The 144,179-nt window shown below is 41.0% G+C and overlaps 2 protein-coding genes across 3 annotated transcripts in view; one reads left to right on the top strand and one right to left on the bottom strand.

Moving 5' to 3' along the window:
* The window catches only part of PRKAA2 (protein kinase AMP-activated catalytic subunit alpha 2), a 55,345-nt gene extending 7,253 nt beyond the window's left edge, over positions 1-48,092 (top strand). The window contains exons 2-10 of one of the 2 annotated variants that reach the window (XM_055140616.1): positions 11,910-12,062; positions 16,127-16,268; positions 30,932-31,025; positions 31,801-31,945; positions 33,567-33,654; positions 35,082-35,306; positions 43,967-44,471; positions 46,209-46,335; positions 47,678-48,092. In XM_055140616.1, the coding sequence (XP_054996591.1) occupies positions 30,966-31,025; positions 31,801-31,945; positions 33,567-33,654; positions 35,082-35,306; positions 43,967-44,471; positions 46,209-46,335; positions 47,678-47,916 (1,389 nt within the window). In that variant the 5' untranslated portion in view covers positions 11,910-12,062; positions 16,127-16,268; positions 30,932-30,965 and the 3' untranslated portion in view covers positions 47,917-48,092. The remainder of the gene's footprint in view (positions 1-11,909; positions 12,063-16,126; positions 16,269-30,931; positions 31,026-31,800; positions 31,946-33,566; positions 33,655-35,081; positions 35,307-43,966; positions 44,472-46,208; positions 46,336-47,677) is intronic. The other variant, XM_055140614.1, reaches the window with a different exon arrangement.
* Positions 48,093-62,777: 14,685 nt separating this feature from the next.
* Positions 62,778-138,341, bottom strand: FYB2 (FYN binding protein 2). The gene is made up of 19 exons (XM_055138300.1): positions 138,090-138,341; positions 136,784-137,492; positions 132,062-132,223; positions 129,179-129,212; positions 108,323-108,423; positions 96,768-96,885; positions 90,437-90,539; positions 87,887-88,034; positions 81,288-81,402; positions 81,158-81,198; positions 78,940-79,003; positions 77,044-77,139; positions 73,869-73,897; positions 72,059-72,119; positions 70,191-70,277; positions 67,171-67,264; positions 65,175-65,331; positions 65,049-65,082; positions 62,778-64,509 (listed from the first exon to the last, which is right to left on the bottom strand). Exons 1-19 carry the CDS (start codon positions 138,339-138,341, stop codon positions 64,488-64,490), a joined length of 2,427 nt encoding a protein of 808 aa, XP_054994275.1. The 3' UTR covers positions 62,778-64,487.
* Between the last annotated feature and the right edge of the window lie 5,838 nt (positions 138,342-144,179).

Below are 144,179 nucleotides of genomic sequence, written 5' to 3'. Positions count from 1 at the left end.
TTTTTGTGTATTGATTTTTATAGCTGGCTAACTCTGCTATATTGGTTTATTATTTCTAGGAGCTTTCTGGTGGACTCTTTTGGGCCTTCTATGTATATTTTCATGTCATATGCAAATTATGATAATTTGACTTCTTTTTTGCCAATTTTGTGCCCCTTGATTTGTTTTTCTTATCTGATTGCTATAACTAGAACTTCTAATACTTATATTGAATAAAGTGAAGACAGTGGACATCTTTGCCTTGTATCTGATCTAAGAGAAAATGCTCTGTTTGTCACCATGAAGAATGATACTGGCGTAGGTTTGTTGAAGATGGCCATTTCCATCTCTATTTTGTTGTGAGTTTTTATCATGAAAGGATAATTGGATCTTGTTAAAAGTTTTATCTTTATTGGTTGATGTGATCATATGATTTTTATCTTTCCTTTTACTAATGTGGTGTATTATGTTAATCGATTTGCATATATTGAACTCTCCTTGCATCCCTGGGATAAGTCCCACTTGATTAGGGTGTATGATTTTTTTGGATACGTTGTTGGATTCAGTGTGCAAAAATTTTGTTAAGGATTTTTGTGTCGATGATCATCAAAAGATCATCTTTTTGGAAGTATCACTGTCACCTTTGGGTATTAGTGTAAAGTAATGTTATCTTCATAGAAGTGTTGGGAAGGATTCTTGTGTCTTTGATATTTCAGAAGAACTTAAGGAGTAAGGACAGTAAATCTTGTAAATAGTCTCTTAAGGTTTAATAAAACTCACCAATGAACCCATCGTATTGTGACTTTTGTTCTTGGGGGGATTCCTAATCACTGTTTTAATTTCCTTGTGATTGTCCTGTTTAGCCTTTCTACTTCCTCCTTGTTCAGTTTTGGGAGATTACATGATTCTAAGAAACAATTTCTTCTAGGTTCTACAGTTTAAGAGCATAAAGTTGCTCATAGTAATCCCATTATATTTTGAATTTCTGATGGATGTTTTAATTTATCTACTTTTGTCTCTGATCTATTAAAACATTTTCTGTTTGTTTTTTTTAAACTTGTGAGTCTAGCTAAAGGTTTATCTTTATTGTTTATTCTTTTGAAGAAACAGCTCCTGGTTTCATTGATTCTATAAATTGCTTTTTGCTGTTGTTGTTTCTATGTTGTTAGTTTCTGCTCCCGTTTTCACAATTTTCCTCCTCCTTTTTGGATTTGTTTGCTCTTCTTTCTCCAGATTTTTAAGACATGTGCTTAAATTGCTAATTTGGGCTTTTTCTTCTTTCTTCTCACTTATTAATTTATTTATATTTATTTATTTATTTATTTATTTATATTTTAGGCCTTGGGGGTCACACTCTATGTTGTTCTGGGTGTATCCTGGCTCTGCAGTCAGGAATTACTCCTGATGATGCTTGGCACACTGTATGGGATAATGGGGATTGAACCCGGGTTGGCTGTGTGCAAGGCAAGCATCCTACCCATTGTACTATAGATCCAACCCTTTTTCTTCTTTCTTAATGTAAGCCTTCAGAGCTATAAATTCCCTACCCCTTAGTACAGCATTTGCTGTGTCCCCTAGATACTTATATCTTGTATCTTCATTCTCATTAGTTTCAATCTTTTTATTTCTTCTTGATTTTCTCTTTGATCCAGTTGTTGCTTAGCTTCCACAAGTTTTTTTTTTTGTTCTTTTTGTGGTTAACTTCTGCTTTCATTGGCTTATTATTGTGGTCTGAGAAGGTACTTTGTATGATTTCTATATTTGGAAATTTATGTATGTTTGATTTGTGCCCTTGTGTGTAGTCTATACCAGAGAATGCTCCATGTGCAATGGAGAAGAATGTGTATTCAGCTTTTTTGGGCATGAAAAGTCCTGTGTATGTTGAATAAATCCATTTCTTCTCGATCCTCATTTATGGCTCTTGTCTCTTTATTAATGTTCTATCTGGTTGATTTTTCTAGCATTGAAAGTGAATATTGAAGTCCTCCCACTACTATTGTGATTTTTTCTTTTTTTTTCTTTTATTGAATCACCATGTGAAAAGTTGCAAAGCTTTCAGGCTTAAGTCTCAGTTATACAGTGCTCAAACACCCATCCCTTCACCAGTGCACATATTCCACCACCAAGAACCACAGTAAACCTCACCTGTGTAGCTGATAAATTTCACTTTACTTTCTCTTTACTTTGATTACATTCAATATTTCAACAAAAAACTCACTGTTTTTGCTTGGAGTTTCCCCCCCACCCCCCAAAGTCGGACCTGCTGAAAAGAAAGCATTTGATAATTTGTTTTCCATTGCTGAGAATGAAGAGATATGAGGTTGTGTGGTCACACTAGCGGCCGCAAGATTTTGGATTTCTGTATTTTAGTATTTTAGTAACTAATTCCGGAGAAATTTCTGCCAGAAGTTGCATCATTGCAAGCTCGTACCTCTTTGCTACTTTATATTCCACAGATGAGTGCAATCTTTCTATGTCTGTCTCTTTCTTGCTGACTCATTTCACTCAACATGATACTTATCATGTTGATCCACCTATATGCAAATTTCATGACTTCATCTTTTCTAACAGCTGCATAGTATTCCATTGTGTAGATGTACCAAAGTTTCTTTAACCAGTCATCTGCTTTTGGGCACTCCTTTTTTTCCAGATTGTGGCTATTGTGAACAGTGCTGCAGTGAACATAGAAATGCAGATGTCATTTCTACTATACCTTTTTGCCTCTCTGGGATATGTTCCCAGGAGTGGTATTGCTGGGTCAAATGGGAGCTCAGTTTCTAATTTTTTGAAAATCATCCATATTGTTTTCCAAAAGGGCTGAACAAGTCAGCATTCCCACCAGCAGTGAAAAAGAGTCCCTTTCTCCCCACATCCATGCTATCACCGGTTGCTTTTGTTTTTTGGGATATGGGCCAGTCTCTGTGGCATGAGATGGTACCTCATTGTTGTTTTGATTTGCATCTTCCCGATGATTAGTGATGTAGAGCATTTTCTCATGTGCCTCTCAGCCATTCGGATTTCTTCTTTGGGGAAGTTTCTGTTCATTTCATCACCCCATTTTTTATCGGGTCAGCAGTTTTCTTCTTGTGGAGTTCAACCAGTGCCTTGTATATCCTTGATATCAATCCTTTATCGGATGGGTATTGGGTAAATATCCTTTCCCATTCTGTAGGCTGTCTTTGTACTTTGGTCACTGTATCTTTTGAGGTACAGAAGCTTCTTAGTTTAAGGTAGTCCCATTTATTTATCTCTGTTTTCACTTGCTTGGCCAGTGGTGTATCAGCTTTGAAGATACTGTTAGCTACAATGTCGTGGACGGTTTTGCTGAACTTGTCTTCAATGTACCTTAAGGATTCTGGTCTGATGTTGAGGTCTTTAATACATTTTGATCTGACTTTTGTACATGGTGATAGGTGGAGATTTGAGTCCATTTTTTGCATATTTTGTCAGTTTGTTTCTTTAGGTTTATGAGTGGAAGCCTTTTGAACTTTACTGAACCTTCATTTGGTGAATAAGTGTTGATCACAGTACTTTTTTTTTAATCACACTACTTCTTGATCTATATCTATAGTGATCACACTACTTACTGGCTAAGAGACCAGGAAGTTCTGTTATTATTTCTTCCACCAGTTGTTCTTGCTCTTTCTCTTTTTTTGCTCTTCTTCTGGTATTTCTATAATTCAGATATTATTCCTCTTGCTATTACCTATCATGAATCTTGCATTGCTCAAGGATTGTTTAAATATTCTTACTTTTTTTTATTGTTTTAGCTCTTCCATTTAATTCCATGACCTATTTTGTATTAATTTCTGATAACCAGAGTATCAACTTTTTGAATATGGGTATCAGATTCTCCTAGCACATGTTGTACTTGCAGTTTTAATTGTGTAGATTTAGGATTTAAAAGACTCAGCAATATATCTTTAGTTGCATCTGGCTATAAAATCATGAAGTGATAAACACCCAGGAGGTATGCCTTCCTTCTTTCTTTACTACTGTGCTGATTCACTTTATCACTGTCATCCCATTGTTCATCGATTTACTCGAGCGGGCACCAGTAACATCTCTATTCCACTCAGCCCTGAGATTTTAGCAGCTTTTCCTCACTCATCTCTCCCAAATGATTGGAGGCTCTTTCAGTGTCAGGGGAACGAGACCTATCATTACTGTTTTTGGCATATCGAATACGCCATGGGTAGCTTGCCAGGCTCTGCCATGTGGGCGGGACACTCTTGGTAGCTAATATTAGCAGTGCTATTTATAATTGCTTTTTGATTTGGGGGCCATACCCTGCTCTGCTCCCAGGTTCTACCAGACCAGCATTGCTTAACACTGTTGGTGCTGGGGATAGAACTCAGGTCTCCCACAAGTAAAGCATGTGCCCAGCCCATTGAGCACTGACTCTAGCACAATTAATTACGGATTTTGAGATTTTTAATGTCGATTATTGATGTATCAAAGATATCTACTATAAGCAAGAATTGAAATTAGCAAATTTTTTTTTCACTGGTTTTAAATTATTAAAAACATTTCATATATTGATAGTTAAAAGTCATGTTCAAATATTATAAATTTAACTTTCTCCTTCGTATTCTATGGCACTGTTAGATAACTATGATAATGTTTACTGAAATGGATTATGCAGTCTGACAGCTTAAAAATAATGCCTTTTAATCTACTTTTTTTTTTTAACTTTATGTTGATTGCTTGGGCTGGAGCGACAGCACAGTGGTAAGGCATTTGCTTTGCACATGGCCGACCGTGGTTCAATTCCTCTGTCCCTTTCGGAGAGCCTGGCAAGTTACCGAGAGTATCTCGCCCGCACGGCAGAGCCTGGCAAGCTACCCGTGGCATCTTCGATAGGCCAAAAAACAATAACAACAAGTCTCAAAATAGAGATGTTACTGGTGCCTGCTTGAGCAAATCGATGAGCAATGGGATGACAGTGATAGTGACAGTTGATTGCTTTAGTTTGTCTCTTTCCAGGGTAGGGCAGAACTATGCTTTAAGAATTCCTCCAATTTGGTGTGGGGAAAAAGGGATGCTCCTTCACTGTTGGTGGGAATGCCAACTGGTCCAGCCTTTCTGGAAAACAATATGGACAGTTCTTCAAAAACTAGAAATTGAGCTTCCATATGACCCTACAATTCCATTTCTGAGAATATATCCCAAAGATGCAAAAGAGCACAGTAGAAATGACATCTGTACTTATATATTCGTTGCAGCACTGTTCACAATAGCCAAAATATGGAAACAACCCGAGTACCCTAAAACAAATGACTGGTTAAAGAAACTTTGGTACATCTACACAATGGAATACTATGCAGCTGTTAGGAGAGATGAGGTCATGAAATTTGTTTATAAATGGATAAATATGGAGAGTATCATGCTAAGTGAAATGAGTTAGAAAGAGAGGGACAGACAGAGGGACTGCACTCATTTGTGGAGTGTAGGGTAGCATCACATGAGGCTGACACCCAAGGACCATAGATACAATGGCCAGGGGGATTGCCCCATAGCTGGAAGACTGCTTCATGAGCTGAGGGGAGAAGGCAGATGGAATAGAGAAGGGATCACTAAGAAAATGATGGCTGGAGGAACCAGTCGGGGTGGGAGATGCATGCCGAAAGTAGATAATAGACCAAACGTGATGATATCTCAGTGTCTGTGTTGCGAGCCATAATGCCCAAGAGTGGAGAGAGAGTATGGGGAATATTGTCTGCCATGGAGGCAGGGAGAGGGTGGGAAAGGAGGGTTATGCCCGGGATATCGGTGGTGGAGAATGTGCACTGGTGGAGGGATGGGTGTTTGATCATTGTGAGATTGTAACCCAAACATGAAAGCTTGTAACTATCTCGTGGTGATTTAATAAATTTTTTAAAAAATCAATAATGAAAAAAATGAATTCCTCCAATTCAAGGACCAGTGAGATGTTAGAGTGGATAAGGCACTGGCCTTGCATGCGGCCCACCTGGGTTTATCCCTTGTATCTCATATGGTCCCCTGAGCACTGTTAGGAAGGATGCCTGTGTACAGAGCCCAGAGTAAGACCTGAGCAATGCAGACTGAAAACCCCAATGCCGCTCAAATCAAATTCCTTTAGTTATTATCTAAATAGTAGAAGTAATACAAATTTCAGAAGAACAGGTATGTTTTTGTTACACAAAGTCTGAAGAAAAAGTATGTAATGCCAATTATTTGAAAGGACGCCTGTTTTTTCAAGGTGATTTGCTTTAATAATTGCTTTTTGTTAGAATTGTGAAACAAAGGATACTTTGCCTCTATACTTGCCTTTCCTGGCCAACAAGGTCTCATCAAGGATTTACCTTTTTCTGGTTTTCAAATAGTTATTTCAGTGGCCTTAAAAGTTGACTTACAAGAAGTTAAGTAAATATTTTACTAATTCCTTACTTACTTTTGAGATAACAGGAAAGATAAATGGAAAACTTATTAAAATTGTAAACAGGCAGTGCCACCTAATTTGAAATGCAAATACCAAGTGTCGTGTGATAAGTTTAATTTTGGACAATTCTGAAGCCCTTTGAAGTACCTGAGTTGTGCCTGTGACATTTCAGTCCTGTGTTCTGCTGGTTTCTCTCTCGGGCTAGTGTCAGGGCTCGAAAGAGGAGCTTGCTTTGGGCCTCTTGTTTTTATTTTCTTAAGGGATAAAATTAGGCTGTATAATCTGTCAAGTCCTTGAAACTTTTATCATTGAACTCAAAGGATTACGGTGATGAATAAACCATCGTGTAAACAATTAATTTGTAGCTGTTGCACTCAAGTGTTACAACATATGTTTCCCCTTTCTTTTGTTTGCATCTCAGTTATAGCTCGGTCTTCCGTCACACAAATTTAAGGAACAATTAAATACATTCATATTTTTGTAATCAGTACTTTAAAAGATTGACTTAACTTTGGGCACTTGAGATCCTTTTACTATTTAAACCCGTAATTAACTGAACCAGGAGAATAATCAGTGATTGGGTTCTGAGGAAAGTTTATTTGATGTGGGGGAGTAAGCGTTTACTGTCTTTTGTTTGGTTTGTGGTTTTTCCTACGTTTGTTTCCTTCTTTCGGAAATGAACTGTTCTGAGAGCGCTGTGGGCCGGGCTTGCTCGCCACCTTTTCTGGTGGGCCACACCTGACGCACACTGGCGGACGGCTACCAGCGTGTAGTACAGATTGCCCTACAACTGGCCCAGAGCTCTTGGAAGGCTGGAGAAGGAAGAGTGTAAGAAACAGCCCGCAGGGTTTATGTAAGCTACATTTTTTAAGGCTGTGTCTACTTAAAATGGAATCAAGATACTAAAGTCCTCCTTGTTCACGCTGCAGAATGTACACTTGCTGAGTTGAAAATGCTTTCCTACCAAACGGTCGCCTAATGTATCTTATGTAAATTGGCGGATTTTTGTAGTTTGATCATATCCTAAGGTAATTACTTCAGTTCTGTGGACTTTATCCCTTTCCCAGCTGACACAGCACTATTTATTTAGCTTTTAATAAAAAAGTCAAAGTATTTATTTATCATGTGATTCACCTTCGCTTTCTTTGAAGCATTGAATAACTGCTTTGTAGTAATGACAGTGTTACACCACTTATTCTTCTGAGATGATTTCTGTAGTTTCCTTGATGATAGGCAATTTTGTAGGGAAAGAAGTTAATTTTTTTGAAGTAAAGGGAATAATTGAATTTAATTTAGCAGGAGATCTAATCATAATACTTTCAGAAATAATGAGGGTCTGGAGCAATAGTACAGTGGGTAGGGAGTTTGCCTTGCATGCAGCTGACCCGGGTTAGATCCCTGGCATCACTCATGGTCCCTCAAGTGCCGTCAGGAATAATTCCTGAGTGCAGAGCCAGGAGTAGTCCCTGAGCATCTCTATATGTGACCCAAAAAAGTAAAAAAAAAAAAAAAAAAACTAAGTAGGTGGCACAAGACCTCGAAAATGTTATGATATAAAAATGAGATTTATATCTCCTTAGTGTGTGTGTATATATGTACATATACATATATTTTATATGCAAATATAAGAGAAAGCATATTGATTAAGGCTGGATATATTTTTTTAGCCATTAAATACATATGAAAAAGCAGAGTGTTTATTTTGAAATGTGGAGAACCGTTTTATTTTTAGTATGGTGTTATTAAGGAAAGAATTTCAGGCAGCATTCTTATCTCTGCTAATAATAGAAATCATCTTCACCCTATTAAGGGAACAGTATCTTGCTCAAGTAATGTCTTGTGTTTAACAATATTTACTTCTAACTTTTAAATTGTTAAATATTTTTATATCTCATCCTTAATGTCTTAATGATAGCCTTTCATATGATTAAATATTCAAAATCTTTAATTAAAAATTGAAAATCTTATTATAATGACTTCTATTATTAATCCTAATATATCAAGTTATAAAATGTTTAGTTGTATCAAATTATTTTCTTCACATGATTTTATATCATTTGTGTGCTGCTATGCTAAAAACATTATGAGCAATATCTTCTCATTTAGTATCTCAACTTCTAAATTAAAATTTGGTTTTATGGTAGTGAAAACTATCCTAAATAACAATCAAAGAGCTTTAAAATGTGGGGACTGGAGCAGTAGAACAGTGGGTAGGGCACTGTCCTGTAACACTGTCCTCCCATTGTTCATCAACTTGCTCAAGTGGGCACCAGTAATGTCTCCATTGTGGGACTTGTTACTATTTTTGGCATATCAAATATGCCATGGAGAGCTTGCCAGGCTCTGCTGTGTGGGCAGGATACTCTTGGTAGCTTGCTGGCCTCTCCGAGAGGGACAGAGGAATCAAACCCGGGTCAGCGGCGTGCAAAGCAAATGCCCTACCCGCTGTGCTGTCGCTCCAGCCCAAATACAAAGAAAAACAATGTAAATAGACTATCATTTTCCCCCTAAGTTTTGAATATACTTGATAAGTACCATAAACATTGGCCATTTTTGTGGAGGGTAGGGCAGTTTGGGGACACACCTGGTGGTGTCCAGGCCTTACTCCTGGCTCAGTCATCACTCCTGGTGGTGTTTGGTGAACCATATGTGGGGGATGGGAATTGGACCTGGGTCAGCCAAAGATCCAGCATGCAAGGCAAGTGCCTTACCTCCTGTACTATCTCTCTAGCTCCCATTTTCAATTTAAAAAATGTGTTTGAGCATTTTTTTGTACAGTACATTGTGGTATTTCCACATTGACTTCAGTTCTCCCAGTCTTAGTTAAAGAAATAACAGAACCTACACACTTTGAGCATTACTGTGTTTAATTATGCTGAGTTTTAAGCAAAATATTTTTACTAATATCAGAAAATATGCGAATAGGTACAACGACATAATTTACTAATTTAAAATAAAGTGTGTGGGTGTGTGTGGAATGACACCACAGTGGGTAACGCGCTTGCCTTTCATGTGGCTACCTGGGTTTGATCCCTGATATATCTTGCGGTCCTTTGAGCTCCACCAGGAGTAAGCCCTGAGCATCACCAGGTGTGCCCCCAAACAAACAAACAAAAACCTCAAAATAAAGTGGAAAGTATTCATCACAGAGTTTAAGTGGGTTTTTTGTCTCACATTTGAACTCTTAAGTCAGGTACCACAAGTCTACCTTTGACTCAGATATAAACTCAAAGTACTGCAGGCCAAAAGAACCTTGTGTTTTATTTTAGTCATCTAGTATCACAGTTAATCCTATGGGCCATATGCTTGATTTCAGCATAAAACATGTAGGGAAGTAGAAATGTACTGTAGATGGCTTGCAGGAGCCGAACAACCATTCCCAAAGAAGTTGGTGTCCTCTGAAAGGGAATCTCTCTCTGCCTCTTACAAAATAAGTACACTAAGATTTCCTTTGGGGAATGCCATAAAGCTAGATGAGGTGATGAGCAGATGAAATAGCAAACCAGCATTTATATGGATATTTTGGATTTCTTGTTGAAAACTAAGAAAGGAAACTCTAATAGGACAAGTGTCAAATCTAGCACTCAGGTTAAAAATAAATAAAAGGGAAGAACAGTTGATAGGAGTTCCTTGACCTTTGGACAGCTTGGGATGAGAGACCATGATTGATGTGTTATAACTTTTGACTCACTCAAAAAGTAACTACTGAAACTGCCAGAAACCTTAACGATAACACAGTCAGCACATGAGCTACATAATGCATTTATTAAATACAATTTTTTAAAAAATAAAACAACTGAAAAAATAATTAAAACATCTTAGTCAAAAATGTGCAGAAACATTAAGCACTGTCAGGGAGGTGGATAAAAAAGGAACCATGTGCATAGTTGGTGGGAAGGTAGAATGGGTGCAGCAGCCGTTCCCTGTGATGATGGGACTCGGAAGCTGCAAGAATGGACTATAATATGTGGTTACTGATGACAACTTATGCAGACGTAGATGTATCCATTCATGTGGGTCTTCTCCCCCTCAGATTACTCTGCCATTGTTGATTTTATATTATTATTTCATTGAATCACAGATACACAGTTAAGATGTTGCTCATGATTGGGTTTCAGTTGTATAATGTTCCAACACCCATCCCTTCACACATGTAGCATTTCCCATGACCAGTGTCCACAGTTTCCCTCCTGCTCTCCCTTTTACCCCCACTCCCCACTCTTCCCACCTGCCTTTATGTCTTGTCAAGTGGTCTTGCAAAGCAGAGATTAGATGTTTTAGGATCTCCTGATAAATGGGCTGGAGGGATACTGGACTGGTTCAGGCACTGCATCTTCACCAACCTGCTAGCTCATGTGATCCTCCCAAGTACTAGCAGAATCACTCCTGAGCAGAATCAGTGATAGTCCCTGGGCGCATCCAGGTAAGGCTTCCCCAACTCCCCCTCTCCAACCTCCCCCCCCAAAATAAACCCCAACAACAACAAAGCCCCCCAAGCTCCCAAAAGAACTAATAAATATATGTTTGATGAAGTTTTCTTTGATCAGATAATAGAGTACTTTCTATCTGGACTTTTTTGAAAAGCTAGATAAAACTAGTGTTAGAGTACTACCTGCTATGTTTGAAGTGTATCGTTTTAAACTCAAGACCACAGACGATTATAGAAGTTAACACTACACAATTCTAGAAGGGAGAGAAAGCCAGACCATGGAAGAAGGACTGTTTGATGAAATATTGGCAGTTTTCCAGAAGTGATTACAAATATCAAGCCACAAATCAAGTAGTTCTGCTAACCTCACACAGAATAAATAGAAGAAAACATACCGAGGCTTATCATTAGGAAGCTATTAGCAACGGTTTCCCTTTCCTTGAAGCTTCCTGAAATTGAAGTGGAGCACATTTGTTTGTGCCTGGATGGTAGAAAATGTTAAGAGTAAAATATTAAAAGTACCAGAGGATTAAAGAGGCAAATTGGCCCCAAAAGAGCAACGGTAAGCTGACTACTATTCCAACAAAACAGTGAAAGTAAAGAAACAGTGAAATGGTATCTTTAGAATGGTGAAAAAAGGGAATTGCCAACCTACTAATTTTGGGCCCAACAAAAATATGCTTCAAAAATTCAAACTGGATTTAAGACCTTCATATAGGACCCCAAGCTATGTGGCACATAGAAGATAATTTATGTGAAACATTCCATGACATCAGTGTTAGGTCTCTGGGGATTCAACCCCGACAGCAAGGGAGATGAAAGTAAACAATTGGCATTGCATTAAATTGTGAATCTTTGTACAGGAAAAGAAAATATAAATGGAATATAAATGAAAGCTACTGAATGAGAGAGGTATTTGTACATCATGCAACCAATAAGGGGTTAATATCCAAAGTGCATAAAAATTCATACAACTTAACAACAAGAACTCAATAAAAATAAGTTGGACAGTAAGGCTGAGTATATATTTCTCTCAGAAGAACAGACAAATGTTTGACAGGAATATAAAAAAAGATGCTTATTATGACTGATTTTCAGGTATTTGCAAATTAAGACCACTCTGAGCTATCACCTCACTCCTGGGAGAATGGCTAATCAAAAGGAGCAAGTGTTGGAGGGGATGTGATGGAAAATGAACCCTCTTATGTACTGTTGGTGGGAATGTAAATTGGTGCAACATTTTGGAAAAAGGTATGTAGCTTCCTCAAGAAGCTAAAGATAGAGCTAGCATATGATTCAGCAGTCCCATTTAGCTATCTAAAGAATCTAAGCATTAACACAAAGTTATATTTTTATTGCATTATAATTACCAGATGTTAAAATGTGGAACCAGTTGAAATGCTCTAAAAATGCTCATCAATAGGTGATTAGATTAAAAAAAGGATGGGCTTCTGGGGCTGAAATGATAGTACAGCCAGTAGAATGCTTGCTTTGGTCATTCTTGTGACCAGCCTGTGTTCAATCCCTAGTATCACAAATGGACCCTTGAGTCCTGCCAGGACTGATTGGATGAGTGCAGAGCAATGAGTAAGTTTTGAGCACTGCTGGGGTAATCCCCTCATCCCTCATCTCCCCTCCCCCCACCAAAAAGAAAGATGTGTTTTATTTGTAGAATGGATACTCCACATATAAAACTGATGAAAATTTGCCATTTTGACCAAAATGGAAAGAGCTTGAGTGGAACAGAAGGGAAATACCAGAATGAAAAAGATAAATATTGGATAATTTCACCTATCTACAATATAAGAATGGGTGGAAAATAAATGAACAGACTGATGAGAACTCAATGAACAGCAAATAAATAAAGATAAATGTAAAATAAATGAACAGTAAAATAAACGACATGAAGTGGGAGTGTATGTAGAAAATTGTATTTGTTAAAAAAAAATTAGAGTACTTCTTTAAGGGGCTTCTATTAAAGCAAGCAAAAGAATAGTATAGTACATTTCCAGGTAAGCACGGAATGATTTTGTCACTAGCAGACACAGAGCAAAGGCAAGGGGGAGAGAATGCTTTGTACAGAGAGAATGTTGCTTTTTTCTGGAGGGAAAAAGGAAGGGCAAGAGCAGCCCAGGAAAGGGTAACTATGTAGTTGCTAAATAGATACTGACTATACCAAGTAATGTCATGTGAGATTTAAAGCATATGTGGAAATAAAATACAAGAACATAAAAGGTGACACTGTCACTGTGACATTGTCATCACATTGCTCATTGATTTGCTCGAGCGGGCACCAGTGACGTCTCCATTGTGAGACGTTGTTACTGATTTTTGGATATCGGATATGGCTCTGCCGTGCGGGCGAGATACTCTCGGTAGCTTGCTGGGCTCTCCGAGAAGGGCGGAGGAATCAAACTCGGGTCGGCCACGTGCAAGGCGAACACCCTACCCGCTGTGCTATAGCTTCAGTCCAGCATAAAAAGTAGCAGAGGAAAAACAGAGCTAAATTGTGTTCCAGTCCTTGAGGGGAATTGGTAGAAATCCAAGCATATTAGACTTGAATAAGTCAAGGATGTTTGTTTTACTCTAGGGTAACCACTAAAATGAAAACTTAAAGACTCTACTACAGATAAAACTGTGGAGAGAATGCTAAGTCATTCCACAATTCTGTTGCGGAAGTTTCAGTAAGATAAACATATTTTCAGCAAATATATTCACCAATAGAAAAGGTATTTAATTAGGGGCAGTTAAAGGGGATGGGAAGACAGAGGTCTGAAGATAAGAAAACTGGAAGGTAAAGGAGAAAATAACGTGAAGATTAAAGAAAAATACAGAAAGAAAACTGACATGGACCAAAGTTGGAACATAGGAGAGTATGATTTAAGAAGCTTGGGAGTATTTCTGGCAATTTATGCAGTTTATCTAGAGGGAGAATGCCTATGAACCCTTTACATATCTTCCTCCCTCCCTTCCTCTCTCCCTCCCTCCCTCCCTCCCTTCCTTCCTTCCTTCCTTCCTTCCTTCCTTCCTTCCTTCCTTCCTTCCTTCCTTCCTTCCTTCCTTCCTTCCTTCCTCCCTCCCTCCCTCCCTCCCTCCCTCCCTCCCTCCCTCCCTCCCTCCCTTCCTTCCTTCCTCCCTTCCTTCCTTCCTCCCTCCCTCTCTTCCTTCCTTCCTTCCTTCCTTCCTTCCTTCCTTCCTTCCTTCCTTCCTTCCTTCCTTCCTTCCTTCCTTCCTTCCTCCCTTCCTTCCTTCCTCCCTCCCTCTCTTCCTTCCTTCCTTCCTTCCTTCCTTCCTTCCTTCCTTCCTTCCTTCCTTCCTTCCTTCCTTCCTTCCTTCCTCCCTCCCTCTCTTCCTTCCTTCCTTCCTTCCTTCCTTCCTTCCTTCCTTCCTTCCTTCCTTCCTTCCTTCCTTCCTCCCTCCCTCTCTTCCTTCCTTCCTTCCTTCCTTCCTTCCTTCCTTCCTTCCTTCCTTCCTTCCTTCCTTCCTTCCTTCCTTCCTTCCTTCCTCCCTCCCTCCCTTCCTCCCTCCCTCCCTCCCTCCCTCCCTTTCTTCCTCCTTCCCTCCCTTCCTCCCTCCCTTCTTCTCTCTCCTTCCTCTCTTTCTCCCTCCCTCCCTCTGTCCCTCCCCTGGGACTGCACTCCTGACAGGGCTGGGTTCAGACCCGAGTCGTCCATGTGCAAGGGAAGAGTTCTGCCCACTGTAGCATCTCTCCAGTCCCTCATTTCAAATCTTCTATGTCTGACCTGAATGCTGATACTTTCTCCAGCCACTTTAAATCATGCCTTTGTTACTGGAAAACTTTTTGACTCGTAAATTATCCATTAAATTATTTCATTATGCAAAAAAGTTCGTTTTCCTGTGAACTTCTTGATTGACTTAGTGTTAGAGCCAGGAAGGACATTAAAAGTGACATCTATTATGATAAAAAAATTTTTTTTAAAAAGTTTAAATTAAAAATGCTGTTTAGAGACTAAGTTAGATATAAAGCTAGTCTTTGCTAAAAAAAATTCACACTTATTCACACTTGATGCTTTTTCTGGTTTGTTTTGCAAAGCCCACTTCACTACCTGTACCTATCACTCGTACCGTTTCATTTTCTTCTTTCTGTTCTCACTTTCTCACATTGCCAGCGCATAAACTCCACTTATACTTGATTTTCAGGATACAGAACAATGCCTATTGTACATTCAGCCTTAGGAAATGTTGAATTAATGAACTAACGCCCAGACCAACAATACAAATGAGTAAAAGAGCTTCAAGGATCTATGTCATACTTGCAAAAAATTTTTAAAAATTGAGTGCATTGTATATTCTGTATTATGGAACTGTATCTGGCTGCATTTCATTTCCTTGACATTTCCCCTCGCTCCCACCTCTTCCCATTTTGCTTATGTTGCAGTGACCTGCGTGCTGGGTTGTGGTGTGTGCTGGGGGTTGCATACTTGCTCACTCCGCCCTGGTGCTCAGAGAGTGTCATAGTCCTTAAGTTGTGGTATTTGCCTGTATTCTGGTTGTGAATTTTTTACCTGAAAAACACGTTAGGTTATCACTGGGAGTATGGCTGCCATGAATGTGTCCTGGGAAGGGGGAAGGATTATTGTTTCATTTAATGCAACATACATTTGTGTAGCATCTAACATATGCAACACTGCTGTATACTTCCCCAGGATACTGAAATGAATACTTACTGTGTTATTCAAGGGGCTTAGGGTTATGGCTCATGTCATATGATTTATCGAAAACACAAATGTTTATAATAACCTTCACATGATAAATGACTTGAGCTTTATAAACATACTGTGAGGACTTGGAAAAAATAGACTCCTTTAAAAATATGGAGAAAAGAGGAAGGTTTTATGGGAAAAACAAAAAAGGGAGGTCTACCTATGGATTTTTAAATGGAATATTAGTAAAACTAGTTATGCACTTCTAATTTATTATAGTAATCATTTATTCTATGTGACTGGCATTAACTAGAAGAGGAAAAATAAGACTAATAAATCATAGTGAATTCTCTTGTACCCCAGTGTGTTATTTTAGGTGATGATGTTTTCATGTGGGAATATTTAATTCAGTGATCTTTGCCACAAGTATGGATGTTTCTGTGCTATGTGCTGAGGATATAGAGATGACTAAGCTACAGTTTTTGTCTTCAAGGACAGAAGAAATATATGAAATATATGAAAGAGATATAGTTTTATTCAGTAATTGCTATACAAGTGGCATAGTGAGTTAAGAAATTTGAGGTTACAGTAGAAGCATATAAACAAGTGATTATGTCCCTATTACACAGTTTTTTCTTTATTTTTTTTCAGTTGGAGAACATCAATTGACGGGCCATAAAGTTGCAGTTAAAATCTTAAACAGACAGAAAATTCGCAGTTTAGATGTTGTTGGAAAAATAAAACGAGAAATTCAAAACCTTAAACTCTTTCGTCATCCTCATATTATCAAACTGTAAGTATCATACTTAATATTACAAAAGAAATTGCTGAATAATTTGCACATTATGTGTAATTTTATTTGTAGTAATGTTTACAAAGATACCTTTATAATAATATTCTGTAAGTGTTATTTCATTTAGCTACCATTAGTTCTTGCTACATCACTGTCACTGTATCAGTCAACCCATTGCTCATCAACTTGCTTGAACGGGCACCAGTAACGTCTCCATTGTGAGATTTGCTGTTACTATTTTTGGCATATCAAATACACCATGGGTAGCTTGCCAGGCTCTGCTGTGCAGGCGAGATACTCTTGGTAGCTTGCCAGGCTCTCCAAGAGGGGCAGAGGAATCTAACCTGGGTTGACTGTGTGCAAGGCAAACACCCTCCCTGCTGTGGTATCATACTTTTGATTTAGAAATAGATATCTTAAATTTCAAAGAAATACTTCTTTCAAGTGATAATACAGGCTTAAGTTGACTCTAATATCTGAAGGTCATTTAGGATTCACTTTTCTGGATTTCTTCTAATTTCTAGCAACTTTTTTTATTAACATAGGAGGGTATTTTCTTTTTTGTAAAAGGTAAAGAATAGCTGTTAAAGAATACCATTCTACTTACAGAATGGTATCTTACATTACTTACATTACTTACATTCTACATACTACTTACATTACTTACAGAATTATACTGGCAAGCACGCTACCCACTGCATCACAGCTGGCAATAATGATCAATGATGATCAGTGATGGCAATGATGATTACTCCTGGCTCTGCACTCAGGAATTACTCCTAGTGGTGCTTTGGGGACCCTATGGGATGCCGGGGATTGAACCCAGATTGGTTGCATGTAAGGCAAACACCCTACCAGCTGTCCTATTGCTCAAGCCCCCTAGGGTTAATTTTTATAAAGCTAATTAACTGCATTAAATTATAAATTGGCTAGATCCATAGAATATTTAACTAGTAACTATGTGATATATATTTTTTTCTTTTTGGGTTACATCCGGCTATGCACAGGGGTTACTCGTGGCTCATGCACTCAGGGATTACTCCTGGCGGTGCTCAGGGGACCATATGGGATGCTGGGATTCGAACCCAGGTCGGCCGCGTGCAAGGCAAACGCCCTACCCGCTGTGCTATCATGCCAGCCCCAACTATGTGATATTTTAAGTCATTTGTAGTTGAAGTTTAATATTTATCAAGAAAATGTAAGCTAAATATTGAAAATGCCTTTATTTTTTATCGTAAAATTCAGAGAGTTTTATAAAATAAATACTGATTTTTTTGGTTACCTGCCAATGATTAAGAAATGTATTGAGCATTTTATGAGTATAATTTTGCTTCAGACTTAGCCTAAGCCTGCAAGGTAGGTATTATTCTCATTTCGTAGATAAAGAAATTGTTTTTTTATAAGAGTGCCAGCATCAGGTTCTGGAGTGATAGCACAGCGGATAGGGCATTTGCCTTGCACACCGCCGACCCGGGTTTGATTCCCAGCATTCCATATAGTCCCCCGAGCACCGCTGGAGTAATTCCTGAATGCAGAGCCAGTAATAACCCCTGTGCATTTCCGGGTGTGACTCCAAAATAAAATAAAATAAAAAGAGTACCAGCATCTTGTCCAAGGTCAAATAGCTAGTAAATTGCAGAGCAAGCTGGTAATCTTATGTATGTAAAGGATACTAGCGACTTGTAGTGATCAAGTAGTAAGTCAATAAGCAAGTAGGTAGTCTTATGTCTTTAAAGAGTATTAGGAACTTGTTCAAGGTCAAATAATAAGATGTGGGACAAGCTGGTAATCTAGTGTAGATCTGTCTCCATATACTGTGTTATTAATCTCTAGTGCTCTAGGTTTTCTCAAATGAAAATTATATGAATTCCTTTATTTTATAATTTAATTTTTTAGTGTTCACAATAATTTATTACATTAATACTTAACACCAATCCCACCATCATATTTTGAATTTTTCCACCCCGCATTCCAAAGCTTGCCCCCAAAGCAGGGCCTAAATAATTTATTTTGTATTGTTTGTTATAAATAATCGAGATTACTTTATACCCCATCAAATGTGGTGTGCTACTCTTGGTACATCAGAGGTGTAGAGTATGAGATGTTATGTGGCCTCACACTCCAGGAATTTAAAAATTTTTAAATAGGGTGATACAGCTGAATTTAATTTTATAAATTCCTTTTAAGAAAAATATAGTTTGTGAGTCCTTGGTTTTGATAAAATCTATTTTTCATATGCAGTTACACAAGTGTTTAGAAACAATGAATTAGATTTAAACTATATGCTCATAATTTCAGCGTAGCACCAAAATAAATTCAAACTTTAAATACAAACAAGACAATGAATGCAGTGAAATTCAAATCAACACTTTTACACTGTGACAGTACACTGTGACACATGATGGTGTTTTGGAAGCAGATTATTGTTACTTCAATGATAGAATTAGTAGGAGATCTAAAAACACCATGTTTGTATTAAGATTTAGATGATACTTTTGCAGAGAAAGTCTGTTATGTATAGTCAGCATTGATATTTCGAGTTTTCCCTTGTTCATTACAACCAGGCATTATATTTAGCCTAAACTTTGTTAGTGATCCTTCTCTATGTCAGTGTCAAGTGTCGTTGTTCATAGAAACACCATAGTTGCCTTGTAGAGGCACAGAGTCTACTCAAGGAGGTGGCCAATGTGCTGTGGTCAGCATGAAGTGCTCCAAGGATGTCCTATTACCAGATCATGTTGACCTTATTACATGGGAAAGGGGAGTGATTGAATGTTACAGATGGAGTAAATGTTGTCAATCACCTGACTTTAGAAGCAGGCAGATTTTCTTAGGTTGTATCCAGTGTAATCAAAATGGTGGTTTACAGTGGAAAGAGGGAGTGAAAAAGAAGATTGCAAATGTTATATTCCAGTTACAGTGCATCTTGCCAACAGTGCGAATATGCCACTAAGTATCCAAAGAAGCCTTTTTTTTAATTGGTAGGTGGTGGAGTTGGTTCATGAGGTGACATGTGATCACCCAGTTCTCACAGCTACTGAAGACTTCATTGAAGACTTCATTCTGCTGTTATTTATATGTATTTATTTATATATTTATTATTTAATTACCATGAGATATACTATTACAAAGTTGTTCATGATTGGGTTTCAGTCATACAGTGTTCCAACACTTGTCCCTTTACCAGTGTATGCTTCTCATCTCTCTTCTCTCTCTCTCTCTCTCTCTCTCTCTCCCTTTCTTTATGAATATGTAATACAGGTATCGACAGTTTACCATGTATTTCACCTGCTTTCAGCACTCTGTTCTTATATAAAGTGATCATTTCCAACGATCACTGGAAGATGTCATTCTTAACTGTATGCTTATTTATTTGAAAGTTCACATGATAATAAGCATAAACAAAATAAGAGGCCCCAATAGTGTATGGTAGCACTTTTTTGTTAAAAAATTACCAAAAATTTGGTAAAAATTTATGGTAAAATTTCATTGTCTAGGTCCTATATTCCAAGTGTTCCCAAAAGTATATATATAAGTTTTAAATATTCTAAGAATAAAAATACCATATATATATGCAATGACTCAGCTTTCTTATTATTTCTTGAATTTGTGATACCCTAAGTTATCAGAGGATTACTTGTTTAAATACCTGGTACTTGATGAACATTTACTCAAAACAGCCATCAGCAGACTATAGGCTTTTTTCAGTCCTCTTTCATGGTTCTGGATTGTTTTCAGCTGTTTGAAACAATTAATATTTGATTGGATCCCATGTTAGTAATGACTTTATTCTAGTGTCTGAGGGACTTATAGGCTAAAATCTCTTGCTCTTTCTATTGTGTAACTGTCTTGTAGGAGGACAAAGCTGCAATAATCGGGCTAAAAGTATCACAAGCTAGATAGAGTGAGGGTGAAAAGGGTAGCATCTCTATTTGCTTTTAGAGTGCCAACCTGAGACAGCCCAAGGATATTTTTTCACAAAGATGAATTATAGTTCCTCTTCTATTTCTACCAATGCAAATAAGATATTTGTTAGTACATAACTATTTGTCAAAATGACTTAAAAGTTCATTTTTGATCTAATACCTACCAATGATTTTTGCCTCTATTTCTATGACTGTATTTAATTTTGGTTTATATCATTCTGATTTAGAATTATTAAATTACCTGCTACTTTGTTTTGTGGGAGAATTGTAGGTCATTCGTATCATTGGCTTAAAAGTAATTGGCAGAGGTAAATTTAATACTTAAATCTTCTGGCATTTAGCCTTGGCTTCATTAATTTATTTAGCTACATTGTCTCTTTAATTGGGGCTGTGAATTTTTAAAAATGCTCTCATGGAGTCTTGCTTCATAACAAGCTTATTGACACAGCCTCAGATGTGTTAGTATTTAAACGGAGAAAGACCAGATTCTTTGTGTGGTTTGGATTTGTTTGTTTTGTCTTGGATGAGCTGCCAAGAATACTTTCCTTGATGCAGAATGTGCCTATTGAATTAGCAAGAAAGTTTGAAGATGAATTCCCATAAATGAAGATACTTATTGCATGATTTATCTATTAACTAAAGTTTAATAAAATCTGCAAGGATGTTAAAGAACACACAGGATTTAAAGGAAAATCCAAACTTTGCTATGAACTACAAAGTAATTGGATTGATTTTTGTCTTTCTTCCCCGCTTAGTTTTTAGGGAAAGTTTGTTTTTATCTAATTAAAAGATCAATTCTTTTTAATTTGTAGAGATGGTTTTATCTCTTCACTTAAAAAATTGTATATTGGGCTACAGAGATAGTACAATGGGTAGGGCACCAACCTTGCACATGGCTGACCCTGGTTCAGTCCTTGGCATTCCCATATCATTCCCAAGTACTGAGAGGAATGATTCCTGAGCATAGAGCCAGAACTAACCCCTGAGCATCACTAGGTGTTGCCCCCCCAATAAAAATATATATTTTTTAAATCTCATGTATTTTTAGTCTATGGACAGCTTTTAAGCATTGTTTAGCACCACTACCTTTAAATGTTGTAATATCTGTTTCTATTTTATCAGTCTTCTAATTTTTTTCCATTCTTGCCTCTTCAAAAGTTTCTCATATGGTCTCTTCTTTATCTGCCTGGCATTAAACAATATTATTCCAGCATTCTAAGTGACTACAATCTTCTTAGTGAACTCTCTTTGGGTGACATCATAAACTACCATGGTGTCATTTGTCATCTCTTTGCCAAAGAGTCCTCAGGTCTATATTTCTAGAGCAGATATTTCTCCTGAATTACAAAAACATTTATTGAACTGTTTATTAGATATTTCCATTCAGAGTTCTGTTCTTCCCCCCCGCGAAAAAAAAAAGAGAGAAATTATTAGTACGAAAATAAGTTGTGAAGGATGTTCCGCAGCTGGAGAACAGTTTCAAAGAGAGGGAGTAAGGGGTGTGCATTTATGCCCAGCAGAGACAGAGTGATATGATAACTCATACATATTCTAGTATTTTCAGGAGGCTCATACATATTTATTAGGGAAAATGGCGAATATGTGCAGTTTAGGAGTCTACAGTGAGTGTATAGTACATGTAAAGAAAATACTGGAAAAAAGTCATTGGGATTATGCTTTTTGATATGATATTATGATAATGAAGAGGGAGTTGAAGGAAGGTAGGAAAACACACAGCTGCAGTCTCCACTGACCAAGTGCTATTTGTCCAGGGGCCTGGAATCCTTCTCAGTGCAAAAGAATTCTTAATCTTCTCTCTTAGCTCAATCAGAGTCAAAAGAACTTTGTAGTGGGCTAATGGGCAGCTTCTCCCAGAGAGAGACTGTCAGGCCCTTCATACTACAAGCCTTAAGTCAGTCTAGTTTAACTTTTCCTAACCCCAGAGAGTCCTTCTATATTTTGGGGGGCAGGAAAAGGAGAGATGTAAAGTTTTGACAAAAAAGTATTGACGGAAAGCTTTGACAGAAGTCACAGACTCATCTGAAAACAAGTGAAGCTTTTTGGTCTCTCTCAAATTTACACACCTTTCTATATTTTTCAAATGAAAACACTTTAATTTACTTATCCTACAATTTGGACATCATCTTTAATTCCTTTCCTCCCATTCTTTACATTGAATTAATCATTAAATTCTGCAATATACTATCTTGATTGTTCCTCAAATCTTTCCAATTCTTTCTGGAAAGTTTTACCTATATCCATTTTCCCTAGGTTTCTATTTCAAATTGTCATATATATTGCAGCCTTTAAAAGCAATCATCTCTAAAAAATTATTTTATCACCTAGTATTGAGTTCTGTGTTATTTTCTCTGCTCCTGAAGAATAAGTATTTAGCTTTTCCAAAGCCTTTTAGCTTATTTTCAGTTGTTCATGCTCTTTTAATATTGTGTTAAGAGTTTTGTTTTATGAAGCTGGCAAGCTTCATAAATGAGAATGAGATGTTTATTGGCTATCCCAGTAGAGATTTAAAAAGGCTATTGAATATATGAGACTGGAGGTAAGAGTTGAGGTGTAAGATGCAGATACACTTGAAAAATAGGCATGTATTTGGTACTTAAAATATTTAAATTCCCAAGAATGAATGAGATTACTAATGAAGTAAGTATAGATAAATAGGGCATCCACTCACTCTTTTATAGGGGAATACTTAAAATATCTAGAAATTAAGGAGGATTCATCACAGGAGAAAGAAAATGTTGATGAGATTGGAGGGAAGTGAGTAGACTGTTATCTTGAAGCCAAGTGAATAACGTATTGAAAGAAAGAGTCATTAACTATTTATGGTACTACTGACTATTGAGTAAGATAAGACTGAAAAACAACTAATAGATTTGGGAAGATATTAGCATCTTTGGAAAGACTCACCTTTTTTCCCCCCAGAATGATGAGGCAAAAAACATGTTAGGAATGGCACAAGAAGGAGAATATGAGGTCTGGAATGATAGCATGCAAAAACATGTTATGAATGGCACAGGAAGGAGAATATAAGGTCTGGAGTGATCATACAATGGGTCAGGCATTTGCCTATCACTCGGCCAACCTGGGTTCAACCATCAGCATCCCATAAAATTCCCCAAGCACTGCCCAGAAAGTATTCCTGAGCACAGAACTGGTTGTAGTCCAAAAAGCCCAATTAGAGAGAGAGAGAGGGGGGGGAGAGAGAGAAAGAGAGAGAGAGAGAAAGGGAGAGAGAGAGAAATGTTAAATTTGAGGAGAGAAGTGGGAATGGTACCTAGAAGGGAGAGTGAAGTCTGACCAGGATTTAATATAAGATAAATTATAAAATGTTTGTATGCCAGATGGGGGAGGAAATTACTAGAAGAGAAAGAAGAGCTAAATATAGAAACCAAAAAGAAATAAAATGAAGTGGAAAATGTGACTTATGGGTGGCTGATAGTCACTGGTAAGAGAAAAAGATAATTAGGAATGAGGATGTCAAGAAACCTATGTCAACTTGGCAGATGATCTATATTGATATTTATATCCCAAATGACAATTGTAGCAGAGGGATAAAAGACATTCAGTCAAAATGAGAGTAAGATGACAAGGAGATTGATAATTGTAATTCAAAAATCTTCTGATGTCCTGCACTGTAGAGGTGGTATGACTTTTGAGGAAGATTTTGAAGAATTTGAAGTAATGAACTACCTTCTGAAGATTTTCTTCAGAAGGTAGTTAATTACTAGACTATACAGATTGATCAACAGTTTGACTTTGTCAATTAATAAATCTGGATCTGGGACAGCAAAAACTGCTCACTAATATCTCAAGAAAGACACAATATGCACCTTTGGCTGAAGGTGTACAACACCATCTGTTCTCTAAAGGGAACAAAACTGACATCTGGTTAAGTTTCAAAATCTAAGAAGGGGCTAGAAATTGTATGTTGCATTGCTATAAAGGTTGGGTCAATAAAATGAGAGTATAGAATCTACAATACATGCTGACATCTTTCTTCAACAAAGAATTTCAACAAAAGCAAAAAAAGAACAGAGCTAGTAATAAAGAGCACCTTGTGAATTAAATGAGACATGAAACAAATCTATCAATTATAATGACTGGATTGTGTTTGGATCTTAATTCAATAAAAGTGTTAAAACCAAAAATGTACTAGGAAACCTTCTGATTGGATATTTGATGGCATTTATGATTTGTTAAATTTATGCATGCCAGCAATATTGCATAGGCATTTGTTCTAAAAGTTATTTCTTAGAGATAATTCAGATATATTTACTGAGTAAAAGCTCAAGGGGATTTGGTGATATATCCTTTTCTAGCTAATAATCAAGAATTGATAAAGAAATAATTTGTTCTATATGCCTATACAAAAAGATGATTGACTTAATTAAATGGGCACACAATAAATTCATTAAAATACACTTTTGCTAGTATTGAAGAAAATGTAAATTCACAAGTTTTTGAAATACTTTATTAGCATTGCCGCAAATATCTTTGGGAAATGGTGGAATTACCTTTTTAAGAAATGTATAGTTTTTGGGGGGCCACACCCCATTGTGATCAGGGTTTACACCTGGCTCTGTGCTCAGGGATCATTCTTGGTGGGCTTGGGGGATCATATGGATGCCAGAGATTGAACCCAGGTCAATGTGAACAAGGTAAATGCCCTACACACTGTATTGTCACTCTGGCCCTCTGCTCTTATTTGGTCCGGGGGGTGGATACCAGACTCTGCTCAGGGCTGATTCCTGACCCCGCACTCAGTGATCACTCCTGGTATTGTGCAGGGGACCTTGTGTGGTGCTGGGGCTCAAATCTGAGTTAAGTATGCGCAAGGCAAGCAATTCAGCTGCTGTGCTGTCTCTCTAGTCCAGCCTCACACAATTGGATAGTCACAAGAGCTATGACTTTGCAGTTTCACTCATAGGTATTAATCCCAGAGAAAACCTGACTTTGTACAAGTTTGTTCACAACAGTACTATTTATATAGCAAAACTGAAACTACCTAAACGTTCCTAAGCACGGTAGGTTGAATGAATATTTTCCATCCATTGACATAAGAGCAGATAAATAAATTCAGTGGGATTTTATATCATGGTTGAATCAGATGACTAAATCAAACATAACTGTGGGTGAATTGCAACAAACTAAATTCAGCCACACTCTTCCTGGCCCAATAAAGACAATGATAATAATTAATCACCTCTCAGTGAGTTCTAACTGAAGAAAAATGTTTTGCATGCTTAGCTATATACATGATTAAAATTGTTTCTATATATACAACTATCAAAAAAGGTATGCTCAAAAATGTTGTTTTTTCACCTAACTTTAGGATTTACTTTTTTCTGATTTTTATGCTACATAAATTGATATTGCCTAAAAATGCATTCAATTTTGCCAACTTGGGAATGCTTCATTTCTCCCTAGATATTTATTTCTTATTTTCTAAATTAAATGTAACTTTAAAATTTATTTTTCTGAATCCTATTGGCTTTTCTGTTGCATTGCAAAGATAATGATAGTGTATATGAAGAATTCATGAGGGAATTTCTTATAATATTTCTATGTGATTGCTATTTTAGAGGGCATAAAAGGTTTGACGTATGCTAACAAGACTTAAGAGTAATCTTGAACTTTGTACTTTTATGAAAAGTACATAAATGTGTACTTTTATATAAAGGTCTTTTCTTAGTTCCTCCATCTATAAAAATAATCTTTTCCTTTATTCCTGCCTCATTTTGGTTAATTGAAATATTACTGGTTAAAGATTTATTTTAGGGGCTGGAGTGATAGCACAGAGGGTAGGGCGTTTGCCTTGCATGCGGCCGACCCAGGTTCGATTCCCAGCATCCCATATGGTCCCCTGAGCACCGCCAGGAGTAATTCCTGAGTGCAGAGCCAGGAGTAGCCCCTGTGCATCGCCAGGTGTGACCCAAAAAGCAAAAAAGAAAAAAAAGATTTATTTTTCAGCCTTAAGTTATTCTGGTATTGGTGGCTTGTTTAAAGATCTTGTTAATGGGGGCTGGAGCAATAGTACAGTGGGTAGGGCATTTGCCTTGCCACGTGGCCAACCTGGGTTCAGTTCCCAGAATCCCATATGGTCCCCTGAGCACCGTCAGGGGTAATTTCTGAGTTCAGAGCCAGGAGTAACCCCTGTGCATTGCCGGGTGTGACCCCCCAAAAAGCAAAAAATAAACAAACAAAAATAAATAAAAAAATAAAGATCTTGTTAAAAGTGCTTGTTTAAAGATCTGAGGGTTAAAAGTAGGTGAAGGGATATTCTTTTTTTTTTTTATAATTTATTTATTTTTAATTAGAGAATCACCGTGAGGGTACAGTTACAGATTTATACACTTTTGTGCTTATACTTCCCTCATACAAAGTTCGGGAACCCATCCCTTCACCAGTGCCCATTCTCCACCACCCGTAAACCCAGCGTCCCTCCCACCCTCCCCAATCCCATCTCCCCCCCACCCCACCCTGCCACTGTGGCAGGGCATTCCCTTCTGTTCTCTCTCTCTAATTAGCTGTTGTGGTTTGCAATAAAGGTGTTGAGTGGCCGCTGTGCTCAGTCTCTAGCCCTCATTCAGCCCGCAACTCCCTTCCCCCACATGGCCTTCGACTACAATGTAGTTGGTGATCGCTTCTCTGAGTTGCCCTTTCCCCGGAACGTGAGGCCAGCCTCGAAGCCATGGGGTCAACCTCCTGGTACTTATTTCTACGGTTCTTGGGTATTAGTCTCCCACTCTGATATTCTATATACCATAGATGAGTGCAGTCTTTCTATGTCTGTCTCTCTCTTTCTGACTCATTTCACTCAGCATGAAACTTTTCATGCCCATCCACTTAACTACAAAATTCTTGACTTCCTTTTTTCTAACAGCTGCATAGTATTCCATTGTATAGATGTACCAAAGTTTCCTCAACCAGTCATCCGTTTTGGGGCATTCGGGTTTTTTCCAGATTCTGGCTATTGTAAACAGTGCTGCGATGAACATACATGTGCAGATGTTGTTTCGATTGTACTTTTTTGCCTCTCTGGGATATATTCCCAGCAGTGGTATTGCTGGGTCAAATGGGAATTCAATATCTAATTTTTTGAGAATCGTCCAAATTGTTTTCCAGAAGGGCTGAACCAGTCAGCATTAAAGGGATATTCTTGATAACGCTTCAGTATCAATATTGCTAATCACAATGCCCCAAAGGAAAGATATATATATATATATATATATATATATATAGAGAGAGAGAGAGAGAGAGAGAGAGAGAGAGAGAGAGAAGAAAAGTGCCTGTCATAGAGGCAAGCTGGGGTGGGGGGTTGGGGGTGATGTGATGGGAGGGAACCTGGGGGCACTGGTGCTGGGAAATGTGTACTGGTGGAGGGACGGGTGTTGGAATACTGTATGACTGAAGGATTGAAATCCAATCATAAATAGCTTTGTAAGGGTGACTCAATAAAAAAGTTTTTAAAAAGTGCTTGTTTAAATAGTGGGTAGGGTGTTTGCCTTGCACGAGGCCGACCTGGGTTCGATTCCTCTGTCCCTCTTGGAGAGCCCTGTAAGCTACTGAGAGTATCCCGCCCGCATGGCAGAGCCTGACAAGCTCCCTGTGGCATATTCGATATGTCAAAAACAGTAACAACAAGTCTCACCCTGGAAACGTTACTGGTGCCCGCTCGAGCAAATTGACGAACAATGGGACGACAGTGCTACAGTGCTACCTACTTCGTGTCAGGCATTTTGTTAGGTACATGCTCATTATATTATGATAAGCATTCATTATCAACAATAATTTAATTGAGATATATGCTCTAAAATCAAGGAAAACACATTTGTGGTAGTAAAAAAGATCTCACCTGGACTGAAAGGATGAGAGCACCAAGTAGTGTAGTGAGGAATGAGGGGGAAGGAAGAAGTGGACCAAAGATGACAAAGGACGGGGCGGGGGGCTGAGGGTCTGTCTACCAGACTTGGTGGTGGTGACGGTGCAGTAACTTTGCTCACACAAACCATCTTCACACAACTAAGCATTGTTATCTATTTTTAAAATGTGATAGTGATTTGAAGTGGCACAAGGGCAGTGGTGAAGGGTCTTGGACATTTTGGTGGTGTTGGAGTTGCTGTAACGTTACACACCATGCCCGTAAGTGTTAACACCATTATGACTATGTTATCTAAACTACAATAAAAATAAATATTTTTTAAAAAGCCGATTATAAAGAGCTTAGTGAAAAGGGTGGAGTGTGGGTCCTGGGAAAGGATTCAGGTTCCCAGACACAGTTTATACAAAGGAACTCCGGCAGGAGGGACGGCAGCATAACTAGTAAAAGAAATAGTTGTGTGTGTAGTGTGGGAATAGAAGGTGAGACAAAAAGAAAACAAACGGAAACAGAGTTAGCACAAGTCTGATTCGTTCAGGTCTAAAAGGCAATGGGAACCCTCTGGAGATTTTGAATTAGGAAAGACTGAAGAACAGATCCATGTTTGAAAGGAATACTTGCTTAATGCCACTTTCCTGGATAGGCTGCAGGCACAGCAAGGAGGAGAGGAACAGTTGGTCACACTAAGCTCAGTGCAAGGAGATTTTCAATAAATGATGTGTCTCCGTTAGATACCTTGGTGCCTGACGTGCCTTAGGTGTTCAGTAAGGTTAGCTGTGGGTTTGTTGGTCTGGATTGGCCTTTTTTGAGGGGTGGAAGACTTCTGAGAGATTTCATGAATTAGTCTAACAGTATCTTTTGGAAGACTTGTGATGTAGCTGGAGGAGTCGGTAGCCAAATTTATTTAATCAATTATTTTCTCTTGTTTCTCAAAGTTGTATTGAACAGAAAGTGATAGAGAATTGGGGCTGGAGCAATAGCACAGTGGGTAGGGCGTTTGCCTTGCACACGGCCGACCCAGGTTCAATTCCCAGCATCCCATATGGTCCCCCGAGCACCGCCAGGAGTAATTCCTGAGTGTAGAGTCAGGAGTAACCCCTGTGCATAGCCAGGTGTGACCCAAAAAGCAAAAAAAAAAAAAAAAGAAAGAAAGAAAGTGATAGAGAATCCTTCTAATAAATCAGATAGGCTTATAATAGGTACTCTCATTCCATATAATTTATTTTATCAAGAGTTTGGTGCTTTTGTAGAATATTTTTTAATAGTACGCAGGGTAAACTTCTGTTCCATTGTTTATTTGAAGTAGTCTTAATCTTGATTGCTTAGTTATGTTAGTTCTATATAAAATCAGGTGCCTTGCCATTTTTTTCCATTCCAGAGACTAAAATTGTTATTAGAAATATTTCTTCAGAAAATCTACTCATTTACAGGATTACAGCTTAGATATTTTCTTTCCTAAATTGTTGAATTTGTACACAATGGATCCTTTCTGAAAATGTGTATGTATGTACTTATATCACTAACAACTTGACCATTTCCCCCTCCTCCTTTTAATCTTAAACTTATTTTGAATATTTATTATTTTGGACATATAAAATGATAGTTTAATTAATATGAACAAGTGAAGAGGTAGAATCTTCCTCCTCTTTAATGCAGAATAGTACCCAGAGCCACCATATTGCACATACTTACTTATGCTAATAAGAGGGACCCTGCTTGGGTGACCAGGTGCCAAAGGTGCCTCTAGTTCTGACACGCTCCTGTCAAGGTGTCACCTGAACAGTGGTATATGGGCCACTTTCAGCTACTTGCACTGGGTTTTTCTAGACAATGTGGAAATGGCTTAGCTGTACTCAATGACTCTAAATAAGAATTCAGTGTAAGCTAGAAATGGCTGAAAAGCAATCAGCTATAAACAGTCCTTTATAAATAGAGCAAACCTAATTTATAAAGTAGAACAGTTGTTTATGTGTTAATTACAAATTTCAGTTTAAATATTAACATATTTAATTCATTCTCAAAACTTTAGACATTTCATTTGGTAAATTATGTGAATGTGAGGAAATTTTAGATTTTTAGTTAAAACGGGTCAGTCAAATAAAAGTAGGCTTCTTTATTTTTTCTTAAATAATGGTAAATATAGTGGGCATATTGCCTAAATATAGCATACAGACTTATCTTTATTCTGATTAAAAATCAACCGAGTTTTAAGACCATTTACTTTTTGCTTTCATTTTACTGAAGAAAAGGTTAGTTATTAAGTTTAGGGTTTTTACTGATTGTATCTCGTGATGTTTAATATTTATAACATTATTATATTTAAACATATGATACTTTTAATTTTTTGTTTCTTTAGACACTATCTTAAGGCTTTAGGCAGACTAGAATACCACACCCACTATCAGAGTGTTAGGGCCCTTCCACTACTATCTCTTGGACCCCTCCATACTCGACTTGTAGCAATTCAGTTCTTTCTATAAGCCTTCTCTCAGGGCCTGTTGCCATTGCCATTGTCGGTTTATTCCTTTACTGTGTTTATTATGCTCTTTAAACAGTAAAAAAAATTGTTAAGTAAAATGCTTAATACTTGGTTGTTAAAAAATGAAAAATGTAAAAGTTATATAAACATGAAAGGAGGATTTGACGTTAATAAGCTTCAAAAAGTAGATGGATTTTGTAAAGCTTCATGTTTTAGCTCTGTGTTTTTAATATAATGTTATATGATTTGTTGTCATTTTAAAAGAGTGAAATGATAGAATATAAAATTATAGCAAGAATACATACTAGGTTGATTTTAGTTAAAATAACATTTTTATCAACTGTTTTCATTTATAAAAAAGATACCAGGTGATCAGTACTCCTACAGATTTTTTTATGGTAATGGAATATGTGTCTGGTGGTGAATTATTTGACTACATCTGTAAACATGGACGGGTGAGTAACATTCTGTTCTAGTACTGTAATTCCTTGCCCCCAAAAGAGAGAAAAGCAGTGACAAATAGCATACCATGAAGGTATCTCCAGGCTGCCACTAAACATGGAGATACTTCTTCCTTCCTTCCTTCCCTTCCTTCCTCCCTTCCTTCCTTCCTTCCTTCCTTCCTTCCTTCCTTCCTTCCTTCCTTCCTTCCTTCCTTCCTTCCTTCCTTCCTTCCTTCCTTCCTTCCTTCCTTCCTTCCTTCCTCCCTCCCTCCCTCCCTCCCTCCCTCCCTCCCTCTCTCTCTCTCTCTCTCTTTCTTTCTTTCTTTCTTTCTTTCTTTCTTTCTTTCTTTCTTTCTTTCTTTCTTTCTTTCTTTCTGCTTAAAAGTCCACCTTTTGAATTACTGATTTTAGGAAATGTTTATACTTAATTGCCAACATGATACTTTTCTCAGTGAAAAATATGTTCCCAAATACCATGTTGAAATTTCAGGTATTTCCCTTTCTTAGTATTTTTCATCAAAGTTCTGTTTTGTATGATGTTTTGCTTGTTGATTTTCTAAACCTTTGTGCACATTTAGTGCTATTAATTAAAAACATTATTGCTACTTAATAAAGGAAAACATATTTACATCTTAAGCTATGATGTTAAACTTTTGGTTTGTTTTCTGAGAATTCTAACACAACTCTTAATAGTTTTTGTAGGAATTTTTAGGCTGATTTTGAGACAAAAGCTCTTGCTTTGTAGATATCCCCAACTTCTTAGTACCGCTTCTTTTTTATTTGACAGGTTGAAGAGATGGAAGCCAGGAGACTTTTTCAGCAGATTCTGTCCGCTGTGGATTATTGCCATAGGCATATGGTTGTTCACAGAGATCTGAAACCAGAAAATGTTCTCTTGGATGCACACATGAATGCCAAGATAGCTGACTTTGGTATGCAACTATAGGCTTGTTCAGAAACTCCAGGTAGCCTTTCGGTAACAGTTCTTAAAGAACTACGAACTTGCAGCTTCAACACCTTAAATCCTGTAGCGTGAAAAGGGATGTTACCTAGTCTACGTGCTAGCTTATTCTATTTATTCAAGTATATATTTAAATATATATTTAAAAATTTAAATAAGTATTTAAATATACTTTTTAAAACAACAGCAACAACAACATGTAGCTTCTTCTGGAGAAGTTAGAGGTCTAGCACTAAGGTCAATCCTTTAAATCTGTATTTCCTCTTAAGGAAATATTTAACTTTTATGTGTGTGCATTTCATAAACTCCATGGAAAATGTAATGAGAATGTGGGCACATTTTTTTCTGATGAAGGTTAGTGAACAGAAGTACATGAACGTACACGTGCAGTTTTGGAGCTTTGTAGTTTTTCTGACTTGATCAAGAGAGATGTTAAAAGAGCTCAGGGCCACAGCATGGTTAAAAATGTGAGCTTCTGTCAGGGGCAAACTAAAAGACAAAAATGTCTATTTTAAGCAATACTTTGAGGGAGGTGTTAACATATCAGGATAGGACATTACATTTGCATATCTGATAAAAGACTTAGGAGGACACAGGTTATGGAAAGAGAGATAGAAGGGTGCCAGAGTTTGGTGTTATTTATTTATTTAAAAAATTATTTATTATTTTTAAATTTATTTTATTCTTTAGTGAATCACCATGAAGGTACAGGTACAGATTCACACATTTTCGAGCTTTTTTTACCCTAATACAATGTTCGCAAACACATCCCTCCACCAGTGCCCATTCTCCAGTTTGGTGTTATTTATTAAAAAATATTTTCGGAGAGCTGGGGCTCTACTTGGCTCTACTGGGGAAGGGAGAGGAGGTACATGTAGATATTCCCAGTGGCACTCGGGAGACCATGTGGTGCCAGGAATTGAACCCGAAGCTGTCATATGCAAAGCACGTGACTTCCAGTCGTTTGAGCCATTCCCCGATGGCTTTTATTTAAAATATTTATGTGATACATTGCCATTAATCGAGAAGCTAGAGAACTAGTTCTTCTATCCCTTTTTTAGAGCACGGTGGACTTTCTTATCCTTCTCTAATTCACAGAGCTTTGTTTAATACCAGATCCAACTGATTTCTCATTTGATATATTGCTTTTTCTCTGCTGAACCGAAGCTTTTCAAACCTAAAAACTTCTGGAATGTAGTATTTATGAATTAGAGCCTGTCTGATTTCTATGTAGGGATTTTTTCTAACAAAGATATTTAAAAGCATGGTATAAAAAGAAGTATTAGTCTTTATTTTTCCAACAGTGGAGATAGATGAAAGATACTTTGATGTGTTTATGTATGTGAAATTTCATATAATTTGGAGTAGCCTCATATTTCTGATGTGTCCCAGCATTTTTCTATAGGAGATGAATTTGATTACCTTTTAAGAAATCATCATATAGGTAAATACTATGAAATTTTTTTTTCCTGGTCTAACAAATGCTTTCCATTGCTTTAAAAATAATGTATTGAAGACTTTCTTTTTCTTATGATATATCTATCAAATCTACTTTAAAATACCTAGTAGGTAAAAATTACTCTTATTTTTAGGGTTATCTAATATGATGTCAGATGGTGAATTTTTGCGAACTAGTTGTGGATCTCCAAATTATGCAGCACCTGAAGTCATCTCAGGCAGGTAATAAGATTAAGTATGCTGAGTGCTTTTCAGTATTTTGTGTTTGGAAGAATGAGGTTGGGATGGGGAATAGCTAATGCTATTTGATGAAATTAACCCCTTCATGAGGAGATAGCAACTAATCATGAAGCTTATTCATAAGCATAATTTAAAATGTTTATACAGATTTCAGTGATAAACTAGCCTGACTGAAAATTTTTAGAATTCTGAGAGAAAATATAGACAAGGTATTGCAGATAGCAGATACAGGGCAAACATAGTAGCCTCTTTGCGAAATGGGTCAGATTCTTTTAATTGGAATTGTATTTGCTTCGTTGCTTCAGGCCTGCGATTGAAATTGGTAGTTTGCAATCAAGGGAATTTTAATAATGTAGAAAGGTGAGAGGATTAAAAAAGAACAAAAATTTATGTCAGTTATCTGGAACTCCTTTTACTGCTGGGAGCTACCAGTGATTAGAATGAAAAAAAGAAAAGGTCTATTTACTTAGGATAATATGAAACAGGATAAATACTAGCGAAGAGATTGCCACAGAACTATCCAGGTACTTAACTGTTTAAAATATTCAATAAAATAGGTCATGGATAAAATGATGTTTGCATTTATCTTTCTTGTAGTTTTACAGCAAAAATGTTCAACTTATCTACTATGTCTTTCAATTTTATGGTCACCTACTTTGCTGTATTCTGCTAATAATTGCTGGAGCTATAAAAATACAAATATTGCCATTTACAACAGCGTGGATGAACTGAGAGAGCATCATGCTTAGTGGAAAAGCCAGATAGAGAACAAACACTGTATGACTTTAATAACATGTAGAATTTAGAGAAAGTAAAGAGATGAACTAAATCAAACCAAAACCCAACAAATTTCTGGACTATAAGACTATTTCGTGATTACCAAAAAGGAAGGGGGGTTTGTAAACCAGGACAAATGATAGTGAAGGGTAAAATTGGACTTAATTTTCAGTGATGCACATTTGAAACTAGTATTATAATGCACTGTTACTTCAATAAAATATTAGAGACCGAAATTAGTTTATTATTTAGGCTATTAGTTTAAATGAACTCAAGATAAATAAAAATGACATTTTCTCCTGGATAACTGAATTGATAAGTATTCTCTTGGGGAAACAAGCATTAAAAAATAATCATTCTCTTTGTGAAAGAATGTTGGGAATTGGCCATGAACATTGTTTAAAATCTTGGAAATCAATATGTAACCTGGCTTGCACTGGGTATATCTAAGAATTGGGTGCATCTGGTGGAGGGATGGGTGTTTGATCATTGTGAGATTGTAACTCAAACATGAAAGCTTGTAACTATCTCACAGGGATTCAATAAAATTTTAAAAATTAAAAAAAAGAATTGGGTGCATGTAGATGATAAAAATGACAGTTGCATTTCTAATGTGTGTTGTCATCTTCTAGACTATATGCAGGCCCTGAAGTGGATATCTGGAGCTGTGGTGTGATTCTATATGCTCTTCTCTGTGGCACCCTTCCATTTGATGATGAACATGTCCCTACGCTATTTAAGAAGATCAGAGGGGGTGTTTTTTATATCCCAGAATATCTCAACCGCTCTGTTGCCACTCTTCTGATGCATATGTTACAGGTTGATCCTCTGAAACGAGCAACTATCAAAGATATAAGGTGATTTTTCTTTCCATTATCACTGTATCACTGTCATCCCGTTGTTCATTGATTTGCTCAAGCGGGTGCCAGTAATGTCTCCATTCATCCTAGCCCTGAGATTTATTTATTTATTAAAAAATTTTTATTAGTGAATCATTGTGAGGTACTGTTACAGATTTACATACTTTTGTGTTTGTGTTTCAGTCATACAATGCTCAAGTACCCATTCCTCCACCAGTGCCCATTCTAGCCCTGAGACTTTAGCAGCCTCTCTTTACTCCTCCTTCCCAACAGTGCTGCATTGGAGGCGCTTTCAAGGTCAGGGAAATGAGACCCCTTATTGAATACGCCACGGGGAGCTTGCCAGGCTCTGCCATGCAGGCAGGATATTCTCAGTTGCTTGCTGGGTTCGCTGAGAGGGAGAACTAGACAATAAGAGGTTGAATTCTCAGCCACGTGTTTCCAAGAGCTTTATTTTATAATCTCTGGATCTTTGCCATTGAAGGGATTACACAGCACTGGGGAAGTTTGTGGGTGTGACTGCCAAACTACTGGAAAAAGGGGGATCTGGGTGGAGGAGGCCCAGTCCCAATCCAAGCAGACTTGGAGATCTCAGCCCTGGGTCCCACACACCTGGGTTCCTCTGCTGGTTCCTTCATGCATGAGGCTCGTCCGAGAATGTGGAGAGTGGCCTTGAGCATGGCTGTGGCTGGGTTCCGGTTCTTTTTATTACAGTGAAAATTATTATAATGTTTATCTTCTAGTATTTAAATGTTACGCCACTAAGCTTATGTTAGGCTCTGTAATCTTTGTTCTACATATTCATCTTTTAAAATTCTGCTCACATGTCACCTGTTAAATTATTCTGATTTCTTATGGCAATATTAATTTCTTATATTTAAATATATCTTTTATCTTTTATAATTTTCACAATAATTATAGTGATCTTCCAGTGTATCTCCTATCTCTTAAATTTTAAGGTTAGTGGCTAGAGTGGTAGTATAAAGGTTAGAGTGCTCATCTTGCATGTCACCCTGGTTTAATCCCCACCATCCATAGTGGTCCCCTAAGCACTTCAGGAATGATCCCTGAGCACAGAGCCAGGAGTAATCCCAGTGTGGCCTTAAACAAATAAAATTGTAACTTCATAAGGGTAGAGATGATATGCATAGAATATAGCATGTCATATAAAGTATTTGAAAATATTTCGACTTAAAAATGGGGTGAGATTCATATCATTTGTATATGGTTGATGAGATAAAGCATAAAAGTTTAGGTATGTTTTTGAATCCAAGAATAGCTTCTAGTCAGTTGGCTTTGAGGGGGTCCTTGTTATATGAGAAAGTTTGAAGTGTTTTTGTTGGGTCACTATGGATACCTTTCATACCCCAGTAGGATATTTTATTGCCTTTTATTTTTTATGTACAGTGTCCTATTCCTTTGAGATTTTCTTATTCAGCTAATATTTCATCAGGTAAATATTTACAATGTGCTTTCTTGATGTCTTCTAGAACCTTCTTTTCATAAGTCAGAATGACTGCACTATATAAATATTGGCTCGTTGGATAGTTGTTGTTGTCAGCTGCTTATCTTTTTGCAGCTTCTATCATAGTCTTTTGTTCCCCCAGTTTTTCTTTAGTATTCCAAGCCTCACACATAAAAATGTAAATGCATAGAAAAGGACCACGTCCACATCTCAGACTCTCTGCTTACTCCTACACCCTTCCAAGTGAGGTTAACCTCCCAGCTTCTGTGTTATTGTTTTGTTGTTGTTGTTGTTTGTTGAGTTTAGTCGACTTCTATGTGACTTTGTCATCTCATTTGATGGGCTCCTACTAGATTCAGTATTGGGGAATTTGGAGAAGTCAAGTCATAAGCCAAGTAATTTTGGAAATTATTAGCACGAGCGAGGCTGTGTCCATGAAGCTTAGCTGCTGGGCTTGCATCTTCTTGATGCTAATCGTGAATCAGAAGAGCAGGACCATTGGGTGCAGCCTTGTGGTCCAGAAGCTTCTGGATTTGTAGAACTGGACAGATGAATTGACAGGGTGGAGGCTGTGCGAGGCAGACATGGCTGCTGGGACTTCTGGAAGTATGGAGGATGGGGAGAGGCTGCTGCCTGTACTCCGAGAGGACCCCAGAGTTTTTAGCCTGAACACTAAGTGCCTGAAATTTTTGAGGTTTGGTGTCTCTGCAGAGATTGCTAGCGGAGCAGTGCACCTGGGCCATTGGTTTGGTGGTAGTGGTGGGTGTGGGTGTGGTTGCAGGGTCTTCAGCAGGATGGGTACTCAACCTGTCCTCCTGAGGGTGCCCCAGACTTTTCAGCTAGGAGACTGATGTGTTCATCAATATGAGCTGCATGGCTTGCATCTCCTCAGAGATTTAGTCGTGAATCAGAAGAGCAGGACCCGTGAGTGACTCAACATGGCGACAGCTGTCGAAAAAAAAAATTTTTTTTTAACCAACTTGTCACTGATTTCCAGTTCTCTGGGGTTGAAGGAGCTTAGCTTTACTCATCTGTATGTGTGTAGGTGTATCACCTCCGTAATAAAGTTTAAAAAAGAAAGTCCCTCAAAAAATATAGTGTAAATGAGCACCAGATTTAGTTATGGAAATAAATTCGAGGAGAACCATTTATATTCATAGTTCTTTAGAGTCGTTCACTTAATTAGCTTTTCAGAAGGAAAATTAGATATTTTGATGTAAATATATACTTTTGTCTGTTTGCATCCACACATACAGTTAGAATAGTAAAATGATGGAGTTTATTTTGGAACAGATATTTTTAGGGTTTAGAAGGAAAATGAAAATAAAAGTCCGCTAGGAGAAGTTAATTTATACAAATGTTAGGTGGTATAAAGGAGTAATATCTCTATTCTTAAAATAATGCAATAACTTGGATTATAATTCCCATCATTTTAAAGTATACATTTCAAGGTTTCTTGAGGAGATGACTTCCAAGTGGTACACAGAGGTTTGTTTGTTTGTTTGTTTTGGCTTTTTGTGTCTCACCTGGTGATGCTCAGGGGTTACTCCTGGCTCTGCGCTCAGGAATTACTCCTGGTGTTGCACAGGGGACCTATATGGGATGCTGGGGATCGAACCTGGGTCAGCTGCGTGCAAGGCAAATGCCCTACTGCTGTACCATGGCTCCAGCCCCATGTGCACAGAGTTCTGGGGGCCTCTCCCAGAGATTCTTGACTAACCTGCCTGTGGTTCAAAGCAAGAGCCCAGGAATGTGCCGATCAGGACCCTCTCCTAGAACCTCCAGGTCTGCAATCTCTGGTTCCAGTTATAAGCATGTGCCTTAACCCTTGTACCCTTGTGCATTATCTCTCTAGTCTTTCAGATTTTTAAAAACATTTGAGCATTCTTTTTCTTTTTTTTTTTTTCATTTTGGGTCACTCCCTGTGGTGTCAGGGCCCACCAGGCCTTCTGCCAGTGGTGCTGATAATCTAAATCAGGGCTCTTACATGTAAAAACTTTGCTGCAGCCTTTGACCATCTTCCCCACTTGTGTTTGAGAATTCTTTATATGATATAGCTTAACAGTGAAATAATTATTATTATATTGCTATTGTACATGAAGCATTTTAAACTTTTCATTGCACTGGTGCTTGAAAAGTATCTATGACAGTACAGATGTGAAGGCATTTGCCTTACATACGGTGGCCCTGGAGAGATTCCCTGCACTGCATATGATTCCCCTACCCTGCTAGGAGTGATCCCTGGTCACCAATGGCTGTGTGTTCCAAAAGCTAAACACCAACCATAAAAAGCACTATTATTCCAGTGTAACAAGTGAGCTTTCAGGGGGCAGAGAGATAGTACAGGAGTTAAGGTGCTTGTTTTGCATGCAGCTGGCCCTGTTTGTAACCCGGGCATCACATATGGTCCCCTGAGCACTGCCAGAAGTGATCCCTTAGCACAGACCAGGAATAAACCTTGAGCACAACCAGGTAATACATTAAAACCAAAGAGGAAAAAAGCCAAAAAACAAAAAAATCTTTCAAAGATTTTTTTTATGATGTTGGTATTTTTTGTCCCTATTAAATTTTAAATTGGGGAACAAGTAATTAGTTCATATCAAATACAGAAAGCCAAGTGCATTTAAAGTGTTGAGTAATTCTGTGTTTGTTGAAAATTATACAAATGGCAAGAGCTGAAGAAGAGGGACTGATTTCAGAAATTGAGTCCACAATATATATTATTTTCACTAAATCAAATTTTTTTACCTGTTCTGTGATACTCTGTGATACTTTCAGTATACCATATTTTATTTCTACATTTTGTCTTATAGTTATTCCTTTATGCGTATTGTAGTAGGGAATTGGGAATTAGAATATGTACTTATTCAATAGATTGTGCTTCACATCTTAATTATTTGGCACTTTAAGGTCCTGTATTATGTGTTGGGAATATAATAGTGAACTAGACAGACATCCTCTTTCTGAAAATTGCCTCTTTATGTTCTCTCAAGTGCCTTAAGCTTTGTATTACTGTTTATGTTCCTATGATTAAACGTGAAAGGTCTGAAGTTCAACTATTAACTTATTCTTCTGTTCACTAGCAATTAGCATATGAGTCTAGTTATATCATATATAATGGGTTTGTTGGGAGTCTTAGATTGAACCATGAGAGTTTATTATTTCCATAAGTCTAAAGTCAGTTGAAATCGAATACTGGAAATATACAATCTAATATAATTAAAGCTTTCAGACACAAAATATTAGCTAGTAATATTGTTTTTAAATGATTATATAGAAACCTTTAGCTGCACTTAAAGAAGTTTGGACATAGTGTGAGGTTTCTCAAATTTAATCAGAAACACGTGTTAGGTTGTAGTGCTGAAAAGATATAATTTCCGGCAGCTCTGTAGCTGAAATGAATTGATCTTATCACAGGTGGAACTTCTAAACATCTGGCTACTGTTTACCTTGTAGAGTTCATTCAAAAACTGCTAAAATCTAAAAACTGGAACATAACAAACTGGAAGGATGGCTTTTAATGGCCTTTTCTTATAAATCACAAGATTTCATTTGTCTCAATTTAAATCAAATTTTATATTATTTTAAACATGTATTTATATAGTTTACATACTGTAAATTTGCTCTAATACATTGTACAATCCAGTGGGTTTTAGTATATTCACAAATATACCTCATGGTGATATACAATTAGCACCCCACCGTCTTGCTTCAAAACTTGTTGTAATCCTTAAATGGAAGTCTGGACTTACTGGTCCAGGTTACTCCTCAGATTCCTTCCTTTCAAGCCCTAGAAGTCAACTTTTTGTCTTTATGGATTTGTATGTTTTGGACAGCTTACATAAATAAACATACAACATGTAGCCTTTTGAGTCTAGCTTTTGACTCAGCATATTTTCATGGTTCTTTCATGGTGTGCTATGTATCAGTAACTCATTCATGTTTTTACTTACAAAGTAATTCATTGAACATGAACGTACATTGTATTTATTCATCAGGTCAAATGTGAATTGTTTCTCCTTCTAGCTTTTACAAATTCTGTTACTGTGCACATTCAAGTCCCGGTTTTTGTGTGGCCATATGTGTTATTTATTTTGGGTGTAACCTTGAATTTGTGATTACTGTATGTTGTTGCTCTTGCCTGTTTAGTGATTTGACTGAACCAGTTCCATAAACTTTGAACTATTAGTTTCAGGTTGCCACTTTTGAAGTTTGCTTTGTTAATTTAATTAAGATCAGCTAACATTTCTTTGTCATTTTCATGCTTATTCCATCCCCTGCTGCTGCTTCGGGTAGCTAGAATGTTAGATAGTTGCTATTGATTGTTTTTTAATAATTTTTCTGGGAAGAGGAATGTTTGAAGAATGGGAGCTTTGAGTCAGGTGAGGTAAAGACAAGAGTTTTGATTAGAAGGTTCCAGGTATTTAAAAAAATCAAAATAGCTTTGTAAGGGTCTATCTCACAGTGATTCAATAAAAAAGTTTTGAAAAAATCAGTAAGTGTTAGAAAGTGTGAGTGTCTAATAGAAAGAGCATTTCCATCCTTGCCTTTATCTGTAGGGTTAGACACATTCGCACTTTGACTATCCTGCTAATATTATCATCACCATTATTATTTTTACCTGTTCAGTTTCTTTATTGAAGAAGATTAATCTTTATAAGATGTAATTCTCTCAGAGCCTTTGTCTGTTTTGTTCCTTTTCCTATAGTAAAATGTGTTCTCCCACTTCTGGCTGACTTCTGATTGTTCTTATAATCTGCCTAAATATCTCTGTGTGGCTCTCCTAATCACTTATTATTTTGAATTACATACTGTTACTTCATATTTTTCCATTCACGATCTTTGTCACTAGGCTTTTATAGTTTATTTTTATTTGCAGCTCTCTGATCTATGGTACTGTTAATGGCGGGGTTTCATGCATAAAACATCCCCACCCACACCGTCACCAGAGTGTCTGCTTCCCTCCCCCCCCCCGACTGGGGGTCCTCTCCCAGTACCCACCCCCTCGGTGCCCTTTGCCCCCTATCCGTTCTGTAGGTCTGCTTGGAGCTAGTCTATCCCTTCTATTAGAACTAATTATAGTTCTATAATTAAGTTCAGCTTAATTCCTTTTTTTAAAACAATTTGTTATTCCCATACTATGTTAATATACCACATATGCAAGATCATTTTTTATCTTTGCCTCGCTTTTGACTGACTTCACTCAACATGCTACCCTTTCTAGTTTCATCTACATACTGGAAGATTGAGTGGTTTCTTTTTTTTGGGGGGGGGGGGTCACACCTGATGATGCACAGGGGTTACTCCTGGATCATGCACTCAGGAATTACTCCTGGCAGTCCTCAGGGGACCATATGGGATGCTGGGAATTGATCCCGGGTCAGTTGCGTGCAAGGCAAATGCCCTGCCCGCTGTGCTATCACTCCAGCCTCCCATTTTTTCTTACACACAAATTAGATACTCTTAAATTCAGATAAAAAAAGGTAGGCTAATCTAGGGTAACAATAGTGACATCAGATGCAAAAACAATAGTGACATCAGATGCTAAAAAAATAGGAGAACATATGGCTTAGGAGAATGATTCACAGCATTTTCACTTTATGACACCTATGGACTTATAAAATTAAGAACTCCAAATGGTTATAACTCAAATTTTATAATAATATAAATTATTAATATTTGTATTAAAATTAAACTAATTAAAAGCTAAATATCTTTAAAATGACAAAATATTGCATATGAATTTATATAATATATGCTTTGAAAATAACCTTATTTTCCAAAACAAAAAAATAGTGATTAATGGTATTTTTTAAATTTTTCAAATCCTGTTAATGTTTGACTTTAATCAGAGATACCAACAAGGTTCTCACATCTGCTATTTAATTCAGTCTGTTGTAATATGTTGAAATTTGTGAAGAAAATCTAACTCAGATATGTGTTTAGAAATAGAACATTTTACTGCCTTTGAAATAGTTTTGAATATTTTTCTTTGACATTAAACAATTTGTTGCAATGTCACTGTCACTGTATCACTATATTACTGTCATCTAGTTGTTCATTGATTTACTCCAGTAGGCGCCAGTAATGTCTCCATTTGTCTCAGCCCTGAGATTGTAGCAGCCTCTCCTTACTCATTTTTCCCAATGATTGGAGGCTCTTTTCAGGGTCAGGGGAATTACACCTGTTATTGTTACTGTTTTTGGCATATCGACTATGCCAGGGGGATCTTGCCTGGCTCTTCTGTGTGGGTGGGATACCTCTCGGTAGCTTGCTGGTCTCTCCAAGAAGCATATGCATATATTTCCCTTTATGATGATGGTCCAGGAATATGTTCACTCATGTGTGAGGCTTGGCCCGAGTGTGTGGAAAGCAGCCTGGAGTGTGGAGGCAGTGGGGTGGTGGAGGCCGGCTGCCGGGGCTGGGTCCCTTGGGGCTGGGAGGGCTCTCACCCGCCCCCCTCTGGGGCACCAGGGGTTGCAATGTCAGGTCATAAAATTTGTCAGTAGACTTTATTCTTTATTACAGTAAATTCCGTTGATCTATTTGCATTTTAAATTGGTATCTTATGTCTGTATGACTGTAACATCATGCATTGTTCATTTGGAAGGTATTAGATAATTTTAAAGCAGTCAAATGTCAACATGTTTCATTATACAATATAAAAATATATTGTTGCTGCTAGGTTCATTAGAAAAATCTTTAAACATTGGGAAACTTAAATTTAATACGAATTGTACAAAATTCTAAGTCTTTGCTAGAAGGCTCATGTTTTCTCATTAAAAACAAATCCTGCCAGTAATTTCCTCCGATATGCCAAAGTTTATTTCACTTCTGATAAAATATGTCTTAACATACAAATTTTTTTTTTGGGTCACACCCAGCGATGCACAGGGGTTACTCCTGGCTCTGCACTCAGGAATTACCCCTGGCGGTGCTCAGGGGATCATATGGGATGCTGGGAATCGAACCCAGGTCGCCCTACCCGCTGTGCTATTGCTCCAGCCCCTTAACATACAAATTTGAATAACAATAGGATAAGAGCTAACAGATTTCCTAGGGTTACATAGCTACTAAGTTGCTAGAAACGAGGACTTTTGTTGTTGTTGTTCTATTGTATTTCCCATGTCTGAATAATTTGGGACTCGCTAATGCATGTTCTCAGAATAGTGTATTGTGACATTTTTCCTAGAGAGCATGAATGGTTTAAAGAAGATCTGCCCAGTTACTTATTTCCTGAAGACCCCTCCTATGACGCGAATGTCATTGACGACGAGGCTGTGAAAGAAGTCTGTGAGAAATTTGAATGCACAGAATCAGAAGTAATGAACAGCTTGTACAGTGGTGACCCCCAAGACCAGCTCGCAGTGGCTTATCATCTCATCATCGACAATCGGAGAATAATGAACCAAGCCAGTGAGTTCTACCTCGCCTCTAGTCCCCCAACTGGTTCTTTCATGGATGATAGTGCCATGCACATCCCTCCAGGACTGAAACCCCATCCAGAGAGGATGCCACCTCTCATAGCAGACAGCCCTAAAGCGAGATGCCCGCTGGATGCTCTGAATACCACGAAGCCCAAGTCTTTAGCTGTGAAAAAAGCCAAGTGGCATCTTGGAATAAGAAGCCAAAGCAAACCATATGACATTATGGCTGAGGTTTACCGTGCTATGAAGCAGCTGGATTTTGAATGGAAGGTAGGAAATTCTAGTATATTAGTATTATTTGTGGAAGCCATATTTGTTCTATATAGTAAAATGTCTGAGCAGAGACGACTAAGGTCATCTGACTAAGATTGATTAAATAAGTTGATTTAGATATAAACTGAGCAGTCTTGATATCTGGCTGATAAATTCTATTTTCCCCCCCAAGGCTGTTCCACTAGGCTTCCTGTTTTAAGGACTCACCCCCTCCTCCTGCCCATAAAATAAAAGTACTTTAGAAGTACTTTTATTCAACTCACAAGTATCACTGTATCACTGTTATCACTGTCATCCCGCTGCTCATCGATTTGCTCGAGCGGGCACCAGTAACGTCTCCATTGTGAGACATGTTGTTACTGTTTTTGGCATATCTAATATGCCACGGGGAGCTTGCCAGGCCAGGCTCTGCCTTGCGGGTGAGATGCTCTCGGTAGCTGGCCGAGCTCTCCGAGAGAGGCGAAGCAATCGAACCTGGGTCAGCCACATGCAAGACAAAACTCACAAGTAATTTTTCTAAATTGAGAAATCATGTCTTAACTGGCTGCTGCATACTAATTTTAATCATACTATACTAATATAGTATATGTATATACTATGTATATATATATACTATACTATGTATAGTATATATACTACGTTTAATTATACTATAAAATACTATGATTATTATATATAGTATATATGCTATACTTAATTATACTATATTATACTATAATAATAGTTATTATTATACTACATTTTCAGTCCATATTGTATTTTATTTTATTTTTACTAATGCACACATTCATTTCAATTCTATGTGGGGAGAAAGGCAGTTTTCATTTTACTTATGCCTTTTTTTTTGAGGATTTTGAACATTTTAAAGGGATGTTTAAATATGACATGTATCTTCTATTTTGATTTTTGGCTAAATCAGTTGTTGTAATCCCAGTATTTCTATATGAAAGGAATGAAAAATTAAGTTGGATTCCCTTTTTTAAAATTAAAAAAAAGGAACATTAGGGACTGGGAGATAGTATAGTGGTTAGGGAACATGCTAGGCCTGCGCCCTGCCCAGCTTCCAACATTGTGGGACACGCAGAGTCCCCTGATCATCACTGGGTGCGACCCTGGAGACCCTCCAGCCCCGCTGCACTGCTGATAGGCTCTGGAAGGCCCCAGTACTAAGCTTGACAGAGCAAAGCCCAACAGCAGCTCAGCCTCGGGCCTGGCACTTGAACCGCCGGCCCTTGGGGTACCCAGCACTACTTGGGAGACACCCCCCACCTCCCCCAAAAAACCCATCTCTTTTAAATTCATTACTGAAAATATTTTGGAAGTAATTTGATAAATATTTTGAAAACCCGTAATCTTGATCTTAGGTACCACTTTCTTTCCTGCAAAAGGTAAATATCTTTCTCATTTGAATATTGTGATACTTTTTTTTGACTGTATTTGTTACCTTAGCTTTATGCAGACCTTTAACAATAATAATCTGCATTTATTTAATCTTTATTTAATCTGTATATATGCATCAGGTGCATATATATGGTCTTCATTTAACTATACACAGTGTTTGTGGAGGTTTTGTAAAAATTGTAGCATTGTCAGGTTAAAAAAAAAAGTCATTTAGAATTTCTTTCTCTACCTTTGACTTATGTTTGGTCTTTCCAAGGAAGTAAGATTGAAGGAAGATTAAAGGAAGTATTTTATGGCTTGATGTTTTCCTCTAAAGAAGATTTCCTGTTCTAGGTCGTGAATGCCTATCATCTTCGTGTAAGAAGAAAAAATCCAGTGACTGGCAATTACGTGAAAATGAGCTTACAACTTTACTTGGTTGACAACAGAAGCTATCTTTTGGACTTTAAAAGCATTGATGGTAAGGATGCTATGCAGGCGGGAGCTCAGGGAAGATAAAACTTGCCACTAGTTGACAAGATGTTAGAAATCATCTCAAAGACTTGGTGGGTAGGTCTTCTGTACTGGGTTTTAAGTAACGTAGACTTGACGGAAATATAAATGAAATGAAAAGGAGCGAAGTCGCGCAGAGCACCTCTTTCCTGGCACCGCTCTGTAAGTGCTACTCCGCCATTAAAAATGCCATTTGAAGTATTGGCTGTGGAACCAAAGTGAAGGGGACTAATCCCCGAGCACGGAGCCAGGGGTGAGCTCTGAGCAGAGCCTCGAGTTGCCCAGACTCCCATCCACACCCTGGGTAAAGAGCCCCAGAGAAGGACTCTGGAATTACTGACCTTGTCAGGTGCTTTGGCACAATTTTCCATTCGTATTTTATAGTCTTAGCATTACTTTTCTAAAATTTCCCTTGATAAACTTTTCTTATCCTGGGTACCCAAGCTGACCGCCTTACCCCCCCCACCCACCCACCCAAAGCCTCTCCTGGGATTTCTGTGTCTGTAGCTGTCCAGGAGTAGGAAGAATCAGGAAGGTACCTGTCAGAGCTCTCAGTGTGTTCACCCAGCGACACCTAACGTGGCTGTTCCGTTCAGAAGCCTGAGTAGGAGAAAGGTAGAGTAAACGGGGTGTGGATAGATAGTATGGCAGGTGGGATGCTGGCCTTGCATGTGACCAACGCAGGTTTGATCCCTGGCACCCCCTCTGGTCATGTGAACCCGCCAGGAATGATCCCTGAGCTCAGAGCCAGGATAACCCATGCACACCACTGGGTGTGTGGCCCAAAATCAGAAACAAAATCAGCCAGAGTTCTTACTAAATTTAGGGAACTAACACAGACCTACAAAATCAGACTCTCTACAAATCCCAGCTTTTAGAAGATTTTTTTTCCCTTTTAAATAATATTTCCCATCATGTCCCAGTTCTGCTACTCCTATGCACCAAAGATTCAGAACCACTATGTGACGGTAGCTTTGACTTCTTAGTGATTTTTTAAAAATTAATGTCCTTCAAGAAAATCAGCCTTGAAATGTGTTTTCTTCAAATGTAGGGATATCAGCTTGATTGAAAGGTTAATGATGAGTATTGAGACAGATGGAGGAGTAACATGTTAAGTGCTGTGACTAATGTCCGTCATGGTTGTGGAGAGAGGAGGTATTGCCGAGCGGCTTCTAAGGTACTGGCAGACCATGTTCCAAGTGGCCCCGACTCCTTTGCATTTCCTTAAAACCGTGGCCATCGCATCCTCCTAGGCCGGCCTCAGGCAAGTCCAACTCTGACCGCAACTGCTCTTCTTTGGTCCCTTTCAGATGAGGTGATGGAGCAGAGGTCCGGTTCCTCAACACCCCAGCGTTCCTGTTCCACAGCTGGCCTACACAGACCAAGATCAAGTTTCGATTCTGCCACTGCCGAGAGCCACTCCCTGTCCGGCTCTCTCTCTGGTTCCTTGACCGGGAGCTCCGTATCTTCAGTCCCACCTCGCCTGGGCAGCCACACCATGGATTTTTTTGAAATGTGTGCCAGTTTGATCACCACTTTGGCCCGCTAATGAGTTTCCTCTGGTTTCTGTCTTTCTGTTAGCACACTGTGAAAATCAGATCTATTCTTTAAATTAGGATCTTACCGATATCACAGATTCTGCAGTAACAAGAGACGAGAATGTCTCTCGGGATGGTCAGTGCCATTGAAATGACTGAAAACAAACAAACAAACAAAAAAAACCAAGCCTGATGTGTTATTTACCTGTAAAAATCTGTAGTTTTATTTTGACTATGATAAATTCCCATAGGCAGTGTTTTTAACAGGGGGATACTGACGAGGATTACTGTTAATTTAAAATCGTGAGTTCACCACAGATGATTAACACACCGTGAATCATCTCCGTGGAAGGGTGCTTTGGCAAAACTTCCTTGCTTTACTATTTATTGTACAGAAATCCAGTTTGCTTTCTAAATTTCAATAGGCTTTAAGCCCTGTTTATGTGCCTCGTTCTCTTGCACAAGATTGAAAAATAACATAAACGTCAGTATGTAAATAATTAAATCTTGAAAATCTACCCTTCAAATTTCAGAAGGCGACATCTATCTGTTTTAGCAAATAGTATGTAGTGCTCCTTGGAGGAACTGGGATTCTGAAACAGGCAGTTGAAATTTTGAGTTTTCTTTATTAAAAAAAAAAAAAAACCTATAACCACTTGAAATTCTATCTTAAGATTTCACTGAAAAATATTTTTTAATCCAAAAAGTCCTCGTGTTTCTGCTCAGTATTGGAATGTCTGGAATCACAAAAACTTTTGTCTTTCCTAGCATTTATATTATTTTAAACCATGCCTACAGAATCTACCTTTTAAAGTTCTTTCTGGCAATCTTTATTTTTGCACTTCACCAAGCATGAAAACCCAGATAAAACATCAGCAGTCCTTTAAAGAGAGCTATTATCTTTGATCTCTTGTTCTGTGTGTGTGTGTGTGTGTGTGTGTGTGTGTGTGTGTGTGTGTGTGTGTGTGTGTGTGGTGTGAAAGCTGTTCCCTCTTTAGTCACTCTTGTCTTTGTTCTTGTTTGGTCTTTAGTGACTGATTGACTTAGCTTTTTAATCTTTTCTTGTTCTCTTTCTTTGTTCTTTCTGTATCTCGATTGCTATCAATCCGATTTGAAAATATTGTTCTGGCCCTAAGGGCTTTTGTGTACTTTCAGAACAGGTAGGCTATGACCTCCATTGTTGAACCTGTTAGGGCAGAGAAGCCTTAAATATTAAACAAAAATTATCTCTTGAATAAATATATGTATTGTTTACATATGTACATATATATTCACACATGAGTGCTTTTAAGGAAAAAAACCAAACAATTTTGCTTTGTGCAGGTTTATTTCATGAAAAACAAAAACCTATATAAAGCAGGGTAAATCATAGTTTATTTTTGGTTTTAGTAAAAGTCTTTAATTTTTAAATGATAATTCATCTAATTTGTATTTATTCATTTGCTTTATTTTATAATTAAAAATATGATTCTGACTTATCCTAGGAAATATTAAGCTCTTGAAAACAAAAAAATGGCATTGACTGGACATAATTTCCCTGCCAAAAGTGATGCATTACCTATCAAGAAGCAAATGAGAAGGCTAAACCAAGTTTTCCTCATGCTGTGGAACACAGCCTGTCTCTCTTTAGTCTGGAGTCAGGAGTTTTTAGCGTGTCACATAATTCTTTGTAGAATCTTTTAAAATGGTGTTAAATAACTTGTAAATCTAATTTCCTGGTATCAAAATGAAAGGAATTTTTGCCAGTTGGGAAGGGAGGGTAGGATTGAAGCGCAGCGATTTGAGTGGAAACCTTTGAAAGATCGCCATCTAGTGGCACCAGCCTGTCATTATTTTTTAGAGACGCGCGGTTCTTCAGTCTGATGTACATTATCCCCGCCTTTCCAAAAGTGTAACGACCTTTTTTGGGGGAGAGCCTTATCAGGGCCAACTCACTGTATCACTGTCATCCCGTTGCTCATCATTTTGCTCGAGCTGGACCAGTAACATCTCCATTATGAGACTTGTTACTGTTTTTGGCATATCGAATACGCCATGGGGAGCTTGCCAGGTTCTGCCAGGCAGGCCAGATACTCTCGGTAGCTTGCCGGCTCTCTGAGAGGGGTGGAGGAATTGAACCCGGATCAGCTGCGTGCAAGGCAAACGCCCTACCCATTGTGATATCACTCCGTACTAAGTATTTTTGTATTCCACAGATGAGTGCAGCCATTCTATGTCTGTCCTTGTCTCTGACTCATTTAACTCAGCATGAGACTCTTCGTGCCCATCCATTTATAAGCAAACTTCATGATTTCCTTTGTCCCGGTGATCATGTAGTATTTCCTGGTGTCAATGCACCATCCCTTCTGGAACCACAACCACTCTTGAGCCTGCTCTCCTGCATAACATTTCTCTCTTCTGAGAGAAGACAGGCAGCCGCCAGGACGTCAGCTGTAAGCCTCTGTTGAAAAACTCATCAGAATCTCTCGCTTTCCAACAAAGGAATGCCACCAATGAAAACTCAGATGATCTTGTACAAGGGCTTAATGGCCCCTGGGTGAAAGACAGCAATCCCAACACACTCTCCTCTAAGTAAAGTTATTTGGAGCATTTTCAGCGGTTAATTCATAACACTGTTTCACTGTCATCCCGTTGTTCATCAATTTGCTCGAGTGGGTGCCAGTAATGTCTCCATCCATCCTAGCCTTGGGATTTTAGCAGTCTCTCTTTACTCTTTACTCCTTCCCAACAGTGCCACATTGGAGGCGCTTTCAGGGTCAGGGGAATGAGACCCATCATTAGTAACTGTTTTTTGCATATTGAATACATCGTGCGCACTCACGGGAGTGCACACTCACCGGAGTGCGCACTCACGGGAGTGCGCACTCACGGGAGTGCTCACTCACCGGAGTGTGCACTCACAGGAGTGCGCACTCACGGGAGTGTGCACTCACGGGAGTGTTTGCTCACCGGAGTGCGCACTCACGGGAGTGCACGCTCACCGGAGTGCGCACTCACCGGAGTGTACACTCACCGGAGTGCGCACTCACGGGAGTGCACGCTCACCGGAGTGCGCACTCACGGGAGTGCACACTCACCGGAGTGCGCACTCACGGGAGTGCGCACTCACGGGAGTGTTTGCTCACCGGAGTGCGCACTCACGGGAGTGCACGCTCACCGGAGTGCGCACTCACCGGAGTGTACGCTCACCGGAGTGCGCACTCACGGGAGTGCGCACTCACCGGAGTGCGCACTCACCGGAGTGCACACTCACGGGAGTGTGCACTCACGGGAGTGTTTGCTCACCGGAGTGCGCACTCACGGGAGTGCACACTCACCGGAGTGCGCACTCACGGGAGTGTACACTCACCGGAGTGCGCACTCACGGGAGTGCGCACTCACGGGAGTGTTTGCTCACCGGAGTGCGCACTCACGGGAGTGCACACTCACTGGAGTGCGCACTCACGGGAGTGCACACTCACCGGAGTGCGCACTCACGGGAGTGCACACTCACCGGAGTGCGCACTCACGGGAGTGCACACTCACCGGAGTGCGCACTCACGGGAGTGTGCACTCATGGGAGTGTTTGCTCACTGGAGTGCGCACTCATGGGAGTGCGCACTCACCGGAGTGTACACTCACCGGAGTGCGCACTCACAGGAGTGTGCACTCACCGGAGTGTTTGCTCAGGGAAGTGTGCACTCACGGGAGTATGTACTTTTTTGTTACCCATTAAATTGGCTAATTTTCTTAAATACATTATTTGGGGCTGAAGAGATAGTAGAAAAGATATACATACTCCCATGTGTACTCACATGAGTGTTTGCTTACGGGAGCATGTACAAACAGGAGTGTGTACCTATGTGAGTGCTCATGGGAGTGTTTGCTCACAGGAGTGTATACTCACGTGAGTGTTTGCTCACAAAGTGTTTACTCAAGGGAGTGTGCTCAAAAAACTGTGTGTGCTCACGGGAGTGTGTACTCACGGGAGTCTACTCATGGAGTGTGTACTCATGGAGTGTGTGCTCGCAGAGTTTATACTCAGGAGTTTGTGCTCGTGGAGTTTGCACTCATGTGGTTCATTCGTACTCACGGATTCTGTGCCTGCAGAGTCAGTGTTCGCGGAATCTGTGCTCACAGAGTCCGTACTCACGGACTCTATTCATGGGAGTCTACTCACGGAGTCTGTGCTCGCCGATCTATACTCACGGAGTCCGTACTCACAGGAGTATGTTCTTGCAGAGCCTGTACTTGTGGAGTCTGTGCTCATGGGCGCCTATACTCACGGGATCCTGTATGTACAGGACCCAGTACTCCCCAGTACTCCCCAAGTTAGTGAGCAAACACTCCCATGAGTGCACACTCCCATGAGCACACACTCCCATGAGCATGCACTCCTGTGAGTGCACATTCCCGTGAGCAAACACTCCCATGAGCATGCACTCCTGTGAGTGCACATTCCCGTGAGCAAACACTCCCATGAGCATGCACTCCTGTGAGTGCACATTCCCGTGAGCAAACACTCCCGTGAGTGCACACTCCCATGAGCAAACACTCCCGTGATTGCACACTCTCGTGAGTACACAGTCCCATGAGCAAACACTCCCATGAGTACACACTCTCATGAGTACACACTCGGGAGTACACACTCAGGAGTATGTACACAAGGGAGTGTAGATAGTACCTTTTGTACTAACTCTTCAGCTCCAAATATTTTTGTCTTTAAGAAAATTAGCCAATTTAATGGGTAATAAAAAGTACATACTCCCCTGAGCAGACACTCCCGTCAGTACACACTCCTGTGAGTACACACTCCCATGAGCAAACATTCCCGTGAGTATACCTCCAACTACCCAGCCACAGCCATGCAACAGGCCGCTTTCCGGACTGAGACACAGCATAGGACATTTAATACCCACTTTCCATAATTTTCACACCATATTTGATGGGCTTCAAATATGGTGTGAACCATGGGAACACCTGAAAATGGAGATTGGAGGCTGCCCTAAAAGCCTCCATCCCTCTCAGAGAGCCCAGCAAGCTACCGAGAGTACCCTGCCCACAAGGCAGAGCCTGGCAAGCTACCCATGGCGCATTCGATATACCAAAAAACAGTAACAACAATGGGCCTCATTTGCCTGACACCAAAAGAGGCCCCAATACGGCAGTGTTAAGAAGGATGAGCAAGGAGAGGCTGATAAAATCTCAGGGATGAACTAGACTGCCAAACTGAAGAAAGACTAAAATGACTGTCTGTACTTTCAACGCATGTATGCTGGCATCAGAAACATACATCGAGTACCTGATGGTGCAAGCACAGAAGATCAGGTACGACATCATTGGTCTGACCAAAGCGAGAAGGCATCAATTACATCACACCATCTTCAACACTGGAGAAGAACTGTTCCTCGGAACATGTGAAAACAGAGGTGTCTGTGGCCTCAGTAGTCATTGTCAACATGAACTTGGCCATGAGCATGGACTCATTTGAATGCCTAACAACGTGAATCAGATGATTACGCTTGAAAAGATGTGGCTCACTGCCGGCAGTTCCTATCTTCGTTGTCTATGCACCCACATCCAACTACAATGAAGAAGAAATTGAGAAGTTCTACATGGAGCTGGAGAAGTTCTATAAAGAAGACCACACCTTCTACAAGATCACTGTTGGTGATTTTAATGCCAAGAGAGGACCGAGAAGGAATTTCATGTCTGCAACTTGCTTATCAGTACCTTGGTTTTCTTCATCAGGTTGTAGTATTACTTGGAAGCAAAAAATATTTTTTGTGCGTTGAATAGATAATGAAAAACCTAAGTTTACTTGGTGACTGTTTTGCACATACTTTATACTAGATGCCATATTTGATCCAATCGCTGTTTAACCTCTAATGTAGGAGCAGGTAGCATCTCAAATTGAACAGGGAGGCAAGGGGGGAAGCGAATTGTGGAGACTTGATTTTGATCTCCTTTTAAGACATTATTATTATTATTATTATTATTATTTTCTTTTGGGGTCACACCTGGCAATGCACAGGGGTCACGTCTGGCTCTGCACTCAGGAATCACTCCTGGCAGTGCTCGGGGAACCATATGGGATGTTGGGAATTGAACCTGGGTCGGCTGCGTGCAAGGCAAACACCCTACCTGCTGTGCTATCACTCCAGCCCCAAGAAACACTTTTAGAACGTCAACTCTTCATATTCCTTGATAACAAGTCACTTCTAAAAAGAATCCAGGAACTGAAATCAATCAGGAAAAAAAAGTGTTTCTAATGTCTGGGAAATAGTCTAACATATTATAGACCAGGCTTTATTCCCTTCAGAGAGGTTTACAAGGTAGACACATGATTCTGAGCTGCTTTCTCTTATTCTCTAGTCAGTTTGTGCTCAGGGAATGCAAATTGATTTTTAATATTAAATGAGATACATCTGAGAAAAGAATCATAGACAACTCATTCAGGTGTTTTGGCTCCTTGGGTTTAGGTCTTGCCTCTGTTCTGTGCTCTATGCTAAGTTAACACACTGCCACTTCCATTTATAAAATATAAAAGCCTGGAACATGCTTACTGCAGTTCCTGTACTTTGTTCACTGGTTAATCATTTAAACTTTATTATTGGCTCTGAGACCTCAGTACTGCAATGCGAGGCTTGTTAACTGTTTTCTGTCTTTTGTTTATTCTTGCAAACCTTCACCTTTTCCATCTGGCATTCTGTTACCTTATAGTCCTGTCTTCCTAGGTAGGGAATGTAGTTTATCTTTTATTAATAGTTCTTAGAATTGCTATTAAAAATTCTAAATGAGGTATCCGTGCAATCTGTTGTTGCAAATGATCGATTCATTTCTGGTTCAGTCACAGCCTCTGTTGGGCGTCATTTTTGTGGTCGCTGAGTGGGAAAGGGTGATCTCTGATGTACCTTGGAGTTTTAAAGTCCCATCTTTGCCTTTTCACATGACTTTTGTTAGTGTTCACTTTTTATAGGGGGTTTTTATACTCAAATGAATGTCCTATATTTGTCTGATGAGGCAATTAGAAGGTAAAATATATACGTGAATATTTTTCTAAATAGGACTGCCCTCAAGAATATAAATGGCAGAAATCTTCCAAGAAACAAAACAGGAGAATATCATGTGTACTTGGTATAAAGCAAAACTTTACCAATTTGGAGTGATGGAAGCATTCCACATGTTTTTATAGTATCTAAGTCTACAGACCCTCTTTCTCTGTTATCATATTTAATTCAATATAGGAAAGCACTTTCCATATGAAGAAGCAGGATCAGAAAGCTCTCCATAAAGCTAGAATGCCATGTTAAGTGTTCAGTGCCCATCTCTGCCCTTCACAGGCTGCCTTTCTCTGGGGCAAAACAGACCCAGTCACTGAACTGTTCAAGTAGCTGAGTAATAAAAATAAGCAAAAGGGTGACTTTCAAGTCTTAGAGTGACATCAAGTAGTCTTAACAGAGTGTTTCTTAGAACCATTTGATTGTACCCATTAGATATAATTAAGCTGAAGTATTTATGATTAGCATATGTGTTTTAAAAATATTTCTAAGCATCGGAGGGTGCTTACGAATACTAAAGAGACTTTAGAATGTGATTCTTCCTGTGATTTTATTTACATCGTTCTTGGGTTTCGTCCAGGGTTCTGGCCAGCAGTGCTCAGAGTCTACTCCTGGCGCTGTGCTGGGGGGTGGGGCTGTGTTCCAGTGCTGCTCAGGGGACCACGCAGGCTCCTCCCTCACGCGGGGTGCGTGCTCTGGCCCTTTGACCTGTATCTCCAGCCCTTACTTAAAACAGTCTTTTTTAAAAAGTGAAATTAGCGCCGACCCCTATCTTAGACTATCAGTCATTATCACATACATTGAAGCTCACCCAAATTTCATAAACAGATGAGTCATTTTTCACTTCGTGTGCATATGAGATGCCAAAAATGCCATTTTCGTAGTGCATATTCTATTCATGAACGAATTTCTCTGGGTTTGGTATCTTCCCAAACCCTACAAAACTATTAAACATATCTTATGTTTGGTGAGTTTTAAAGATTATTGAAGTCTTGTAAATCTTATTTAAACAAGTTGGCCGCACCCTTCCTAGCCTTCCCCACACAAAATTATGATGCATTTGATGCCACTGAAGTCACAAGCATAAACAACAGGACCCACAGTCCGGACTGGATTGGGTTTTAATTAAATCTTTTCAGCCATAACCTATCAAAATCGGACAGGGACTAGAAGTTATCAGACTGTGGTCCTGTATTAATTTTGTGAGCCAGTGTTCAAGTTTACTGCCAGCCTCGCATAGCGATGCCAGTTTGCAGGTGTGACTGCACAGGAGACTTTTGGTAGCTATTCTTTGTATCTAAGTCGTTTAGATTTTATAGAAGAAATTCATGCTTATTTGGAAAGCAGGGTAGTTAAATTTCAATTATATTTAAAGTGCAATTAAGTAGAGCACTATTTCCGGGGCAGGTGTAGGGGGGAGTATTTATAGACTATCCTAGCATGAAAACTTTTGATCGTGTATGGAATTATGTCAAGTTTCAAATAGGGTGTGGTTTTTTCAATTCAAGGTTTGCTATTTTGTGTTGATTTAAAATTTCAAGGAGGAATAGGATGTTACAAGGAGAATTGCGTTATTGATTTTCTGAGGCTGATTTAAGCATGCAGTTTTCTAAGCTGAAGGCCCCTTTGAAGTAAGTTTTGTTACAAAGAAAGGCCAAAAGACATTTTCCTAATATGGAAAAGACAATGCATTATTCTAACAAAAACAGAAAGACAAAAACCACCTCAATTGTGCCTTTTCTTTTTATCATAGGAATAATAATTACCAGTCAAACACTTGTTAAAACTCTTGTTCTCTTTCTCCCTGAATTCTCTTCATTTCCTCTTAGATCTACCCTCACTAAATGATCTTGGGATTTTCTTTTGCCCTTCTGTTTTTTAGGTTTGTTTGGCTTGATCTGATCCTGTCACCATCAGAAGTTGTTTATTAATATATTTTTCTATTTCTATTTTGCTTCTTAAGACACCAAGGAAAAAGTTTGTTGGTGTTCCTGTGTCTTTGAAATGAGTGCAGTGAATAGCAATCTTTATATGTCAACACTTAAAAAATGTTTGTAAAGGAAGGACACAGTGCAAAGAACAAAATATAATTTGAAATCCAATCCTCAGTCTGCCTTTTAGGGAGAGGGGACAGTAAGTTACATAACCTCTTTTAGTTTCTCTATCTACAAAATACGGTTATTAACTACCTCACAGATTTGTGTGGGAAACTGAAGGCCCTTCACCATCCTCCTATTTAGTGTCCCTTCTTTCTTTAGCAGACATCATTGGTACAGATAGAATGAGTACCTTGATTTTAGATAAGTTTTAGATGATAGGATAGAAGCAAAAATATTTAAAACCAGTTTCACAAATTGTACTCTTATTTTAAATGACTTAAAAAAGTTCTTCAGAACATCAAATATTCAACTATCAAGCTTTTTTCATTGGAACAAATGCTCAGAACTACTTAAAATGTTGGCTGAAGCTGCCTTAATGAACCAAAATACAGCTGTTAAGACTATTCACAAATATCTATAGTTGTATCCATGTTCAGAGTATTAGTGTAAAACTGTTAGAGAACTTGGACTTTAAGCATAGTAAGTAATCTTGATGTTGTTTTAGGCAGAGTGATCAGATTCCTTACCATGTTTGTGTAAATGTCCTATAGTGAATTTTGGAGTGAAACAAAACTGAAAGTTGACAACTTTTAGTTAGTTTTTATTTGTGACAAACAGAAAATGGAATATTAAATATTCATAAATCTCAAGATTATCCTGCCTTTCTTAACCACATTTTAAAAAGAAAAGAATTCCGATAGGTTGTACTGACATAATAACCTGATAAAGCCTTGATGACAAACTTACACTTTTTTTCAACGTTAAAATTGGGATCACTTTAAAATTTGTTTCAGGAAGAAGGTAGAAGAAACAAAGACTGTCAGTGCTTCCTGTTTTGATAATCATTGGTTCAAGTTTCAGTTTTGTTTGTTAAGCATTTTTGTGAGAATATTAAAAGCAATTTATGGGAAGGCTCTGTCTTACTGTAATTGTATGGTAAATGTGTTTTCTTAAGGTACACATTATTTCACAGTTGCAGGTTCTTCTTTGTAATATTTGCACCCATAGGAAGCACACACAAAAAAGATTTTTAAAAAAAGCCCTATCTGATTGCTCATATGCTTTTTTTCCACAAAATTAAAGACTCTGGTTAATTGGAAAGCTGTTTCTGTTTCTGTAGCCAGCAAGCTAATATTCTGCATGTCAGCACTTACAGAGAAAGCCATCATAGAAGATTGGCTGTGAATCCTTGAAGATTCCGGAGCATCTCTACTTTATGTCTGCTCACTGTAATTTCTAATTATTGTTTTAGTTTTTATCACAGCAAATTATAACAAGTTACTGTAAGTTTAGTGACGGTTACAAATCTTTTAAAAAGTGACTTAGTGACAGGGAAGACAGGAGGGTGAGGGGGACATTTGCCTTGCAGACAACCGAACTGGCAACACAGTTCAGTCTTTCTCGCTTTGCTAGGAGAGATGCCAGGGCACAGCGCCCCTACCCTGAGTGTGACCAAAAACAAAACAAATATGTGACTTAAATTTAGTGAATTAAAAAAAAAAAAGAAACTTAGTGACTTACACAGCATGAACCGTAGAGCTGTGTGAGTCAGAAGTGCCGTGGTGGGCTTCACCTGAGCGGGCTTAGCTCGGGCCAACGTGTTTTTAGGGTCGGGCTCTCGGGGAGAGTCTGCTCCAACCTCATTCGAGCTGTTGAAATAATCTGTACCATGCTTATGTGGTACTGAAATTCGATTTCCTTTCTGGCTGGAGTCATTTGTAGCGTCAGAGTCCACCAGCACTCCCCGGCCCAGTGCCCCTATATCTTCAAGGCCCGCCATAGACTCATCCTTCACCTCTGTCGCTGCATCTTTTTCACTGGGGACTCTTAGCTACCTGTCTTTTCTCACTTAGGCACTCTGGATAATTTTTGTATCTTAAGGTCAACTGATTCTTATTTATTTAATTTAATTTTTATTTTTTTTTTGCTTTTTGGGTCACACCCGACGATGCTCAGAGGATACTCCTGGCTCTGCACTCAGGAATCACTCCTGGCAGTGCTTGGGGGACCATATGGGATGCTGGGAATTGAACCCGAGTCGGCCTTGTGCAAGGAAAACGCCCTACCCGCTGTGCTATCACTCCAGCCCCATCAACTGATTCTCATTTAGCACCCTTCATTTGTGGGGGGAGAGGGGGAAAGGGGGCATCAGGACATACCTGGTGGTGTTCAGGGGTTAATCCTGGCTCTTCACTCAGGAATCACTCCTAGCTTGCTCAGGGGACTCTATGAGATGCCGAGGATCAAATTTGTATCCTCTGCGTGCAAGGCCAGCACCCTACCCTCTGGACTATCACTTCGGTTCTACAACATTAATTTTTTTCATCTGCAAAGTACCTTTCTCCAACTCATAACTTTTACAGGGGTGACATGAGGTCATAAGGAGGTGAGGGAAGTCAAGTTTTTATTTACCATGCTACTGTTGAGAAGTCTGGGGGGGCCTCATACTCGAATAGGATTTTCCAATAAAGACTGCCAAGAATAAACAATTTATTATTAGATGTAATCCTTTGTATTTACATGGGTCTTACATGCCCCTTCATTATTGTTTCATTTGTTTCATTTTGGAGCCACACCTGGTGGTGCTTACAGATTCTCCTGGTTCTGTGCTCAGGAATGACTGGAAAACTTGAGGGGACCACATGGGAAGCTGGGGATCGAACCCTGGTTGGCAAGTGCCCTACCCACTGTACTATCTCTCTGGCCCTCATGCAATTCCTTGCTAAACAGTGAACTTGAACCCTCATTAAAAATATATCCATAGCTGGAGCGATAGTACAGTGGGTGGGATGTTTGCCTCGCACACAGCCGACCTGGGTTCAATCCCTGGTATCACATATGGTCTTCTGAGCCTGCCAGGAGTGATCCCTGAGCTCAGAGCCAGGAGTAAGCCTGGAGCATCACTGGGTGTGGACCCTTCCCTCTCAAAAGAGATACATATATGTATATATACATATATATGCATACACACATAAATCAGGGGCCGTAGTGATAGTACAGTGGATAGAATATTTGCCTTGCACTGCCAAGAACCACCAGGAATACCCCCTGAGTGCAGAGCTTTGAGTAAACCCTGGACAGTGCCGGGTGTGGCCCCCCCAAAAAAAACAAAAAAAAGAAAATATCTTTCCTTTATATCCTAACTTACCCAGATAATGGTTATTAGGTATAGCAATTTTCTATAATAAACATTCAAAGTTTGAAGAAACTGACAAAAACATCAGTATAAGCCAGGTAATTATCAGGTAATAACCCAGAAACAGCCACGTAGGAAATTTTCACTATCCATTTTTCTCTCAGCCTGTCCTTCCTAGGATCTCTTTGCCAAAGTCCTGAAGATGTGCAGGTGAGAGCCTGGTCAGGAGAAATCCCTGACATCCTGGAAGATAAAGTGTTTCGAGGAGGCACTCAAAAGGAGGAAGGGATGAGTCAGTGGAAGGCCTGACTTAGAAACCCACATTGGAGTAGACCAGAGTGACCCTCTGAGTCATGGCCCCTCGGATGCTGTCCTTTGGCAGAATGTTATTATCTTTTTATGCAAAATTTAAAGTAAAATCAAAAGTTTTCCATGGAAACTTGATCCTCTATTTGGGGTTCTCAGGAAACACGACATCTCCTTGTGACATCACTACAGCCTTACAGCATTCAAATTAAAACATCTTACAGTACAACAGTGTGAGAAATTTAGTTTGAAAGTTGTCACTTTAACCTGTTGATGCCTGCAGGAGCCACCAGTGGTTCACACATGAATATGATTTAACACAAATTGCAGCCAATGTGTTAAAGGATAGAAGAAGTGTGACCGATGTTAGTGAAACAGAAATAACCACATTGTGTATGGCTAGAAAGGAGAGAAACAACATTTCCTAAAATTTTAGTACCATATTGGACTAGATAGATTGTTCAAAGGGAGTAAGTCTTCGAGTTTCAGTTCTAGTACCACATGTAGTCTCTCACCAGAGTTTCTGAGGAAGTTCCTATTTTGAACAAAGCCAGATGCTTGAGGCCGAGTGATAATACAGCAGGTAGGGCACTTGCCTAGCACTACCCAGCACCCCATAGGGTGCCCTGAGCACAGCCAGGTTCTTTCCCTCCTCCATACCCACCCCCTCCCCGCCACCAATAAGCCTACCCAATGGCAATAAATAGTCATTAGGCACTAGTTTATATTAGACCAGGTGGTTTATACTTTAAAAATATTTTTAAAAGTTCAGTCTTAGAACATAAATATATGTATAATTGTTAAATTTTAATTATTCTTTCAGGTTTTAAGATCTGAATTCCAAAAACATGTATTCAACTTTAGCAAAGCCCAAGTTCTGTTTTTTATGTTATTATTTTTGTTTGTTTGGGGGGCACACCTGGCTGTGCTTAGGTCCAATTCTGACTCTGTGGTCAGGGATCACTATTGGTGTTCAGGGGACCAATTGTGGTGCCATGATTTAGCCTGAGTCGGCTGTGTGCAAGGCAAGTGCCTCACTGGATTATCACTGTATTATATCTCTGGCCCACACGCCAACAATTGGTATTTTGCATTGAGGCTCTTTGGACAACAGTTTTTTGTTTATTTTTATTTGTACTATGTTTCCAGTGACAATACTGTGACATAGAAATGGTGAATACTACTAGCTGCGTCTTTCTGATGAGGACACTGAGATTCAGAGTTGTCTAAAACAAGAGACCATGAGATGAGGCAATATGTGCATAGGAAAAATCTCAAGGTCGATATACTACCTCCAATACATTAAGATTTAAAATACGGGGGCTAACAATAATAGTACTAAATGATCACTCTGGACAAGAATATTGAAAGTAGGGAAAGGGATATATATGATAACCTTTCAGCATCTGTATTGCAAACTATAATACTCAAAAGGGAGTGGGAGAGTGAGAGAAGAGGGAAAGAGAAAGAGAGGGGGGAGAGGCAGGGAGGAAACTGAGGACATTGGTGGTAGTTACATTTACTGGTAAAGGGATTGGTGTTGGAACATTATATGACTGAAACCCAATCATGAACAACTTTGTAACTGTGTATCTCACTGTGATCCAATAATAAATGCAGTGTTGTCGTCCCATTGTTCATCGATTTGCTCGAGTGGGCACCAGTAACGTCTCCATTGTGAGACTTGTTGTTACTGGACTGGAGCAATAGCACAGTGGGTAGAGCATTTGCCTTGCAGGCAGCTGACCCAGGTTTGATTCCTCCATCCCTCTCAGAGAGCCCAGCAAGCTATAGAAAGTATCCCGCCCGCATGGCAGAGCCTGGCAAGATACCCGTGGCATTTTTGATATGCCAAAAGCAGTAACAACAAGTCCCGATAATAAATAAGTAAATAAATAATAAAATAAAATACAGGGGCTGGAGAGAGTACAGCCCTTGCCTTGCATGTGGCTGACTTGGGTTTGATCTCGATCTCTGGCATCCCATATGGTCCCTCGAACATTATCAGGAGTAACCCCTGAGCATCGCTGAGTATGGCCCAAACCCAAAAAATAAAGGCGAAACAATCAAACACTTCATGTGTTGGTGAATGTGCTAGTGTTACATTACTTTATGACTCTTTGTTGGACAGAAGTTTTGCATGAAAGATCTCTGATCTGCTAAGTCAGACCCTCTGACCTCCATGTGCACAGGCCAGATGGAGTCTTGTTTTCTGAAGTGTCCATCAAGAGGTCAGCCTGGAGATACTGCGGTTACTGGGTTGTTCTGCCTTACACAGGGAGCAAGTTTAATTCAGGGACACTCAGGAAGACATTTTCTCGACCATCTCTGAATAGTTCCTCTGAGTCTAGAACAGAGCTGCTCAGACCTTTTCCACTCAAGACCCTTTCTTATCTGAGAAAATTTTTCATGACCCAAGGTATATAAAATAGTTATGTAAGTCTACATTTACTGATACCAACTGTCACTGTCACTGTCACTGTCAAACCATTGCTCATTGATTTGTTTGAGCAGGCACCAGTAATGTCTCTCATTGAGAAACTTATTGTTACTGTTTTTGGCATATCCAATACGCACGGGTAGCTTGCCAAGCTCTGCCCTGCGGGCTCCATACTCTCGGTAGCTTGCTGGGCTCTCCAAGAGGGGCAGAGGAATTGAACATAGGTCAGCCACGTGAAAGGCGAAAGCCCAACCACTGTGCTATAGCTCCATACCAACTATTAAATTTTTTTTTTATTGGATCACTGTGAGATACTCAGTTACTAAGCTGTTCATCATTGGGTTTCAGTCATGTAATGTTCCAATACCCATCCTTTCAGTAGTGTACATTTCCCAAAACCATTGCACTCAGTTTCTCCCCATCACCCCTCCTTCCCCAGCCCACCCCAGCCTGATTCCATGGCATGCCTCCTCCTCCTCCTCCTTCTCCTCCTCTTCCTCATCCTCTTTCTCCTCCATTACGGTTTGCAGCACAGGTATTGACAGGTTATCATATATATCCCTTTACCTATTCTCAGCACTCAGATCTTGTGTAGACCACAAATTAAGAACCAAGACTCTCGAAGAAATTAGTTCAAGCTGAGGTATTTTAGCATGGCTTATAATAAGCATGGCTATTTCATCTCTCATCAAATACAACTTGAATTTTTTTGTGTCTTGTCTAATAAATATACTTCCAAGTTTCACAGTATAAAGATGGAGCTATGGAACACATTTTGTCTATACTCTTGAACCAGAATTACCAAGATTTACAGTCTTTCAGTATTGAACATAACAGACAAATGCTTATGTATAATTTATTTATTTCCAATAGACATGTACATCATTTTAAAATAATGTTAGTTACAGCTTAGCTGAAAATGAATATGCATATACATCTCATTTATGTATTCAGTTAGAGACAAAATAATTATCTTATTTTGTACAGTAAGTTGCAGTTTTGTTAATATTTTAGCAAACTATTCCAATATAAAACTAATTTTGAGTAACATTTCTCAGTTTTGTGAGAAAACAATGGGATACTTAACACATTAAAAAAAATGAGCCGTAATTTAGATTATACTTCATACTGAATACTTAAAAGACTGTGGTTATACTGTTTTTTAGAATAGTAGTACCCAATTTAAATGCACAGCATCTTCTAGAAATTACAAACATTCATGTACTAATATTAGAAACAAACGAAACCATCTGCAGTACTGACGGGGTGCCATAAGGCATGAGTTCTAACTCCAGCCATGGCTCATTAAATAAGTACTCAGATGCTAACACAAAGTTTCATATTCTCTTGAGCCAGCAGTGAAGTAGACAGATACTGAAATAGACACGGAGAGAGAGAATGATTTAGGAGTAAAACCAGCATCTAAATGTGGAAACCTTAACTTTTTCTCTAAGTTCCTAACAAAAGTTTCCACAGATTTTATCTTATTTTCACATGTAAACTGATGTGAGTAGAAACTATTGTCACTTGTGCAGCCTGGACCATAAACTCTTGAATCTTCCTAAGGTGCCCAACCTTGATGCCTGAGAAAAAGAAAAACAAACACCTAAAATGTAGATTAGCAGGACCAGAGAGATAGTGCAGAGGGAAAAGCACTTGCCTGTGTTCGATCCCCAGGACTCCTAAAGGTCTCCCGAGCCCCTCCAGGAGTGATCTCAGAGCCTGGTGGAAGCCCCAAGCACAAGCAGATATGGCCCAAAAAACCAAAAGTGTTGACCAGCAAAGCAGTGAATAGCTATCCTATTGAGTTTAATATTTTTATGTGTTTTTAATGTCAGAGAAATTAAGTAATTATGTAATAAGCTATATATTAGGGCACTTAGGGTATTAAGATTTTATTTTTTCCGGGCCAAATAAATAGATAAAACATCAGGGCAGGTGCATGACCTTATACCGCTAATGCCAGCACCACATATGGTCCTACATGCCCTGCCCAAAGCCCTGAGCCACAGCCAGGTGTGGCCCAGAAGCCAAAAAATTATTTTCCCCATCAGACCAATATGTATAAAAGTGCATCAATATTGAAGATGTATTATTTGAAATAAAAAATCAAACCACTTACTTGAAATCCAGATGTTCAATGAGCACATAGCCATCTATTGAAAGAAAATTCACTGTTACTTACAGAATATTGCTTTGATATTTTATTTAAATAATGGTGGGAATTTTAAGGGTCAATATGACTTACATCTGCCTTTAGAATTACGACATATCACTAGATTTTCTTCAGTGATATCAATAACTTCCAGTTCTTCTCCAGGAGTAATTGGCAAATCAAATATTCCATTTCTTGAATTACTGGACGATGCCACTGCCATATTGATGACAGTAATCTCTTTGTTATACTGAAATAAGAAATTTTTTAACTATAATTGCAGTTATTTTTTATTATTATAAAATTAATGGAAGACGCAATATATTAACTCAAGCTAAATAATAAGCACTTAAAGGCATAGAAGATAGTATGATTTTAAGTAGAAGTATTATTTAAGAAAGTAACAGTTAAACACCATAGTCTTCCACTCATGGGTCATGATTATATTATTGTTTTTTGTTTGTTCTTTTTTTCCATTTGGGTCACACCCAGCAATGCTCAGGGGTTACTCCTGGCTCTGCACTCAGGAATTACTCCTGGCAGTGCTTGGGGAACTATATGGGATGCTGGGAATTGAACCTAGGTCAGTCTCGAGCAAGGCAAACACCCTACCCGCTGTAGGGTGTTTTTTACATTGTAAAAAAAAAAGTGTTTTGCCACTTGATACCTAATTGTACCGGTATGAAGTCTGATGAATGAGAAGGTTGTGCAATGGAGTAGAAAATTTTGTACCATCATTGATATGTTAACTTTACAATTAGAAAAGTGAGACTAGGGGCTGGAGGAATAGCATAGCGGGTAGGGCATTTGCCTTGCATGTGGCCGATCCGGGTTCGAATCCCAGCATCCCATATAGAATCTGAGCACCACCAAGGGTGATTCCTGAGTGCAGAGCCAGGAGTAACCCCTGTGCATCGCCGGGTGTGACCCAAAAAGAAAAAAAAAAAGAAAAGTGAGACTAAACCAGGAAAGGAGGAGCAGAAAAGTGGGGGGCAAGACCCTCTTTGTCTACTACTGCGGTCTGGTTCTTTTTTCTGTTCAAAATCCATTTTGCCTGAGAAATTCAACACAGAAGAGCCAGAAACTCCTTGGATTCATTACATAGCTGAGTTTTAATGAAACTTTGATCATTGTACATGCAGGAACTTTTTACCATTACCACATTTTTCATGCGCCATCTCTCCCTCCCATTCAGTTACGTGACCCACAGTTTAAAAAGCTAGGCTCTAGAGCTTTGATTTTTCAACTTTTTTACACCTGTGGACCTTCAATCAAAAACCCTTGATTTCAAGTTTTTAAAGCTCTTATACACCTCTGTTTCTAGATGGCACTCTTTAGCCCATATGGGTAGGCTCAGATATCCCATTTGGCTACATAAACACACACATTTTAACATGTCGACACCAGTGTGTACCACTGGTGGCTCATGTTTGGATGTGGCTTAATTAACACAAATGGCAATGCCAGTGCCATCTTCTTAGTCAAAAAGATCCCTATCTTTTTCTCAGAGAGTCAGAGGAGTAACACACTTCTAGAATCTTTAAAACCCAGAAGTTCCTAGCCTTTAATATGGTTAATTTTTTTTAAAATTTTTAATTAGTGAATCACCGTGATGTACAGTTATAGACTTACAAACTTTTGTGCTTGCATTTCAGTCATACAATGGTTGAGTACCAATCCCTCCACCAGTACCCATTTTCCACCACCAATGGTCCCAGTACCCCTCCCCCCACTCCCCCACCCAGTCCCCTCCAGCCCACCCCACCTCTGTGGCAGGGCATTCCCTTTTGCTCTCTCTCTCTCCTTTTGGATGCTATGGTTTGCAATAGAGGTATTAAGTGGCCATGATGTCCCAGCTGTAGTCTACTTTCACCCACAAATCTCATCCCAAATGGGCCCTCCTAGCACCCTTTACTTGGTGGTCCCTTCTCTATCTGAGCTTCCTTTTCCTCCAGCACGTGAGGCCAGCTTCTAAGCTGTGGTGTAATCCTCCTGGTACTTATCTCTATGTTCTTGGGTGTTAGTCTCCCATTCTGCTACTTTATATTCCACAAATAATATGGTTGATTTTTACTGTCAGATAACTTACCTCAAATCTTTCCCTAAAAATTTTTTCTTCTTTTTCCATTTTGTTCTTCTTAAAGTTTTGCTTCTTGATTTTGAAGAAATTTCTAGGAGATAAACTGGCAAGAAATATATTGGTAGGGTTAAATGTACAGTAATAAAACTCTTAAGCCTCTAAAACTGTGAAGTTGGCCTATTTTGGGGTATATTGTGTGTGTTTATCATGTTATAGAAAATAAAACTTGTTGGGGCGAGAGCAATAGTTACAGGGGTAGGGGATTTGCCTTGCATGCAGCTGACTGGGTTTAATCCCCAAGGACAACACATGGTCCCCTGAGCCTGCCGAGTATGATCCCTGAGTTCAAAGCCAGGACTAAGTCCTGAGAACCCCTGGCTGTGGCTCAAAAGCCAAAAAAGAAAAATCAAACTTGTACTCACTCCCACTAGAGCAAATAATAAAGACAATGAAACAGGGTAGGGGATAGTGGGGAGGACACTGGGACAGTGGGAGGGAAGATGACACTCTGCTAGAGGGTGTGGTGTTGGAAAGTTTTATGCACCATTATTAATATTGTAAATCACGGTGCCTAAAGTAAAATTTAAACACATACACAACCCCTTTCTCAAATTGATAATATATAACTTGAAATAAAATCACATTGGGTATATTTAAGTTAAACAAGAAAATTCTCTGACTTAGAGGTATAGTTAAGTTATAAAACATTAGGAGACATTTATGTAAAGTTTCCACTCATCCGCAGATTATTCAATGGATTTAACTGGGAGTCACAAATCTATGTGTCTGTAGATTGTCCTACTTGTTAAGTGATTTTGGAGGGAAGATTTAAGAAATTAAAAGAAAATGCCACAAAATATTTATAAAAATTTTCATCACACAAAAGTGAATAGTCCAGCTGAATCTGTTGGCTCTCATTTCTTCCTTTCTCTGCCTAGCTGTTCGTGTGAGGGCTGGAGCTTCCCTGCAGCCGTGTAATACAGACAGCGGGAATGGAGTCGGCAAATCCTGAGTTTCATTCAGCAGTGCCCCCTACATCGGCTTGTTCTCTCCAAGCCACAGCCTTTACTTGAGCTGTGTCCTCTTGCACAAAATGCCATTTTCCTCTAGCATCTCCTTATTTGACTCTATTTGTAGTCCTGACTCCAGAGACCTTTTTCTACAATTTAAACAATTCTGCTCTCTTCAAATCTTTTGACCCCACTTTGCTGCCTAGAAGATAAAGTCAGCATCCTTACTATGAAACACAAGGTTGCCATAACCTGGTCCCAGTCTCCCTCTCCAGCTCCCTTTATTCATTCAGAGGCTACCTGGAACGTCTATCGTAAAAAGCTTTCTGGAGGGAGAGAGAAGAGGGGAAATGAAAGTATTTGCTCTTGAGTTTTTGCCTTGCTATGCTATGCAGAAGTATGTAGATGAGATGTCACTTCCAAGCTCTCATACCTGGGATACCATTTCACCACTTCATGGAAACATGTCATCATGTCTGGTTAATAAAGGGATAATAAAGTGGTTGGACTGATGAATAAAGCGTGTGTTTCTTTTGAACCAATATCACATATTCGTTCAAACAATATTACATATTGGTTCAAAAGGGGAAAAATTGCAAAAATATATCAGTACAGGAATAATGACAACCTTGATACTGCATTTTCAGACTTATTCAGAATAAAGATACAACGTTATAGCATTTTGTTTTAAGAGAATTTTTAAGAGCACAATGAATTGTTCCCCCCAAAGACTTATTACATAGTCATTTCAATACTAAGAAGCTTTTTGGCGGGAGAGAGAGGAGGGGAAATAAAAAGCAATACTCGCTCTTGAGTTCTGCCTTGCTATGCTATGTAGAAGTTATGTAGTTTTTCAAGAGAAAACAGAGGCATTAAGGCACTTGCCGTGTGCACAGCTCACCCCAGCTTGATCTCTAACACTACAGATGGCCCCTCAAGCATCTCCAGGAATGATCCTGAGCAGCAACTCAGGAGAAAGCCCTGAACGCCACCGGGTGTGGCCCCCAAATAAAGTATGTCGATGTATGAAGGAGACTTCTGGTGGTGCTTGTTGGTTTTTGGCTCACTCCCAGTTAGCTGTGCTTAGTGCTTACTCCTTAGTGCTTTCTGCTCTCAGGGATCACTCTAAGTGGGGCTCAGGGGACCATGTGATAATGAGGATCAAATCCCAGCCAGCTGCACTCAAGGTAAGCAGCCTTACCTGCTGGTCTCTCTGACTTCTAGAAGTATAAAGTTTAAAGTAAGATGATACATTTCTAGACCACAAATGCATCTAAAATCCTAAGGGAAGGTCCAGCCTCCTCACTGAATTTAGTAAGGACTGATTGCTGATTCATTTTAGGGTGCTATGTGACGTGCTTTAGACAATTTTCTACAAGAGACTATGCAGTGTTCCAAGCTCAACAATTCAACAAGTACTTCTCCAAGGCATTTGTTAAGGCATTTCAGGCCCTATCTGTTGCCTAGCAACTGAGAAGACTGGAGAAAAAGAGTACTAAGTAGTCACCTGTAACAGTAAAAAAAAAAAAAACCAAAACTTCATCATAGCCATCAAGATAATTCGAATCATGAATGAAGGCCAGTCTATAGAACATTCTTTAACAGGACTGTGGCCACAATCAAAATTATATTGTTTTATGGAAACCCTCAATATGCAATATCTAGTTTCTTTTCACAAAGTTTTATCTAGGTTCTAATTGGGTTTTTATTAAAGTTCTATCTTAAATTCTTAGAATCTAAATGATGACCAGAAGTTTTCATCACATGACAAAGGTCATCAAACCTTACATTACCCTGAAGAGGGGTGATAATGAGGGGAAACCATTTGTATGACAATTTTAAATGTTCATATTCTTTATATTTTTAATTTGCTCACTTGCACTATGTTATAGGTATTATTATTTGCATTTTATATACAAAGAATCAGACTCAAGCTGAATGACATGCTTACTCTCACATAGCTTGTGAGAGAGATAATTTGCAGCAGATGATCTATGAACAGTGCTCTTGTGCACTAACCTTTCTGTCACTTCAGCAACTTTGTTCTCCTTTTTCTCCTTTGACATCATAAACTTGGGCTTCCATGTTTTCTGTTTATCTTCATCTCTGAGGAGAAAAATGTTTTCAGCAAGTTAAGATGAAAACATTTGCAGAACCATCAATACTTTCTGGAAAATTGTGTTTTATAAAAGTATTTAAGAGATTTCTAGAAATACATATCTATCTAAATATATACAGATTTATATATGTATGAATATTTCAGCTTTGCAAGTCATTTCTATGGAAACTGCCCAATTTTATAGTTGCAACAATAAAAGAAAGGCTCTTTGACCCATAGGCCATAGTTTGCTTACCGCTGATCTGCAGTGCAAATATAATACCAGAAGTCGGAGACAAACCTGATTTATTTTAACCTTGCTCTTCTCTGAGCCTCAGTTTTTCTCCATTAAAACCTGAACAATCAACCTATACTATGAGACAAGACTAGTCCACTTAGCATTTGCCCTTGCTTGCAGACTCTAGAAAATAGCCCAATTGAAGAAAGGAAATGCTGAGGTCAGAGCCATTGTACAGCAGGTAGGGTGCTTGCCTTGCACGTTTGATTCCCAGACCACATATATTCCCCCGAGCCTGCCAGGACTGATACCTCAACACAGAGCCAGGAATAAGTCCTGAGCACTGCTGTGTGTGGCCCCAATACAAAAAATAAATTAATTAATTAATAAAAGAAAAGAAATGCAACAAAGAGCAGAGATCTGCATTATCTAACCAAAGAGCATTTTAAGCAAATTTCCTCTAACACCTATAAAGACCTGGTATACAAACTAGGCAATATCTTCTCTTTATTTCCCTATCCTTGAACACATTTTAATCATCTTTCATTTGGACGATTTTAACTATTCTAACACACATTCTGCTACCGCCCTTCCCTCTGAAGCATTCTTTAGAAAGATCCTAATTCTCCCTGAAGTGTGGTACTGAGCCCTGGGCTGCCTCCTCATCTGGCAGAGGAATTCTGGGAAAAGGCGCTCCTTAGGAGATGGTGGGGAAAGGGTTTTCATAACACATGGTAACATTTTACATTCGGGTTAAGTCCCACACACAGTATGCTCACAGTCCTACCAAATAAGATGAAACCCAGGAGTGATGCAAGTACAACAGCTTGCCTTGAACACACCCTACCTGCTGTAATGTCTGTCTCTCTGGCTCCCAAACCAAAAAGTTATTAATGACCTTACACAAATAAGTCCACTGGTATGAGAGTAAAAGAACGGAGCTGAGCTTGCAAGTGGGAATTGAAGCAGTGCTTTAGTTGAGAGCAAAGGACTGAGACCAGGTGGCTAGATGGGGACATAGAATGATTTCGATTTTCAAAGATTGTTATTTAACAAACCATCAAGGGGCTGGCTGGAGTGATAGCACAGCGGGTAGGGTGTTTGCCTTGCACGCGGCCGACCTGGGTTCGAATCCCAGCATCCCATATGGTCCCCTGAGCACCGCCAGGGGTAATTCCCGAGTGCATGAGCCAGGAATGATCCCTGTGCATTGCTGGGTGTGACCCAAAAAGCAAAAAAAAAAAAAAAGAAAGAAAGAAAGAAACAAACCATCAAGATTTGGGCTAACAAAAGGAGAGACAGAAAGAAGAAAAGTGCCTGCCATAGAGGCAGGCTGGGTGGAGGAGGGTGGGAGAGAAATTGGGGCCATTAGTGATGAGAAAAGTACACTAGTGGAGGGATGCTAATTGTGTAACTGAAACCCGATCATGAACAGCTTTGTAATTGTGTATCTCACTGTGATTCAATGAAAAAAAATCAAATAAAGCATGGGCATGCACTTAAAAAATTGGTTATATATTGGCAGGCATCATAGGAGGAAAAGTGACTTACTTTGACTCTTTTTCATTTATGTCCACGTCATCATAGATAGTAACTTCCTGGGTCCTGATTCCTATGATCAAGTAAATCAAAATAGTCCAATCTTAGTGATGATTTATATGATTTTTGGCTTTCCAAATTATACACAGTAGTCAATTACAGGGTGCAATCTTAGCCCTGTTCTATCAAAATCTGATTTTAGAATACAAATAGGTTGGAAGGACTAAGAACACAAAAATATCCCTTTTGATAAGATTCAGTTGAAGGATTAATAGATATATGTATTTTAAATACATACATATTTTTATATAGATTTGATTTATGCAGCTTTTCAGAAAATTAATTGCTGAAAAGATCATTTTTAGATTAGGCTCCTATCTTCTTACTGAAAAAAATTGTTATAACTGCTAGAATAAGGGAGAGGGGGCTTAATTCCCAATGGAAAAGCAGTTTACTAGAACATTAATATTGATTTGTCTCATCTGACTTTTATTTCAAACCACTTGCACCTGCACGTTTATAATCTTGCATAAAATTGAATTTGTTCATAATAATAATTAGATGGGCTGGAGCCATAGCATAGTGGTAGGGCGTTTGCCTTTCAAGCAGCCGGTCCCATGTTCAATTCCTCCATCCCTCTTGGAGAGCCCGGCAAGCTACCGAGAATATCGAGCCCGCATGGCAGAGCCTAGCAAGCTACCCGTGGTGTATTCGATATGCCAAAACAGTAACAACAAGTCTCACAATGAGAGATGTTACTGGTTACTGGTTACTCGAACAAATCGATGAGCAACGGGATGACAGTGAATAATTAGACATTTTCAATTTAGCATAGTCATATTCTTTGGTGAATCTAAATTATAATCTATTATGTTCATGTGAGTCACCACTTGAACAAGTTTTTTTAGACTTTAAGACATAATTGCTCATAATCCTTATTCAATTAATAGTAAATTTTCATGGAGGTCAATTCTATATTGATTATTTTTGTTATTTTTTTTTTATTTTAAGCACCATGCAGTGCTCAGTGCTTATTTCTGGCTCTACACTCAGGAATCACTTCTGGTGGTACTTGGAGGACTTGTAAGGCAAACTCCCTACCTGCTATACTATCACTTCAGCACCAATACATTGATTTTTTTAAAAAAAATTGTGCATAAGAATATTTTAGGAGTCTTGTGATTACTGGAATAGTGTTTGCTAGTTGTTAAGTATAAATATACTTGAATTGACAATTCAGAGTGAAATTCAAGTAGCCAGCTGTGGCTAAGGTCCACAAACAAAGCCAACAAATTAATTACAGGGCACTCTCTTACAAGAAAATTCAATGTACTGTACCTTTAGTGAGATCAGACTGTCAGGCACTGTGTTAATTTTGTGTGCCTTTGTTTTTATAGCAAAGCAAATACTGTTTCAATAATCCTTACTTGCTTCAATTAGTATGTGTACTGCAACACGATCATGTTCAACTATGTCTTAATTACTGTGATCTGGCTGTCATATGCCCCAGGAGACAGCGTTATAATGTATCATGCACAAGCCTGGCAATCAGAGAGTATAGGAATACAAATCCTAGATCTTTAAAGTCGGGATGTGGGATAACATCTATTTCTGGGGTGACCTGGGGTAGAGTAGGCATTTGAGTCATATCGCATTGACTCATCTTCCTTCAACTAATATAGTTGGGTAAAATGCCATCTTTGACTTTGATGTATCAGTTTTTCATGAAATGTATAATTTGGGGAAGATGACTACATATTTTTCCCACCTCCTGAATATCCCCTGAGTAGTTCTGTGCCAATAATAAGCAAATGTCACTTACCTAAGTCAGGCATCGAAACGGAAAATGAGCTGTTTGTTGGTTGAAAACAAGACACAAATGGGTTAAGGGGAAAAGCCATGGCCGGCGGAGATTAGCTGGTACATCTCAAATAACACACTGCTGACTAGCTTTCTTGATACTTTCAGCAAATATGGGATGACACAGACTCTAGCACAACCAACAACCTTTTAAAGGGGGCTTATTTATCCCAAATGATTTCCTAGACATTTTATAAATTTTGTTTTTAATGGATCAATGTGAGGTAGTTACAGACTTAAAAACTTTAGTGATTACATTTTCATACAATAATCGAGTACCCATCCCTCCACCAGTGCCCATTCTCCACCACCAATGTTTTCAGTATCCTTCCCACCATCCCACCCACCCCCATTCTCCACTCCCTGCCTCTGTTTTACTCTTTTACTCTCTTTCACATTTTTTTACTCTCTCTCTCTCTCTCTCTCTCTCTCTCTCTCTCTCTCCTTTTGGTATTATGGTTTGCAATATGGGTACTGAATGGTCATCATGTTTGGTCCATAGTCTACTTTCAGCACACATCTTCCTTCTTGAGCGAGCCCTCCAAGCATCATTTACTTGGTGGTCCCTTCTCTATCCCAGCTGCCTTTTCCCCCAGGATGTGAGGCCAGTTTTCAAGCCATGGAGCGATCCTCCTGGCCCTTTATCTCTACTATCCCTGGGTGTTAGTCTCCCATTATGTTACTTTATATTCCACAAATGAGTGCATTCTCTTAGACCTCCTTTCTGACCTCAGCAACCTCCTATCTCCCACACCCTTCCCTTCTGTCCACAGGCTCCTGGGTCTGTCTTCTAACCTTCTAAGATATCAATGTGAGAGAATACATCCAAGGTGAGAGAAGTATGGTGGAAGAAAAGCCTACAGACTCCATTCCCTGCCTATGTAGATGTTTAAGCCAAAGGGTAACAAGGGGGAGAATTCCAGGCCAGATGGAAATGGAAGAGAGTAAATCACTGAGTGGGAGGAGACAGCCCATGCAGACTGCTTGGTTCTCACATCTCAGTGAAGGCGATTCTGTGGGGGTGTGACGTGATAGGAAAAGCTTCTAAGTCAGGGACATCCCATTATGGGACTGTAGAGAAAGACCAGGGATTCAGAGTTGGGTCAAGAGATTCAGGAAGGTGCCCTGAATCTCAAAAGAATATTCAAGGGAAAACTAGAATTTTAATAGTCAAAGGAGATTGGAAGAGAGATGGTGCATTTCAGACCTGCAACTTCATGGTTAGAACCAGGAGGCACAAGCCATGGTAGGGTCAGAGTGTAAGTGTGTGGATGGGACAGAGGTGAGGAAGAGTCACTCTAAGGGAGTTACTTAGAGAAGAGATTAGGTGTCTGTCTGAAAGTCAAAAGGAGTTGCTGAAGAGTGCTAAGGAAATCAGATTTACATAAAAGAATATTAGCATTCTTAGATGCATCAGATTTTCAAGGACTGTAGTAGTCTAGCAATACTCTGTGTGTGTGTGTGTGTGTGTGTGTGTGTGTGTGTATCATCTAATACACTAAGGTCAATACCTTGTTTGGATTTCTGACTCCTAGAGCTAACCTTCCTCTTCTTCCATTTTCAGGACTAGAATTTATAAATGACATATTTGGGGGATGGAGGTATCTCTCAGATCCAATTCCAACAGACAACTATAGTTTGATGTGTCATAATTGGAAAGAACTTCAGTGCACAAGAACAGCATGCAATATACCTAATGACTTTGAACAGACCATTTTTACCAGTTTTTCCCTCATAAAATACAGACCTGTATCTGTAAATTATATATAAATATCTCTGGGGTCTGCAGTATTCCCTCTATTATATGCAAAAGAAAAAAGCTGGACCCCGTGGGTCTAAAAGGGAAACAGTCTGCCTCTGGATGTACAAGGAGTAAAGAGCAGAACTAAAACAGGGATTCTAAATCCAGGTCACTCTTCCTCCTGCTGGATAACATGTTTCCTTCCCAAACACTCCTAACGATCCTGGCAGGATCCAGGACTTTAAGGTACCTAAACCACCCAGCTGAAAAGCTTGTCCTCCATCACCAAAATTTTTTTACAGAGACTAATTAGAGCATGGAAGTGTAGACAAAAATCACTAAAACTTATAGTGCTAAGAGCATAAAAAGGGGGTATAAAACAGCCTAAGAGTGATAAATAACTGAAACATACACCAAGGATGAGGGGAAAGGATTCCTTCCTGCCTGTGGTTTAAGATTCCTTTTACAACGTTTTCTCATCACTTTTTTTTCAAAAGGGACAATGGATATTTTTCTTTATTATCTGTGAGTGTGGTTCACTCAAAAATTGCCTAAAAGGTGGGGGCCACACGTGTGTGCGGCCTCTCTGCAGCTGCATGAGTGTGAATCCAGACCCAGCAAAACCTTTTTCGGCATGGGCAACTCCTCGCAGAATGTCTCCAGCCTGAGAACTAAGCCTCGGCCCCATGCCCACCCAGGAGGGGAAAGGTATTTCTCTCTCTTGCCTCTTTCTCTCCGGGGGTGAAGGGCACGGTGTCTGCCATATTAAGACGACCACAGATGGGATTTACGACAAAAACTGCAGCAAAAAGACATGAGGGTGCTCTTGGGAAGGTGGGAGGCACCGGCCCCTCCCACCGCCGAGATGTGATCCCGGGGGCCGCACGCATGTGCGGCCTCTCCGCAGCTGCACAAGCGTGAATCCAGACCCAGCAAAACCTCTTTCGGCGTGGGCAACTCCTCGCAGAATGTCTCCTGCCTGAGAACTAAGCCTCGGCCATGTGCCCGCCCAGGAGGGGAAAGGTATTTCTCTCTCTCGCCTCTTTCTCTCCGGGGATGAAGGGCGCAGTGTCCGCCATATTATGATGACCACAGATTGGATTTTCAAGCCTGCAATGATCCAATATCTGGAAGAAATCTCCCTGGACTTAGTTGTCAAAGTACGGAAATTCAAAAACGGTGCTGGTGAAGGGATGGTTGTTTCAGCATTGTATAACTGAGACCTAAGCCTGAAAGCATTGTAATCTTCCACATGGTGATTTAATAAAATAAAAATTTTATTTAAAAAAAATGGCTAAAAGGAGGTGAATGAGAACCAGGGCTGTTGGTTCTATTTATAATGTCACTGATCGCTGCTAACCCTTCCCAGGAAAGAGGGGGGGGGGAAGGATTTTACCTCATTTTTCCTTTTGACTTGGTTTTCATTTTAAGTTTATCCTTTTCTTTCTTAAAGAATCTTTGCAGTCTTTTCAGTGCTTCTTTTCCATCTAAACTAAGAGAAATTAGAGGATATATTTTGAAAGGACCCGAGATGAAGGTGGCTGCAGTGAAGAAATTTAGTCCCATCTCCCACATACACCCTGCCTGAGACCCAACGAGTCACATTTCTCTAGGCGTCCCTTTGTTTAGATCCCAATATGGAGTAGCACCTACCAGCCAGCTGCGAAGGAAATTCTATTCCAAGTTAAACTTTAGCCCAAATGAACTCTATTTTGCAGACCTTAGGGAGCAATGTCTTCCTTCTAAAGAAGATAGCTAAGGAAACATGTTTATGAAATATACTGGAAATAGACTAGAAAAAGTTTGTAAAATACACTACAGGAATTCCTAACTCCTGAAATTCCTGTAACTGATAATACAATGGTGCTACATTCACTACTCCATTGCTTAAAATTGTTGCAAGTGCATGGGAGGTAGCTCAGGAGTTAAGGGCATATGCCTGGCATATATAAGGACCCCAGTTTGATCCCGGCATTGAATGGCCCCTGAGCACCAACAGGGTGCGTTCTCCACCTTAGAAATCCAACCACATCTTAGTCTGAGATGTGTGCTCTTCCTGGAGTTTTCATGTCTGGGTAAGAGCCCTCTCCCCTCTCTCTCCTCTCTCTCAAGCTTTTTCCTCTCTCTCTCCTTTCATATTTTTACCCAAAACTATTTAACTTTGAAAACAATAAGTAAATTTAATCATGGTCGTTATAACAAATTATTTTCCTCCATTTTTACAATTCCCCTTTTCCCAGAGTATCATAAAGTCACACAATGACTGGCCAGGAAGGCAATGTTACGAAGACATATAGGTAGCACAAAAAGAGCAAAATCATGAAAAGAGTTACAAGCTAGAATCTTTTTTGATCAAAATTAGTATTTTTTTTTTTTGGAATAGGGGATAGGCTTTGATCAAGCCACACTTGATGGATCTCAGAGGGTCACTCCTGATAGCTCTATGGTCCACTGTTGGGGACTATATGCAATGCCAGGGATTGAACCAGGGTAGGCTACGTGCAAGGCAAGTAATGTCTGAACTATCTTGACTTTAACCTTAACTTAAACTTAACCTCTGAACTATCTCTCTGACACTAATTCTTGGTAACAATGAATTATTAGATGTTATCACTATATCACTGTCACTGTCATCCCGTTGTTCATCAATTTGCTCGAGCAGGCACCAGTAACGTCTCCATTGTGAGACTTGTTGTTACTATTTTTGGCCTATTGAATACGCCATGGGTAGCTTGCCAGGCTCTGCCGTGCAGGCGAGATACTCTCTGTAGCTTGCCGGGCTCTCCGAGAGGGGCGGAGGAATCAAACCCGGGTTGGCCATGTGCAAGGCAAATGCCCTACCCGTTGTGCTATCACTCCAGCCCATTAAATGTTAAATTAAATCAAAATCCCAGAGATACAGGGATTACCACTTGCAAGACATAAGTAAGTCATAATCATTGATTTCTTCTTTAAAAAATTATAAAATTGAAAGAAGTTTTACTGATACTTCCTTCTCTTTTCTCACAAAATTTTAAGCAAATTTTTCACAAATTCTCACAAAAATTTTATACTGAGTGAAGCTTTCAACATTGAGAGATATACAGTGTCTCAAAAACTAAAACAATGTGACTTCAAATTTATAGCACACAGACACATTTATAAGCATTCTATGGTCACAATGTAGTATTACAGTGCTTATTTCTACTCTGGTGATGGGAGTTGGGTAAAGAAGGGGGTTTTCTTAAACTCTTGTCTTCCAGCCTAACAGGAAACTCCATGAGCTACAGAACCTAGAAAGAGGGCAACTCACTCTATCTTTGGGTAGTTGCTTTTTGTTTTGTAGACATCTTCATACATTTCTCTACCATTTTCCTCTGAAATTAAAAAAGAAACTTCACTGATTACAAAAGCAATATTATTTAGTGCTAAGTATTTCCATTCTTACATTTCATGTATCTTTTATTGAGACAAACTTTTTTTGGCCACACCCGTGGTACTTGGGACTTACTCCTGGTTTTGCACTTACTTAGGAGAATCACTTCTCTCTGCCTTAGTTTCCTTCTTAAAATGAGAATATTGGGCTGAATGATCTTTGCAATGGTTTCTCTAAAATTCTGCCATTGTAAGAAGGAACAATAGCAACAAAAAAAAACCCGAAATAGAGTTATATCTCATCCTTCTACTATTTTTACATAAATTGATCCAACAAGTACTTTTTATGTTTACATTTATTTTGTTTGGGGCCACACCCAGATGTTGATTACATGCGAGGTTAAACACCTTACCCTGTATTATCTCTGACCCCCTCAACAAATACTTAGTAATAGTTCACATGGACCTGAAATGCTAGAGGATGGTAGAAGTGGTAAGAATCAAGATGGTTAGACAGCTAGAAGGAAAGGCTGTTTTATTAAAAACTCACATGATTGTGATGGGTGTTGGAACACTGTCTGACTGAAATCTAATCACGAACAAATGTTTTTGGCTTTTTGGGTCACACCCAGTGATGCTTGGGGTTACTCCTGGTTCTGCACTCAAGAATTACTCCTGCCGGTGCTCAGAGGACCATACCAGGGATCTAACCTGGATCCGCTGTGTGCAAGGCAAATGCCCTACCTGCCGTACTATCGCTCTGGCCCCAAATTTCTAACTGTGTATCTCACGGTGATTCAATGAAAACAAATTAAAATTAAAAACAAACTCATATGGCTGTAAAATGATAGCTGAGGGTGACAAATGCTACAAATACCAGACAGAGCCTTGGTGCGAGGGGATGGCACAGCAAAGAGAATCTTCTGTTGTTGGGAAGAGATAATTGAGCTCAAGAGAAAGCCCTAGACATAGGGGGCACTGGAAATGCCCTGCAGGAAGAGGGAGCAGCAATGCTAGCAAACTACACAGAAGCTGAAAAGTCAGTAAGACTTCTCTCAAGTTGAGCAGACCAAAAGTAGAGAGAGAGTATGGGGACTATTGTCTGCCATGAGGGCAGGGGGAGGGTGGGAAAGGGAGGGTTTACCAGGGATATTGGTGGTGTGGAATGTGCACTGGTGGAGAGATGGGTGTTTGTAACCCAAATATAAAAGCTGGTAACTATCTCACAGTGATTCAATAAAGTTTTTTTAAAAAAGAAGTTGAGCAGAGTGTGAGAAGAGGTGGAGAGAAGGTAGCACAAGCCACTCCATCCTCAAGACCACATGAAGCCACTCCTAAATGTACCGGGAAGCTGGTCCAGAGAGCTAGAACAGGGTGTTAAGACCTTTGCCTTGCTGACCACTGACCCTGGTCCAAATCCCCATCACCACTCTGTATGGTTTCTAGGGCACCTCTGGGGGTAGCACCTGAGTGCAGAGACAGAAATAACCTCTGAACACTGAGAGGTGTGTTTCTAAAACCTAAGCCCCCCATCCCAGTGGTATTGGAAAGCCATGGAAATGTCTGAAGTAAAAACTGTTCCTATAGTTCAAGGGCGGGGAAACCTTTCTCTGGATATTTATAACAGCATATGAAGCCCAAACTATACAGACAGATGGACCAAGGGCAGCTGACAAGAAGCAAACAGTCTGTCCTGCCATGCACCAGGGCTAGACCCCTGGATTCCAGTGCCTTCTACTGCCTGGGGGATAGATATTCCCCTCCCCTGCTGTGAACTTGCTTTTTGTGATAAAAGTCCACTATTAGGCAAGAGCAATAGAGCAGCAGGCGTGCACTTGCCTTACATGCAGCTGATCCTGGTTCAATCCCCAGCACTTCATATGATCCCCCAAACATTGCCAGGAGTAATTCCTGAGTACAGAGCCAGGAGTAACCCCTGAGCATCACTGGGTATGGCCCCCAAAACGAAACTGAAAACAAAACCCATTATGAACACTTTCACCTCTGTGATTCTAAATGCATTTATGAGCACATGTTTGGGAACATATTCTTAGCTTCCGCTATCCAATTCATGTTATTTTTTAAAAAGATGTATAAATGTACTAGCCACGCAGCAATTCATATGGACAGTTTCAGGAATGTTTTCTTATACTTACCACTATCTGAAGCAGATGTATTAGACAAGTCTGACTTTTGTCTGAGGGAAAAAAAGATACAAAGACCTTTGAAGCCATCCCATTCATCAAAAGCCTTATTATGTTGCTGAAGGGCTAGAAACAGACTTACCCCTTTCTGCTGGGGCATTCTACATCATCATACATTTCCTCCAGCGTGGATTTTGTCCTAAAGAACACTTGACCTGGAGTTTCACACTTCAACTCCAAGTCCTCCACATATCCACCTGTGGAAGGAAAAAAATAGAGAATGAATGCACTTGAGGACCATTCTATCAGCTACATTCTTAAACATATTTACATCACAGAATGGAGCATCACTTGAACATGTGGACTGAAGATGCTAAAGCCAGAATATAAACATGACATCTCTGAGTATTAGGCAAGCCTCCTCATCTTGCAGTAGCACTGTAGCACTGTCATCCCCTTGTTCATCGTTTTGCTCGAGTGGGCACCAATAACATCTCCATTGTGAGATTTGTTGTTACTGTTTTTGACATATCGAATATGCCATGGGTAGCTTGCCAGGCTCTGCCGTGCGGGCGGGATACTCTCGGTAGCTTGCTGAGTTCTCTGAGAGAGACTGAGGAATCGAACCTGGGTCAGCCACGTCCAAGGCAAATTTCCTACCCACTGTGCTATTGCTCCAGTCCCTTCATCTTGCAGTACAATGAGAATTCACTGGAGGTGGACTTAACTTTTTAATAACTTTTGATAACAATAACTTTTTTCAATTTTATTGAATCACCATGAGATTGTTACAAGCGTTAATGTTTGGGTTACAATCTCACAATGATCAAACACCCATCCCTCCACCAGTGCACATTCCCTACCACCAACATCCTGGGTATACCCCCCCACCTTTCCCACCCTCCCCCTGCCTCTAAGGCAGACAATATTCCCCATACTCTCTCTCTACTTTTGGGTATTATAGCTTGCAACACAGATACTGAGAGGTCATCATGTTTGGTCCATTATCTACTTTCGGCATGCATCTCCCATCCCAACTGGTTCCTCCAGCCATCATTTTCTTAGTGATCCCTTCTCTATTCCATCTGCCTTCTCCCCTCCACTCATGAAGCAGTCTTCCAGATATGGGGAAATCCCCCTGGCCCTTGTGTCTACCGTCCTTGGGTGTCAGCCTCATGTGATGTTACTCTATACGCCACAAATGAGTGCAGTCCTTCTATGTCTGTCCCTCTCTTTCTGACTCATTTCATTTAGCATGATACTCTCCATGTCTCTCCATTTATAAGCAACTTTCATGACTTCATCTCTCCTAAAAGCTGCATAGGTTTTCATTGTGTAGATGTACCAAAGTTTCTTTAACCGGTCATCTGTTTTAGGGCACTTGTGTTGTTTCCAGATTTTGGCTATTGTGAACAGTGCTGCAATGAATATATAGGTACAGATGTCATTTCTACTGTGCCTTTTTGCATCCTCGGGATATATTCCCAGAAGTGGTATTGCAGGATCATATGGAAGCTCAATTTCAGTTTTTGAAGGACTGTCCATATTGTTTTCCAGAAAGGCTGGACCAGTCGACATTCCCACCAACAGTGAAGGAGCATCCCTTTTTCCCCACATCCATGCCAGCACTGGTTGCTTTTGTTCTTTTGAATGTGTGCCAGTCTCTGTGGTGTGAGAGATAATAATAACTCTGAGGTGGCAAAGACAAATGCATTTTTATGATGGGTGCTAGGTATCTAGTAAACAGGTCACTAGATATGGGGAATCTAAATCAAATCTCATGCTTGCAACTCACGGCAAAGGGGATGTTTGAAATTCACACTTCCTTTCACCTGGGACGGGAAGCATCCTGCTTCCTGTCCAGTTTCTTCTTTACTTGACTGCTAAGACTTGTACCTGGCCCTCCTTACTCTTTTTTTTAAGGGCTCTTCCTCTAATCTCTGAAATGATATAGTGAAGTGCTCTAGAATGCAGGTCTCCGTCTAGATGACTTTACCAGTTTTGGGGGATTTTTCCCCCACCTTAAACCTAAGTTTAGACCTAAGTTGATGAAGCACACATCAACAGTCATTATTCATCAGCAATGGGATTAGCTCAAAAAAGGGTGCTGGAGGTTGGAAATGGAGCCGGATTGTTTGCACAAGCAGCTACAGCCTGTGAAATGCAGGGGCTCGCTCCAGCCGCACTGCCGCCCGTCCTCATAGCCATCTGTTCCTCAGTTGGCAAAGATCGAGATTTAAAAGTATGAGTGATTCTGAACCCATTTTAGATATGAACTTGACATCAGGAGTCATATATCTGAGAAACAAGACAATTGAATAATGTCTGATCAACCCATGTAACAACACAGCATCTTCTGACAAGAAGTCAACGAACAGGTAGGCTGCAAACATCTCTATAAGCATGAGCTGCTTCTGCATTTTCCCGAAGGAATTTTCAGTACATTTTCCCCGGCGCAAAACAAAGCTGCTCCACACAGTTGCTTCGTTCCAATTTTAGGCCCATTTTCCCCTCCCCTCAAACATTCCTTTTGGCCGAGGCAAATGTAAAAACGTAGGCTTCAGTTTAAACACTCAGACAACTCCCCCATTTGCATCTCTAATTTGGGCCTCTCATGAATTCTAGAGATGCCCTGAGACTCCGAGACACTTCCACCGGATTGTCTAAACATTCTATTCCCAAACCCACTCACGACTTCTCGTCACATGTTTGCTCTGCCTGAAGTCTGCCCATCTGAATAAAAAGAGGCAACACCATCCTCTCAGGGATTCAGATCTCAAAACATTGACACTCTCCTTGACTCCTGTCTCCCTCATTTCCCCCCACCAATCCACAGCCATCTGGATTCGATCCCGAATCCAGGCACATCTCAGCTTCTCTGCCACAGTGCACCCTCCTGCAGGCTACCTCACCCCCCACCGACATCATCCCACCAAGTTCTCACAGGTCTCCTGAGTTCTCCTACATTCTCAGTTCAAGACAATTGTCAGGATGATGATTCTTTAAAACATGCATCAGGTCATGTTGTTCTCATGCATCAAAGCTTTCCTTGATTTTGGATGTATCTAAGTACTGACATTCTTGCAGTGGTCTTCAGAAGCTCCCCTACCCTCTGGGGTCTTGTTCTCACTCTCCCCCATATCCTGCACAATGGTCACTCTGTTCCTGCCATGGATGCTCCTTAGGGAGCTGCCTTCCTTCCATCCTCTTCCATCTCCCTAGAACATTCTTTTTTTTTTTTTTTGGCTTTTTGGGTCAGCGATGCACAGGGGTCACTCCTGGCTCTTCACTCAGGAATTACTCCTGGCGGTGCTCAAGGGACCATATGGGATGCTGGGAATCAAACCTGGTTGGCCGTGTGCAAGGCAAACGCCCTACCCACTGTGCTATCACTCCAGCCTCACCCTAGAACATTCTTACTCTACACATTTGACTCTCTTCTCTGTCTCCTTTGGGTAATCTACAAATACTCATAACTGCAACTGCCACTACCTCTGTCCACTTTCCTAATTTTATTTATTAATTTTATTCTTTCCTTATTTTATTCCCCCCATAACATTTCCTACTTTTCCTCATGGTAGTAACTGTTGATGGATGATGTTCACTCTGATCAGAATGGAACCTCCATGAGGACAGGAACTATTTTCTTTACTATTATATCCCAAGTACCCAGAACAGGACAAAACACACAAAAGTCACTCCAATATTTGGTAGTATTGAATGAATATTGCCATTAACTAGAGAGCTTTGCATGTTACATGTATAATGATTACTGTCACTGTCACTCTCATCCCATTGCTCATCAATTTGCTGGAGCGGGCACCAGTAACGTCTCTATTGTGAGACTTGTTGTTACTGTTTTTGGCATATCAAGTATGCCATGGGTAGCTTGCCATGCTCTGCTGTGTGGCTGAGATACTCTTGGTAGCTTGCTAGGCTCTCTGAGAGGGGCAGAGGAATTGAACCTGGGTCGGCCATATGCAAAGCAAACGCCCTACCCACTGTGCTATTGCTCCAGCCCATAATAATTACTATTGTTTACAATTTCAAGATGTTATCTGAATTCTCTTTACCTGACACATTCAGTTAATTCTTGTTGCTTGGGATATTGTGGTATACTCTAATGCTTACGTTCATTTTATATTAGTAGCCATATATTCTTATGTCACTTCTTGTTTTTCAACTTTTCATATTAAAAAGAAATGCTGAGAAAGAAAAAAATTCAATGGGCCTTATTCCATGCTATTTATTTGCTTATTTGCCCCCTGCATCTTTTTGGTGATGTCTTGTACTCTCTTGATTGATTTTTTTTTCTTTCCCATTTCTTTGGAAGGTGGTTGCACTGTATCTCACAGCAGATACCCAGCTATGTTTACACTTTTAAAGTATATCGGAAGAGAATGAGTCATAAGAGGATGATTCAGTGAATGTCCCAAAAGGAAGATTTGTGTTGGTGGCATGTACATTAAAACAATAGTGACATGTGTCCCAGACCTCCATCTCACATGCTTGTGTAGTCAATATCTCTCCCATACAGGCAACTACTGTCTTCCCAGACTGAAGGCAAAGCCTGCTTACGTTTTTTAAAAAACATTTTTAGCCGCCCTCCGTGGACATGTAACCCCGGTGGCCGCACGTGTGCGGCCTCTCCGCTGCTGCACGACCAGGGCCCCGGAGGCCAGCTAAACTACAAGCTTTGTAACTTTCCACATGGTGATTCAATTAAAACTTTTTTTAAATTTAATTTTAATTTCTTTTAATTGAGTTGGACTGGAGCAATAGCACAGCGGGTAGGGCATTTGCCTTGCACGCGGCCAACCCGAGTTCGATTCCTCAGTCACACTCAGAGAGTCCAGCAAGCTACCGAGAGTATCCCGCCCACACAGCAGAGCCTGGCAAGCTAACCGTAGCGTATTCAATACGCCAAAAACAGTAACAAGTTTTCCAATGGAGACGTTACTGGTGCCCGCTCGAGCAAATCAATGAACAACAGGACGACAGTGCAATAGTGCTACAGTGCTTAATTGAGTCACTGAGTTACACAATCACAAAGCTGCTAATGATCAGGTTTCACTTATACAATGATCCAACACCCATCGTTCCATTACCAGTGTCCATTTCCCACCACTAATGACCCCAGTTCCCTCCCTGCCCCCATCACCTACTTCCCACAGCCTGCCTCGGGAGCAGGCACTTTCCTTCTCTTTCTCTTTCTCTTTCTCACTCTCTTCCCCTACCTCTGTCTCTGTTTCTGTCTCTGTCTCTCTCTCTTTCTCTTTCTCTCTCTCCTTCTGGACATGATGGTCTGCAACACAGATACTGAAAGGTTATCATGTGTGTTCCTTCACCTACTTTTGCCTGCTTACTTTTGAGATTTCTATCAGTGGACTCACTCAAAGCAGTGCTCCTCAGGGGTCCCATTTCCATACACTGCTCTTTGAGACACAATCCCTATTGATGTCTATTGTGGCAAATTGTTCATTCCCAGAATCATTTCCTTGTGTGAATATATTCTAGCTTTCAACTTATGATTTGGACAGCTCTCGGTTTGAGGCTATTATAAAAAGTTCTGCTCTGAAGGTTGTCTGTGTCTATGAACTGAAACGTGCTTTTCTTTGGGGGGGTAGGAGGAGGTGCAGAACTGCTAGGGCAGACGATGTGCATATGTCTGGCTTTCATAGTTGCCAGAGTTTCCCAAAGTGGTGCTTCTAATTTACAGTCTCAGCACTTGGGCAGTTTGAGTTGCTACACATCTTCACTAGCATGTGTTGTTTTTGTTCTTTTGATTTTAGCCATTTTGAGGGGCCTGCGACGCTACTGCATCAGAGGTGGCAAGAGGTGCCATCTGGCCTGAGATCTGAAACACTGAACAGCTTCTCATAGTAGAGTTGCATTTTGGCTTCCCTCTTCGGTGAAGTGCCTTTTCACATATAGGTCTAAGTTTTCTAATTTGTATATATATTTTTTGTCTTTTGGATACAAGGATATCTATCACTGTATCACTGTCATCACTGTCATCCTGTTGTTCATCGATTTACTCAAGCGGGTGCCAGTAACGTCTCCATTCATCCCAGACCTGAGATTTTAGCAGCCTCTCCTTACTCGTCTTTCCCAATGATTGGAGGCTCTTTTGGGGTCAGGGGAATGAGACCTGTTATTGTTACTGTTTTTGACATATCGAATACGCCACGGGGAGCTTGCTTACAAAAATAAAATAAAATAACAGAGGATATCACAAAAGAAATGTATATTTGCTGAGCACCCATTATGTAGCACGCTCAATCTGTGAGATCGTTATTTTGATCTCTTTTCACACAAAAAGAAATGAAGCGGGAATATGAAACCACTTATAGAGGTCACTTAAATTCAGATTGAGATTTGCACTCAGATCTCCCACTTCTAATTCCAATGTTCTTTCTATTACTGCTGCTTCGCTAAGGCAGGTTACTTGGACATTCAATTAATATTCATAAAATAAATGAAAATATTGACCATGCACACATCTCTAAAATGATGATGTTTGGGGCCACAGAGAGAGAATACAGGGGGTAAGGATTTTGTCCTGCCAAGGGCTGACCCACATTCAACTCATCAGTACCACATCTGATGCCCAGAACCATGAGGAGTAATCCTTGAGCAGAGAACCAGGAATAAGCCCTGAACACAGTCAGGTGTGGCTTGACAACTAAAATTAAAATAAAAGTAAAACAGCAAAGACGGGCAGGAAGAAGCACAACTTACAGTGGCCGTCAGGGCGCATGGCCAGCTGGAGGTCCTCAGGGAGGGTCTTCGGGAGAATGATATTTGCCACCACATCCTGCTGCCTTTCCAGCTTGTTCCTGTTACTTCTGTGGACTTGAGTCACGTGCATTTTGCCCCAGGCGCCCACCTAAACACACCAGATGAGGGGGAGGGGGAATCCTTTAGTGCTTTGTCTTAGTTGTTCAATTCATACCTGGTCTTCTACATGCATTCATTCCCCATGATGGCAGCATGCTGTTTATCACTGCTTACTAGACTGAGGCTCACAGAGGTGCACATCAGACCTTACAGTCACCTCTAAATGGCCAATGAATTCTTGGCCCCCCAGCAGGCCCCAAGAGGCAGGAAAGACTTGGTGTACCAGTTCACTGCATCTTCATGACCTTTCATTAGGACAACAGCATTAGTCCTCTCCACAAAGAGTTTAGAAAGGATAAGTAACTTGCCTCTGGTCTTGCCCATATCCTGACAAGGCAGGATGTGACACCGAGCCTTGTGCCCAGAGACCACTAAGGGATGCTATCTTCCTTTTACCTGACATCCCAATATTCCACCCAACTCCTCTGTTCCATATCATCTCCCTCCATGCTCCCTAACTCTAAAATTTGTCCAACGACATGAAGGATGAGACATCATGTGAAGCTCTGGAGATAGAGACACTTGTGGGGCTTGGTATAGTGTTCTGCTGAATGACAGTATTTTTCTGACTGACAGGGAGACAGGAAGTGGGCTGGTCAGCTAACTAGGAGATAGGATTGAGGAAGGCTTCAAGAAGACAAGTTTTAGACAACTGCACTTCATAGTGGGGGTAACCAGTAGATAGAGGGTAAAAGACAATCTAGCAAATATATCAGCATCAGCAAAGGCAAGGGAGAGAGGGAGTATCCTTCAAGAGCAGAGCAGAGGTGAATGAGGGAAAATGGAGGGGAATGTTGGAAGAATTGGAGATGAACTGAAAGATAAGTAGGGCCCCACTAGGAAGGGTCTTGCATGCAGGGCAGGAGAGTAGGCTGTTCCTCATAAACATGGGGAATCAGGCAGGGAAGAGCACCAATCAGAGCTGTATTTCTGGAAGAGCTGGAGATTGTAGCAGGAAGTGATGCTCATACCAGAATACTTCTGGCCACTAAGTGCTTTCTAATGATAATGATCAGAGGGCGATGGGAGAAGAGTGGACACTCACACACCACACACTGAGTAGGCGGGTAGATACAAGAACACGTGCCAAGGAACTTGGAAAGAGTTCAAGTCATTAAGGGCTACAGAGCATGGACTTGCCTGAGTTCTTGACAGGATTGGGGCAAAACGGCGACAAAAAGAGGAAAAGCTGCATGTCAAGAAAAAGATTAAATGGGGAAAAAATGACAAGGAAGGAAGTCCATGTTCTTATCAACACCCTGATGAAGCAGAGCACCAACCAGCTAAGAGTGGCTCTAGGCAATGTTCCCTAGAGCTCATCTGAATCTCAAGTTCATATCTCTGCTGACTTCTCATTTACATTGATCCTAAAGCGCATTGTCCAGATAAGTGACCAACACATTTACTGCCTATTTTCCAAGTAAAACTTTAACCATTTCCAAAACTCAGATCCACTCCAGGGAAGGACTCTGGCCTTTTGGCAGTAGCCTGACCTCATTTCTGGTTTTTGTCTCCTAGCCAGCATTGAGAAAGAACTTTCTCCCAGGCTGCTACTCAGCCTTGCCCTGACCTCTGGCCTTGCCCAGACATACGACCTTGCCCTGGCTCCTGGCCTTGACCCATGATGTTGGTTCCCTGGCTCTGATCCCTGTTGTTCTTAAGGAGTGACTGGTATCATCTTTGAAATATAATGCGGACATTGTGTAAACAGTCATCCTGGCCTAGCCTGGCCTTGTGTCTTCAGACCAGTGTGGGTCTCAACCATACCATGTTCCTTAGGCCCACAGGGGGCACTGCTACTGTATGATATTAGCTACACATATCTCCAGTGTGTATCTGGAACACTCCGAGTAGTGGTTCTACCCCAGCAATATTTATTGTTTTAAGACTGACCACACTGTTTTGAAGCAGACAGTGTCAATGGACACAATGTTTACTGTAAGTAAAAGAACAATACATGCCCTTTTTATGGTAGCTCAGGGCTCACAAAGCCCTTTCATGTGCATTATTTTATCATCACAATCGAGATCCAACCAGGAGGGAATGAGGATGTTCCCTTGGGAGCTACAGGATTGAACTCAGAGACTTGGTCAGACTTCTCAGCAAGGTTTAAGTGACAGAATTGACAGGCCCACCCACACCAGAGGGTCAGCCCTGAGTGAATGTCTCTAAACACTTGGTGCCCAGGTGCCTTGCTGGACTCACACTAGTCCCTGCATGTGTTGGTGAATAGACAGCTGGCCACTAGGGCTCACTCATTTTACTCCCCAAATAACCAACACCCACTGCATCTTCTGACCCTTTCTGGAGAACTGTGAGCCTCAACCCTTAAAACATCACCCCACCAGCAAATCCCACTACAAGCCTGATCTCAATTCAGAATTCAGATACCTTGGAAAAGTAGCTGAAATGTGGGTACTTTTCCATTTTTTGAGGTTCCAACTCATGTGACTCTTTATCTTCCATTCTTTTATCTGTGTCTTCATGATGAGGGCTGAAAAAGTATAAAGAGACCAGGGAATAAGAAAAGCTGAAGAGTGTGGAGCCACTCAGGCTTAATTCAAATGGATGGAAAAAATGAATTTGAACAGAGGTGAATGTCTTTTCTTAAGATGAGAGGAGCAAGATAAGGTTGATCGCTTCATTTTTCTGAGTTTCTACCTATCCCAAGGAAAGCCTAAGTGCCAATTCTCCTCCTTAAAAATCTCTTAAGAATCCTTAAGAATCTGAGCTCCTTGTCAGATTCCTAAAAACTTGTGTAATACTAAGAGGCTGAGCTCAGCACATGCATCTACACTTCTTGTGCTGTGTAATGCATGGAGCAACAGTCTGTCTGAGTGACTCTCAGTCAGGGCTGTAGAAAAATATTGGTTTGTTCTTTCTGCCTTGCCACAGGGAGCTTAGGTTTATTGGGTTACTCCCATCACAGTGCTCCCATTCTTCTGTGATCATTTGTAAACTTTTCTTTGTGCTCTGCTTCCCTAACTAATCAATCACCTTTATCTCCTAATCAGACTCTGTTAACTTGTAAATATTGCTATTCTCTTCTCCTTGAGTCCTTTGCATGGTTAATTCAGAACAAAGTCCTTTTTGTATAGACATAGGAAGACAGTCAATGCTATGCTTCTGTAACTTGGGAGTTAATTGACTCCAAATAATATTCTCTCCTGGGCATCTGTTTTCTTGACTTACGCCTCAGTTAGCCTTACTTCCTAGCACCCCAGAAGCAGGGTCCTGACTAGAGATAGGATAGATCAGGGCAAGCTGTGAGCTACCCTGATGTTGAAATGGGCTGGGCCAAAGCGCCATAATACTTAACTATAAGTTAAAAGCATGGTCATGGACAAATTACGTCATGATCCAACAAGTAACAACTAGATTAGGACCCTGCTAGGGTTAGGAAAGACTAATCTGGCCTGAGCACTGTAGTCTGTGATCTATAGCGAGATGTCCCCAGGAGAGCCACCCTACCAGCTTAATGTATCTCTTACTGTGTCCGTACAAAATAACTAATATGAAGAAGTAGAATTAAGATGTTAATTAAGATGTTAATTAAATGATTATTGGACTAAGGAAAGGAGAAACACAACCTAGGTGGTATTTTTCCCTTGAGTGGAGGGCTTTCATATGCCAATTGTGCTACCAAACCTGGGTCTGGTTGCTACTCCCAACGTGAAGAAGTTGAGAGAGATGAAAGCAGTGAGTCTGAGCATGGAGAGATGAGCAGGGGGACAGGGGAGAAGAAGGTAGGGGAAGAATGCAGGAGCAGGCGTGTGGAGAGAATGGAATAAATGGCGACTGATAACCAACCAGCCTGGCCCTTGTTTCCTCCTTCGTCCACCCATGGCATCAGTTGTCCCGGGTGGGGAAGTGGCGCGAGACCACCGAACGCTGGTGGCAAGAGAGAGCCACGGGATTCCTAGTCGTTTACACACAGGGTTCGCACATGGGGCTCCATGGTGAAATGAGGGCCGGCATGCATGTGTGTATAGAAATCAGCTCAATGAAGAAAAATGGGGAAGAATCAAAGTGCAGAGGGCAATGGCTGAGCCCAGGACCATGGGGAGAGTGCTGGGATCATTGTCATCCACGTGAGAGTTCCTGTGTTCACTTAAGTGGACGGGATTATCCTACCACCACACTAACACGAAAGGGGGGTGGCGTGGGGAGAAGGAATTCATGAAGGAAACTGGAAGGGGTGGCCAGAGAGCGGCCAGGCTCCCATTCAAATCACCAGGAAGCTGCTCTGGGGAGAGGGTAAGTGTTGTTTGACCCCATGACTGTGCACTCGTGTCAGCCCTAATGTGCCTCTAAGGTGGACAGGAGGCAGGATTGAACACTCAGATGTAGGGAGGCCTGATCTGGGCCCAGGAAGAACAAGAGGTGCAGAAAGCCCAAGAGTGAGGAAGAGTGGGCCCCATCCACAAGGAGTTCGTGGACAAAAGAAGAGGGAGGAGGAACCACAAGTTAGCAAACATGGCTTACAGTGACATCTGTGTAAACAGGTGTCCTCCTCAAAGGGGCACCACAGGGAAGGGGCTGATGAAGAAGGCAAGGAAGACTTCTTAGAGAAGGGTTATTAGATAGTCAAGAGACGTTTGTAGCAATTATGTTGGGCTGAGTTAGTGAATTAAATGAGCAAATGCAAAGAAACTTGACACAGCGGCACATTTTAGGAACTGCAGGGTTTTGTTGTTTTGTTTGGGGGACTACACCTGACTGTGTTCAGGACTTACTGCTGGCTCTGCCCTCGGGAATACTCTTGGCAGGGTTCAGCGGACCATATGGGATGCTGGAAATTGAACCCAGGTCAGTCATGTGCAAGGAAAGTGCTCTACTTACTGTACTATCAATCAGGTCTGAGGAATTACAGCTTCTCAGAGATCCATGTGCTTGCCAAATGTTACAGCTTGGCACTAACCCTGAAAATCCCGAGGTCCATGGCTAGACCCCAAGTGCTACCCAGCTTTACTAGGGGGCAGATGTCTGCTCCTGTTGGGGACTCCTGGGTGTTTGCTGAGTGAATTGTGGGGTGAGAATGAGGGACAGGGAGTGGTTGGGCAGGACTCAGAGCACTTTAGCTGCAGAGTCACTTTCTATAGCTGAAGTGGAAACCTACTTGCCCAAAAAGCACATGAAAAGAATGCTCTACATCACTAATCACCAGGGAGATGTGAATCAAAACAACAACAAGATATCATCTCACACCACAGAGACTAGCACACATCAAAAAGAATAAGAACAACCAGTGCTGGCGTGGATGTGGGGAGAAAGGGACTCTTTTTCACTGTTGGTGGGAATGCCGACTTGTCCAGCTTTTCAAAAAATAATAGGGGCATTCCTTCAAAAAGTAGAAATTGAGCTTCCATGTGAGCCTACAATGCCACTTCTGAAAATATATCCTGAGGGTGCAAAAAAAGCACAGTAGAAATGACATCTGCACTTGTATATTCATTGCAGCACTGTTCACAATAGCCATAATCTAGAAACAACCTGAGTGCCTGAAAACAAATAACTGGTTAGAGAAACTCTGGTGCATCTATACAATGGAATACTATGCAGCTGTTAGGAAAGACAAAGTCATGAAATTTGCTTATATGTGGAGTTTGCTTAAGCCATGGAGAGTATCATGCTAAGTGCAATGAGTTAGAAATAGAGGGACAGACATGGAATGATTGCACTCATTTGTGGAATAAAATAACATAATATGAGACTGACACCCAAGGACACTAGAGACAAGGGCCAGGAATATTGCTCCATAGTTGGAAGCCATCCTTGTGAGTATGGGGAGAAGGAAACTGGAATAGAGAAGGGATCACTAAGTCAATGATGGTTGGAGGGATCATTAGGGATGGGAGATGTGTGCTGAAGAAGATAAAGGACCAAAAATGATAGCCTCTCAGTATCTATATTGCAAAACATAATGCCCAAAAGTAGAGAGAGAGTATGGGGGAAATTGTCTGCCATGGAGTCAGGGGGAGGGTTGGGATGGGGGGTATAGTGGGGACATTGGCGGTGGAAAGTGTGCAGTGGTGGAGGGATGAGTGCTCACTCACTGCATGACTGAAATGCAAACACAAAAGGTCTGTAACTGTATCTCATGGTGATTCAGTAAAAATAAATTTAAAAAAAGAAAACTACTGGCCCATCAAGCAAAACCAGTTCTACCATGAGTAGTTTGGTGTTTATGAATGCTTTTTCCTTTTGCAGCTGAAACTCACCCAAGTTCACCATGGAGAGAACTTTTCCAAGGCTGAAATGAAAGAAGAAAAAAAAATAGTGATTTTTTTTCATCCATCTACGCAAGCGAAGGCCTCTGTGGTTGGGGTTCTGATCTTCAGAGATGAGACTAAAGGGAAGCAGGGAAGGTCTCCATGGAGAGCAAAGGTGACAAGGACAACTGAAAGTTACCAGTGGCATTGAACAGAAGCATTTCTGAAGTGAGGGCATGCCAGAGGCAGTGCATAATTAAACTAAGAAAGGAACTGCTCTCTGCATGTCTTTGCAGAAAGGCATCTGCAGAGTGAAGAACTTTAAAATCATCTGAGGAAATATGCATGTGTGGCATTTGAGTCGTGTTTCAGTGGGCGAAGCTGGTGTAAGTTCATGTGCAAGTTGGGGATGAGGGGATTTTCCAGCTCTGCACCTGTGTCTACTGAGCTCTCATATAACCCAGATTTAGGTTAAGTTCCATTATATTCATGTCCCATTCACCCTACACAGCCCCTCATTCATTCGGCTGTCATGTTTCTGGTGCTGTCCGTGAGCTGGAATCTAGACAAGAACCCTGAAGACACCAAAACATGTCTCAGCACTCAAAATGCAGCCCCAAGGGCAAGCCTTGGCATCTTCCTTGCTGGGGGAGGCCTTGCAGGCTTCCCCATGGACATTGGGTCTGATTTCCCATAGCACTTTAGCATAGGGCCCGGTAGCACTGGCAGGCATATCAGAGGGGCCAGGCTAGTGTCTTTGAAATATAATTTAACCCCTGGACTGCTATAGCATGTCTGTGGAATAGAAGCAGTGGGAGAGTGTCCAGGCAAAAGAGGATTCAGTGCTGTTCCATGTGCAACAAGTGCCTGTACACAGTGGGGAAATGATAAATGAGGGTATTCCCCCAGCTAGACATCAGCTATTGATGGTAGAAAGAAAGAGAGATGGTCAAGAAAGTGAGCATGACTCCAGGAAATGGACCTATGGTTCTATGCGGGGGAGGCAATGAATTCTGACCACCCAGAGGGCCTGGAGTAAGCAGCTTCTGCAGAAGGACCAGAACTGGGCCTGCTTCACGCTGTGTGGCTTGAGGGCTTCAAGTTACCAAGAAAGTTGAGTCTTGAGTCCTGACACCTAGGTCTACCTTTCCAGCTTAAAAGTACTGGGATGAATGTAACTCCTTTTCGAGGGTGAAGGTCTAAAAATTGAAAAGGGTTGCATGTGCTTTGATGTTGCATGGGATAGAAAATGGTTATTTAAAGAATTTATTCAGACAGTTTTATTTGTTGCTGATCTTTCTAGATAAGTGAAGCATTTGGGAGGTGGGGGTTATTGGGTACTACTCCTGGCTCTGTGCATAGGAGTTACTCTGGATAGTGCTTGGGGGACCATATGTGGTGTCTGGAACCAAACTGGGTCAGCAGCATGCAAAGCAAGTGCTTTAACCTTAGTACACATCCCTTTGGCCCCCAAAGGAGTATTTTGATGGAATGTTTCTGTTCTTATAAATAGGAATTACAGTATCTCTCTGAGTTTTCTAGCTCTAAAATGCATATACAGAAGAACAGTCCTTTTCAGTAAGTGTAAGAAAACCAAAGCACATGGACCAGAGAGAAAGTATAGGAATTAAGATGCATGCAGTGGTCCCCACTTTAACATGCCCCCCCGCCCCCTCCATACACACACTGTGTGGTCCCCCAAGCACTATCAGAACTGATTCCTTAGCACAGAGCTGAGGGACTTCCTAGCTCTGCCAAGTGTAGAAAAAACTCCCCCAAAGAAAAAGAAAAAACTGGTGGAAAGAAGTAGAGGGATCGTTCCATTACACTGTTGGCTGTGAGAAAGGGGAGATGCTTCACGAGGCCACAGGTGAGTGGGTGGGAGTGGGGTGTTTGCTAATGGCTCCCTGACGCGGTCACCGTCACCCTCATTCTCCTAGCGATCCTGTGGATCACTCACCTGTCCTTGGTTATGATCATCTATGCAGCAAAGCTGCTCACAAGCTGAACACGAGCTCCCTGCCAGCATGAACTCAACCCCTCTGCCCTAGGCTCCCAACAGCTTCTAGGGAACCTTTTCACTGTGGACTTTCACCGCATTCCTACCATGGCCCCAGAGGTGGGTCTGGGACAACCCCTACTCTGCCGTGAGACAATGGAGATTCAAGAGTCTACACCATTGCCACTCTGATGGGTCCTGACGGAATAGTTCCATGGCCTCCACCACCAGGGCATTTAGCGCTGAGACCTCATGAGCCCAGAAAGCTTGCCAGGAGGGATCTGGTTGTGTTCTTGAGAGAAAGCGCAGGGTACACCAACTCAGCTTGTGCCAAGGAACCTGCCTCCAGATGAATAGTCAGAAGAGAACCCTCTGGTGCTGGGGCATGAAAGGCCGGGAAGGGGAACCCCAACTGCACTCATCCCACATTGGTCTCTGGTGCACCAAGACTCAGAATTTCAGTTGCTGGGGGCTGGAGAATTTCAAACATATTCAAATTCTAGGCCTTTGCTTTTCTTCCCAAAGAAGCAGCTTTAGAATGAATGCTACGTCCTTGCATTCGTCATAAATCTGGTCAAGAAAAGCAGCAGATACCTTTTGGAGTTCCGGGAGTTCAACCTCATAAGTTGCTGAAATTAAAAAAAAAAAGAAGAATTATTTCCATCCATTCCTCACCAGACCCAGACTGCAGCAATCATGCAAGGGCTTAGCGTGCGGGATTCTCAGCCTTTGAAACACTGATCCCCAGAAGAAAGCTTTGCCTAAGTGGTTTGGGAAATTCTCAGGTCATTGACCATGATAGCTTTCATTTCAGTGGGGATTTCCAGAAAGAAATGTGGAGTCAATGCAAACAGAAAATTTTTCCCTTTTTGGTTTTGGTAAACACATACATAGTTAATGCTTAAGAGAAAGCCTGGAATTTAGTGGTAACAATGCAGAAGCAAACTCAAAAGGAAGAAGAAAGTGGGGGAGGGATTGGCGGGGGGGGGGAGGGGGGAGACAAGACCAGGAAAAGCCTAAGTAACAAATCAACTCCATTTCATGCCTCAAAGAAAGCATTTTAGTTCCTCAAATACAGCTTAAAAAGAGAAGACTCGCCAACTACGATTCAGGATGTGAATGGCATCATGCCAACCTTAATTATTAACCCACACAAGCAGTTGGCACAGACTCTGGGTTCAAAGGCCATTTCTGCCACTTACCACCTGTGGGAGACCAAGAGTGAGTCCAGTTCTTTGAGTTTCATTTTGCTCCCCTAAGAAAAAAACGGTCCATTGCTATGAGCATAACAGAGTTAATGAGGAGATGGAAGTGACGGCAGCCAAGTAACCAACTGTAGCAGAGCAACAATGGCAAAGGCTAGGCAGGATTTCTGCAAGGATACACTTTGACTTCATCCATGCTGAATCAAAGCGTTTTGTTCCATTGCTACTTGCTTTCAACACTGTTTTAGAGCAGCGGCTGGAGAGAGTACAGCAGCTGCTGCACGTGCCTTGTACAGAAAAAATAGTAAGGTTTTTGCCTTGCACACAGTCAACCCAGGTTCCATCCCCATCACCGTATGTGTTCCCCTGGGACCCTCCAGGAATGACCCTTAAGTAGAGCCAGGAGTAATCTCTGAGCATTGCTGGGTGTGTCTCCGAAACAAAAAAGCAAAAATATAAACAATAGGTTTAACAATTAATCTATTAAAAATCTGCTTATAATGCAATTTTGTATCATTTCCATTCCAAGTGTGGGTTTCTTTTCTAATTTAAAAATGACATGAGTTCTCCCTCCTCCAATTTACTTACCCCTCTATTTTTCAAAGAATTAACAAATTATTATCTTTTTTTTCTTCATTTTTTAATAAGTGAGTCACCATGAAGGTACAGTTACAAATTTACCCAACTTCGTGCTTGTATTTCCCTCATACAATGTTCGAGAACCCATCCCTCCACCAGTGCCCATTCTCCACCACCAATGAACCCAGTATCCCTCCCACCCGTCCACCCCTCACCCCACCCCGCCTCTGTGGCAGGGTATTCCATTTTGTTCTCTCTCCTTTTGGGTGTTGTGGTTTGCGATAGGGGTATTGAGTGGCCATCGTGTTCAGACTCTAGTCTACTTTCAGCATGCTTCTCCCTTCTCACGCGGGGTACCCAACCACATTTTACTTGGTGTTCCCTTCTCTATCCGGGCTGCCTTTCCCCCAGCATGTGAGGCCAGCTTCCAAGCCATGGAGCCAACCTCCTGGTATTACATACTACTATTCTTGGGTGTTAGTCTCCTACTCTGTTATTTTATATTCCACAGATGAGTGCAATCTTTCTATGTCTGTCTCTCTCTTTCTGACTCATTTCACTTAGCATGATACTTTCCATGCCGATCCACTTATATGCAAAGTTCATGACTTCATCTTTTCTAACAGCTGTATAGTATTCCATTGTATAGAAGTACGAAAGTTTCTTTGACCACTCATCTGTTCTCGAGCACTCGGGTTTTTATCCAGATTCTGGCTAAACAAATGATTATCTTTTGACTTTTCCTTACTGCCTTGGTGGGAGGAGGAGGAGAAGGGGGAAATATCATGTCTTAGAAGTGGTGAAACCAATGCTCTGAGAAATCTGAATCGTCAGGCTAATGAAAGAGGATACCCTATGTCAGTAATGCTCTCATAATTTGACACCGTTCTTCAACAAAGTAAAGTAAAGCTTTGGAAAGTTTTTCATTATTAAAACTTGCTCTCAGTCTAGGAATACAGACTATTAAGGACCATTCTCAGAAGGGACTAAGAAATGACATTGCAGGCGATGCAACCTGCAGAACTGGAACCTTCTCTCGCTTCCCAGTTAGAAACCTCTCTCTGCACCAACAGTTTTTTTTTTTTTTTTTTTTTTTTTTGCTTTTTTGGGTCACACCCAGCGATGCACAGGGGTCACTCCTGGCTCATGCACTCAGGAATTACTCCTGGCGGTGCTCGGGGGACCATATGGGATGCTGGGATTCGAACCCGGGTCGGCCGCGTGCAAGGCAAACGCCCTACCCGCTGTGCTATCACTCCAGCCCCTGCACCAACAGTTTTAACTGCGCTGGGGAAAGGGGGACAAAGACCACAAGATGGGCCTCAGTAACACTCTGGCTATTTGTATCATAACACATTTTGTAGCCCCCATTTGTAGCCTTAGCTCTTCTCTAGTCCTGACTCCCTGTGTGTCCCCCCCCCCCCAAACTTTGCTTTACCTCCCTTCCACCTGGAGGCAAGATGCTTGGTACTTTTATAAAAACAGTAATAAAAAGCAGTTACTTTTTGTTTAGAGTGAGGGAGACACCTCTGGCAGTGCTCGGGGCTTAGCTCTGGCTCTGCACTCAGGGATCATTCCTGTCAGGGCTTGGGGGACCATATGTGGTCCCCAAGATCGAATCTGGGTCAGCCCTTTTGCAAGGCAAGCACCCTACCTGCTGTACTATCGCTCTGGATCCCAGTTATATTCTCTAACCGGTCAAGTTAGCATGTACAGCTAAACGTTTAAATGCGTGATTTCACTGACTTCCCAGGCCAATCTAGAACTGTATCTTTCAGACTGTACTTCCCAATACAAGGGCTCTGCTGAGGTGGCATGGAGATCCTCATGGCCAGCTTGTAGCAGAGAAGTTGGCTTAAGTACCTGGATGATATTCCATTGAGAGGAATGACTCTGTGATAAAAGAAAGTTTGAAAGCCAAATCTTCACGGAATGACCTTAGTGAATTTGTTTGTTTGTTTATTTGGTTTGGGGGTCACATCAGTAAAACTCAGGCATTACTCTTGGCTTGGGTTTGATGCCCAGGATCAAACCCGGGTCAGCAGCATGCAACTACCTACTGTACTATCTCTCTGGCCCCCTTCTTATTTCTCTGGATATGTTTCCTCCTCAGTAAACTTAGAATATCATGTTATTTTATCAGTGATACTTACCAAGTTTTAAAAGTTTCCTGTATTCCTATATTTCTGAAAGATTTTAAAAAATCATAATGGAAAATGAATTTCGTACTTTTCTGCATGAAATAATATAGAATTATGGGATGTTGATCAGTATTTCAATATGATAGGGCGCATTGATTAATTTTAAATATTAGGCTTGCTCTTCAAGCCCATGATCTCCCTTGAATATGTATCTTGCTTGCCTGTCTCTAAGTCTTTTGCTGGCTTTTTCCAGACTGGAGAAGAGAAGCTTCTCTCTTGAACATATACCTCCTCTCTTTCTTGCTCCGCCCATCTTTTGAAGTAAGTTTTGTTCAATAAAAACCATCTTGCTTCACTAAAATAAACATTAAGCCAATCTTGGAACCAGAAAACAAATGACACTTGAGCCTAGTGTAAAATTCCTTTTATATCTTGCGGAATCTTTTTTGTTAATGTTTTGTTAAGTATTTTTATGAATATGCTTATGAAGAATTTTGACATGCAATTATCTTCTTTTGTACTGTTTCTGGCTGTGTTTGGCATTAGGGTAAATACCAGCTTCCTAGAATGAATAAGATGTGTTTCCTCTCCTAGTTTTCTAAAAGATATTGTGTAGACTTGGTGTTAATTCTTTAAACATTTGGTGGAGTTCTCCAGTGAAATCAGCTGGACTTAGAACTTTTGTGTGAGTTTTAAAATAAGAATTCAATTTCCTTAATAGTCATAGTTATTCAAATGATTTATGTTGAGTTGTTGTAGTCTGCACTTTTTTGACGAATTGTTCCATTTTTATCTAAGTTGTCAAATTTTTATATGTAGAGTTGCTCATAATATTCCCTTATTATCCTTTTGATGCCTGCAGGGTTTTAATGATCTGTTTCATTCTTGATAGTGTTAATTTGTATCTTCTTTTTTGTTTCTTTGTCAGTCTTGCTGGGGGTTTGTCACTTTTATTGATCTTTTCAAAGAACAAGCTTTTGGTTTCTTTGATTTTCTCTATTGTTTCTATTTCTAATTATTTCTATTGTTCTCTATTATTTCTTTGGTTTTATTGTTTTTCTGTTTCAACTTCATTTATTTCAGTTATTTTATTAATATATTTCCTTCCACTTGCTTTGGATCTATTTTTCTCTTCAGTTTTCTGATTTTTAAAGGCAGGGTCTTAGATTTAAGGGTTTTCCTACTTTGAAATGTATCTAGTAATAAGTATTACTTAAACCATCCCCATTTCCATGATGTTTAGGAAATATAACCTACGGGCTGGAGTAATAGCACAGGAGGTAGGGTGTTTGCCTTGCATACAGTCAACTTGGGTTCGATCCCCAGCATCCCATATGGTCCCCCAAGCATTGCCAGGAGTGATTCCTGAATGCAGAGCCAGGAGGAACCCCTGAGCATCACTTCCTGAGTGACCCAAGAAGCAAAATAAATAAATAAATAAAACCTAAAAAAAAAGGAAATATCACCTCATTCTTTTAGGATGAAATGAACACATTTTCTTCATTTTCCTTTGTCTGAGAATATCTTGATTTCTCCCTCACTTTGAGTTTATTTATTAAGTTTATGACTTAAACATATTCCAATATTTTGTATTTTCATTTGCATTCTGTTCAATGTATGCTTTGATTTCCCTTCAGATACATTTTTGCCCCAGGTTTTGTTGGAAATGTCTTGTTTTGTTTCTAAATGTTTAGAGAGTTTTACATTATCTTTTGGTTATTGATCTCTAATCTTTTTACCTAAAAACGTACTTGGTAAAGTTTCAATTCATTTACGTTTTTTTATTTCTTTACAAATGGTTTATGTTCAAAGAAGAATGGAAGGAGCAGTCTACAAACTTGAAGCTGTAGAAGTTCCTCAGTCTGACTAGAGAAAATATGATTGGGGGAAAATCTGAGCAGAACTTCCATGACTTACTGGACAGATACGTTTCCCACTGGAGCCCTGGAGAGGGAAGGGAGAAGAGGAGGTAAGAAAAAACTCAAAAAGTGCAGGTCCGGAGTTCGGTTTATTTTGGAATCTGCTTAATGTCTGCTTGAAAAGTATAGAGATTTTTACTCTTGCTCTTCACTCTACAGATGTTGAGTAGGTCTAATTTATTGATTGCCTGGATGAATTTTTCTGTATCCCTGATGATTTTCTGTATGGGTGTTGTATAGTTGTTGACAGGGGAGAATTAAAGTTTCAGATTGTAAGCACTTGTTTATTCATCAGTTTTGATTGGTATTTTTTTTTGTCTGAAGTTTACTTTCACTGTTAAAACATATGCCACATCTCTTCTCCTTTGATTAATGTTCTATGATATATTGTTTCTGATATATATATATATATATACATATATGCATTTTACTTTCAATCCACCTATCCTATTTGAAGTGAAGTTCATTTGGACAGCATATCATTTTCAGCAGTTTTATCATTTTTTTTTTTTTTTTGCTTTTTGGGTCACACCTGGCGATGCACAAGGGTCACTCCTGGCTCTGCACTCAGGAATTACCCCTGGCGGTGCTCAGGGGACCATATGGGATGCTGGGAATCGAACCCGGGTCGGCCGCGTGCAAGGCAAACGCCCTACCCGCTGTGCTATCACTCCAGCCCCCTCAGTTTTATCATTTTTAAAAACCTACTTTCCTGATCTAGGAAATTTAGATAATTAATGCAATCAATGTAATTACTAATAAGTTAAGGCTTAAGTTTGCCTATTATCCCATTAGTTTTGTTTTCTATTTGTTTTATTTTTTTGCTTCCCTATTTCATATTTCTTACCTACCTGTGTTATCCTTATCCTATCTACTTGAATATTATTTTTAGAATTCTTTGATTTCTCTAGAGTGTTTTGATTATATCTCATTGCATGGTGTTTGTAGTGGTTATTTTATGGGTTACATTATATATGTATATATACATATAACTTTTTGCAGTGTAGAAAAATCATTTTCTTTTATGTACCCTAATTTTCCCTTTAAAATTGTGCTTTTTATTTCCTTTACTTGCATTTAAAACAATACTGGATGGTACAAATTTCTGCTTCAACCATCAGACACAATTTGGTAAACTCAAGAGAAGAGAATATGTCTCATATATGCATGCTTTTATTCTTTCCATTGTTCTTTCTTCTTTCTTTTCCCATTTCCCCATTTCCTTGCTGTTTAGGAAATATCACCTCATTCTTTTAGGATGAGGTAAACACATTTTCTTCGTTTTCCTTCATCTGAGAATATCTTGATTTCCCTTTCACTTTGAAGGATATTTTCACTGGTAATAGGATTCTGAGTTGATAGTTCTTTTGTTTTCACTCTTGAAAAATGTTGTATCGCTTCCTTCTGGCTTTCCCGGGCTCTGATGATAAATACACTGCCATTCAAATTGCTTTTCACTTACAGGTCATGTGTCATTTCTCTTACTGCCTTCAAGCTTTGTATTTTCAGAACTTTGATGATCATTGTTTGCACAGATTGAGTTTATCTCATTTGGGGTTTGTTCAGTTTCTTGAATCTGCTGTTTCATGTGTTTAGCCAAATTTGTGACAGTTTCAGCAACACTTTTTGAAGTTTGCTGTTACCTTCTCTTTTCCCTTCCCCTTCCAGGGCTCCAGTGGAAAATGTATCTGTCCAGAAAGCCATAGAAGCTCTGCTCATATTTTTCCCCAACCACATTTTCTCTTTGATGGTCAGACTGAGGAATTTCCTATAGAAATTTCAAGTTTCTAGATGGTTCCTTCCATTCTTCCTTGAACATGAACAATTTGTAAAAAATTGTTCTTTCAGCTCAAAACTTTCCATTAATTTCTTTCTTTACCTCCTCTGTTTCATTGCTGACTTTCGATTGATTCTGACTCCCCCCGCCCCCTTTGCTTCCTTTTCTCACAGAGGAATTTTTCTAACAGCAGCTTCAAGATGTGACAGACTATCTGAATACCTCAGGCCTCTTCTCATTGGCATGTACTGATGGCCTCTTCTTCACAGGGAGACTTTCTTGACTTGGTATGAGTGATTTGCTGTTGAAGGCTGGGCATCGTGCATTACATGAGGCTCTGGATCTAATCTAAACCTTCTCACTTTGCTCAATTTTTCTGGCAACAGAAGGGGGCAGGCATGCTATTCCTCCTGCCAGCTGGTTCTTCATGTCTTGACCTTTTTAATACCAACTGAGAAAAGGGTCCTCACCAATACTGGGTCCTCACCAATAATGTTACAGTGCTGGTTCCCCAGTTTTCTACTGATGAGACCCTAACTGGGAGGGTCTTGCAATTGGCTCCTTGTGGCCACATTGTTGGGTGGCTGCTTCTCCACTAGTTCTCTTCTGATCCCATTCCTGAAGGGAATTAGAAAGAGTTGGGCGTGGAGAGGAAGAAGCCCTTCACTAGCCTTCACTAAACGAAGATCAAGCATTGGTTCCTGGGTGGAGGACAGTCTCAGCTTCTATCTGCCTTCTCCAACACTGCCCTGGGAGGGCTTGGGATTTTTCATTGTGGCTGGTGAGGCTGGATGTGGAGGCTCCCCATCAGCCCTGGCATCTGTGTCTTCTGCCATGTGTAGTTATGTCTATTGCCTATAAGTTTTCTGTCTTTCTAGCTTCCTTTCTCTGGGCTTCTGGCAAGAAATCATAGGTTTTTGTTAAGGGTCTTTGACTGTGCTTGCTGGTCTTTCTGGCTTATAGCTTCTTCAGCTCTTCCGTGTGAGGCAGGAGGCAGGGAGAAAACACAGGAACTCACCCGTGACCCTTACTTAAGCCTCCAGGCCTGGAAGTATCTAACTTTTTCTCTTTTTTTCCTGGGATTTCCAGCTTCGTTATATTGTTATTTGTAGAATATCCCAGGGGGTGGGAGGGCTTGTATTGAAAGGGGAGAATGGAGGTAAAATATATATTTGCTCCATATTCCCAGAAGCAGAATTACACTTGCATTAAATGTATTATTTTATCAAACACCTGGAACAGTAATACAAAAAAAAAGATAGTATTTCATTTTGTAAATGAAGAAACAGAACTTCAGATACCATCAGACCAATCGATGTTGGGAAGATGATGGAAGGAGCTGGGGAAAATTGAATGAACATACACAGAGGATTAGAGATCCTTCCTGCCTTCTTTCTGTGAGACCTATGTCTGGGTTTGGGTCTTTGCTTTATGATACCTGGAATTGAACTCAGGTCTCATGCATGCAAGGCACGTGGTCCAGCACTGAGCCACCACATCCCTCCCCAGCCCAATTTTGGCTTTTTGGAGAGGGGTAAAGAGACAAATGGGCCACACTACAGGGTCTCTTTCATCCCTGGCTGCAATCTACCAGCTTCTGCAGCCCCGGGTCTACTCCTGGCTCCCTTACATATGCTGTCTCTGGCAGGAAGGCCCTCACCACTCCCCACTTCCCCCACTGTCTTCCTCCCTATTGCCCTGCTCATCACATTCACATCATAGGCTCTCTCACTCCTTCTCTTAGTTCTCTCTCTCTCTCTCTCTCTCTCTCTCTCTCTCTCTCTTTCTGGTTGTTGTTGCAATGTCTGGGGGTAAATGTCTGGGGGTCACACACTTGGTTATAGTGTTTGCTGGAAATGGTGTGTAGAACTTGGGACATTGATCAGTGGTTATGCACCTGTCTAGCATGCACTGCACCCAAGACTCCTGGTGCCAGAACAAGAGTGACTTCTGGCTCACTGCAAGTGCCCCCATTGTCTGAGTGCTTTCTTTCTCTCTTTCTGTTTTTGGCCCACACCCAGTGATGCTCAGAAATTACTTCTGGATCTGCACTCAGGAGTTATGCCAGGTGGTACTTGGGGGAACCATATGGGATACTGGGGATGGAACCTGAGTCCTGGTATAAGACAAATTACCTACCGCTGTGCTATCTCTCCAGCCCCCTAAGTGCTTTCTCTTTCACTTATAAATGCACTCCTCTCTAGCAGAATCATCCAGGAAGCACACAACTAATTCTTTGGTGAAAAACATGAGGAGAAGCCCAGCTTGGGCATAGCAAGAGTCACCCCTGACTCAGCTGCCCACGGAAACCCTCAGCTTCCAGGCCAACCTACTATGCACTCAAACCTCATACATGCTAGTTCTCCTGCCCAGCTCACTCTGAAGCTCCATATGTCCCTAGGAGAAAGAGCCCAGGGCAGGATTGCAAGAGCCATTCAGAAGAGAAGTCTGGCTTTCGTGGAGGCCAGAGGTAAGGTGCCAGCTCTGCTCTCTGATTGATAGCTGGGCTCTGAGAACCCTCGGCTATATGGAAGGGCACAGATTCTGCCGGCACTGAGTCCAGGGTCTCTCTGTTCAGACAATCTCCACAGAGCAGCAGCACCAGGAACTCAGGAAATAGCAGATTCCCAGGCCTGTGCCAGAAAACACCCTTAACAAGATTCCAGGTGATTTAGGTGAACATTGGAATGTAAGAAGCCATATTCTACTACAAAGGATCAGATATCTAACTATGGAACCAGATAGCTTAGCTCAGGTGAGAGGGATAGGATTTGCTCCTCTCATGCCTAGTGTTTTAATAGTCAAGAGGGGAGATTCAAGAATGTCTAGTTTGGGAGAGAAAGATTTTGGGGTCTGTTTAAGGGCCACGGCCTGTGGTGTGCAGGGCTTACTCCAGGCCCTGCACGGGATCAGAGATCCCTGATGGACAGTGAACAGAGATCACTCCTGCTGGGCTCTGGAGAACCATATGCAGTGCCAAGGATTAAACCTGGGCTGGCCATGTCAAAGGCAAGCAATCAATACCGTACTATCTCTCTGTCTCTGAGAGTTTGTTTTAAAATTTTAATAAATCTTTACTTCCTAGGGCTGGAGTGATAGTACAGTGAGTGGGGTGTTTGCTTTGCACGTGGCCAACCTGGATTCAATTCCTTTGTCCCTCTCAGAGAGCCTGGCAAGCTACCAAGAGTATCTTGCCCGCACAGCAGAGCCTGGCAAGCTACTGTGGCCTATTCAATATGCCCAAAACAGTAAAAAGTCTCACAATGAAGACGTTACTGGTGGCAGCTTGAGCAAAATAGATGAGCAATGGGATGACAGTGACAGTTACTTCCTGAGAAAGAAGGGGTGAAATTAGAGTTCTAATTTTTAATTTTAATATTTATTTAATTTCTAATTAAAAATAATAAATTTTAGCACCACAAACTTCCTAAGAAAATCCCCAGAAGTAGGCTTTTTGTCTGATTAATAAAGAGATTGGAACAGATCTATCTCTACACCTCCTTCGGGGAAGTCAAATATCCTTGAACGAGAAGCAGAAAAAAAATAACAATAACTGTGACACATTGCAGGCAGAATGTTAGAGACAGATGGAGGCTGTTCCACGCTGGAGTTCTCCCCTGTACCACCTGGGTGATCCCATGCAACTCTACTTCTCTGATACTCAGTTTCCAGTCTCTGAAAGTGGGTTAGCACAAACATGCTGTCAGCAGCTCATTCATGGAAGACCAGGTACACAACTGTGGCCCAGTGGGACACAAGTGTTTACTCCAACACAAACATTTATGTCTCTTAGAGAGAACTGGCTCATCTTCTAGGCAGAATAGACACAGAAACCTTTAGAAATGTCATGAAACGTAATGAACAGCCCCTGCTTCTGCAGTTTCTTATCTGAGAGTCTCTTTTTATTCACCGAAAGGTCTGAACTTCATCGTGAAGACCAATGGCACAAAGACTTAGCATGAACAAGTGACCTCGTCCATTCAATGAATCTGCTCCTATTAAGGCTACTCTCAGACACCCAATCCTCAGGGTCTGTTATCTCCCTCTCCACACAGGGAGCTACCAGGGATCTTCAAGAAAGACACCGCAAGAAGAGAGATGAAATTTCTATAGGAGGAGGAGGAAGAAAAATGAATTGCCTTATCTTGATTTCCTCTCCCACATATCTGCAAAAGGTCAAGCACCTAAGCCGATTGGGAAAGGAAGAACAGGAGCCGTAGGGAAAAGGCAGAACTAGGAGATGGGAGAGAGCATTGATGCCCAACTGAATTTATAGTTTTAAGAGAACAGAGAGGCGGGGGTGGGGAGGCATGGAGAAACGATCTATCAGAGCAGCATAGCTGTACATTTTTAGACTTATAGTTCACTGGAGAGATAATAACCAATTTTTGGACACATTTTCATTCCACACAGGGATACAGTATTAATTGGCTTAGCAGACTTACAATCAGTAATTTCTTTTGCAGTGCACAGGTTAATGGAGTTGCCAGAGTGTCTCGGATATGAAATTGTTGCCTCATAATTATGTGGTTCTTCACATTCAGCACTGAAAAGTATGGAGAGAAAAAAAAAGTTACTGGAAATAAAGTATCGCTTTAAACATTTTGAAACTTCTTGTTATTTCTTTTTACCTCATTAGGGGAATTATATAAGTATCTCTGACCAACAGGGTAACCTAAGGGGAGAAGAAAGATACACTATCCCTGCTTAAAATACATGAGGGGCAGGGAGGGGTGGGGTCTGCAGGAAATATTGTGAAACAAAGCTGCATAAAAATAACACAGAGCAAACCTCGGAATAAATAAGGGAAAATCTTCCTGGAAATCAATAAGGTAAAATGGAAAGAAAACTCAAAATCAAAGATGTGAGAACTGAGGGGGTGGAGCAATGGTACAGTGGGTAAGGCACTTGCCTTGTACACACCCGACCCAGATTTGACCTCCAGCTTCCCTTAGGGTCCCCTGAGCACTGCCAGAAGTAATTCCTGAGTACAGAGTGAGGAGCAACCCGTTAGTATTTCTGGGTGTGGCCCCCAAACAAAACAAGACAAAAATGATGTGAGAACTGCATCTACCAGCCTGAAAGGATATTTGTGGTCAGATAAAGGAAGGTGCTTTATCTGATCACGGATGACTGGGATTTAACATCTGAGGCAGAAGTTGATTTGCGCCTCATTCTAATGGAAGGCCGGAATGAGCTCCCAGCACGAAGTTCAGAGTCTTTTATTCACTTGTTTTGCTGTTGTTGTTGTTTGGTTTTGTTTGTTTGTTTTTAAGCCACACTCAGCAATGCTCAGGGCTCATTCCTGGCTCTGCACTCAGGAATTATTCCAGACAGTGCTCTAGGGACCATATGGGATGCCAGGCACCAGACCTGGGTCAACCTCATGCAATGCAAATACCCTATCTGCTGTAGTATCACTCCAGTCCTGAAAGTTCAGAGTTTTAAACATCATGTCATCACTAATATTCCTAAAAAAATCTGCATACTCTAGAGGCATGAGATTGGAAAACCACTTTCTGACTAAGGACATGGAGTTAAAAGAATACCAATAAGAAATCCAGGGCCAGAGATTTGCCTTGCATGCATATAGCCAACCGGGGTTCAATCTCTGGGATCTCTTATGGTCCCCTGAGCACCACCAGGAGTAATTCCTAAGTAAAGTGCCAGAAGTAAACCCTGAGCACCTCTGGGTGTGGCCCATCTGGCCCCTACTTCCTCTCCTCACCTCCACAAATCATCTATAAGAAATCAGAAATTGGGGCCAGAGTGGGTATCAGAAATTGAGGTTCAGAGGGTAAGGTATTTGTCTTGCACAGGGACAACCTGGGTTCAATCCCCGGAGCCCTGTAAAGCCTCCTGATCCTTGCCAGGAGTGATTCCTGAATGCAGAGCCAGGAGAAATCCCTTATCCCTTTGAAATCAAGGGTGTCTCAAAATCCAAAGCAAAAACAAAAGCAGAACACAGAACAAATAAGTACACACCTTTACTGCTTATAGCTCTTTGCTGAAATACATCCAAGTGATTGGCAATTTTGAAATTAAACAAGTAATAAAGTAGAATATAGGAGTAAAAATCGTCAAAGAAGTTAATAAAATTGTTGATAAAAATCCATTTCAGAAGAATGAGATGGAATTACAATCTTAATAAAATAGTATGGGAGATAGGTGTATTCTTCTAGTGATTATTACAATGAGAAGGATAGCGATCTCCTCCCACCCAACCCCACTGATCATCGGACACGCACACCCCACTTAATGGTTTTCCCTTCTCTGATTATCCCTGATATTTTGAGTGTTTTTTTTCACACATACTTTTAAGGACATATAGTTCATTTTGCTGAGAAGAAAAAATGGTAAACTCGGATGAATCAATAATTGTTCCCCTCGCTAGTTTTTTCTCCCTCCCTGAAGTGATTGAATGAAACTCCCTTAAATTATAGACTTGGCCATGTAGCTCATGCTCCAGCAGCATAACAAACTCATCAGGTCTCTAGTAAATTAACCTTATTAATAAGAAACAATTTGTGGGAAAATTGAAGGAAGAAGTCTCATCAATTTTGTGGACCATTTTTGTCAGAAATGAATAAATATCTGACCTTAGATGATCAGAAAGAATTTCAACTGAATTCTGGAAAAAAGACATCTTTCAGATCAATTGTCTTTATAGAAGCAGACCTAGGACTAATGTTAAAAGGGAAAAGAGATATTGTAGATGTATTCACAGCTCCCTACCTGGAAATGTCTTTTATTCTTTTCCTGGTCCATTAAAACCAGATCTGAGATTTACCTTTATTTAATATAGGATGGGTCAATGCAGAGAATTTGGTTGCAGGGAAGAAATAGCTGATTTAAATACATCCTAGCCTCAGTTTCTTTGTTCCCACATTTATTAAAATATCTATCTCTTGTCTGTCTAAGGGATTGTAGACATTATGAGGAAGCAGGATAGAATTACAGAATTGTAGTTTGTGGCCAGATAGATCTTAATTAGAATCCTTTTTCTTCTACTCTCCTGTTTCAAAGTATTGGGTAAAAATCTTAATCCTAAGTGTCCTCTGAGGTTTTTAAAATAGTAATGATAAACCCACTTTGAAGATTTATTATGGGTAGTAAATAAAATCATTTTTCTCTGCACAGAGGCATGGCACAAAAGTGTGCAAAAGTCATTGGGGGACAAAAATTTAAATTTTTACCAATAAATTCAGCTGGAGTGATAGCACAGCAGGTAGGGTGTTTGCATTGCATGCGGCCGACCCGGGTTCGATTCCTCCATACGTCTCGGAGAGTCTGCCAAGCTACCGAGAGTATCATGCCCACATGGCAGAGCCTAGCAAGCTACCATGGCATATTCAATATGCCAAAAACAGTAAAAAGTCTCACAATGGAGACATTACTGGTACCTGCTTGAGCAAATCGATGAGCAACGGGATGACAGTGACAGACAGTGACATTTTGAAATATTCCTCTTATTCTTTTTGATAGCACCAGATTTCTACTTATATTTTTGTTCTGAGCTCAGGAATCACTCCTGGTGGAGCTTGGGGGATCATATGGAGTGATAAAGATAGAACCCAGGTCAGTCATTTGCAAGGAAAATGCCCAGTCCATTTTACAATTTCTCCAGTCCCAAAATCTCTATTTAAAATTTTTTTCTGGTGCTGGAGCAATAGTACAGCGGGCAGAGCATTTGCCTTGCACGCGGCCAACTCGGGTGTGATTCCCAGCATCCCATATGGTCCCCCAAGCACCACCAGGGGTAACCCCTGAGCATCGCCAGGTGTGACTCAAAAAGAAAAAAATTCTTACAGAAAACTTCTAAAAATGTAAATATTATATCATAAGACATTAATATTTCTGGGGTCAGAGCGATAGCACTATCTGAGTGGGTTGCGTATGACTGACCTGGGTTTGATTTCTGTGGGTTGCACGTGCCTTGCCTTACATGTAGCCAACCTGGCTTTGATCCTTGGCTCCCCATACGGTCCAGCCAGGGGTTATCCTTGAGCACAGAACTAGGAGTGAGACCTGGGCACATTTAGGTGTGTTGCCCCTCACTCCCCCCACCAAAAATATAGACATGCTTCTTTTTTTTTTTTTTTTTTTTTTTTTTTTTTTTTTTTTTGCTTTTTGGGTCACACCTGGCGATGCACAGGGGTTACTCCTGGCTCTGCACTCAGGAACCACCCCTGGCCTTGCTCAGGGGACCATATGGGATGCTGGGATTTGAACCCGGGTCGGCCGCGTGCAAGGCAAACGCCCTACCTGCTGTGCTATCTCTCCAGCCCCTAGACATGCTTCTTGATGAGATTTTCCACATTATCTATGTTCAAAAAGAAATAATACCTGTTACGGCGTTGGGTCAGAGAGAAAGCAGAGTGGGTAAGGTGCTTGCCTTGCACATGGCTGACCCAGGCTTCATCCTCAGCACCCCACATGGTCCCCTGAGCACTGTCAGGAGTGGACCTTGAGCACAGAACCAGGAGTAAGATCCAAGAACCACCAGGTGTGCCCCCCTCCATCAAACATAAATAAATTAACAAACAAATAATTAAATAAAGATATCACAGTGCTAAAAGTGATTTCCAAAAGAAGATACTTTCTAATTGTGTTGTGGGCCTTTGGAATCCTATCACACGAAAGTAAAATTTTAAACCAGGAGAATCTTTATGGCGGAATCATAGGCTCATAATCTCCCCTGATGCTTGTTTCCACTTGTCACATCTACCCTCGTGTCCAAGCCTCCTTTGGAAGATAATTTTCCAATCTGTGTTTTTTGAGCAGGCACTCTGGCAGAGCACTTTAGGCCTTTATTGGCTCAGAGGGTGAAATTATCCATGACAGTCTTTGTTCCTGCTTGTGGGAGCTTTTCCCCGTGAAACACCCTGCACTCCGATTTGTTAGAGCCACTTCTCACAGGGTGAGTGATGTTCAGTGGTCATGCAGCTTCTTAGAGCTTTCATTCCTTCAAAAGCTCTACTATGATGACTTAATGTGGGAACAACTGAAGTAACATGTTGGAAATGCCAGGCAGGTATATTTCCTATCTTGTAATCTGTACCTTACTATAGGATAAGGAGTCCAATGAATAACCCAGCAAGTGCGTTGTGGAAAACCTAAAGGGCCTAAAATAAGGAAAATGGAGATAATCAGAAAAACCTTTCAGCCCCGTTTCTGTAGTTATTTCATCGGGTGCGGATGTGGGAGGCGGGGTTTGCATGAACCTATGCTGGAAATTCAACTTTTGCTTATTTCTATAGGCCATACATTTTGAGAATAAGCATCTTATGACGTAACATTCTCCAGGTGACACGGGACTGGGAGATCATGTGATAGGTCGATTGTCCAAAGTCCCAAACTAGGCTAACTCGTATGTCCAATAAAGAAGTCTTCTTGTGAAGACAACTGACCTCACAGTCTTCATCCTAAGAAATACTTCCCTTGAATTGAGTGATGGGTCATTAGACTTTTCAAAATAACATCCATGCCCCCCAAACACAGATCTCAAAACGCATTCATGCCAGGTTCACAAAAAAAGTCATGATCAAATTCAAAGGATTGTTTTCTCTCAAAATCTATTTTAGGGCTGGAGTTATAGAGCACTTGCTTGGGTAGGTAGATCACTTGCCTTGCATATGGCTGATTTGGGTTCAGAACCCAATGGAATCCCCTGAGCACAAGAGGTAGGAGCCCTGAGCACCACTGGGTGTAGCCCCCAAACAAAACAAACCAAGCTGTTTCGTTCCTGACTTCTACATATTATCTACTATTCTTTAAAAAATGAGCATCCCAAAAATCCATAGAACAGAATGGTTATAAGACATATATTTTGCAAAGAATGATGTTGGACTGAAGCTCAGATTTGGCTTTGATCTTGGATGGGAGTGAACCAAAATCTTTTTTTTTTATGAATGAGCATGGGATGATATAGACTGTGCTGTACCTAGTGCAGTGCTTGGTCTAAAGTGTTAACTTCTATTACTTTCATTTCCACTTCTATTAATTCTACTTGCATGAAACCACATATCTCACACCTGATGTTCTCCTAGTTCCTACATTTTTAAAGAAGATAAACTGAGATATGTTTTAACATATGTATCTTTATATGTGGCATATCTTTATGTGTATATGTACATGTGTATAACACATATGTGTAAATTGAATCCCACTATCACATGCTTAATAATCTACTAAATCTATTATTTTTATAACAATTACAACACAAGGTTTTTGTTCTTGGCCACTTGAGTCACCCAGCCATAAGCACCTGATATTTGCATGTGTATATGTATAGATATAATTTTTTTAAAAAATCAATGAATTTTTAAGCCAACTCTTTCTAAAAGGAACACACAACCATAATGATAGACAGTTCATTTATCTGGGTGTGTCTGTGAAGTTGGGGAGAGCCATATGAATCAGTGACTTCAGCAGAGTGTAGAGTTGGGTATGTTGACTCTTCAGTGTTGGGTGGAATCTCCCGTTTTCAGACGCATCATGCTAACCACTGAGGATCTGACTAGGACAAAAGGCAAAGGAGGTATTTTCAGGCCACAATATGAGAGTTAATTAAAGTAAACAGATATTAGGGGCATAATATATACAGCATATTATTATATAATATTACCTACTCTATATAGGGCTGGAGCGATAGCGTAGTGGTAGGGCGTTTGCCTTACACAGGTCGTCCAAGCGTTCGATTCCTCCGCCCCTCTCGGAGAGCCTGGCAAGCTACCGAGAGTATCTCACCCACACGGCAGAGCCTGGCAAGCTTCCCGTGGCGTACAGGATATACCAAAAACAGTAACAATAAGTCTCACAATGAGAGACGTTACTGGTGCCTGCTCGAGCAAATCGATGAGCAACGGGATGACAGTGACAGTGACCTACTCTATATAATATAGTGTATATATAATCATGAGGCTGGAGTGATAGCACAATGGGTAGGGCATTTGCCTTGCATGCAGCCGACCTGGGTTTGATTCCTCCATCCCTCTTGGAAAGCCTGGCAAGCTACCAAGACTATTGCGCCTGCACGGCAGAGCCTGGCAATCTACCCGTGGTGTATTCGATATGCCAAAAACAGTAACAACAAGTCTGACAATGGAGATATTACTGGTGCCCACTCGAGCAAATCAATGAACAATGGGACAACAGTGCTACAGTGCAACACATAATCATAAATATAAAGACATGTATTTTCCATTGATCGTTCTGGCTCTCTGGAGAACCCTAATAGAAAAACTATGTAAACGTTCTTAAAGTGCTGTAAAACTTTGCACAACCTCCTCTGGCCTCAGTTTTGAAATAATGTTGTTAAGGTTGAAGCTATGTAGCTAAGCCATTGATGTCATTCATAAAGAAATGTAGGGGCTGAAGAGATAGTACAGTGGATAGGGCACTTGCCTTGCATGTGGCCTACCAGGATTGGTCCCTGACACCCCATGTGGTTTTCCAAGCACCCCCAGGAGTAATTCCTGAATTCAGAGCTGGGGTTAATGCTTGAGTATTGCTGGGTGTGACCCAACACCTCCCCTCCCCCAAGGAGAAATGAAGACAATAATCACCGAGTTATGGACTAGGAACTGTTCCACTTCGATGTATCAATTCATTTGATCCTCCTTTGACCCTCTTCAGTTAGACACCACCATTCTTTCCATGTAAGAAAATGGAGGCTTCTTTCTTACATATAAGAAAATGTAAATATGACTTACAAAGTAATCTATGCCAGGCAGAAACTAGAAGCCCAGTACTTGACTCCAGACTTGGGGGTCTGAACCAACATGCTCTAAGAAAAAGGGACAACTCACAAAGGAGAGATGCTGCTAAAAGTCAAACACAGTATGAACAGCTTCCACTGCACTGCAAGTCCTCAAAAATGAGGTCACTGCAGTCGTGAGTAAAGGAAAATTTCCTGAGGCTAAAACACCCTAATAAGCAAAGCCCTAATGAGAGGTCATGTCTGCTGAAAAATGTAAAAGCAGAGATGCTCAGAGATTCTCATTTACTAATTCACCAGTTCTCTGTGGCTCCGAGTAAAATAAATTTGTGTAAATGTTATCTACAGGATTCCACTGAATTCTCTCACGAGCAGTAAGAGGCATTTTACAGATGAGAGACCTCAGCTTGGGGCTATTTCTTCAGACATCCTTGTGGTTTTTAAGAAAGTAGTAGAGTTAGATCTGAAAACCAGGTCTTCCTAATCTATTGCTTTTTGCCTCTGAACTTAAAGGTCTCACTGAAAACCCAGATAAATGAAAATAATGAATTTCAGGCTTATTATGAATGGAGGTCAAGGAGCTTAAATTTTACATCATAGTTAAAGATAACAGGACTGTCTATTCTCCCAATCAATCTGCTAATCAGACCATTACTGTTCATGCAACTACTTCATGGAAATAAGCTTAAGAAAGGCAGATGATTTCTGCCTTCATGAATTTCGAGGTCTAGTAGAGATCTCCCAGATCTCTATATTAGAAATATTGAGACAGGATAGATGGCTGAACATGGCCTATAAATAGGCAGCCCTAAGGTCACATCCTTGATAAGCTCTGGATTATCTTGTGCTATTGATTATCTTGTGCTATAGAGTCTCTCATTTAGTTTGTCTCTTGGTTTCTCATCTACAAAATGGAAATACAGAAACTGCTCTTCAAAGATGGTCATGAGGCTGAAAATAAAATGTCTAAGTGCATGAGTGGTACTCTGCATGGGGCTATATACAACATTAGCTTTCCTTCAACTCTTTGAATATACTGGCACACAAAAATAGACTCTGAATCTGCAACTTTTGATTATCTGATTTCTAAATTACAACTTTTCTGGCTTCTCAATTGATTGCCTTTAACACAATGACACTGGCACATGGCTCACACTTGAATGTCTAGGTTGGAGAAAGAACAGGAGGTAAGGTGTTTTCCCTGCCTTGGATGTGTTTTAATTTACACACATTTCAGTGCAACATGCTTAAGAAGGCTTTCACGCTTCAGTTCCATGCCGGCCTATCTCGCTCACATAGATCTTTCTGCAGACAGAAAATGAATCCTAAGGCAGGCACTCAAGAATACCTGCCTGGATGAAATCCAGACTGAGTTTGTGGAGCATGCCCTGTGTGTCTTCAACTTTGATCTCTTTGGTCCTGTAGTTCCTTTGTAGATCTATCTTCAGGAGGACAGCCAGAGATAGGGGTTGAGAGGCTGTGTTCTAGGGCTCTCCTGAGGAGGTGAGATCCAGTGGTTTGACCAGTGACAATATCCAGAATTACTTAACCTGACTCCATGGTCCAACAGTTTACCAACCACTTACCTACTTCCCAGAAAGTGTAGTTAGAACTTTTCGAAAAACAGAAAAATGAGGCACAGCCTATGACTATGGATCATGCTCAATAAATACCATCTATATGTAAACGTTTTTAAAAGGCAAAATATTTGGGGGCTGGAGCGATAGCACAGCAGTAGGGCATTTGCCTTTCACGTGGCCAACCTGTGTTCGATTCTTCCGTCCCTCTCGGAGAGCCTGGCAAACTACCGAGAGTATCTTGCCCACACGGCAGAGCCTGGCAAGCTACCCGTGGCAAATTCAATATGCCAAAAACAGTAACAATAAGTCTCACAATGAGAGACGTTACTGGTGCCCACTTGAACAACTCGATGAGCAACAGGATGACAGTGACAGTGACAGTAAAAATTTGGGAGCAGGAAAGAAGATAAAATGCCTATGTCACTCCATAGCTCCTGACATCCCTACCCCAGTGAAAGGCAGGCCAAACAGTTGCCCGGTGTCCCTAAAGTCTGAGAAAGGAATAATAAGAAGTTACTGAAGTGACTTGATCTGAAGCCACCAAACAGTAAAGAGGCAGAAGTTTTAAGAAGACTCCTTCTCACTCTTGCCCAGAATGATTCATGGGACATGAGGTCACTCTCACCTCCCAGATTTGGTTCTGAGGAGCTTGTCTGCTCACCATGAGTCACAGCAAGTCTGTACCAGTGTACTCAGGATCAGTGGTGCTGAACCTAAACCAGGGCTCACAGATTCAAGGCACGTGCTCTACCTCTTGAGCCACACGTTGGCCCTCCACCTGTCTTAATGATCTGAACTGTGACCACTCACTGAACAAGCACTGTAGCTTCCGATAATTAAAAGCTAACCTTCAGAGTCTTGAGTTTGCGTGCACAAAGGCATAATTACATGCTTGTTTGATTTTAAGTAGAAACAATCGTAGCTGACTTTCTTGAAGGATCAATCTTGTACTGAACCCTGATGATGTGCCAGCCACTGCACGTGTTCACAAACATGTGAGCACCTAGAAATTACCCTGGAGTTTTTTTATTGCCTTTCCTTATGACCCAATAATTTCTGACTTTTCTCTAAAATATATTTCTAATTGTTAAGTCCTGTGTCTTCATTTCTATAACCTGGTTTACATTGAATTATTTAACCTCTGTGACTCAATTTTCTTCTCCAGAAAATAGATAATATCTACATCTTAGAAATGTCACAAATGGAAACATGAAGATACTCAGAAAGACACAGAGATGAAAGGTGATGATTAATTTTCATGTTGTCGTTTCCTATCTTCCTGTTATCTCACTAAATTTTTCTCCTCCATTGCATTCAGAGTGTCTCTACAAAATAAATAGGAGCTTGTGACACTCTCTGACAAAACACTCTGGATGCCTCCTAACACCCCCGCCATCATCCTTCCCAGCTTCACAATGCATTTAGAGCAAAAACCAAAATTATTCCCTGGCTCACAAGAGTACATGATGTTTTAGCTATGCCTCACTCCTTTTTTGTTCTCTAAACAAGCTAACAGTGGTCATCTATTGAGAATTTGAACGAGTGATTTCCCTCTTATGGAATGTTTTCAATCTGCCATGTTTAGGTTCTCATCAGTCTTGAGTCCAAAGTTATCACCCCTGAGAGTTCTTTCATGATTATCCTACACTTCCTTTATTTCCTTTCCAGTCCCCACTTACCATTCAAAGATTCCCTTACAAATTTTCTTTACAGAACTTACTACTATTCAAATGAGAACTTTGCAGAGCTGCATTGTTCAGCCACAGAGATGTTGCTCTGTTATGATCTTTTTTGACTGAAATGTCTGGCCAAGGCATTGATTCCTCATTTCCCAAAGATTTATCCTTCCTATTACCTAACAAAGATTCTACAAAGGCACACAATCTGGTCAGCCCCAAAAGGCATTTGTAGGGGGTGCATGAGGGTAGATAGACCCAAAACACAAGTGCAAGAGCATGTTCGAAAGGTGAAGGGGATCATCCACAAGATTCAAAATAGGCTTATGCTATCTTTTAAAGACTATCATCAGCTAGAAAACACACAATTAAAAAGTTCAGGAGCAAACATGGTGTCCTCCTGAGATCCACCCACAGAGCTCATCTGAGGAATACAGGATCTGAATCTTTTCTGCTCCTGAAACAAACAGTCTGCCCCCTCCTAGCTTCTGAATCGGAGAATTCCCTGAGTCAGAACTCCCCTCTGACACTTCTGAATGGTAGAAAAGTCTGATTTATGGCTAATGAATGCAATATTAGCCAACTCTGCTAAGTGCTGACCGAAACTCAGGGTTGATAGTTGCCCTGGGACTAACGTGCTTTGTTGCTTACTTGAAAGGGATGCCAGCCAGCTTGGTTCACTTGAAAGAGTGACGACCGAGAATAATCTCCAAAGAGCCATTTCACTGCAGGCAACTAATGAGATATTACTATTCCAGAGATAACAAGGGGTGGAGAGGGCAACGGCGGAAGATGCAAAGGTTTCCTGAGCATATTTTGTGCATTTCAGGCTTTGCACAACTTTTCTCTGTCTTAATGACAATGAGTAAAGTAAATATTGCGGAGACCACTCTACAGAAATGTATATCCAAGTTCCCAGCTCTCAAGATGTTAGATGATTTGTGGAAGTTGTAGAGGAAGGCTCTATATATTTTTTGGCTTTTTGGCTCATATCCAGCGATGCTCAGGGATTATTCCTGGCTCTGCACGCAGGAATTACTCCCGGTAGTTCTCAGGGGACCATATGGGATGCTGGGGATTGAACCTGGGTCAGCCATGTGCAAGACAAAGGCCCGCCCCTCTGTCCTGTCACTCTGGCCCTCTATACCTTCCATCTTCTGACTCCAGATCTTTCTTATTCCTAGGTGCAATGCAGCTTCTCACATTTACTACACCGCAGGCAGAGGCGCAGAGATGAAAATGATCAATGCAAATGCACTGAGTTCTCAATAAGAGGGTGAAACTATATATCCCATAGAAATATGGCTAACATAAACTGCTGTTTTGTGGAGAATGTTTGGAAATAATGAGGCCTCTGAGTTAGAGCACAATATAGTCCTTGAATGTTTTAAGAACTAGCCCACTTGGGGGCTAGCACAGCGGATAGGGTGTTTGCTTTGCAGGCACCTATTTGGGTTCAATTCCCAGAATTCCATATGGTCCCCTGAGCACTGCTAGGAGTATTTCCTGAGTGCAGAGCCAGGAGTAACTCCTGTGCATCACCTGGTATGACCCCAAAAGAAAAAAAATACAAAAAAAAAACTAGCCCACTAAAGAAGAATAAAGATAATTCTTATTGCATCAACCAGTATATCTTGGGTAAAAGGGTAGGCCTTGGGAGGTCAGTTATTTTTTCCTGCTCAACTTGAAGGACTTTAAAACAAATAAATGTGTGCATCTGTGTGTAAGTTTTTATTTTCCTACTGCGTATTCTTAATGTATATGTGAGTTTAAAGTAGTGATGAGTGAACAAATGTGTCAAATGAATAAAATCTGTGCTGGCAAAGAGAAACACTAGACTCTATAGAAAATGAGCTCCCCACTAAAGGATTTGGAAATAGATGAAGGTTCTGAATTCAGTTTCTGTCCTTGGCAGAGGTTTCTTTTGTAAGCAGTCTCTATTGAATACATTCAAGAGGCTAAAACAGTGCTAAATACTTTGCAGTTATTATTTTATTAAATCTTTATCATGACTGTAAGAGTTAAATACAGTCACTATCCCTACTTACAAAAGTACTATTAAGGCTCTCTGAGGTCAAAATATTTGTCCAAGATTACATATAAGTTAGGTGAGAGGCTTTTTCTAACATCGGGCTAAAACATAGTCTAATTATCTCAGATAATCACCAGGTCCTCTTACGCAGTAATAAGAACCTTGATATTCTATTTATAATCTATTATTTGTGTGGAAGAATTAATACCATGTAAATGGAAGAGACTCTCCCCACACAAGCTCCAGTTTCCATGGAAGCTGTATCTTCTATGCTTCTGGGCATTATAACTTTGGCTTATTCTAATATGTTAATCATACAGTCAAGTCCAAAATTTTCCACATGACACTTCAAGGTTCTTTTTAGCTTCAACTTCACTCGAGTGACAGAATATTTTTTATCTACTTAGTTCCTCCTCACCATTACTACCTTGCTTTCTATCCCCTTCTATCACCACACTGACCAGCCGTCACCCAAAACACCTGTCTGTCTTTCTACGCATCCTGCATCCAGCTAGTCACAAATCAATGCAAGTTAGGGAAAATGTTATTTCCAGGAGCACATCCCTGGAAGTCTTATGGAAGGGAACAGAAAAAATCTTACTAATTCAGACCCTTCACAAAGTATACATCTAAAGGTTCTTTGTTTCATTTATCACTGTATCACTGTATCACTGTCATCCAGTTGGATTTGCTCGAGTGGGCGCCTGTAATGTCTCCATTCGTCCTTGACCTGAGATTTCTTTTTTCTGTCTCAACTTTTATTTAATTTTATATTCCAAGACAATATAAATGAAAGTTTAAATAATAATGTAATAAAATTTGATGGGTAAGTTATTTTTATTTTTTATTATTTTTTAAAAAATATAACTACATATTTATTTTTTCTTTTTTAAATTTTATTTATTTATTTTTATTAATAAGTCACCGTGAGGGTACAGTTACAGAGTTTCATGCTTGTGTTACAGTCATACATTACTTGAATACCCATCCCTCCATCAGTGCCCATTCTCCTCCACCGATGGCCCCAGGGTCCCTCCCACCCCCTATCCTTTCCCCCCACCCCACCCCGCCCCTGTGACAGGGAATTCCTTTATGTTCTCTCTTTCCTTTTGGGTGTTGTGGTTTGCAATGGAGGTACTGGGTGGCTATCGTGTTCATAGACCTGAGATTTTAGCAGCCTCTCTTTACTCATTCTATTTATATTTTACTTATATATTTTCCCTTATTCACCTCCCAAGTGATGCTCAGGAGATCCAGAGACCCTTCCAGGTGATTCTTGACTACCCTGACATGAGGGCCTAGGAATACAGTGCTCAGATGCTTTCAGGACCACACCTGGAGGTAGTCAGGGACCTCCAGAGCTGCACCTGAGATGCTTGGTAGTGCCAAAAATTGGAGATGGGTGGGCTGTATGCAAATAATGCACCTTAACCCCTGCACTATCTCTCCTGCCCTCAAGTTCCTTCAGTTTCCATCAAATCACTGAGGGATGCCCTTCCTACTCCAGCTCTTCTGTCCTACATGCTTCCTCTATCAATGCCCTTCACCAGGGATGTGTCTTGTGTGTGAGGTACAACCAACCTCATTTGAGATGGTTAGGCTCAAAAGTCAATGTGACAGAACAGAATAGTCAGATTGCTCATGTGCCTTCTTGAGGAAAAAATGTGTTCAGTCTGATGTCTTCTCAAACATGCCCAGCGCAGTGAGTTTCCTCTGCCGTGGAAGACCACTGCTGCTTTCCCGGTCACACTGGGAGTTCAGCTAGAGGAAGGATACCTACCCATCTAAGCCTGCTGTTCACTGCACTAGAGGAAGGATGCCTACCCAGCTAAGCCTGCTGTTCACTGCACTAGAGGAAGGATGCCTACCCAGCTAGACCTGCAGTTCACTGCACTAGAGGAAGGATGCCTACCCAGCTAAGCCTGCTGTTCACTGCAGTAGAGGAAGGATGCCTACCCAGCTAGACCTGCAGTTCACTGCACTAGAGGAAGGATGCCTACCCAGCTAAGCCTACTGTTCACTGCACTAGAGGAAGGATGCATACCCAGCTAAGCCTTCTGTTCACTGCACTAGAGGAAGGATGCCTACCCAGCTAAGCTTGCAGTTCACTGCACTTGAGGAAGGATGCCTACCCAGCTAAGCCTTCTGTTCACTGCACTAGAGGAAGGATGCTACCTAGCTAAGCCTGCAGTTCACTGCACTCTCTGCTCACTCTCAGGTCCACAGGAGGTGAAGCATGGAGAAACCAAGGTTATATCAGAGCAAATCAGAGTGACACTGTTGCCCACTGTTTCCCTTCCTTCCTGCCCCCACTCTGCAAACTGTCACTTGGGTTCCAGGCTCAATGAGACAAGAGTGCAGGTTATGCAAGCTACTTCTCAAAGAAATGCACAAAGAATGCAGTTCAGTTCACCCACCTTAGGGGGGGTCATTCAGATCTGGACAACTAAACTAGGCACTCTTGAGGCACATCATGACCAGCACCACACAGCCAGTCCCTTGTTGAACAAAAGCATCTTATCAATCCCTCTGGGACAGGATCCTCCACCATCTGGTACATGTCTACTTACATGCAAAATGATGTCTCTGTCAACATGTTTGTGGACCACACTCTGGTGCTCACACAATGAAAGTGCATGATGCTGCAGTGCCTATGGTGCACCCCCATAGTCCATGGGGTGCCACTGACAAATCACGTTTCTTTCTGTTCCTTACTGGACTTTCTAACTCTACTTGGACTGGAGCGATAGCACAGGGGGTAGGGCGTTTGCCTTGCATATGTCCGACCTGGGTTCGATTCCTCCTTCCCTTTTGGAGAGCCCGGAAAGCTACTGAGAGTATCCCTCCCGCACGGCAGAGTCTGGCAAACTACCCATGGTGTATTCGATATGCCAAAAACAGTAACAACAAGTCTCATAATGGAGACATTACTGGTGCCCGCTCGAGCAAACCGATGAACAGTGGGATGACAGTGCTACAGTAGAGTGCAACTCTACTTAATTAAGTGCAGTTATCATCTAAACAGCATATTACTTCACACTGCCTGTTTCTGTCTGTAGTACTTCTTCTCTCACCATCTATGAAATATTCACCAGCCAGACACATTTCAAAGGTCTCTTATTACATTGGCTAGATAACTCTATGGATTGAGCACAGGCTGCATGCAGAGAAGTTTGGGGGCTGAAGCGAGATAGTAAAGCGGGTAGGGCATTTGCCTTGCACATGGCTGATTCAATCCCTGGCTTCCTATATGATTCCCCAAACACTATGAAGAGCAAATCCTGAGTGAAGAGCCAAGAGGAACCTCTGAGGGGCTGGAGCGATAGTACAGTGGGTAGGGCATTTGCTTTGCACGTGGCCAACCCAGGTTCAATCCCAGCATCCCATATGGTCCCCTGAACGCTGCCAGGAGTAATTCCTGCGTTCAGAGCCAGGAGTAACCTGTGTGCATTGCTGGTGTGATGCAAAAATAAAAACAAAAACAAAAAACAAAACAAAAAAGGAGTAATCCCAATACAAATAAACAAAAATCAAATGTATGAACACTCCCATTCTTCTTTGTGGATCTGCCCTTTGCCATGTAAATTTCTAGTGCCCAGCTCTGCACTGGGCATGACCATGTGGTTTTCTTTGGCCATTTAGCAAATGTGAAACAGCAGAGGCTTGGAAAGTGTTTGTGCAATGGGGCTTACCTTGCTATCTGCTAGAGCGCTGGCGATGACAAATAAGACTGTCAGATTGCTCCAGTTCACCAGCCAAGGCAATACTGTATCAACCAGGCAAGCTGATCCCCAGGCTCTGAGCAGCCCCACTCAATAACAGCAAAGCTGCCGAGACAGCCTGCAGTACTGCCTGCAGATGAGCAGCCCAGCAGAGATGAGTGGCCCCCCAAACTCACCGAGTGTGCTACTGAAGCTGTGTTGTTCTCTATGAAGAATTACTGTAGCAATAGGTAACTCCTGGCTTCTAAAGACTCACCTGGCCCTCCAGGAGATCAATCATTCCCTTATTTGGGCAACCTGTGAATCCTGTATTTCTCTTTTATTGCAAGACTCAACATCCTCTACATTCATAAGCAAGGGAAGAGCAAGTAATAAAACAATTTGTTTTTATGTTTTATTCTTTTGTCATTGATCTTCATTGAAGAGAAATATCTGTACAGGGAAGGCTAGGGTACATATATAACCAAAATAGATTGAGCATATTTGCCGGAATTACCATCATGGAAAACAGTATGGTGGATTCTCAAAACAATTAAAAATGACCTACTAGATGAATCTATTAGTCTCATTTCCTCGGCCTATAGGCAGAAGTACTGAAACCAGTATCTTGAAAAGATATCTTCACACCCCTGCTTACTGCAGTGAGCATTTATAATAGCCAAGAGAGAAAAAGACCCTAAGTGTCAATCAGTGGATGAATGGATAAAGAAGATGTTCATCAAACAGAAACTTCTTCAAAATAGAAAAAAATGCAAATGGTCAAAAGACATGTGGCAAAATGCTCTGCATCACTAATCCTTAGAAAGATGCAAATCAAAACAACAATTAAATATCATGTCACATCACAGAGACTGGCATACATCAAAAAGAACAGAACAACCAGTGCTGCTGTGGATATGTAGAGAAAAGGACTCTCATTCAAGCTGATGGGAATGTTGACTGGTCCAACTTTTCTGGAAAACAATATGGACCTCCTTAAAAATATCTACGAACTAAGCTTTCATTTGACTCAGCAACTCTACTTGAACTATACCCCAAGGGTCCAAAAACAAAATGGAAAAAAAGACATTTGCACCCCTATATTCCTTGCAGCACTATTCACAATAGCCAAAATCTGGAAACAACCCAACTGTTCAAGAATAGATGACTGGATAAAGAAACTATGGTACATATGCACGAGGGAATATTACTCAGCCATAAGAAAAGATAAAGTCATGCAAGTTTCTACTACATGGAAGGACTTAGAGAGTATCATGCTGAGTGAAGTTAGTCAGAGAGAAAGAGATACCAACACAGGATGATGTCTCTCATATGTGGGACATAAAGAAACACAATGGTTTCTTTATGTCCCACATATGAGAGCAATGCACATAAAGAATATGAGAACTGGTATTCATTAGGAAACATGCCACTTGAGGAGGCTGGGGGATAGGGCAGAGAGAGGCAATATTTGTGATGGAGGAAGCATTCAACTGGAAAGAAGGGGGGTGCCGAAAGGTTATGTACAAAACCCTATAGCATCAGTATTGTAAATCGCACTGAATAAAAAGTATTTAATAAAAAAATTAAGTGCCTCTCATGAGAAAATGCTAGACATCACTAATCATCAGTGAGATGCAGATAAAAACAACAATGAGATATCATCTCACACCACAGAGACTGGTCCACATCCCAAAAAACAAAAGCAACTGGTGTTGATGTGGATGTGGGGAGAAAGGGACTCTCCTTCACTGCTGGTGGGAATGCCGACTGGTTCAGTTCTTTTGGAAAACAACATGGACGATTCTCAAAAAATTAGAAATTGAGCTTCCATTTGATTCAGCAGTACCACTCCTAAAAATATATCCTGGAGAGGCAAAAATGCGTAGTTGAAATGACATCTGCATTTCTATGTTCATTGTAGCACTGTTCACAATAGCCACAATCTGGAAAAAACCGGAGTGCCCCTAAACAGATGACTGGTTAATAAAACTTTGGTACATCTACACAATGGAATACTATACAGCTGTTAGAAAAGATGAAGTCATGAAATTTTCATATAAGTTGATCAACGTGGAAAGTATCATGTTGAGGAAAGAGACAGACATAGAAAGATTGCACTCATATGTGGAATACAAAGTAGCAGAGAGGTATGAGCTTGCAATAATGCAATTTCTGGCAGAAAAGACTAAAATACAGAAATCCAAAACAGTGTGGCCACTATTGCGGCCAAACGACCTCATATCTCTTCATTCTTAACAATGGAAAACAAATTATCAAATGCTTCCGTTCCAGCAGGTTCAACTTTGGGGTGGGGGGGAGGCAAAACTCCAAACAATAATAGTGAGTTTTTTTTGAAATATTGAATGTAATCAAAGTAGAGTGAAAGTAAAGTGAAATTATCAGCTACAAAGGCAGGGTGGGGGTGGGGGGGAGGTTTACTGTGGTTCTTGGTGGTGGAATATGTGCACTGGTGAAGGGATGGGTGTTCGAGCATTGTATAACTGAGACTTACACCTGAAAATTTTGTAACTTTCCACATGGTGATTCAATAAAAAAATAAAATTAAAAATATTAAGTGCCTCTGGTAAAAGAGATTGGGAAGCAAATTGGCAGGGGTGTGGGGGGCACTGAAGGGAGGGATATGGACACTGGTGACGGGATTGATGTAGAAACATTGTGTGACTGAAACCCAGTCATGACTAACTTTATGATTTCATGGAGACTACATTTTTTTAAAAAAATGTATTTTCATCATAAATGAGTATTATGTGGCCAGCAGAAATACAGGAAATGCTTATTAGAATTATGCCCACAAGAAACCATTGTTAGTAGCATTGTAAACCAAAAAATAAAAGTTAATAAATATAAAAAAGAGAGCAGGAAATGTTCCTTTTTGCAACAGCCTGGATGAAATATAATTAGGGCCTTATGTTAAGTAAGATAAGTCAGACAAAGGAAAAAGAAATTCTGTATGGTTTCAGTTTTATGTGATGTTACCAGGATTGAATTTGTGGAAATAGTAGTCACCAGGGCAAGGAGGTGGCATTAGGGGGTGTGGAGGGAGATATTCTTTAAAGCACACAAACTTGCAATTAGTAATTACATAAATTTTGGAGGTCTAAGTTACTACCTAATTATTATAGCATTAAAATATAATTCTGTAAACTTCAAAGTTGCCAAGAGACTGGATTTTAATTGCTCTAACACAGAAAATAACAATATGAGGTGGCTCAAGTGTTTGTTAATCTTATTCTCTTTGTCATACTGTAATATACAAGTACACTCCAGTGAACATCATAACTTAATTTAAAATTATTGTTTAGGGACCTGAGAGATAGAACAGCAGGTAGGGCATTTGCCTTGCACGCAGCTGACCCAGGTTCAATCCCCTGCAACTCATATAGTCCCTCAAGCACTGCTAGGAGTAATTCCTGAGTGCAGAGCCAGGAGTAACCCCAAAGCATCACTGAGTGTGGCCCCCAAATTGGATAAAATAAAATTATAGTTAGCCAGATTTCCCCAAACTTACTTGGCCTAGTATCCCCTTTTCAGGAAAAGAAAAAAATTCTGTGTTCTGTCCTGATCCCTTCCCACTTCACAAATATACATTTTGTAAGTGAACAAACTTTGAGCAAATAAATTGTACCTAAGGCAAATACTGCTCTTCTGGATCATTCTAGAACCCCCTGGGGAGGTGGTGGTGTCACCCATTTTAGGAAACTCTGTTTTAGGTAATTCAGAGTTGGAAATCATGGCTCCGTATATGGCAGGTTTTCTAGGCCTAATTGATTGTAAAATGAGGACAGTAGCAGGAACTTCGCAGTCTTAGAAAAAGAAACTAAAATCTATTATAAAGCCATATTTAAAAATAAAAGTTAGAACAACCAAAAACCAAAACCAAAAAAAATGAAAAAAGGAAAGAAAGGAAGAAAGAAAAGAAAGGAAGAAAGAAAGAAAGAAAGAAAGAAAGAAAGAAAGAAAGAAAGAAAGAAAGAAAGAAAGAAAGAAAGAAAGAAAGAAAGAAAGAAAGAAGGAAAAAGAGAGAGAGGGAGGGAGAGAGAGGGAGGAAGGGAGGGAGGAAGAGAGGAAGGGAGGAAGGGAGGAAGGAAAAAAGGAAGAAAGGAGAAAGCTTATAAAATATTCAGTCCAACACATGACAACCAAAAGGCTAAACAGATTAAGTAGGTTAAGTAAATTACTGAACTGGCACTTCCACGGCAGAATTCTTAGAATGAATGGACCAAAAATAGAAGGTCCTTTGTCCCATTACCAATTCCTAACATCACACCAACTGCCCAGAGCATTCTGCAGCCTCTAATTCAATTTATTACTATGGAAACGGATGTTTCAATTTACTAAACCCAACTGTATAATAAATAAAAGTACCTCAGAGGATCATTTTTGCAACTGAACATCAGCGTGGTAGTTAAATGCGGTTTATTTAATCTCTCCATTAAAACAAAAGTTGCAGTTCATCGTTTATAAATCTGCTCTCCCTGCAACCTTCTGAGAAACACAAACACGGTGCTTATTGCCTGCGCTGGAGCCAGCTGAGCAGCCGGTGGATAGCACACAGACCTCAGTACTCACCTCTTGGGAGGCAGGTAGCTCTCTTCCCGGGTGGCTGCAAAAACAAGAGGTGGAATAAAAAAGACATGTAAGAGGCAGCCTGATGAAGCGAATTACATTTGTGCAGTAACCTGATCCTAGAGACAAAATGTAGAGTGGTACCTTGCCAGTGATCCGTGCACGGAGAGCCTAGGGGACAACTTGTATTGCTCCCCTCCACTGCCACCCCGCCCTCACCTCCTAGTGTCCCAGGTGCCTGTTTAGGACCATCATTGCTTGTGTGAGACTTTGACCTCATTGAGGACCAAGGACTCTGTAGAGCTCTCTCTCAATCGCCCACATCTATTGTAAGGCCCCATTTAATGCTTGTTGCAGGCATGAAGGAATGAAAATATTGCATGGACCAAACCCTTACTGGTGTGCTATGTGCTGCCAAGACTCTTGTCCTGTCTCACTTCTATCTTCACCATAATCCTACGATGGAGCATTCTCGCCCTACTCCACCTGCTCCCGCCCCTCCTTCCCAGCCCTTTTACACATCAAGGAAAGGAGGCTCATAGGGCAGTAGCAGATTCTAAATGTAAATGGGGGAACTGGGATTCATCACACCCGTTCATTATAAAGACAGCGTACTGTGTTCTGTGCTCTTTGGCATCAGTCTCTTTCAGAGAGAAGGTGTGGAGCCAAAACCAAAACCAGGAGGTATAGTGTCGCAGGTAGGACACTTGCTTTGCATGCAACTAACAGGGGTTCGATTGCTTATTCCCATGCAGAGCCAGGAGTAAGTGAGCCCTGAGCAATGACAAGTGTGGCACAGAACAAGAAAAGGAAGGAAGGAAGGAAGGAAGGAAGGAAGAAAGGAAGGAAGGAAGGAAGGAAGGAAGGAAGGAAGGAAGGAAGGGAGGGAGGGAGGGAGGGAGGGAGGGAGGGAGGGAGGGAGGAAGGAAGGAAGGAAGGAAGGAAGGAAGGAAGGAAGGAAGGAAGGAAGGAAGGAAGGAAGGAAGGAAGGAAAGAAGGAAGGGAGGGGGAGGGAGGAAGGGAGGAGGGAGGGAAGGAGGGAGGAAAGAAAGAAGGGAGGAAGGAAGGAAGGAAGGAAGGGAGGGAGGAAGGAGGGAGGAGGGAGGGAGGGAGGGAGGAGGGAGGGGAGGAGGGAGGAAAGAAAGAAGGGAGGAAGGAAGGAAGGAAGGAAGGGAGGGAGGAAGGAGGGAGGAGGGAGGGAGGGAGGGAGGAGGGAGGGGAGGAGGGAGGGAGGGAGGGAGGGAGGGAGGGAAGGAGGGAGGGAGGGAAGGAAGGAAGGAGGGAGGGAGGGAGGGAAGGAGGGAAGGAGGGAGGGAGGGAGGGAGGGAGGGAAGGAAAGAAGGAGGGACGGAGGGAAGGAAGGAAGGAAGGAAGGAAGGAAGGAAGGAAGGAAGGAAGGAAGGAAGGAAGGAAGGAAGGAAAGAAGAAAGGAAGGGAGGGAGGGAGGGAGGAATGAAGGGAGGGTGGAAAGAAGGAAGGAAGGAAGGAAGGAAGGAAGGAAGGAAGGAAGGAAGGAAGGAAGGAAGGGAGGGAGGAATGAAGGGAGGGTGGAAAGAAGGAAGGAAGGAAGGAAGGAAGGAAGGAAGGAAGGAAGGAAGGAAGGAAGGAAGGAAGGAAGGAAGGAAGGAAGGAAGGAAGGGAGGAATGAAGGGAGGGTGGAAAGAAGGAAGGAAGGAAGGAAGGAAGGAAGGAAGGAAGGAAGGAAGGAAGGAAGGAAGGAAGGAAGGAAGGGAGGGAGGGAGGGAGGGAGGGAGGAAGGATGGGAGGGAGAAAGGAAGGAAGGGAGGGAGGGAGGAAGGAAGGGAGGGAGGGAGGAAGGGAGGGTGGAAAGAAGGAAGGAAGGAAGGAAGGAAGGAAGGAAGGAAGGAAGGAAGGAAGGAAGGAAGGAAGGGAGGGAGGGAGGGAGGAAGGAGGGGAGGGAGGAAGGAAGGAAGGAAGGAAGGAAGGAAGGAATGAAGGGAGGGAGGGAGGGAGGGAGGGAGGAAGGAAGGAAGGGAGGGAGGGAGGGAGGGAGCAAACCATTCTTAGCTCCTCTGATGGAGGCGGTCATATAACAGAGGTAGACGCATGCAGTGGTTCTCAAAGTGGGGATCCCGGGGCAGCAATCTGAATGATGCTGAGGAACTAAATACAAAGGTAATTTCTCAGTCCTCAACACCGAGCAAACAGAATTCTGGGCTGCTGAAGCATGCCAAAGTTTGAGACCCACAGAGCTAAAGACGTCTCATGCGTTGCGGCACAGCCGCATGAACACCAGGAACTGCCTTCGGGCTCCTGTGCTGCCTCCCCTGGGGCCCAGGACTCCAGGAAAACAAATATTAGCTCAGCGCCACCCGCATCCCACAGTGCATGTTCGCCTCATGTTTCATTAGAGCCAACACAAGTGAAGGTGTTTCAAATGTCAACAGGACCCGGCGGTGGGGAGGGCAGAGAGGGATGGCGATATTTAAAGAGCAGATGACACGGCCCAGCACAGAACCACAGTTCCCAGAGTTCCACAGGGGCTGGGCAGGGCAGGGGAGGTCAGGTCAAGTTCCCTCCCTCCGACTATCCTGCCGTGGCCCCCCCTCGCCCACAACAGCACCCCTGTCTCGACAACTCAGGCATTGTGGAAACACAAAGACTCCTGCCTTCCTGCCTGACATCTCGCGTTCTCTTCCTCTTGGATGGATTCCCAGGGATCAGCTCAGTGCTCTCCGGGGAGCAGAGTGACCCAGGAACAGAGTGACCAGTTCCCACCGCCCGTAGGCGACAGGCTTGCTGCCACAGTGGCAGGGTGGAGATCCTTGGTGCTGGATGTCCCGGGTCCTGGTTGGTGCCGGCCCCTGGGCACAGCCGTGCAGAAGGTGCAGGCTGGCGGGTGGGAGGGGCTGCGGCCACCCTTACCTTCCTTGGTGTCTTCAGACACAGCAGCCAGCTGATTCTGGAAGGCCTGCAGCTTCACACTGGGGGGCTTCGTTGGCTTTGCAGGAGGGGGACCCAGGGACTCCACAGAAGGCAGTGGCCTGGTTCTGGGAAGCGGGTGTTTCCTGTCTTCCGGCTGTTTTTCTGTGCACAGAGAGTCTGAAAACACAGACTATGGTCACTGCTTTTGCATGGCCTGTGAAAAAGACCAACTTGTCTGCCTCGGGTTCCTTCTCCTGCCATTCTGCCGTTACTTTTACTCAGAAGCCACCCTCCCTCCCCGACCAACATGTCACTTGGGTTATGTCCCTGTCCTACTGCCCAGAGGCTGAAGTTGAGGCCCCCAGGCATGACAGATGGCCACTCTGGAGGGGAGCAGAAATCTGTTATGCCCCCCCTGACGATGAAGATGATTTTTGGTAAAGATTTTCGCAAAATCTTTGAAGAGGGTATGAAGTCCAGATGGAGGATGCTTTTAGGAATCATGGGGACCGTACAAAGGAGCGTTCTCTTTGGGAGTGCCTTCCTCATTGCATATGGGAAAGATCTCCCCCTTCACTTTCCAGAGGAGCAGTGCTTTTTGGCCACACGTGGCTGTGCTCAGGGCTTGCTCCTGGCTCTGTGCTCCCGATCAGTCCTGGTGGGCTCAGAGAACCACATGGGGTGCCAAGGATCAAACTGGGTCGGCCAAGGCTTGGTGCAAGACAAATGTCCCCACCTGCTTTACTATCACTCTGGCCCAAACTACTGTGTAGAGGTCTCTCCTGGTTTCCCTCCCTCATTGGCCTTCCTTGCTCTTCCCCAACCTATGCCTTTGGTGTCTGAAACCATAATGGCAGCTCTCAGCTTTGCCAGGGGCACCCGGGTGGAGAGGGGACACACCTGTCATTATTTACCCACCTGCCTCCTGAATATTTTCCCAGCCTCTGAAGAACCCAGCGGGTACAGGATGATTTTTTTTTTTTCACCCAACCACTCCACTCTTTCCCTTGACACTGAAACCCCACATGGACCCAATCTTCATTTCCAGATGTTTCTTTGGCCACAGGCAGCAGCCCAAACATTTTTCACTCACACCACTGATGACTGCTCTTCAGTTTTCCAAACTGTAAAGAGTCTAGAAAGTTCTCCTGTGGCCAAGATTTTATTTATGACATTTCTAGTTCTGGAATGCTATTCCTTTGTCCCTCTCTTGACCACATCTGACTTACTCTTTACAGTCTGGGTCCAGTAACACAGCCTCTAAGATTCTTTCCCTGATTCTACCACGACAGAATCAACCACCGTGGAATCCACCGGTGTCTGTAGCACATAGTCAGCACTGCTCTGGCAGGGCAGGAGTGTGGAGGAGGGTTGTTGTGTTCGCAGTTGAGTGCAGTCAGATCATGCCGGGCAGGCCCTAGGCCACTCTAACCTCCCCCCAGCATGGAGAGTACAAGCCACGTCCAGGGCAAGGATGATGTCTATTTCCTGGAAGGGTTCTTCAAGCCCCCAGGATGCACAAATAACATGCAGGTGTGAAGAGGAGGAAGAATGAAGATATCCATTGCTAAGATTGCAAATAGCAAAAGAGCACTATGTAGACCAAGCACCTCCACTTTCCTTTCACATAATAGAGTGGCTGAATAGCTGTGATAAGCAAAGAAGTAAGGAATCGTTTATGTTAAGTTTTGCCAAGACTTAATCCCTGACCTCACTACTGTGGTGATCATTCCCAGAGGTGGATTTTTAAACCCAACTAATTAATCTAGAAAGTCACCTGCAGGATTGAGATAATCTGCATGATAAGATTTCCAGACCTTCCCCCAAGGAAGGTGCCTGGTCTCACGTAATCTTTTCCTTATTTGGTAAATAGCTTTGAACTGTCCTCTTTCTACTATAAACATTTCCCTTTTGGTACTCTTGGGCTCTCTTCTCTTGCTTTAGATCGGATGCTGCCAATTCACAAATCTTTTCATAAAAGTCCATTCAACCTTCACATATGTTCTGATGCATTGCTTTTAAACACCAGTAAAATGGAAGAACTTGGCTGGTGTTTCACCAATCCCTTATCTGTGTGAAGCTACCTCAAGCCCTGCTGTCTCATTCTAGCTGAGTTGAGGGAGTCCGGGCACCATCTGCAGGGCTGATGTCAGCCAGGGCCAATGGTCCTTTCTGCTCAGGTTTTACTTATGCCATGACGTCCCAAATTTCTCTTTACCAAATTTAGGAAATCAGAATAAAACAGAAAGACCTGTTCTCCTAAGTTTTGTCAAGCACTGGGCTAAGCCATTCACTCAGTTTTCTTATTGACTGATCATCAGCTTCCCCAGGCAGACAAGCTCTCCTCTCTGTCTCTCCATCTTGCCTCCCACTCATCTTCCCTTCCTTCTCATCTCCTCATTAATAACTCCCAATCTATTGCGTTAGAGGCCTTGTTCTAGGTGCTGAGATAGAGTTAAGAACAAAAGAGCTAAAGGATATAGCTCAGTGCTTGACACATACATCATTTGAATGAGTCCCTGGATTCATCTGTGGTGCCCCAAACACAGAAACAAAAGACAAGAACAGGAATAGAAATGTCCTCAGGAATTTTCACAGGAGCAGACTGACACAAAGACAGAACTAAACTAGTTATAGATATTTAAGAGTTCTAAGGAGAATAAAGACAGGGTAGGATGAAATAGAAGAAATAATAAAGATAAGAGAAAGGCAAACAATTTATAGTAAAGAAAGTAGTGTTTTTTTTTTTTTTTTTTTTTTTTTTACTACTACTTCACTTTACTACCAGGAGGGAGAAGAAAAGGGCCATCTGGAAGAGTAGCTCTATAGCACTGTCGTCCCATTGTTCATTGATTTGCTCAAGCGGGCACCAGTAACGTCTCCATTCTGAGACTTGTTGTTATTGCTTTTGGCATATCAAATACACCACAGGTAGCTTGCCAGGCTCTGCATGAGGGTGGGATACTCTCGGTAGCTTGCCAGGCTCTCTGAGAGGGATTCAGGAATTGAACCCAGGTTGGCTGCGTGCAAGGTAAACATCCTACCCGCTGTGCTATTGGAAGAGTGTCATTTGAAAATAGGATTTTTTTAGTGAGAAGGAACTATGGGCCTAAGGAATAACAACACCTATTCAATAAGAAATCCAGTGTGATGATTATGGGCTAATGAGTAGGCCAAAGAGGTGGAGACATACGTTGGGACTAGAAGTAGGAGAGGCATGAAACCAACATGAAATGGCTCAGTTGCTATTCTCAGGACAGAGAAGTCATGTGCGTTTTTTCCCCTCCAAGAGATCCAGTCATCCAATAACTGATCTATTCAATAGATTATTATTCAATAGATTTGGAGAATATACTGAATCTGGTCTTGCTTTTCTAGATGCTAGGGATAAAGAAGAATGTTTCTAATATTTCCATAACTTATAGTATTTTAGTCAGGTCCCAACATATAATTTAGTTTTGGGGAAGAATATGAAAAAAACAAAAATGGAAGGAAATAGCAACTGGCAATAGTCATGGCTATTTAGGTAGCATGATCCTTATGGTCCCTTCAACAGCAGATGACACTGAGAAGAGACGGTGAAACAACAAAGAATGTATAGGGTAAGAGTGTTCCAGGCAGAGAAATAAGCAAGTGCAAAGGCATGGGGGTGATTCCAGTTTGGTAGAATTAAGGGATTGTAAGAAGATGGGTCCTTGCAAGGTCAAAAAGGTGGGCAAAGATCAAATCATGCGTGCTCCAAAATAACTGGAGTTAAATTGTGCTGGGGAGCGACGAGGTTTGATTTTGATGATCATGGTGCCTGTTAGGAGAATAGAAGTGGACTGGAATGTGTGATGAGTTATCAGGGTTAGTGCTGGGTTGTACTATGGTCCAGATGAGCAACTATGATAGGGTGAATAAGGACAGAGGACATGAAGAGACAGAAGTTTCGAAGGATCCAGATGATATTTTGAGGGGAGAACCAAAAGTTTGCCCATGAATTCAATACAAAGAACGAGCGGGAAGGAGGAATACAGCAACTCCCAGGCTTTTGTACTGAGCAATATGAGGATGGCTGTGCTATTTGCCAGGACTGGGAAGGTGCCACCACAGAGTTAAGTAGAGGCCAGAGCAAAGTACAGCAGGTAACTTGCCTTGCACATGGCCAGCACAGAATCCCAGCATCCTACATGGCCCCCCAACCCTGCCAGGATTGATTCCTGAGTGCAGAGCCAGAAATAACTCCTGAGCATTGCCAGGTGTGGCCCTAAAACAAAAGAAGCCAGGGGCTGGAGTGATAGTACAGTGGCTAGGGCGTTTGCTTTGCACGTGGCTGACCCGGGTTTGATTCCCAGCATCCCATATGGTCCCCTGAGCACCACCAGGAGTAAATTCTGAGTGCAGAGTCAGGAGTAATCCTTGCATATCACCTCCCCCCCCCCCAAAAAAAAAAGCAAAGTACACTGGTGAAGGGACAGATTTTGAAACAATATATGACTGAGACCCAATCATGAACAACTTTGTAACTGTGTATCTCACTGTGATTCAATAAAAAAAGAAAAAGAAAAAAGAAAACCCAAAAAATAAGTTAAGTAGATCACCAGAGTTCGTACATCTCAGAAGTAAAGACCTAGAAAACCATTGCAGTCTGGAGCAAACATTACCTGGTGACCAACCCAAAGCAGCAGACTCTAAATTAGACAAAAATGCCCTTCCCCCAGACCTGAGAGAGCTTTGTACCTGGGGCCTGGCTGGTGAGCTCACTGTCATAGACAGGCTGGCTGCTGCTCTCTGCTGAGCACTTCTCAGGACTGGGATTTTCCAGTGTCTGCTTGTCGTGGAGAGAAGACAGGAAGGCGAGGTCTTCCGCGGAGGCGAGCGATTTCTCATTTCTTTGAGAAGGAAGAGTCTTGACCTGTGGCACTCTTCGACCTCCCCTGGGCTTCTCTGCACTAAGCCTCGTGTTTTCCTGTTCTTCCAGATGGAAGGCCCGCCTTCTACTGTTGTAAGGAAGGGAGGTTGGTGGCACCTCACTATTCTGAGATGACGCCATCTCCCAGTTCCAGAGTTTGTCCTGGAAGCTGTTGGCCGCCATTGCTTTCTTCATGGCGGTTTTCTCAGCACTTGGCCCATTCATGTCAAACGGTGAATTTACGGCTGGAGGAGACTCTTCAGGAGGTCCTGGGGAATTAGAACGTTTCTTAATCTCACTCCTCTTAGCCATTTTCTGGATTTTAAGGTCCTGGGGTTCTATGCTAGAACAGTAGGCCAGGAACTGAGGGTGGTTAGTTGAGAAGAGTTTCCCATTGGTCAAAATCCCTGTGGACTGCATGACTCTAATGTTGCCCTTTGGAGAGACACTCGCTTGGAATTTATTACATCCTGGGAGTGATGGTGCATTAAGATTCTGAAATTTGGCTCGAAGCTCCTGGAAGTTTCTTAATCCTTCCTAAAGAAACACAAGAAAACAAACATGTCGTTATCCCAGGGAGAAAGTAGCCTCATGAGCTGATTTTGTGTATGTGTGTGTGTGGGGGGGGTGTTAAGGTGCTCTTTGTGCTAACATTAACAGGTGAAGCCATTACCAACAAGACACAAAATTTTGAAGCCTTCTTGCTGTCCAAACAAGAATGTCCTGAACTCCTCTATGGAATTCACTGGTCTTTATAACATGGTGGGCTTACGAATTTCCAAGAGAGTGGAATCATCACCTCTAGTCATCCCAACACAATTACCCTCAGAGTAAAAAGATGAAAGAGATTTACGGTTTTCCTACAAACCATATGCTTTCTTTCTTTCTTTCTTTCTTTTTTTTTTTTTTTTTGCTTTTTGGGTCACATCCAGCGATGCTCAAGGGTTACTCCTGGCTTTGCACTCAGGAATTACTCCTGGCGGTGCTTGGGGGACCATATGGGATGCGGGGATCGAACCTGGGTCGGCCGCATGCAAGGCAAACGCCCTACCCACTGTGCTATCGCTCCGGCCCCAAACCATATGCTTTCTACGACCTAACTTCGCTTGCTTGTTCTCACATCACATGCTTTACCCCATCCCCATCTACTTTGACAAATGCTGTCTTGCAATTCCACTGTCCACTTTCTTCATCAAGATTTCTCTGGGGCTTAACTTCCAACCCAGCATGTGGGACTCCCACAGCTCCTTTCAACTTTGCTGTTGAACTGCATACCACAGAGCAGATCAAAGAGCAACTTTTGGAAGTAGGTCGTTCAGATTCTGACTCTGCTCTACCCTCCAGGAAAACAGAGACAATGGCAGTTTTTCCAAAGTACAGTCTCATTGTAAAAGTGAGTTGTCAAGTGGCAGGTAGAGCTACACTATCACGTGTGGACTGTCCACCACCGAGCCTGACATACAGTGAACCCCTGATGAATGAAGGTTCTGAGCCTTTCATAGTTATTGACTCCTTGTGGGACACTGTGATCTTTTTCTGAGACTCAGAGCAAATTCGGCAATGAAAACGGTGATAGAACGAGCAGCCCAAATCTTCAGGCAAAAGAAGGGATGTTTTCTTTCTTTTATTTTTAAAATTTTATTGAATCACCGTGAGATAGTTACAAGCTTTCATGTTCGAGTTACAATCACACAATGATCAAATACCCATTGCTCCACCAGAGCACATTTCCCACCACCAATATCCCAAGTATACCCCCCTTTTCCCACCCTCCCCCTGCCTCTAAGGCAGACAATATTCCCCATACTCTCTTTCTACTTTGGGGCATTATGTCTTGCAACACAGACACTGAGAGGTCATCATGTTTGTTCCATTATCTACTTTCGGCATACATCTCCCATCCCAACTGGTTCCTCCAGCCATCATTTTCTTAGGGATCCCTTCTCTATTCCATCTGCCAGGAAGAGATGTTTTCAGAATGATGATGCAGTGAGGTCGCCAAAACAAGACAGATTTGGCTTGGCTCAAGCTTTCTGTTTTTCCTAGTGTTCTGCCTTTCTTTCACTAGATCTTTCATTTGGAAGTGGATATTTTCATCTTTGGCCACACACACCATTGTGATCTCTCTCCACATGTTGCTAGAAGCTAACTTTTTAGATTTCAACCAGCAAATAAGGTCAGTGAACATCAGTTCCTCTCTCCCATGGGCAGAAGCCAGTGGTGGGCAGGGAGAGGAGTCTTTCTAGGAGGTAGGCAGGATGGAGAAACATCGAATGGGACTGTTTCAAAAAGCCAGAGCCACCAACTTCTTGAAGGATCCAACAGTTTCATGGCTACAGACATGCAGTCACTTCTTATCTGGCCCATGGAGAGACTATTGGGTGACCTTTTCTCTTTGTTTATAGTTGACTCACACCTGCTAGCTGACAGTATAGGAGGGGAACGGAAGTAGAGGAAGCAGATGTCTGGGAACTTTCTTGCCTTCTCTCTCTAGGCCCCTCTCTTTGTCTCTCCATTTTACACAAACACACACTCATTCACTGACAGCTCTCTCCACATGCTACGAGCAGCTACCTTCTATTCCAGCCAGTAGACATGCTCAGAAAGCATTTTCTGTCAGGACAGAAGCCAGCCCTGGCCACAGAATCAGGAAATGGGGTGAGGCTCATGTTTTCTAGTGACGTGTCTGGGACAATTTAATTTACCTCACCATTTTCCTCTCTATAATTTTATTTTTGTTCAAACCACTCATGAGTGTAGTAAAGATCAAACAAGACAGCTGATAGCCACATGATAGATCTCAATGTTTAATACTTTTGCTATTATGGTGAAACAGTTATAACTGAAAGCTTATGTTCAGGAGTGTTAATTAAGTACTTTTATATTGTTGTGAATGTCAAGAACTTTTTAAAAAAATCTTAAAAAGCCCAAACATTACTTATCCCATCAAATAACAATACTACATTTTCCCTTCCTCCCAGCCACCAGAATGCCCACTCTAACGTATTTCTACTCAGTAACTCACAGGAGTGGAATTCACAGAACATTTGTGCCTGGCTCATTTCAGTGAGCACATTGTCCTCAATGTTCATTATGTTGTAGCATGGGTCAGGCAAGACCTTCCCTTTTAAAGCAAAATAGTACTCCTTTGACAACGCCACATTTGCGTTTATCTAGTCATTGTTGATGGAGTATTGCTCCTGTTCAACTGTTAAGAATAATGCTCCTATGAGCATGGGTATACAGATATCTCTTGGAGACCTTGCTTTTAATTCTTTTGGGTGTATATCCTAGAATTGCAGCTGGTCCTCTACTTTAATTTTATGAAGAACCAACATACTGTTTTTCATAGCAGATGCACCATTTTACATTCCAACTAACAGTAGTCAGGGGTTCCAGTTTCCCCACATGCTAAAACACTTGTTCTTTGGTGCTTTTGTTTTTTTGGAGTATTTTTGTTGGTTTTTGGATAGCAACCATTGCGATATAAGTGAGCACTGGTTAATCTAGTTACAAAAATGAAATTAGTATTTTTATTCTTCACTATTTGGGATCAATGGAACTTTAAGGGTTAAGAGATGGTGTATAATAGGTAAGGTGCTTGCCTCACATGTGGCTGACTGGGTTCAATTCCCAGCACATCATACATCATTGTGTAGATTGTCAAACACTATTTTAAGGTTGGAGAAATAACACAGTGTGTAGGATACTTGCTTGCATGTGACTGGCCTGGGTTCAATTTCTGGCACTTCATATGGTTCCCCCTCCCCACCCCCAAGCCCACCAGGAGTGACCCGTGAGCGCAAAGCCAGGAGTAAGCCCTGAGTAATGTTGAGTGTAGCCCCGAATAATGTTATTATTACTTGTATAAAACAAAAACTTAACTTTTACTCTCTAGTAGGACTAAATTAGTAGGAAATAAAATTATGAATTGATAACCTAAAAATCAAGGCCCTGTGCAAAGATTATGGGTTGCATATGAAGAAAACCCAACAATTCTGACTCTTTCCTCTTACAACAAATGTTCATTATATCTACTCTTGGTGTCAAACACCAGTTTTTTAAATTCTATTTATTTATTTTTTATTAGTGGATTATTTATTTTTTTTTACTAGTGAATCACCATGGGGGTACTGTTACATACTTACAAACTTTCGTGTTTGTGTTTCAGTCATACAATAATTGGGTACCCATCCTTCCACCAGTGCCCATTTCCACCACCAATGATCCCAGTATCCCTCCAACTAACCCCTACCCCATCCCCCTCCCCACCCTGCCTCTGTGGCAGGGCATTTCCTTTTGTTCTCTCTCTTCTTTTGGGTATTGTGGTTTGCAATAGAGGTATTGAGTGGCCATCGTGTTCGGTCTATAGTCTATTTTCAGCAGCTCCCAACCCGAGCGGGTCCTCCCAGGACCCTTTACTTGGTGGTCCCTTCTCTGTATGAACTGCCTTTTCCCCTAGCATGTGAGGTCAGCTTCCAAGCCGTAGGGCAAACCTCCTGGTCCTTATCTCTACTATTCTTGGGTGTTAGTCTCCTATTCTGTTACTTTATATTCCACAAATGAGTGCAATACTTCTATGTCTGTCCCTCTCTTTCTGACTCACTTCACTTAACACAATCCTTTCCATGTTGATCCACTTATATGCAAATTTTATGACTTCATCTTTTCTAACAGCTACATAGTATTCCACTGTGTAGATTGTCAAACACTATTTTAAGGGCTGGAGAAACAATACAGTGGGTAGGATACTTGCTTGCATGTGACTGACCTGGGTTCAATTCCTAGCACTTCATATGGTTCCCCCTCTCCACCCCCAAGCCCACAAGGAGTGATCCCTGAGCACTACTGAGTATACTTGCTCCCACCCCCAATTTTTCTTAAACCGACTATTTTAGCGATTCAAGGATCCCTTAAATGCTACATTTCAGTGTCAGAGAAAAGAAAATAAGGCCTCTTCTAATTCCAATACTTGCATTTTATTTTCCCTTGTTAGTGAAAGTAGATGGATATGTTCAACATTTATTATACATTTTCTAGCTTGTGGGAGACAAGAGTCAAGGGCAAAAGGCAAGTTGTATGAGGATGGTGGACACGAGGGATCCAGGTACCATTGCCCTCTATCTTCCTGGGCTCACAGTCTCTCCATCATGATTCCAAGTCTTAAGAATCCCACACCTGCCCTTTCTTTCTTTCTTCCTTTCTTTTTTCCTTCCTTCCTTCCTTCCTTCCTTCCTTCCTTCCTTCCTTCCTTCCTTCCTTCCTTTCTTTCTTTCTTTCTTTCTTTCTTTCTTTCTTTCTTTCTTTCTTTCTTTCTTTCTTTCTTTCTTTCTTTCTTTCTTTCTCTCCCTTCCTTCCTTTCTTTCTTCCTTTATCTTTCTTTCTTCCCTTCTTCCTTCCTTTCTTCCTTCCTTCCTTCCTTCCTTCCTTCCTTCCTTCCTTCCTTCCTTCCTTCCTTTCTTTCTTTCTTTCTTTCTTTCTTTCTTTCTTTCTTTCTTTCTTTCTTTCTTTCTCTCTTTCTCTTTCTTTCTTTCTTTCTTTCTTTCTTTCTTTCTTTCTTTCTTTCTTTCTTTCTTTCTTTCTTTCTTTCTTTCTTTCTTTCTTTCTCTCTTTCTCTCTTTCTCTCTTTCTCTCTTTCTCTCTTTCTCTCTTTCCTTCTTTCTTTCTTTCTTTCTTTCTTTCTTTCTTTCTTTCTTTCTTTCTTTCTTTCTTTCTTTCTTTCTTTCTTTCTTTCTTTCTTTCTTTCTTTCTTTCTGTATATGTTCTTTATTTATTTTTTAAAAAAATTGAATCACTGTGAGATACATTACAAAGCTTTCATGTTTGAGTTTCATTCATACAATGATTGAACACCCATCCCTTCACCAGCGTACATTTTCCACCACTAATGTTCCCAGTATCCCAGTATCCCTCCCGCCTCCCCTCCCCCTGCCTCTATGACAGACAATTTCCTTCTTACTCTATCTCCACTCTTGGGCGTTATGATTTGCAATATAGATTCTGAGAGACTATCATGTTTGGTCCTTCATCTACTTTCAGCACATATCTCCCAGGCTGAGCAATCCCTCCAACCATCATTGACTTAGTGGTCCCTTCTCTATCCCAGCTGCTTCTCCACCAGCTCATGAGACATCTCCCCTTTCTTAATGCAATTGCCATTGCCATTGCCTTTGAGTCCTCCTCACTGATGCTCCAATGACTTCTTTCCAGTCCCTTCATTTCCACTCTGCATTCCTAACATCCACCATTTATGTTAGGTAAACTGTTAGGTAAAGCTAGTCAAGAGCACAGAATTGATGTCTATATCTCAATGTAGTAATTTAACTTGGCTTCCCTCAACATTGTCAAATAGACCTCAAATTCCAGTCCTATCCCAGTCCAAACTTTCCATGTTCTGTTGGATTGAGCCCCTCCTCACTTGCTTTCCTCCCCCTAGCTGGCTGCATGACTTACACTTCCCAACCCTTTCTCTTCCATATCCCCAAACCTTTGAACATGCTGTTTTCTCTTCCTGGACTCTGTCTTTTTCACACTCTCTAGAACTGGCAAATTCCTGCTTGTTCAAAATTCAGCCTGCATCACCACAAAACTCTGATTGGTTTTCTACAACTTGCTAGGCATTAGAGTAACAGCATCCTCAAAGACAGCCTTTAATGCTTTGACTCGTGCAATGAGGAAGCCAGGCTCAAAGTGATCACTTTAATCCAGAGAAGGTGTGAGATGAAAGTCCACCGTGCCCTCACAGAGATGGGGCTCCTACTGCCAACAGAGGTGCAGGGGGGTCTTTCTAGGCATGAAGCCTCAGCTAAAAGTCAGTCAAGCAAAGGGTACCAGGAAAATCAGAAGAGCATGAGCCACACAGGCATGGCAGGGTCCAACACTTGATGTGTAGAGGAAGAACAAGACATCTCATAGCTCTGGTGTCCAGCAGGTGAGGGCAAAGCTTTTAAAGCAGTTGGGCTCAGTGTTTCAGTATAAGAATAGTTGCTGATATTTTTTCACAGGGCTGTGGCATACAGACTAGAACTGTAATCACAGGGAAAGAATGAGAGGCTAGACCTGCCAGTGTTGGGAGAAACGGAAAAGGGGCATAGATGAGAGAAAAGTGCAAGGAGTGGTGCAGAGTGGACCTGCAGAGTGATTGGCTCAAGGCTTATACCTGACTCTGTATTCAGGGAATCACTCCTGGTGGGCTTGGGGAACCGTATATGGTGCCAGGACTTG

Source organism: Sorex araneus, chromosome 5 (assembly GCF_027595985.1).
Source record: "Sorex araneus isolate mSorAra2 chromosome 5, mSorAra2.pri, whole genome shotgun sequence".
In the NCBI taxonomy this organism is placed as follows: Eukaryota; Metazoa; Chordata; class Mammalia; order Eulipotyphla; family Soricidae; genus Sorex; species Sorex araneus.
This window is presented reverse-complemented; position numbering and strand designations above follow the sequence as displayed.

Bases quoted from the DNA above. Each gene is read 5' to 3' on its own strand.
- FYB2 (XM_055138300.1), bottom strand. From the start codon at position 138,341: ATGAGACTGTACTTTGGAAAAACTGCCATTGTCTCTGTTTTCCTGGAG. The intron at 96,886-108,322 runs GTAAGTCTGCTA...TTTTAATTTCAG, and splicing joins TGCAAAAGAAATTACTGATT to CAACTTATGAGGTTGAACTC. The intron at 70,278-72,058 runs GTAAGTCACTTT...TTTTCTCCTCAG, and splicing joins ATAAATGAAAAAGAGTCAAA to AGATGAAGATAAACAGAAAA.